The sequence below is a fragment of the Telopea speciosissima genome, chromosome 7, assembly GCF_018873765.1.
Source record: "Telopea speciosissima isolate NSW1024214 ecotype Mountain lineage chromosome 7, Tspe_v1, whole genome shotgun sequence".
NCBI lineage: Eukaryota > Viridiplantae > Streptophyta > Magnoliopsida > Proteales > Proteaceae > Telopea > Telopea speciosissima.
This window is the reverse complement of record NC_057922.1, coordinates 17168540-17312718: the sequence shown is the minus strand read 5'-3', so window position 1 is coordinate 17312718 and position 144179 is coordinate 17168540. Positions and strand designations below refer to the sequence as shown.

The 144179-nt window shown below is 38.3% G+C and overlaps 9 protein-coding genes and 1 pseudogene across 12 annotated transcripts; 4 read left to right on the top strand and 6 right to left on the bottom strand.

Annotated features, from left to right (window-relative positions):
- Positions 1-16556: 16556 nt before the first annotated feature.
- On the bottom strand, positions 16557-39120 carry LOC122667760 (transcription factor LHW-like). Of its 3 annotated transcripts, none has more exons than XM_043864170.1 (11): positions 39087-39120; positions 25802-26130; positions 24780-24998; positions 24579-24660; positions 24078-24119; positions 23913-23972; positions 20117-21991; positions 19727-19828; positions 18195-18335; positions 17991-18116; positions 16557-16989 (listed from the first exon to the last, which is right to left on the bottom strand). In XM_043864170.1, exons 2-11 carry the CDS (start codon positions 25891-25893, stop codon positions 16813-16815), a joined length of 2916 nt encoding a protein of 971 aa, XP_043720105.1. In that variant the 5' UTR covers positions 25894-26130; positions 39087-39120; the 3' UTR covers positions 16557-16812. The 3 variants fall into 3 exon arrangements, with proteins under 3 accessions (XP_043720105.1, XP_043720106.1, XP_043720104.1); XM_043864171.1 differs by lacking the exon at positions 39087-39120 and having other exon boundaries at positions 20117-20841; positions 20905-21991; positions 25802-26450; XM_043864169.1 differs by lacking the exon at positions 39087-39120 and having other exon boundaries at positions 25802-26450.
- Positions 39121-42888: 3768 nt separating this feature from the next.
- Positions 42889-52558, bottom strand: LOC122669263 (digalactosyldiacylglycerol synthase 1, chloroplastic-like). The gene is made up of 7 exons (XM_043865988.1): positions 51857-52558; positions 48923-48955; positions 47200-47287; positions 44660-45144; positions 44311-44577; positions 43756-44105; positions 42889-43615 (listed from the first exon to the last, which is right to left on the bottom strand). Exons 1-7 carry the CDS (start codon positions 52490-52492, stop codon positions 43084-43086), a joined length of 2391 nt encoding a protein of 796 aa, XP_043721923.1. The 5' UTR covers positions 52493-52558; the 3' UTR covers positions 42889-43083.
- A 17228-nt stretch (positions 52559-69786) lies between these two features.
- Positions 69787-86171, top strand: LOC122669264 (histone deacetylase 8-like). The gene is made up of 4 exons (XM_043865989.1): positions 69787-70150; positions 70388-70971; positions 72664-72974; positions 86126-86171. Exons 1-4 carry the CDS (start codon positions 69889-69891, stop codon positions 86154-86156), a joined length of 1188 nt encoding a protein of 395 aa, XP_043721924.1. The 5' UTR covers positions 69787-69888; the 3' UTR covers positions 86157-86171.
- On the top strand, positions 75031-79833 carry LOC122669266 (protein LEAD-SENSITIVE 1-like). The gene is made up of 4 exons (XM_043865992.1): positions 75031-75035; positions 75450-75485; positions 75581-75654; positions 79095-79833. Exons 2-4 carry the CDS (start codon positions 75466-75468, stop codon positions 79709-79711), a joined length of 711 nt encoding a protein of 236 aa, XP_043721927.1. The 5' UTR covers positions 75031-75035; positions 75450-75465; the 3' UTR covers positions 79712-79833.
- LOC122669265 (ribosome biogenesis protein NSA2 homolog) lies at positions 81262-87920 on the bottom strand. The gene is made up of 9 exons (XM_043865991.1): positions 87851-87920; positions 87619-87738; positions 87408-87475; positions 83428-83536; positions 83277-83345; positions 82952-83009; positions 81697-81932; positions 81541-81592; positions 81262-81462 (listed from the first exon to the last, which is right to left on the bottom strand). The coding sequence occupies exons 1-9, from the start codon at positions 87851-87853 to the stop codon at positions 81455-81457; spliced, it is 723 nt and encodes a 240-aa protein (XP_043721926.1). The 5' UTR covers positions 87854-87920; the 3' UTR covers positions 81262-81454.
- On the top strand, positions 87852-89040 carry LOC122668300 (annotated as a pseudogene).
- A 6314-nt stretch (positions 89041-95354) lies between these two features.
- LOC122668925 (vacuolar protein sorting-associated protein 60.2) lies at positions 95355-123526 on the bottom strand. The gene is made up of 7 exons (XM_043865503.1): positions 123261-123526; positions 108065-108216; positions 98744-98837; positions 97237-97308; positions 97043-97154; positions 96714-96874; positions 95355-95716 (listed from the first exon to the last, which is right to left on the bottom strand). The coding sequence occupies exons 1-7, from the start codon at positions 123327-123329 to the stop codon at positions 95663-95665; spliced, it is 714 nt and encodes a 237-aa protein (XP_043721438.1). The 5' UTR covers positions 123330-123526; the 3' UTR covers positions 95355-95662.
- Positions 114032-114649, top strand: LOC122667230 (peptidyl-prolyl cis-trans isomerase-like). Its single transcript, XM_043863478.1, has one exon. It carries the CDS (start codon positions 114044-114046, stop codon positions 114647-114649), a length of 606 nt encoding a protein of 201 aa, XP_043719413.1. The 5' UTR covers positions 114032-114043.
- Positions 123527-128292: 4766 nt separating the features above from the next.
- On the bottom strand, positions 128293-129426 carry LOC122668299. Its single transcript, XM_043864885.1, has one exon. It carries the CDS (start codon positions 129424-129426, stop codon positions 128293-128295), a length of 1134 nt encoding a protein of 377 aa, XP_043720820.1.
- Positions 129427-140633: 11207 nt separating this feature from the next.
- Positions 140634-142156, bottom strand: LOC122669120 (plasmodesmata-located protein 2-like). Of its 2 annotated transcripts, none has more exons than XM_043865798.1 (3): positions 141233-142156; positions 141004-141120; positions 140634-140888 (listed from the first exon to the last, which is right to left on the bottom strand). In XM_043865798.1, the coding sequence occupies exons 1-3, from the start codon at positions 141972-141974 to the stop codon at positions 140881-140883; spliced, it is 867 nt and encodes a 288-aa protein (XP_043721733.1). In that variant the 5' UTR covers positions 141975-142156; the 3' UTR covers positions 140634-140880. The 2 variants fall into 2 exon arrangements, with proteins under 2 accessions (XP_043721733.1, XP_043721734.1); XM_043865799.1 differs by having other exon boundaries at positions 141004-141117; positions 141233-142152.
- Between the last annotated feature and the right edge of the window lie 2023 nt (positions 142157-144179).

The window sequence follows — 144179 nt, the reverse complement described above, 5'->3', positions numbered from 1 at the left end:
CTCCTCCCACACTGTCGGCATGAGGAATCCTCTCCCTGTGAGTTATGATCTCATTAACCTTACTATCGTGGAAGCCAACAAAACAACTCTGTTTTTTTTGTTTTTTTTTTTTTATTTATTTAACGGCATTAAGTAAATTTCTTAAAGGAGAATGTTCTTTGCACCGGGGGCACAGGCTATGCCTAGACACATGGAGGTGGGCACAATGACCACCCTGCCCCCTAGTGGCAGGCTCATGTGTATGGGCGCAGCCTGCGCTGTGGCACAGAGCACATGAACCCATTTCTTAATATTTGGTTTAAGAAAACCTAAACAAGAGGGTCAAGTCTTGGGTTCAAGTTTGGATGTAAATGGATATTCGAAAATCCGTATTCGATCTACGTTCGTATCCATTTCGGAGATTCAAATCTATCCGAAAACTAATCGGATACGAATATGATTATCCCCCTATCCGATCGATTATTATTCGATTCGTTTAGCAATCTGACGGTAATAAAATATTTAAAATATATCTTTGTGTCCGTCTATTCGATTAAGTTTTTTTATTTTTATAATTTTATAAGTTAAGATAATGTGATTTTTTTTCTAGATTTTCTACTGGTTTATATATATTGTTTTATGCATTGTGATATATGGAATCACATATCTATTAAAATAAATACAAGATAAAATCAAAAATAGAAAACGTAAGAAAATCAAAGACTACAAAAGCATAGAAGAAAGGGTAGTTGCTAAACTCTCAAGTCTCAATCCTAACTCTCATCAATAAAACGGTAAAGACGTAAACAGATAGGATATTATCCGAATCCGTCTGAATATAATCGAATATGAATATGATAATGCCACTATTCGATCGAATTCGATCCGTTTACATCTCTAGGTTCAAGTCTCTTGATTCTTACCTCTCCTACCCCTAGAATAGGATAATATAGGTATGGATAAAAAAGAGGCCATCGGGATACAATATGGATTTGTTAATGTTGACATGCAACACGTGGCAAATGAATAATAAAACAAAACCTAAAATAAGAGACCCACCATTGGATATAGGTCCCACTTAGGATATAATATTAACCAAAAGCCAACCCATTATAATTATTTTAAAATGATAGAAATCAACAATCCAAAGTGAAAGTAGGCAAATCAATTAATATTGATTTGCTTAAGTTGTTCTTTAATTAAGTAGTTTTATTATATTGATTTCCTTAAGTTAATTTTTGCACTCTAAAGATAGAAGATGCGTTCCAAATCCCAATTGGTGGGTTGTAGACTTGTAGTTGTACTAACCATCACAATTACATAAGAGGGCCAGAGAGAGATCCATTGCCCCATAGTACAGCTACAGTAGGTAGGTAGGCATTACGTACATTAAAGAGGAAAAGTGTATCTAAAGAGATAGGAATGGGGGCAGAAAGGGTAGTTTTGCAGAAATCCAAGCATCCTACGCTGATCCAATCGTATATCATTGAAACCACATCAGCTCCCAAACGTCATGGCTTTTCGAAAAACATGGAACACATGGAAATCCATTTAGGGCCTAGGTAGTGATATACTATTATTTCCTACGTTACACGACAAGTTAATTGCAAATTAGTGGGAAAAAAAGAATGTAATTAAAAGCGTAAGAAAATTAGTGGTTAATTTAGGTAAAATTTTCTCCACCTCCAAGAGTATCTTTTGATGGAGTAGTTTATTTCACCATGATGGTTGATGTGCATACTTCATATTGCCCACATTATATTTAATTTAATTTCTTCGTAAACTTGGGTTGATGTGGTAATTTTAACCGATGGATAGATGGGAAAATCTTTTTCAATTTCCTAAAAGTGCAGTGCAATGCAATTTGGGGTTGCAGTTCCATGTTTGAGAATAAAAAAAAAAAAAACTGACTCAATTGACCTTGGACCATTGGATGTCAAGCCTGTAAGGTGTCAACCTCTGAATTCAGAACTGCACTGTGGCGATTAAAGACTTGGAGAGGATTTTAATCCTACTACTATTATAGAAGAAAATTATTTAAATAAAGGGGGAAGTTTTCATACACGGTCATGTCCTCTCTCACAAAGAGTTGGAAAAATCATAAACCCCCACCCATTAATTAATGCCTTGAAACTCTCACCCTTTCACATACATGGTTTACACAGCCGTGTATGAAAACTTTCCCCTTAAATAATTTTCAATCATTTGATTCATCATGAATTATAATTATTCTCTAATTAAATAATAATGATCAACATGATTTTTTGTCCAATATGGCATAATGCTTTTTTGCTTTCAAGTTTATAACCAAACATGTGATTCAACGATGAAGAAGAAAATACATGTGTGAGAAATTTGGAATTGAATCAATTGATGTATGTGCTTTAATAGAATCATCCCAATTCTTCAAGTATTAATCAAAAAATAAATAAATAAATTCCTCAAGTAGTAGTTTAGAGAAATAACTCCCTTAGACCAATTCAGAAAAGATATAAATGCCTAAAGAAGTTTTTTTTTTATGTTACCTAGTTGATTGACAAGTCGTTAAGCTGAAGGTGCACTTGCAATTCATCAATGAAAGAACACCCTGCCTTTTCCCCCAACGAGTTGCTCTAGGGATGTAGGGAGCTGCCTCATAAAAAAGACAAGGTGTATGAATCCCCAAGACTTCATAACACCATACCTGTCAATAAGAGAAGAAAGCGATCTCTAGAACAAAAGAAAGGTTGAGGACCAAAGGGAAGCCAAGCAAGTGAAGTATACTGCATACCCAAAGAACATAGGCGCAGCCACTAAAGCTAGGCGCGCCAAAAGCAATGCGATCCAACATCTTCAAGAAGTGGACGTAAGCAAACCTGCCCCAGTCGAAAGTCTCTCCTCCTCAAAATTTTCAAAAAAACATACAAGGAAAGTATCTGTAAAACTAAGGGGCATTTCTAGTTGGGATCAAGTTTTGCTACACGAAAGAGTGACTGATTTTGCTAGTCGTCGATACCGATACCGTACCATTATTGTATCGATAGCATAGTACGGACAAGGGGTAAAATGATCAGAAAACTCATTTTTAAGAAAATTTTGGGATATTTTTGTCGGATACAACCGATTCAGGTTGAAATCGTATCAATTTTGCAAATCACCAATACCATCTGATACCATACACTAAACCATGTATGAATCGCCATTGGGTCCGCGATACATATTCGTGTTAGACTAGAGAAACTCTCCTTGGACTAGAAAAACTTCTCAACTAAAAGATTAACCAAAAAACCCTCACCACTATGGATGAGTAAATTATGGAATAATAAAAAAATTGGAAAAGGAGGTCCTTTTTAGAAAGAAACTTCCCTGTCATGGGTTATTATGTAAATATATATTTATTGGGATAATTACAAAATTACGTCCGACTTAAACCCGTAAAATAAGCCGAAAAATATGCCTTTTAATTTTCCCGTTGGGTTTTACCAAAAAAAAAAAAATTTCCCGTTGGGTGCAGAAGTATAGAACCAATAAAATTTTTTTTTTTTTATAATGAGAACCAATAAAATTTGCCGATATTCAACTGGCACAGCCTACAATTCTATGAACTCCTTTTTATCCTTTTGGGGTTCGAAGGGTTCAGAAGCTGCCACGTAGCATTGCGCACTTAATAAGTTGGCAAAAGAAGTAGATGGTGACCCACACCAACATCATAGCGTCGATCCCACGTGCCAGCTAACGTAAAGTTCTTGGCGACTGGTGAGTTTTGGTTGGACTTTTGTTCGCATCATCCGGTCCCCAAGGCCCTTCTTTCTCCCTCCTCGTGGCACGTGTCGACCGATCAGGTGTCGCCAAAGATTCGGTCTCCTTGTGCAGGCGGCCGTGGGATCCACATGTCCAATCAAAAGCTGTCTTTTACTAGCAGTTCCTCTTTCCCCTGGCCCCACATCCTAAGAAGTCAACCAATTCACCAATCAGAAGTGAGCAGGATTTCTCAGCAACAAATTATTAATTTCCTTTTTTGAATCCCTCGCCCTCCCCTAGGCCCCTCCTCTCTTCTTTTTCTCCTTCGAGCCCGTCGTTATCGGGCAGCGGACCAGACGCGCGTCACCGGGTCCTTTGTGCCTGACCGGAGTGCCCCTGGGTCTAGGGCAGCACCTCGTATTATTGGCCCTGCTCTTGCCAGTTGCCACTTGCCATCCAGTTAGCCCCATCTCTTCCAAAAAATAACACTTTCACCCCTTCCACTCTCACAATTTCGCCTTTTCGACATACCCCTCCATTATCTCCTTTTGTCCTACACTAATGCTTCAAAGAAAAAGCTCCACAGCTTTTAAGGATTTTTTATTTTCAATTAAGACCATCGGAAGGGCACCGTAAGATTGGAACCTTTTCTGATCCAATGGTATATGTGGCATCTATTCTAAAACAAAATGCTTTTTAAGATGTCCTCTAGGAAAGAGACATTTTTTTTTAGTTTTCAAAATTTTCAATTACCCCCACCCCCTCCAGATCATTATTCTCTTCAGTTGCCTACTTAAAAAAGTTGTCCGATTCTTCTTATAGGGGTAAAAAATAACGATCTAATCCCCTATCCGAATATACTATTCAAGTGAGATTACATCGTCATTTCTATTTCCTTATGAGAAGAACTAGACAATTGTACCGGACAAAAAACCGGACGTATTGGATGAAAATTCCACCCCTCTGCCCCCCTCCCAAAAAAAATAATTCTTCCAATGAATCGAAATATCCAAAGAGAGAGAATCAAATGGTGGAAAAGTCTCCATTGGAGATAACATTTTCGTTTTGGCCCTCTTTGTCAAAGTAGGGGTTTTATGAGTAAGGCTTCTGTTTGTCCCCAGCATTACCATTAAAGAAGAAAAAGATATTTGGTTTTGGGGGTAAAATGGTAAAAAGGTCGGTTAACTTTGATGCTTTTGGGTGGGGGCTTATGTGAGTGAGTGTGATTTACACACAAAGCGTACTAGAGTGATCAACCCTTTAAAAAGGGCAAAGAGAAGATATTAAATAACTAGAGAGATGACATAAGCCATTACGCAATGTGCTCTCACCATAGTGGAATCATCATTAGGGAAAACTAATTAGATGATGTAAGTACGATCATATTACTAATGAAAGACCCGAGTGGCCTAATTCCATGGCTGATGGAGTGATCTTAACCGTTTGATATCACTTAGATTGTTGAAATTTTAAATAATTTTAAGGGAAAGAGATCACTGTCTGGGCCTTTAGAGCCAGCACGCACGCGCAAGCATCGTTCGAATCGTTTTTCTCTCCTATTACAGCACGGTGCTATACTGCATCGTGCGGTGCTACAGAGACCATGTAGCACAGTGGGCCCCACATGGTGCACATGGCATCTGCAACCATCGCACGATACAGTACAACACCGTAGTGTAATAGGAGAGGATAAAAATTCAGCATCGCCCTGGGCAGGATTTCTACTTTTCCAAGGGGATAGTGTGGTACTTTCGCGCACTTATAGGGGTATTGTTCTTTCCCCTAATTTTAAAATATATGATTTATACTATTAAAATTTTTTTATCAAAAAATTATTAAAGAGTTATTTCTTCCTCACTTAAATGATTAATAAATGTAACTATTGTAAGATATGTGTGAATGATCATATTGAAAAACATATTTGAATGGTCAACAGACATTTTTTATAGGAAGACATGATGTTTGTGTATTTTTGAGATAACCCTTGGTTGTGTCTTTTCCTCTCCTATTTATAGAAAAAAGGTTTAACTCATTTCTTCAACATTTTGAGAAACAATATCATCTATTGTTCTTTTCTGGTTTTTCTTATATATTGTTTTGTTATGTCCAATTGAGTACAATTCTAAAGTGTTTCAACGCGGTCCAATAAACAAGTGTAACGACTACTAAAGTAGCTTACGGAGTTGTTTTATATTAGAAGCTAATTCGTAAAAACCCAGTTTACATCATAAAAAAACATTTGTCATTTTAAGGCGAGTGATCAGTAGCACAACTCCACCCCATCGATTCCATAAATTTCTCCATATGTTTTCAGGTTCACGATGCTGCATTTGGTGTTTGAAATTGTTATCATCAACCTCAACTTATCTACCACAATAAAAATATATATATATATATATATATATTCTATTCCATTATTACATGTGTTAACATTTATGTTTTAAATAAATTTTTCCAAGAGAGATTGATGGAGTCCTATCCGTTGGATCAGCTTCAGCTTTTGATTGATCAATTTCTACTTTGGCCAGCAATGATCATTAAATCAAGAAGGAACGAACAGTTGGGGTCTTGTATTTGACTCTTTAATAAATGGAATCCAACTAAAGTCGTTGGAAGTATTGCTTTGAAATGATGTCTAAGAGGGGCCCATGGGCCATGCATGTAACGTGTTTATCCCGTGGAATCTTGGTACCTAATTGGAGACTTAGTAAGATTGTTTTTTGTCCAATCTGAGATTTTTAGTAATGGCAACAAAATAACCACTTTAATGGATTAATATCAATAAACTGATAGGAAGCTTTGGAATTTCATTTTGTTAAGATCAGAACAAAATCTTCTCAATTCTTTTGGTAGATTAGGAATCGAAGGTTCTTCCTCATTGATGAAAGGAATAAGAAGTACATGCAAATAGGTTCCTAAGATTAAAAGTAGTTCTACAGACCAGGCACTCTCCAAGGGTAATAGTATCCCAAAAAGAAGAATCCCAAAGGAGAAGAACAAGAAGTAGAAAATTACAGTTTAATGCTCTTCCTGTTAATTCAAATGCAAGAGAGATTTGAAGAAATTTGATGACATTTCAATTGAAATTCTAAGGGAATTCCTTTAGGAAAAAAGATCCCTTGATGGGTTGGTCATAAGCCATTACGATTGCGTAATGGCTTATGTCATCATAAAGTTTGCGCTCAAACATAGGATTGCACAAAATGACCATAGTGTCCCCTGAAATGAATTTATCCCATCCCTGTTGATGAATTGTGCGTATTCTCATGAATTGGCCCGCACTTGTCCAGGGGTCTCACAGCCTGGCAGCAATCTTCTGCCCTCCAATTTCATAAGAAGTCATTGAAATTCTCCTTTTCTTTTGAAAGGAATTCTCTTACGGGGAAAGGAAAAACAAAAAAAACAAAAAAAAAGAGATTTGCTTATTGCCAACCATCAATGTGTCAAAAAATGAAGGTAGTAATGTCGTTTCACATGTGTACTCGAAAAAATGTGTATGACAATGACACATTTTGATAATGATATAATGTTATTTTACTTTCAATTTATTTTTGAAAACCTTTTTATACCCTTATATTGGAAAACTTTTGAAAATAACACAATGGACAATTATAAGGTGTCAAATTCTAAGTACACCTCTAGAGGTGTCATTCAGACACTCCTGAAATAAAAATTGGGACATTTTGAAAATTTAGCCCAAAATTGACTATTAAAACTAAGGATCGAGTTTCTCTCCACCCACAGTGAATGGGATCCCTTTCACTGCAGGATGGGAGAGGGTAGGAATGGGTATTGGGAGGGTATTTTGAAATATACTAAAATCCTAAGAGGGGTTTATGAACCCTAGGATAGTGGGTGAACCATCCACTATGGATGGAGGGAAACTTAATCCTAAAACTAAAAAGAAAAATAAATGTTTTAAAAGATCACTTTAACCATGCATTTTACATAATTAAGTTAGGCAAACATGGAAACCATGATTGATAAAGGCATGCAAAGGGTAACTTTGGTCATTTACAATGGAATCTTTGATCATTTAAGCTTAGCAGATAAAAAGGAGATATATATATTATGATGTAAATCAGGTACGGGTTCATGCACGCGCAATTCCCCCTCTAAGGAAAAGCACGACACCCCCCCCCCCCCCCGGGGTCCCTTTCCTTTTGTCTCATGCGCCCAAAATATCATCTACTTTCTTTTGTTTTGAGGTTGGCATTTGATTTCCATGGAACTTATCTCTCTCTCTCTTCTCTATTGATCTTTCCGACTTTCCTTTGTGTACGTATATGTAATGCATTCTCCACCTTTACTCACACGTGCATTTCATCACTCGGACTTACAATGTCAGTGCGGGTCCGGGTTTGTCAATAGTGATCCACTTTTGAATAATTTAGTGTAGTAATAATTATGTTTGTCATGCTTAATATTATCATCCACTAAAATAATGATGTTTCATTATAATTTTATGATGATAATACAGTGTGTATGAATCATCTCTCCATATATATACGTATGTTACCGACACATGCAATGTGTGAGAATAGGTTTGGCCGTCGAGCATCACTTTATTGCCTGAAGGATGTTACGATCGAAAAGGAGAGATCAGGAGAGAGGGGTACCTTCCGATCCCCTCGAGAAAAGTGGGCAAAGCTTGCACTTTTGTGAAGTCGAAATTATCACTCCACGAAAAGTAAGAAATTCCGTATATTTTGACTAATTTATGGTTAAAAAAAATGGGGATTGTTCCCTTTAAATGTATATTTTTTACCATCATAAAATAGTTATACTTCAATTTTAATAATCATTATATTCAGTGGCCATAATAATTCTATCAGCACTTATTTTTGTTTTTTTTTTTTTTTTGGAAGACTAAACAACAGGCTCATGTGGGTTGGATGGGCTATTGTTATTGGTGGCCTCTCTCTATTGAAGATAAATGATAGATAGTTAAAGTTGTTCTAAGAAACCTTAAGTTTTAGGGTAAATTACATGTCACCCTTTGGTTTTTGAAAAAACTCAAATCACCCCTTTACAGTAACGGTGTTAGTCTGCTGTTAGTTATTGATGTGAAAGGACTATTTTATCATTGTACTAAAATATTAGAATTAAAGTTACACTACTATCCTTCCTTCATCTTCAACATTGGTCAAGGATAGTTTAGGGATTTAAATTTATTTAACTTGTTGACATCATCACTTAATAGCATAAAACTAACGGTAGAAACTAATTTATCATATTGGGGTCTAAATCAGGGAATGATCTGAGTTTTTTCCAAAATCAGGGAATGATTTGAATTTTGTTTGAAAACCAAGGGGTGACATGTAATTTACCCTAAGTTTTTATATATGGGGGTAGAGTTTCTTTTTATTCCTAGCTGTTGCTTTCCTGCAACCAAAAACTAGGTATATGCTCCTCCCCCAAATGCTTATATCCTATGCCTTTTCTCTTTTTTGCCATGGAGTTGCAATAGTAGCTCCCTAATTAGGGGGCATTAGTTGATTGGATCCAAGTTGGGTAATTTGAATAATGAACGTACATTCTATTTGTTAGGCAAGCACAAGCACTTGCACTTTGAAGGGTACCAAGCATCATCTTATTTATATTTGACCAAATTATACATCACCGTCCGTCGCCGTCATTATCATCGTCGTCGTCGTCACCATCGCGTTCATCGCAGTCAAGACGTGTTCATTGCAGGGGGTTTTGTACATTTGTTGCTTAAATACATTGTCATCAGAATAAGACCAAGACCAAGACCCGGCCACATGATTGGAAGAAAGTAGTACTAAAACAAACAAAATCTGATATACCTAACTTATAATCCTATACATTGACATCCTCATTCCTAACAATTTGGTGTTTCTTATTTGTTTAATGAAATCAAGATAGCTTTTTCAAACTCATAGTCCTAGACACAAGCATTAGATGGATCTTATAAGATTATATAGATTATCAGTTTTGTTTAAAAGAAATGGATGTGACCTTAGGTTTCTTTTTCCTTAATCAGCTTAAAAAGTGTGGTTACAAACAAATATTATAACCCTTAAAATGAAGATTCATGGGCAACTTCTCTTTCTTGTGGAATTGATGCTTGGTTATGTGCTTCACAAAGTATAGACAAACCCTTAATTAGTTTTACTTGTATATCCCTTAATTAAGTCTTTCAAGGCCAACATATAGTGTAGAGAGTGTATGTTTTCATTCTCTATCTTATTTGGGTTATGATCATCAACTGGCCAGGTTTGCTTTGTTAAGTTTAATAATAATAATAGTCTAATAAAGTAGTTCTCATGAGTTTCTAATTAATTGTGTTGTTTCTTTCTTTATTTTATTAGTTTATAAGCTGCTTTATTAGTGAGATAAAGGTTTGGGGCCGGATAAACTATTATAATCTTTAATAGTGTTTCAGAGTTCCAGTGGAATTTTAAAATAGGGATTTATGATGAATGTGCCAATCCAAACACCAGCTGCCATTTTCATGCCTTGGCTATATCCTACATGTTTCAAAATCCAAACACACTACTAGCTACAGCTACATGAAATCCAAACACACTAGTATGAGAGATGGAATATCCGCATGCAATTTTAAAATTAAGCGATCGTCGTGAAATCCAAAAACACTACTAGCACAGTCGATCAGATGAAATATTCTCATAGATTGGATTCCATCTGAATAACTGTGAGTCGTTCAAGTACGCAAATATTCCCCGCTCACCTCCCTCTCTACATTTGCTTCTATGTAAAGATGCAAGAGGCCACAATCACACTAGGATGTAACACACACACACACACACACACACACACACACACACACACATATATGTAACCTACTTCTATAGTTGTATTTAAAACTTGACACCATGTTTACCAAAAAAACATTTTACTTGGCATCTTTTAATTGTCCCTTGTCTTATTCCCAAAAGTTCTTTAATGTAAGGGTATAATAGGATTTTCAAAAATAATTTGAAGAAAATGACGTATCATTATCTCAATCATTATCAAAAAGTGTTATTGTTATGCATATTTTTTGAGTACACATGTAAACGATACTATTAATCTCACTGAAAATTATTGCATGTTATTCTAAAAGAACAAAAAAAATTATTGGGTAAATTACACGTCACCCTCTGGTTTTCTAACGAAACTCAGATCACCCCTTGATTTTTGAAAAAACTCAAATCACCCCTTGATTTATACCCCAATATTACAAATTAGTCCCTACCGTTAGTTTTATGCTGTTAAGTGATGAAGTCAGACAATTAAATAAATTTAATCCTTAAACTACTCTTGACCAATGTCGAAGATGAAGGAAGGATAGTATTGTATATTTAATTCTAATGTTTTAGTACAAGGGTAAAATAGTTCTTTCACACCAATAACTAACAGTAGACTAACATCGTTACTATAGAGGGGGTGATTTGAGTTTTTTCAAAAATCAGGGGTGATCTGAGTTTCGTTTGAAAATCAAGAGGTGACGTGTAATTTACCCAAAATTATTTGACTCCTTGAGTGCAGTGTCAATAAGAAAATCCTATATATATTTACTTATTTAGAGAGAGAGAGAGAGAGAGAGAGCTTTTGATAAGTTTCTATGCATTGATCATTTCTAGTAATAAATTTCTAAATGGTTAGGCATCGGCCCTTTATAGTTTTTTGGGTAAATGGCATCGGTCCTATATAAGTTTCTAACCCACGGAATAGAAAGGATGAGAAATATTTGTTTTTTGGGGGGTCTATCCTATCCAGCTGCCCAAAGAGACTTTAAGCAATGACCATTTCTCGTAATAGATTTCTAAATGAGATCGGCCCTACATAAATTCTTATGCCACGGAGTAGTGGTTTCCTCCAATGCCAATGTGCAGTTTCATGCCTTGAAGGAGGGCTATTATGGAAAAATATTAAAAATAAGAGTATATGAGACGTTTTACGGATTGGTGCTACAGTAATTTGAGTCTTATGAGAAGTATCCGCATGCAATTTTGAAATTAAGCGATCGTGATGCAAATCTTTTACCCATTAAAGAATTATGGGACAAGAGTAGTGTATTTCTATATGGTTCGGTTTTGACCTTTCGATATTTTGTAAATTGAAGAATGGAGGAAGGCAGAGGCGCCTAGGAACTTTAAAGTTGAGAGTGACATTTGATTAGAAATTCATGTCCAAAGATGAAAGATTGGAGGGTCCACTGGGCCTTTAGGCCCATAAGAGCAAATCTTTATGTAACAACAACATATTTCAGACTTCAGAGGAAAGGGTCCCTCCTTCCAGCTCTCGAGTTGACATCTAAGGGACAATATGTTTATCTAATTTTTATAAGACAATGCCCTTGTCTGGCACACCTTGCTTGCACCAAAGAGAGAAAGAGACCAGTGGTTATATGGTTGGAAGTTGAATCAATTATGAATGCACTTGGATCTTCAATTTTGGCTATTTATTTCTCTTCTCTATGAAGCTTACTTCTTCTATGAAAAGGAAATCTTTGATTCTTCTTCTCTATTCAAAATTTGGTCGATTCCGATCCGATTTAAATCATTTAAATCGAAATCAATGGAGGCTGGCTCTATGTCTGATTCTGAGTTTATAAACCTTGGGTTTGTTGTACTTTAACTGATTGTTGGTTAACATGGACGGAGTCACAGAGGTGACTCAAAATTTGAGTTTTTAAGAGTTAACACAGACTCCCTAGAATCCATATCGGAGAGGGTAATAATAATACAGTTAAATGGAAATGATCATTTCTATCTAAGCCAAGGCCCAGGCCCTGTTTTTTGCCATGCCTAGAATGGGCCTCAGCCTGAAGTTGGGTTAGATTTGGATAACGGGACAGGCCAACTTTGCCGCCTAGAAAGGACAATACCAGACAATTGGGATTTATAGCCAGGGTTTGAGTAATCAGAATCAGTTGCCACCGATTCTGGTCTGAACCAATCGGATAGGCCAAGAACCAGCCGATTCTGCACAAAAGATCCACTTTATTGGATCCGGGTATGAATCAGCAACTTAAATATTAATAAAAAATAAACTACAGACACCTCATTTTGTCACCTCGGAACTTGCTAATGCTAAGTGATGATGATCAAGGGATTCTGAAAATGTTGTGAGACCCTTATTATATAGCTTTGGAGATTCTTCATGCCCCAGTGGTGTTCCAAATCCTTAAGATAACCTTAGGATAAAATTTCTACAAATGATGGTAAAATGGAATTTCATGTATTGGTGAGACCTGACCCAAACCTGAAAATAAATTCCAGTCTTGGCTCAGGTCACACTTAAACTAGGCTCAAACCCAAAGTCAACCCAAATCCTCCAAAATAGACTAGCTTGGGCCAACATGTAAACGGTATTTACCGACGACTGACCAGTTGCCGACACCGGGGGGTGAAGCATCATTGGATGTCTGGACTCGAGTTCGAAGTTTCCAACGTGTGAATTGGATTAATCTGGGCAATGCCAACCATGGGACTTTTCTAAACCCATCCAAAGACCCCAAGGACGTGATCAAGGTAACTAATTGAATAGTAATCCATTACAACCTTACTCTTGGTGGCACCGTGGCATGGAGGAGTCTACCTCCATTCTTAGATTTTTTTTTAAAAAAAATAATCTCTTAAGGATCAAGGAGATCTCTAAAGAGTTTGGATGAAGAACACCGCCTCATGACGTGGGTAACATATTAGGCTATAAAGAAGAGGTCCCAAGACATTGAAAGGAGGTATTAAGTCCCTAAGAGAGATATAGAAAGACTCCCTTTGTATGCAAGTCCTTCGTAGTTGTGTAGACTTGAGCTCCTCGAAACCCACTTCTAGCTTACTCCAACGTCGTTACATTCTACACTTTTGAAGCTAAGTAAACATGCTTTTGTTTCCTTTTTATTTAATTTGATTTCATTCATTCATTGTGATTTGAGATAACCTTCAAGCACGACAGTTATGTCGTTACTGCCTACATTGGAGCAGCGTCGACATACCATTAATTGATGAATCTCTACATAGCTTATGATGGGCTTTTTGTACATTAGCCCACCTTAATGCAAGTGACAGAATACAAGACATCATACCCCCAACACCTCTATGTCCCATAAAGAGGAAGAGTGGATTCTCTAAATAGGAACCTTTCTTGCCACTGCCATATGGCAAGCTGGCCGGAAACAAACTAGTCATAGCTATAAGGGAATATGGGACCCAAATCAGATTTTCTTACTTTCAGCATATGGTATTTGGAGCTTGTTTAGGCAAAACCCCTACCTCAGTCTTTGATTATACGTAACACCTTGGAGATAAAACCTTAAGAGCTCACCCAAGTATTCAACTAACTCATTGCTAGTTTTCTTTGTCATAAACTATATTATATTATCAGGGATTTGGTGTACATAGTACACAATCTTGCTAACACAAGTGATAGATAGTAGCATAGTTATCAAGGTGGGACGTCGACCAAGACGTTGGAAAGGGTCCAAAATTAAGACGACACCAACAAGGCGGATCAAAGTGTCCAAGACTCCTCCTGCCTAGGCACCCAAGGCGGTCAAGAAGCCTGAATGCCAAGGTGACGTCTTGATAACTATGGATAGTAGTATATATGGACGATGGGTTACTTAATATCAGTATCCTTGGATTGTATGACAAACTATCATTCTCAATCTGGGAAAGAAAGAAAGAAAGGGAAAAAAAAAAAGAGGGTGAAAGATTTGCACAATGCCAACTTAATTTTACAATCACATGCACCACCCCTCATAAGACTCAGATTACTATAGTACCACCCCTTGTAAAATTTCTCATATTTCCCTCTATTTTCATGGTTTCACCTAATACCGTTTTCTTGAAGGCATGAAACTTCACACTATCTCTGCAGGAAACCCTCTCCCAAAAAAAGAGAAAAAGTCAAATTATCACTAATATTTTACTGTGTTTTTTTTATTTTAATTTACATTAAAAAGAGAGTTTTCTATCCAGAAGTGTGACTCCTACATCAATGTCAAGCAAACGGTAACACGCAAGACTAGATTTTCACCTTTCGTGGGGAAAGCAAGACAATCATTTCACCCTATACTATGCGAACAGAATCCTTTTTCGCTAATTTCTATCGTGTAAAATGATGCTTTTTGCTCTCTCTCTCTCTCCTTTACTTTAGTCGGATGTACTGTCTACTATTATTTTCTTTCATTTTGCTTTCCAGTTTAATATCTTATAAGACTATATGATATACCTATGGCAGGCTCACCAATGAACAGGTGCCATGTGTCTCTCAAAAGATACCATATTTTATTTAATCAATTTCTACTTAACTCCATGGAAAGAGTGGGAAACTTACTTATGATATAGGTAAGATCATCTTCCGAATAGCCAGATGACACGTATTGGGAATCCAAGCTTGAAACCACATGAACAACTTCACTTGTGATCGGTTCAAGAGCACAAGAGAGCCGTAAGGCCAAGATTCTCCAAACCGAACTTGTAACTAAGACATCCCATACGGCCACTCAATTTGAGATTCCCCACAACGCCAATTGCAAATCGGTTAAATGGTTCTCGCTCAAGAAGGGCGCGTCTTGCATGAACACAGGATCATTTGAACCTGATACTTCTTGTGAACTCATACCACTTCTTCTTGATGACATAAATAGAACCACAATGACCAAAGGACACACGAGGAAACCATACCATCTTATGCCTACTGCTCTTTCTATCTTTGTTCTATAACTGTTATTTCTCTGAAATATGACTTAGGCGAAGAGTCTCCCCTCTTCCACTGTCTCTAGACTTTCTGGTGTGCAAGTTCACCTTGCGGATCTCGACAGCAACATTACACTACCAATTAGCTTCAGTTGATATTTCCCTTGGCCAATACCAATCTGGATCGCCCTGAATCTGTTCAAAATAGGCAGAATTGCCCCCTACTTTTTAATAAAAATCAATTTTTATTACTTCATAACCCTTGGGTCATACCAGTGGATAGATATCGGATCAATCAATATTCAGGATTAACTTCAGCCGATACCAATCAAGACAAATCAACCGATCAAATCCCAAGATTATGAACCATGGGTTTGAGGCCAGAAAACAGACCGTGTGGTCTAGAAGACGAGAGAACACACCAGCCCAAGGAATCTAGATTCCAAACCACGAAAATAGAATAGTCCACTCCCTATTGGTAAACTACCCTCTTTTTTTATTGTTCTCCCTACAAAAACAAAAAATGTAAGTCTCGAGTACATGATTTCTACAGTTAGGAATGTTAATATAAAGACTCCATCAAGAGAAACTAAAGGGAGGGAAAGGAAAGGAAAATAAAATCGAATTTAAGAAGAAAAAAAATTTATGATCATTACCAAACATGACTGTCACCAACTCCAAAGCATTTCTAATATAGTTATTAAATTAAAGCTGTAATCAGTTAAAAATAATATAGTTACTAAATATGATAAAATTTAAAGCAAATTACACAATCATGCAAGGGAACGCTTACAGATTTTACTTTCTTTTTTTAAGCCAAATTGACTTCCCTTTCCATCTTTACTTGCAACCAGACACAACCTACGCATGACTACAATGCAAATGGCTAATGAACCAGTCAGTATAACAGTACCTGAATACATGTGGTCCAGGAAATCTGCCCAGAATCTGAGGCTAGATAAATATACACCTCAACCCCTTGATTCTACTACCCTGCCCCTCCATTTCTTTTACATTTATAAAACCAGAAAGCCAGTCAGCCACACCAATGAGCTTGTTCACAATTAACTGTACGTCCCAATACCAATTCCCACCGAAAAGAAAAGAAACACCCCCTCCACCACCCCCAAAAAAAGCAAAAAAGCCCTGCAGAAATTCTTTTCTTATGCATGAATATCTTGATGATTTGGGCAACTGTTGATCAGCAGATTCCAGTAACATTTTACGGTCAAATACATTCTACCAGGTTCGAGGAGCTATCAACAACCTAAACAGTTTACCCACTCTACTGACGTCAGTTATAGTATAGTCCAGTCCACGTAAGGACTAATCAATAAGAGTTAGAACCACCTGAGAGACTGGAATTCATGCCAGTCATGGCAGGCAAGACGCAAAGCCCGCTCTCAACATGCCCAGAATCCAAAAAGATAGTATAGGTAGCTTACTGCAAGCTATTACATGGACCGGTTGCAGGTATGGATGCTTGATTGAAATTGTTATGTACCATCAGATTGCTGCTATCAATGCCTTTCAGTGTCCGTGAATTGCCCATGCCGGCTTTCTCCAACAGCTGAACAAGTGACAGAAAAATTTCCATCCTTGAGACATCCCTGTTTGCCTGTAGACATAAAATATGATATACGAGTGAGCAAGAGGGAGAATGGAATTCTATCTTCAGGGGAAAAAAAAAGTAAGGATATTTTGCCTACATTAAACGATGTCTCAGACATTAAATTGAAGACTAATAATACCTGAGCTTTTTTAGGGAGGAAGAACTATCTCTTCTATTACTAATCCATTGATTTATGCCAGCACCAAGACCCCAGTGACAGCAATACTACAGGGTTGTATAAAAGACTAGAACTTTTTTCTTTGGGAGAGACCCAAAGACAGGGTCGTATAAAAGACTAGAATTTTTTTCTTTGAGAGAGAGAGAATGTCATGGAGAGCAAACTCGATATATGTATAATTTCCAAGATTAAAAAAAAAAAAAATTGTATGAATCTTGAACAATATGCAGAGTGTGGCACTCTCAATGAATAAGACCACAATGATTCATTTCAGCTATCTGGGTGGGATGTAAACTGCTGTAATGTAAAATCTTTTATGAAGAACAGACCAATAACATGACCAAAAGATTAGTAAACCAGACAGAGCCTGCGAGGCAATCCTTATGCAAATGAATTGAATACATCTTTTGGATGGCTTGGAATCTCCTATCACAATCTAGAGTATGAAGCCTCAGTTTATCCATTCAAGTATAAAGAATAAATATTTACATCAAGGATCATAACATGTACAATGATTGCCCCTAATATGTACATATTCCTAGAATCGTCAAATTGTTCCTAACATGAGTATGCAACAAGTGAAGTGGCTTGAGCCTTGAGTATACAAGGGCCAGTTGTATATGAGGTATTGAAACAATTAGTCATGACAACATTTTACCAAAAAAAAAGCCATAACAACAGGCTCCCACATTTCATCTAAAAGAAGAAACATAGGCCCCCATCATAACATTCTTCAGCTAGGAACCAGAATATAAATGAAGCAAGAGGTTAACGAGCTACACCAGGACGGAGGGCCAACAAAGTTAACGCCAAAGTTAAATGGTTTTACCTCTACCGCAAAGTGCGCCCAGACCTTGTCGTTCCGAGATTCCATAATGCCCTTCAGAATGGTCAGTCCCAATCCTCTAATTATATCGGCAATCTCTAGAAAGAAACCCCGTTCCTCACAAAGCATCTATAAAGGAAACAACCAAAATACAGAATCAGCAATCTCCCAAACCAAAGTTATGGGACAAAAGCCAGTAATAATTACCTCCACAAGCATATGACGAGGTGTATTTAAATCCTCTACTACAATTGGATAGATCTTTGATTGGGAACCAACTTCATATGCCCATGTCGCTCCTCCCTCAAAGTTGTCCTTTAGTAGCAGCCTACCCTCCTTACTGATAATCTGTACATTCATTAAAAGACAAGAAATATACCATCTTAGAGGCAGACCTTTTCATTTTTTTCTTTTTCCCCCTGATAAGCCCTCAGGGGATACTTCTATTGGATTCCAATTACTGCTATAACTCTACCCCAAAAAAAGAAAAAGTTACTTCTGTAATTATCATATCGTTGGTATGCAGTCCAACTAAGCGTTTGTTGGGCTCTCCAAATTCTACTCCAAGGCAGCTCTGGTGGTGGCACCCAGAAAAAGTCCAATATGTTGCTCACAACCTCCTCAATTCATGCTTAGTTTAAGCCCTAAAGCACTTTTTCCATGTGGCAAAAATACACCAACTTCTAGCTATGTTTGACGTAAATTCCTAAAAAGTCAATATTTGAGAAGTACAATTACAAGGGGAAAAGTAAACAGCATGGTAGGCCACAAAATTCAGTTTGTAATAAAATTGAGGGGTGACAAATCCATAGGGTACTGTATCCATCCAACCACTGGTAGGGCAAATCCAGTGCCCCACCTGAGAAAGGTGGGTGGGTTTATCAAAGCAACTTTTTCCCATCATAAACTCCTAAAATTGTACCAAAGTCGCATGATTATTGACACACGAATACGATTATATTATCTGCCACTCAAAGAGAATAAAACACGTTGTAAACAAAGCATATAATATGAAAGGAAAATGTTAAAATACCCCAAGGTCCCCTAGCCAGCTGACAACCAAATGAAATAGCAAAGATTAATTTTGTTTTTGACTTTTTTTTTTTTAATCTTGTACAGCAGCTAGAAAATAACTAGTCCATAAGCAAATGATCAGATTGCCCAATCAGAACACGGGGCCCAAGAGGTAGCTGACCTGGGGGGGGGGTCCTAGCATTGCTCAAGGACATATGATGACATACTATACGTCTATATTATATAAAGTGTTCCCATTGTGGACCCAAAAGGAAGCCAATAAAGCCTTCCCCAAGCACTTGGGCTCAGCCACATGAATCCTGTTCCCACCATGCACGAGCAACAAATTATTGTGGATTCTGTTCTAACAGAAATCACAATCTTAATTTTTTTTAATTTACTGTAATATTGAAGAAACTTGTAGAATGGAATTATAGATAGTGATACTCCACAACTTCTGGACAATTAAACTAGACACTTGGGCGCTGTTGGACTCTGCCCAAAAAACTGTATTTTCAGTTTGAATACTCAATTGTCATTTGCAATTTTCCCACATATTCTACCATATTATTCCCCAGAAAATGCCACTGCACACTGCTTCAGTCGCTGTTATCAGACATAGATTCCATGTCCAGCTATCAGGTCTAATCCAATGCAACTTTAAAATAAAATAAAAAAAATTCATGAACAGGGAATGACACATTCAAAAAGGACAATAAACAAACCTTAGACTCTCCAGATTGCTTTAGCTTATCTGCATGCTTTGTCACGCTTTGCAAGAAGAGCATGTGCTTAATGGTACGTTCAAGCAGTGCATCAATGCTACACTGTTCAAACAAATTAAGAAGCAAAGAAACCAAATCAGCCCTGCACAACACTAGAGATGGATGTAGCAAAAGACAGGAAATTGCATATAAATCACCTTTGCACCATTCGGTACAATCTCCCAAATGGTGCAAAGGTTGAGCATGTGCTTAATGGTACATTCAAGCAGTGCATCAATGCTACACTGATCAAACAAAATAAGAAGCAATGAAACAACATCAGCCCTGCACAACACTAGAGATGGATGTAGCAAAAGAGGATAGGGGAGAAGGCATATAAAAAAAAATCACCTTTGCACCATTTGGTACAATCTCCCGCAACTCCTTCACACGGTCTTGGATCATCTGACGATCTTTTGGCCGAGGTCTAGGACTCTCTCCAGGTCTAAGCCTTTTACGATTTGTTTTTGCTGTTTCATCAGGTCTCTTAGAATTGGCAGTTGAAATACTATTTTCTTGCTTCATGTTGTGACCATCTTCCATCCATAAACTGATTTGTGATTTATAAATGGGATTGATTTGAGACCCACCAGCATTCTCCACACTAGATCCAGATTTGAAAGAACTTGATTTTGCTATCGCTACCTTAGAAGGTGGAGGAGGACCAAACATATCTACTTTCATCTGGTCAGACACACTTACATGGTCATATGTAGGAGCATCTGAAATAACTGAAGAGCTACTTATCCTTGTCACTGTTGTCCTGCAAGAAACATTATCGTCTGAGTTCTGCTTAGAAGTAGAGTGAGCCTTAGAAACCACAGCATCCAACAGATGATCAGTCCCAGTTTCACAGAAAATCCCACTTTCTGAGATCCCATCATTCATTGCATAAAAATCAGGACCAGCATCCATCTGTGTTAGGCACGTGGAAACATCCGTAACCGAACTGTGCAAATTTGCATCTGTTCCATGCATAAGAAAATCACTCCCAGTGCCACATAATAGTTTGCTTTTAAAATCCAGACCCAAGATATCAAACAAGTCTTCGCCTGAAGAATGTCGAACATGTGCATCTTTAGGGACATGTTGCAGTGCAATAGTTCCCCTCTCACACTCCTGACTGGTCATCGGGGAATCTTGAATAGTACCAGACACGGTCCCACTTCTAGAAATATGATCATCCTGATATCCTGGTGGGATATTAAGGGCCTGAAACAAGTCCTCGACTCCATGTTCTCTTGCCGAAAACTCAGTTTGAGCATGCTTTTCATCATTGGAGGAGCGGCTTTGATGGGAACAGCTTGGAAGCATGACACTTGCATTTGACTGATTTGCATGGTTGGACAAGGAAACCATCTTTGTGTTTGACGAATTTGAATGTGGACCAACTCCCTCTTGAAGTGGGAATTGGGGGTTATTGTCAGCTGATCTACATTGCATTGAACGTGAACGTGGAAATGAGGTCAGTGTTTGACGACCACTTCCAGCATTAGGTAACTCACTTCCTCCAAGCAGCGAGGCAATAATAGAATCTTTCAAATAATTAGGAACTCCAGCTTTGCTGGCCCTTGCTTCTGTTGCAGTGCTACTTGATGCAGGTATACTGTTGTTAACAGGGCCCTGTAACCTATTACCTGACAGGATCTGTTGTTCCATAAATTTTAGGCCAGTAAAACTCACACTTGATTGGCCAACCATATATTGGTTACTGAATCCAGAACATGTATCATATTGAGAACTCCGTGGGCTGAACCGTCCACCTAAATTGGAAGGGAACACTTCAGAGCCCATGGATGCAGTTTCTTGTTGACCTCTAAGAGGAAGATTTGACTTCACCATTGGAGGATCCTTTGCTTGGAAGAGGTCATTAGGAGATTCAGAAGTAGATGGGGCCACTCTAGGAGTGGTTTGCAATGCTGAAACATTAACTGGCACGTTGTCCTGAATCTGTGTAATTAAAGAATGAGAAGATTGATGTGCACATCTTGAAGCTCGAGATGGGAGGATTTGTTGATTACAGCTGTTGCCTGCGAGTGGTGAGCATTTTGCCATTTTAGAAATTGTTTGCTCTGCTGAGACAGGTACTCCAACAGAGATAGGTAATCCAATCTTCTCGCTAGGATCTTTCTTCAAATAATTATGAGATAAGAGAGCACCAGGCACACTCCCTAGTTGTGCAAACAAACTCTTCACATTGTTCACAAAACCGATATTCTCCATTATCTGAAGCAAGAAACAAAAATTAAAATTCTAAATGCTGAGGAAGCAGCCAAACGAAGTGCTCATGTTCAAACAAATATACATTGCATGGACATGTTCAGAAATCTAGATCTTGACATATTCGGAAAGCAACTCAACAGGTACAGTATATCTTGGCAATATAGTAGCAATGAGACAAAGTCCCATGCCTAGGACATTGAAAATATAATTGAAGTGCAGAGGATGATCGGTGTGCAATAATCATGTACTGTTAATGCTTAACCGAAGCCCAACCCTCAAGTTTGAATGCTCAACCCTCTATGATCCAATCTAAGAACCAACTTGATATTGCTTTACTTTGGTCCCGGCTACTTGGGTTAGAACATAAACCAGGTTGGTAATACAAATGAAAATTAAAAGGTCCAATGATGGCGTCTGAACCAAAAGCCCAAGCTTCAAGGTGGAGAGGCCGTTCCTAGGGTCATAAGTCCAACATCCAAACACTGACCGATTGATGTGAACTAACCCCCCCCCTTATTCCTGATCGTGGAACAACACTCACTGCATCAATTCCCCGCCCCCCCTTCCCCAGCTTTGGGCCATGGGCACCCACATAACCAATGCACAAACAACCCGCTCTGATACCACTTTGACTGTATCCAACACAAAAGCCCAAGCTTCAAGGTGGCCGCACACCACCCAACCGATGTGAGACTAAACTCCCCCCATTCTTGCCATGGAGCTGCACACATCATCATCCAATTATAGCTATTTATCAAAAAATATTAATAATAACAAGATAGTTCAACTAATACCATAGATCCTAAGTAAATGTCATAAATCATAATTGATCGAATGTTTGGGTGGCGCACATAGATTTTAGTATAAAATATAGCACATGATATGCATAATGGGGTTCAAATAGGGTTAGATAAAATCTAAACCCAGCATGACCCACAGTTGGGTGTTTTCGTTGGGGTCAGATCCTAAGTCAACTCAACTCAGCCTTATCCCAACTCAATGGGGTCAGCTACATGGATCCTATTTCTCCAATCAGATCTATTCAAAGCCATACAAGATTCCAATCCTAAATTATAAATGTCTTTCCTCACCACTTCTCAATGATTATTTTGGGCCTACCTCAAGTTCTTTTAGCTCCTTCAATTTGAAATAAATCACTTCTCCATGTTGGGGCATTCAAAGGCCTCCGTTGTACATGTCCATGTCACCTAGACAAGTTTCTCTCAACTTATCATGAATAGGAGCAATGCCCAGGTTTGCTCTAATTTGTTATTTCTTTATTTTATCTTTTCTCGTTTTACCACTCATCCACCGCAATATCCTCGTTTCAGCCACAGTAAATTTGTTTAAATGTTTTTCTTTACTACCCAACTTTCAACCCTATATGTCATTGTTGATCGTATAACTATTCTATAAATTTCTTTTTTAGGGGGATATTTCACAGTCCAATTTAAACGCAAACTCAAGATCAGGTTTAGCTTAAGCCCATCCTATGTTGCACCCACACTTGTGATAATTAAGTGGATAGGAGAAACTGCATTAACCATATAAGTGATTGTAACTAACATATAAATTGCTCTCCATGAGAAATCGCCATGCTCTTTTGTAAAGAAATACAACTAGGGGATGCAAGAATTATCCTATGGATGCAAAATTTGAAGCTACAACTAACACGAGATTCTGTCAATTGGGAATCTCAGAGGAATAGTAAGAAAGCCCAACTTATTAAGGGTTATCCATATTCTAGTTTTTCTTTTTTGCTTTTTTTTCTTGGGGGGGGGGAGGGGAGGGGGATGGTTAGAAAAACCATCACCCTGAGATGATTCAAACTAACGCTGCAGAGAGGTAGACAGATACCGCTGCATTGTGTTCTTCAGAATCCACTTCTTCTCAAAGAAAGAACTAGTCTGAAATAAAAACTTACTGCTAGTGTGGAAGCAAATTGAACGACACCATGCGGAAGCACAGGAATAACTGCAACTGTCTGCAAGGAAACAAACACTCAGTACTAAACAAAGCACAAATATTGTAGCTCTCTATCTCTATCTCTCTATCTCTCTCTCTCTCTCTCTCACACACACACACACACCTGCATACCAGCCGAAAATTGGTGGTTCACCGCAGTCATAACCTGAAAGCATTGATAGGAGTATAAGCCACACACTTTACTGTATTGTTAAAATAAAAAAAAAGACATGTCTGACCTACTCATGATATTCAGAAACACACTTCACAAGAAGAGATCAAGCAGGGGAGAAATGGAGATCTTCCATCAATCAATTCCTCAAATATGCATATAATTGTAGTTACCTCTTTTGTTCCTATTTACTAATATACAACAAATCAGCAAAGAGATACTAGAATTCTAAATAGCCATGAAACATTGAATGAGATCAAAGAATCCAGCTTATTTCACAAATACCCATTTTGGATATATTTTTTTTTTTGGGTTAAGTCTTGGATATTTCAACTGGCAAGAAACAGCAGCTTTCTCTTGAGAGAAGAATTGTAACCTATTTAAGATCCTATGTTTCGTAACAAGTTACACTGTTCATCAACTTGTCACTGGCAGAATTAGTTCCAGCAATACCTCTGATGGATGACTTCCCCCCATGAGGTTTTCTTTAAGAATCCACAGATGACTTCCAGTGAAAGCAGCACGTCCAACCATTCTGCTAATGCAGCAACGAAATAATTGTTATTAATCTTACTGGATCACTCCAAAAAAAAAACAACATAGAAGAAGTCAAAACAAAGACTATAGTAGATGGGAGAATAAAAATACCCATACCCTTCTCCAACAACATGAACCTGATTATTCATCATCATCTTAATGAGAGAACAGACTCTATCCTCAACTTTACATCCAAGCCAAGAAAGCTGAGTTTCAGGAGAACTCCCAAGTCCTTCCCACTCTTTTAGAAGCGCTTCCGTGCTTTCAAGCCCAGAAATACCCAGGAGGGAAGAGTACCGTGCAGGCTCGTAATGACATTCTTCCCAAACCAAAAGCCTGTCATAAAGAAAACTTATTTAGTAAAGCTCAAAATTTTTTTTTTTTTTTGGGTGCAAAGTACAGCTCAAGAATTAAGAGCAGAAAATATAGATTAAATGACTGTTGATAGAAACAATAGGATATTTTTCTTTTCCTTGTGAGTCATCTACAGATTATAGAGTATTTTGACCATAATCTTTCAATAACCTTGAAGTGTATGCTAAATATGGAAGATAACATCCAGTCACTGTCTTAGAACTTATTTCAGAAGAGACCAGAAGATTAAAAAGAAGAAGAAATCCGAGTGAGAAAAAGACTAGGGTCTGAAGCTTTCATCCTCTAACCTTAAGAGTCTTAGACGACACACTTTGGTAGTTTAAACTAGATAATGACAAGAAGAAGAAACAATCATGAAAGATACATCACCCAGTGTACACCAAAATCCAAATCAGAATAGATTACCTCTGAGATATGTTTCAGCGGCCATACATCAGGCTAATCTAATCTTAAATCCAACTTTCCACTGAGATTCTTAAAGACAAAACAGACCAAACATAACATTCCAAAAAAAAGAAAAAGGCTTCAAAATTACAAAGAAAAGAAATAGGAAAAATAGTAAACAATAAAGCAAGAGAAATAGCAAGGTACAGCAGAAATGAATCTACCTCACAACAGAAAAAGAGAGAAACAAACAAACAAATACATAGTCGCTTCTCCAATACTCAAAGCATTGAAAGTAAAAACGAAAAGCGCATCTTCCACCAACTAAAAGCAAAAAACAGTAAAAGCTACAAAATATACATCAAATGCTGCGGACTTACGTCGGATTCCGGCAACCGATCTTCCAGAAAACTCCATAGGACCACTGATTTTCGACGCAGATGATCTTAAGAGCTTCTTTCAAGAACCCCATCACCTCCTGCGACGAATCTCGAAAAGATAAACTGAACACAGTAAAGTGACGAACAACAACAACTGAAGAACTTCAATGCCGGAATCTGTAAATATTCCGGCGGAGAAACTTTGGTCTAACTTCCACGGCACGATCCTCTTCCTGCCTGTTTAGTCCTGACACCACTAGTTCTCTTTCTCGCCGCTTCCAAATTTCCGACAATCAACTTCCGACTACCCATTCTCAGGCGAAAAGAAGCTCTAAAAAGTAGATAAGAAGAGAGGAAAAGAAGAGAGAAGAACAGAAGAACGGAAATATAAACGAACGAAACCCTATGAAGCGGAAGAGTAGGGTTCCTTCTCAAGAGCCTACACAAAGCCACAAGCTCTAATCTCGTACTCCACCATAACTTCCTCCATCTTCACTCTCTAACAATGGAAAAAATCTGAACTTCGAACCTAAAAGACAAGAAAATTCTTGAAGTTTACAAGGAACTTCTGAGCTCTACTTGTCTCTGTCTCTTCTCCTTCTCTCTCAGCTTCTGTCTCTCTTTCTCGCTCAGTTGGTGAAGTCGTCTTCACTGCTTCGCGGTTTCTGGTTATGTGATTCTCTAAAGATGCTAGTGTCGAGAAAGAAGAAAAATTGCAACTAATTAAATCCCAAAGCTGGGGGCGACGGGTCCAGAGGAAAAAGACATGCTTTATGCCTAAAATTACGGGTAAATGCCACTGTAATTCTGTCGTTTTTCGGTTTTTTCCTGCTCTTTGCTTTTGCACGGACAAGAAGACAGAAATGTTTAGAAGCCGAAATAAAACAATGTGACGCCGGTAGTGGGAGTGACTGTCTTACTGACGTCATGCATGATTGCCCTTGCTTTTCTCCTAAATTACTGAAATAACCACCAATTAAAAATTACTTTATTATTATTATTATTTTTTCGCTGTTGTTGTTTGCTCTGTTCTGTTCTGTAGCTGCGTTTGTGGAGTGTTTGATACGGTGCGGTAGAACTGTTGTTTGGCTGACATGTCAGTCATTGTCCTTTAACTTTTCTTTTTAAAAACTATTTTTTTATTTTTTATTCTTTTTTAATGGTTGTGATACTTCTATGTTCTATACTATCCCCAAGATCTCAAGGCCCTAAACACCCTTATTTTTTAAAATTAAATAAATTTAAAAAGGATAAAAAAGGATAAAAAAGGGATAAAAAGTTTAACAGTAGGTGGGTTGGTGGGTGAGCCACGTAGGTGTAGGTGGTTGGATGAGAATCCTAGATAGGTTAGCCCAAAACTTCCCAGACAAGATATGGCTTTACCCCACCTGATGAACAGCTGAGATTAAGTTACAAATGAGATAATATTTAGAACCGTTAGATTGAAACCTATAGTAGTGCTTTACTACTGTTCTAAGAGAAGTCATGTGACCCTAGGAGAATAAGAAAGATCTAGGCTGTGCTCCTACACGAATAAACAATATCTAAACTTTATTGACCGGACGGATTTACACAATAAAAGAGGCTGGAGACATAAAAAGGTGGAGAGGAGCATAGTTGGAGACACATGAGTTGTGATTTTTTAACTATTTTCGTCCCCCCTTCATCCCTCCCTTTTTTATCTTTTCCATCTTCCCCAAGCAAGAAAATGTGTGAAAGGTTCCTAGAATATTTATGATCGAATCACACCAGACGATAGAGAAATGAATCGTTTTTTATTTCATAAGTTCTCTTTTCGGTTCAAACTTGAATCAAATAAGATCAAGAAAATCGAACCGAATAGAAATTGGTTTCTATACTACCTTATGTTTAAGCAAAGGTTGTATTAGGAATTTGGGTAAAACTCACCCTTAAAAATTAGCTATTAAAGAAATGGTGTACAATTGCGTGGAACCAATAATCTCTTTCACGTGCACTTTCGATGTGTGCAATTAGTGCTTTGTGAATATTGGACTACTTCACTTCAATGTGGGATTATTGCTCTCTCGTGAAACCCCAACATATTGGTTCTATGTTTCTAAGAGACTATATTCTAAGATGGTTTTACAAAATAAAAAATTATTTCTAAAGTGGATTTTTAGAATGTTAAAATGTATAATAAGAGAATCCACTAAAAATAAATAAATATATATATATATATATATATATATATTTTTATTTTATTTTATTTATTTTTTTTTTTTTAGAAGGTAAATTTTAGTTATTCTAAGCTTATCCATTTTTGCACACACACACACACAAAAAAAAAAAACACTTATCTGTTCATGTTCTCAAATTAGATGTAAAATGAATCAAATTAAATGGTACAAAATGAAATGAATGTGAACCAACATTGCAAACCGCATGTAAGCCAAATGTAAACTGAAATGAAACAGATTTGTAAACTATTTTTTATAATTGACACTACAAACTACGTGTAAAACAGATTTGAATCGAAAAGGAAAATATAATAAAAACCTGTAAAATTGAACCAAAATGCAAAACAATTCTGATTTTGACTAATTCTATCCAATTCAATTTTAATTTGCGCCTTGTCAAAATGTAAATTAAATCAAAACCGATCAAAATAACCAGAACTGAACCGATTGACACACTTGAATAGCTGATAACAATAAAAATGTATGCATCTGCCAAAACTATTGGTTACTTCAGTCAAGAATTAATCTTTTCGTACTTAAAATCGACTTGATATAGATCGGTTTAGATATCATCGACGACCAATATATACAGCGATACCGTGAACAAAAATAGTGTCTTGTATGTAGAGATCTATGTTTTTTCCTTTTAATGCCATGGTTCAGGACTCCAGGTACTAACTACTATTAAGTTACTGACATAATACACCCATTTCGTTTGGCACAAGATGGACATACATCTAGTTTTTTATGTCATTGACTTCACATCCATCAGCTTTTTTGGCTATATATATTTGGGGGTAGCGTTCTCTATGGAGGAGCATAGGGGTCACACATGCAGCAGCCAATGAGAGTGCACATTGTGGCATCTGTGGGGATGAGATTTTCGCCTTTCATGAGATGCGAGGTAGTCATTTCATCCCCCATTGTGTCTAGGCGTGGCCTACACTCCCCCCATAGAGAACATTTTCTTTTATACACATATATATAACTGTTTTCATGTTGAAGCTAGTTTTGCATTCAATCTCAGTTGCACCAAAGGACGCAAATACCAACTTTAGGAGAGTGTCAAGTAACACGTCTTAACTTTTATCAACATATATTTTAGAATAACAACCCAAGGTCTACATACTCTCCTCCCGCAACATCTCTATAAATAAGTCATCTCATATAACAAAGAGAGATATGCAAGGAGGGTGTGTTGCAGTGGCGGAGGGGATGGAGGGTGAGTGATGGTCAAATACTGAACGACGGGCTCATCTTGGATGGGTGAAGTGTGGAATGGAGAAAGATGGGGGGCACGCAGGCAATTAATGTAGAAAGAAAGTACTGCTACATTAAGTTAATTCCCTTAAAACACGAAGATAACATGATATTAGCAGAAAACCGAAGTTCCCAAAGCAAAGAAAAGTGGAGAAGTGGAGAAGTGAAAACGTTAGTTGCCCAAAAAGGCTTGGGGAAGCAGAATCAGTGTTTAATAGATCGAAAATAAGAAAGGGACGATGAAATAAATGTTAGGTGGTTCTCTATTGGCATCAATGCCTTCACCAACATAATTACATACATTTCATCAATTCATCTAATGCTTGTTTGCCTAAAACTCACATACTTGGAGTGATCTCTGCCATTCAATTGATGATTACTCTATTCAATTATCATTGTTGGAATCTATAATTTTTGGGCAAGAGATTGTTATCTGATTGTATAGTGTATGCGTCAATATGGGGGTCAATGAGACTATACGCATGGACATCAATAGAGATGTGATTTTTTGTTTTTTTTTTACTAAGGTAGAATGGTACTTTCGCGATTAAATAATGTTCTTTTTTCCATAATTTTTATATGATATTTGATTGATTTGACTAGCTTATTAGGATAAGGCATCTCTCCATCGATATGGGGACCCACATTAATTAGGTTTAATGATCACAACTATGTAAGTTGATCATTGCATGGCTTTCGCTTAAAAGATTTAAAGATAAATTTTTTCTACATATATGCTATTATCCTTCATACTTAGATGGATTTTTTATTTTATTTTTTATTTTTTTGCAAGGGACCGACCCACTAAAGGTCATATAAGGGATCCACATAATGATCAAAATGGGGACTCAAGACAGCCACACACTCCTCTTGGTAAACAAGTAAAGAGTACATGATAGTTTTGAAACCAAATATGTCATCAATGGGAAGTTTACGAGCACTTTCCTAAGGAAATAGTACTAACAACCACAGCAAGCCTTAGATTGGCAACTAAATCTAACTTTTTTTTTGTTTTTTATGAAAGTGTAATCACACAAATCACACATCAATCCCAAAAAGTTAATCGATCTTTAAGACCATGCAATGGTGGATATACACAATACACGCCACAACTAAATCTAACTTGATAACTTGAGATGGACTCCTTTTATGTTGTAGTAAGTCGTCTAAGAATGATAATTGTAGATCATGCATCTACATGTTATTGCTTAAATGCCTTTAATGTCAGGAGTTGGCTGGTTTCACAATCATTATATTGATAGATCATGCATGACTACATGCATGTGATCGACTTTTTGGAAAATCCATATAATGGATTGTGAAAAATCCACTAATTTGAGAAAAAGAACGTTGCTTGATCGAACACCCCTAACTTTAAAATAGGGTTGACAAAATGATCATCCCAACCCTCTCTCTCTCTCTCCCCCCCCCACCCCCACCCCCACCCCCACCCCCACCCTTAACTTTAAAATAGGGTTGACAAAATGATCATCCCAACCCTCTCTCTCTCTCCCCCCTCCCACCCCCACCCCCACCCCCATGTTGGATATCTAGTGTGCACGTGCTTTCATTAGTCCCTGTACTGGTTTTGAGGCCATGCGACCAAGTAGGGTTCTCTCTCCCAACTAATTTTTATATGGAAAAGATATAAAAGAATATATACAAGGGCAACATAGCAATCTTTTTTTTTTTTTTTTTTTATCTTTTTCACATTTAAATTGACAGTGAGGCCACATCTCTTACAGTGACTTTCAGTTTAAAATATTTATTTATTAATTAATGCTAGTTACAATGATATTAACAGATTATCTTGTTTGGTCAAACTAAGTAATCCAATCCAATCCCTTTCACAGTTTGACCTCCATATACAGTGGCTCTTGTAAGAATGGTCAAGATTGGAGGCTATTCCTGCCGCCACTTAATAAAGAAAGAATCTCACAACTTTGAGGTCGGTGGCATTCAAGATTTGAATCACTTTTCATGTTGAAATGCAAAAGCAAGAAGGGATTGATCATGAAAAAATTATTACTACAGGAGGAGGATTAGTACTATTGTGAAAGAGTTTTTTTGTGGGAAGCGTGGCTCCTGTATATGTAGAAGCATTAATAAGATAGACATTTTCCGTGCCTTTCGAGGGGGTTACGGTGATCATTTCATCTTTTTTTGTGTTTGAATACAAAGACCATTTTTATCTATAAAAACCATTCTCCCCATGTATTTTAAGGAGAAGTTACAAAATATTTCTTTTTATCTTCTTATTGAAATTTAGCTTTGGATGTTTTTCCTACGATGAGATTTGTACTTTTGAATTCTTGGAAAATTATTTTTTTAACCAAACATTTTTTATGTGGAAACTTTAGTCTCCCATTAAAAGTGGAAGAGATTGAAGAAAAGTTAATTTATGTGTTATAATATGATTTATACAGATTAACATGCCCTATAAGAGTGGTAACTTTCCTTTGGTTGCTTGAATTATGTTTCCTTAAAGAAGTGTACCTCATTCAAAAGTGAAAATGATTTTTACATGGTAGTAATTTATCTATCAGTTAGCAATCAAATGATGCAAATTAATCCAAAAGACTAATTAATAGCGGACACATTTTTGATATAACTTTTTAGGAAGAGAAGAAACAAGATGGGCCACAAGGAGAAAAAGTTAAAAAGAAAAGATTGAAAGGTAGTCTCTTTACTCTTGTGTACTGTACGTGGGTAGTAAGGGAAGTAAGTCAACTAATCTGCTATTTTCTTCCTTGATTTCTTTTTATTTTCCCATCCTTTAAAGAGCTTATTTTTTTTGTTTTTTCATATCGTGTAAAAAGGAGGTTTCAATTCTGAGGAGATCCTTCGGAAACAAGGACTTCCACATACCCAAATAAGGGTAAGACAAAGCCTATTTTGAAATAGTATGGACACAAATATTCTCATCTACTCGGAGCCCATCATCAATCACCACCTTCAACCCAAGGCAAACAACCCTAGCTTGCTTCCACAGTAACTGTTGAGCCAGGAAAGGTATATATGCTTAGAGGCAACCAAATAGAGACGCCCATGGTCATCAAGAACCGCCACTCCCATACCCATGACCCTAGGACTATGGGAGAGGGACTTATCAGAGAATATGTGGTAGGAGCCCTGATCTATCAAAGGCGAGGAGGGGGTGAGTAGAGGCCAAGGGACTAGTCGGAAGGGGTGGGGAGAGAGCTAATAATGTTTCCAAACCCCCCCCCCCCCAGTTCACCTAGTCAATCCAAGGGTGAAAAGCAGAGGCACACTCTACCTATATGTCATAGCATTCTAATGCTTCCAGAGTTCCCACAGAATAACTGTATGGGCAAAGAAGCACTTGGAAAATTATCTCTTCAATTTATCTGCCCATCAATTTCCTCAATTCCATCTAATAAGAGGAGGTGGACCCCACCTAGACAGTGTGTTCGGGCAAGGGTAAAGTGATCATTTTCATATCCCCTATTGGATAGAATTGAGAAAATTGACGGGCAATTACATCGAAGGGTAAAGCTTTGTTTCTTTTTTGTGGAGTTGGGAAGGCAGCCCCCAGTGACATAGTCAATTTGAGATAAATCAATCAAAGTGAGCCAACATACGCATGGAGATGCATGAGGCAAATAGGGTCTGGGGCCATTGTAACTGAACGTGCACAATAGACTTTGGCACACTCCCACAACTTGGGCAAATATCTAAATCCACCACACTTCTTCAGTGAAGGTTTTCAAGAACACCAATTAAGTTTGACGCAAGTTTTTCAAACAAAAGCCTGAACCTCAAGGAAAATTAGAGGACCATATAATTTTTCAAACCATCTTAAAAATAATTGGAACCCTAGCAGCAGAAGAAGAAGAAGAAGAAGAGGAGGGCAGGCAGATCGAGGGAAGATCCCAACCGATAGGCAGATTTTATGGAAAAGAGCCCCCTTTGTTTGGGGACCCCCAACAAAGTCTATCTTGGCACCCTTAAAAGAGCTTAATTTAACGCATGGAGTTTTAAACTTTTCATACCGTTTATATGTTTAACCCCACATGAATGGAATAGTTTATATGTGATGAGAAGGAAGAGGGGGGTGTGAAGTGTGCCACTCATCATTCTTCATGATGATAGGACGGAAAGCTATCACAGATATCCATGTGGAGAGATAGCCATGAGAGAATCTCAACTTACCCTAATAGCAAAACTCTCTCTCTCTTGCTTGGGGTAGAGCCATACAGGATAGGTTTAAGTTTATAAGTTTGCCTCAATGAAACCCATTACTTGGAACTGTTATAATTAGAGGATGGGAGGCATAAAGGCCTAAGTGGGGACATAACGCCTGGCAGTAACTGCTTAAATAATACATATAATGGCATTTATTAATTATTAAGTGGTAATTAAGTAATTTAATGATGGGTACGTGGGTCTCTAGGATGATCCGGTCCAGCTGCTCCTTATTCTATGATGGTGTGATATATGAGTTGGCCCAACCGGAAATCAACATTGGAAGGTTCAAGAGCAATTTGAAAGGTCCAGTTCAGTTGGAAAGGAAATATAAATTAGAGGGATGTAACACATAATAATAGCCCCTGATTGGTTGGTTGTTAGTGGGTACTCTACTCGGTTGGGATGGGGGTGGTGGGGGTGGGTAAGAGTTACTTACGACAGGCATATCTGGAACGTATCTCAAGTTAAGTACATTCCTGCCGCACAACCACCCCCCCCCCCCATTATGTTTCATTACACTAACCACACATCCAAAGCAAGTGCCATTGTCTTGTCCTTGTTTTCACTCTCTTTTTGTCCACATAAATTCAGTGGTATATTATTTTTGGGGGGTAACTTTCTCTGTAAGGGAGCGCAGGCCATACACATGCTGGTATCGTGGGGGTTGAGGCGGTCATTTCGTCCTTCACCATGTCTGGGTGTGGCGTTAATAGAATCGTTATTCCCTCCAATTCCTCACATGGGGATAGAAATGATCATCGTACCGCTTGCCCGAAAACACTGTCCAAGGTGGGGTCCACTCCTCCCTATTAGAGGAATTGAAGGTGCCCACGTATTGGAGGTGACAATTATTCGGCCCTGATATCCCCACGGAAAACTTTTCTCCATTTTGTTTTCCAAAATCAATGGTATTTTAATTTCTACAGGTAGGGCAAACCGGGGTTCAAGTTATGAGAATCATATTGTATTCGTTGATAAAAAGTGACTTATTTAAAAAAAAAATTAAAAATAAAATCATTCGATACAGAGAGAGAGAGAGAGAGAAAGAATAAAAGATTATCTAGTCTAATATGTTTGATTAGACTCAAATTTTGTGAACGTGTAAATCCCAAGATCATGTAATGTATCAAATTCAAATCCAAGAATTGATCGAGAGGTAAAATAAAGTTTTTAGAAAAATTTAAAAGTACTATGAAGGGAGTACAGATCAAGATATGGACTGTCATTACATAGGGCTATATGATTGCTTTTGACTAACATGGCAAATCCAAACCATGTGTTATCTATTGAGTGGGCTGAATTGCTACGTAGATCATCAAGAAAACTTTCTCTTGAAATGACAATGTAGTGGCAATTTTCCCACACCAATAGCTTAGGGGTCTTTTTCCACATTGGTGGCTCTTCTTGTCGGATAATAATATCTACATCTTAGGAATGTTTTTTAGGAGAAAGTTTTACATATTTCACCAACCCATATTAGGGTTCATAAACCCCTATATGGTTTTAGTATAAGTATCAAAATATCCTCCCGATATTCCTTGATGTCCATCCTTCAACCCCCCCGGCAAATGTATTCTCATTCACCTTGATTGAAAGAAAATTCGGTTCTATTTTCTACTTCATCATTTAATTTTGTGTTGTTTTTTTATTCAATCACACATGACATTGTCCCTCATCAAAATAACATTTTGGAAACTAGTTAAATCTCACTTCTATTTGATAAATAATGGCCTACAACAAAAGAAGAAAAATCCAATATATACATAGTGTGCATTATATCATTGAGATGAGCCCTAAACTAGGCTTGAGGTTTTCAGAGGAATCCTTGTTCTATCCGAGAGAAACTAACAAAATCATCCTTATGCATGTCAAAAGAAGCGAAGAGTGTTGAACTTGTTTATTTGTGTATGTGCATAACAATCTCTTCCACAAACATCGATTTTGCTACATAAAAAAATGATTTGATTATTTTAAATATTATGTAGACAAAGAATTCCCTCAAATTTAATGACTTATCTCAACTAATATGTCTCATCATGTATTAATATTGGTTTCCTTTTTCTTCTAAGGGTCTCCATTCTTCAAATAGATTTCACTTTATTTTCAACAAATTCTTAGAATAATGTATTGAGACATGGCCGAATCAGAGGTTTGAAATTCAACCTTGACTGCATAATAATGTGGCCAATATGTTCATGTCTCACTAAATACTTCCACATAGCTAAAAAAAAACTGTTTGGAATGTGGCAACTAGGAATGGCATCTCTCATTGTTAGTGCAGGAAACCTTATTCCTATATATAAAATTAGAAAAAAGGTTTTTTGAGCAAATGATAGTTATGAGAGAGAGTTATTGAAATTCACTTGAAAAAGAAAATTACTATTTCAAAGAACCAATTTGGTTTTATGTCAAGAAAATCCACAATGGAAGCTATTTACTTATTTAGGAGATGCATGGAAAACCATAAAGAGGGCAAGAAGGTTCTTCATATGGTCCTTATGGATATAGAAAAAATCATACGACGAAGTCCTTAGTGAATTAATCTGGAATATACTAGAGAAGAGGAGAGTGCCATGTAAATATGTGAACATAATTAAAGATATATATGATGGTGCGGTGACTAACGTAAGATCTGTGAGGAGTCAAGGTAATGAATTTCCAATTACAATGAGGTTACATCAGGGATCAACCTTAAGCACTTATTTTTTGTGTGCTTATTATTGATGACTTAACCAGAAGTATAAAAGATGAAGTTCCTTGGTGTATATTTTTTGCTAATGATATTGTTTTAGTGGATGAGACTAAAATATAAATTAACACTAAGTTGGAGGTATGAAAATCAACTTTAGAATCAAAAGGACTTAAAATAAGTAGAACAAAGATGGAATATATGGTGTGGTAACGATTGGCCACACTATGACAGTTATTGAGGTGGTGAATATTAATGAAAGGGAGATTCTACAAAGTGTTTATTTTAGATATTCGGGCTCAATAATAAATAAAGAAAGTGTTATATAGGATGATGTTGCCGAGGGGATTAAAATAAGATGAATGAAGAGGAGAGGTGCGATTAGAGTACTTTTAGATCGACGTATCCCTTTAAAACTTAAAGGAAAATTTTATAGGACTGTCATACAACTGGCTATGATGTATCATGTATGATGCGAAACCTTGGGCAGTTAAGAAATGTCATATAGATAAACTAAGTGTAGCAGATAGGAGGATGTTGAAATGGACGTGTGACAAAACTAGAAAAGGATAAAGTAAAGAATGACCATGTTAGAGCTGAGTTGGGAGTAGCTCCGATTCGTGATAAGTTTGTGAGAATCGTTTGAGGTGGCATGACCATGTTCAACGAAGACCTTGGATGCTCTAGTATGAAAAGGTTATTTGATTCAGATTAAAGGTACTGGAAGAGCTAGGGACATACCTAAATTAACCATATGATAAGTGATGAGGAAAGGGATGCATAGAGCTCTCGTATCATGTATAACTTCAACTAGGGACATACCTAAATTAACCATATGATAAGTGATGAGGAAAGACATGCATAGAGCTCTCGTATCATGTATAACTTCAACTAGGGACATACCTAAATTAACCATATGATAAGTGATGAGGAAAGACATGCATAGAGCTCTCGTATCATGTATAACTTCAAATAGAACTGATTGGAGAGTAAGGATCCATGTGGCTAACCCCATTTAGTTGGGATAAGGCTATGTTGTTGTTGTTGTTGTTCTTTAAGCAAACACCTAAGGCTACATTAACACCATCTCTCCATCTCTTTCATCCTCACATGAAATGACTTCTCTGTCCTTATTCACGAAACCATTCCGTCACCCCTCATTGGTGCACTCCTCTATGCCACTTGCTCGTGAACCCTCTCCCTATCAATTATATGTTCATGGTTTGTAAATATCCCTTCCGTGTCTCTCTTCCACTAATCTTAATAGTTCCAATTGATTGCATCTCTCTGTCGTTTATTTCAAGGCTGTCACAATTTCTTTGATTGAATAAGAATGCTAGCTAGTTCTATCCATCTAAGAAGTTGTAGAAGCATCATAAGTTAAAGAGTCTAATATGGATGGTTAATTGTAGTACTAATAAAAGCCAAAACAAGATATTTAGCTGAGGGAAGTCTTCTAAATCGAAAAATTGATTATATATTTTTCAAGATTTATTAATTGAAGTAACTAGTACCAACTGTATATATATATCAAACAAAATTTAAAATCAAATCATAAGGTTTGGTGAAAGTTGTTTTGGGAATGTTGGCGTTATGTAGTTGCAACTACATATCAAATTTGATTCAAACCATTCAAAATATATAATAATAGCTCTTGTGGGTTCCTAATCTCAAGATGTTATAAATACTGGATATGATTCTATCCATTCATTTAGTTGTTTGATTTGAGTGGTCACTAAATTACATAAACATATAAATTAACTCCATAATTAATCTAGATACATCTAGAGAACTCCTCCATTTATTTTATTTTGGAATTGCTGGTCATCTTTGGAACTATTATTAGAAAAACCTTGGATTTTACATGAAGTCTTACATCGAATTCCATACAGTAAACTAGAACACGACTTATCCACCCCCACCATGGAAAGGACTAGTATATCTTCATGCATTAACCTTAAAGTGGTCTCAAATCGGGTTTTATGTCCATGAACCCACACCAATAGATTTGGATATATAATTAATTAAGCCCATAAGAACTAATAACTATGGCATCAAATCATATCCATTCTCATTGATCCTTCCAAAATTCTATAATTGAAACAGTTGCCCTTATGCTCCCCGTGGCTAAGATATTATGGTAGTGTTTGGTATGCATTCTTGCAATGCATTCCAAGTGGATTTCGCATTCTTGGACAATAAAAACAGTTGATTTTATCGCCTTAGAATGTGAAATCGACCTATAATACATTCCAAGAATGCATACCTAAAACAACCTATATTCCAGCTCAAAATATCACTGTTTCTCTCATCAGAGAATAGGGAAGAGGACCACCATGTCCTATGGAAGAGGCTGGATAAGTGATGTGAGACAAGACAAGCTTTAGTTGTCACTGTTCAAACTTCACATTAGGTTTTCATGATAAATGAGTCACTTTCTGGGAAGTTCCATGTTTTTTTACCTAAAAAACCCACCAACAATGGACACTATGCTGGAGCATAAGATAAAAGATGAAACAGCTAAAGATGTAAACTAGAGAGAAAGGGCCAACTAGCAGATTAAGGCCCACAGGCAAAGCTTCCCATCTTTGGACTTTGCAGAAACTGTTTATACTTAAAAATACATCCTTCCCTCTCAGTGATTGTCTCCTATTTCTTCGCTTGCTTCCTCTTCTCTTGTCTTACTACAAAAAAGTGGAAAAGGTATACTAAACAATAGTCCTAAACAACAACAATAACAACAAAGCCTTGTGGAGTCATGGCCAGTATCCATCATATAAAGGACATACAAGAAACATCAGGGTTCACATGAAATAACAGATTAGTTTCAGCTGGAGGAAACACAAAAAAAAAAAAGGGTCAAGGTCACATAGCCAACCTTGGTTTGGACTTAGATTGCGTTCATCGTTACATAACATAGAAATCACACTAGAAAAAAAATGGACAATTAGCTAAAAGCAATGGGTGCTGTAACAAAATTGATTGCAAAAGAGAGTATATGGGCCATATTAAGATTGGAAAAAAATTCTCTTCAATTCTCTAAAGGTGCAGTGTGGTGCAGTTCAGGATTGAAAGCTTGACACTTAGCAGGCGTGGCATCCCTTATAGAAAGGCCCGCTTGATATACAAAGAAAGCTACTACCCAAAAAAAAAAAAAAAAAAAAAAACGATATCCAAAAAAAGCTTCACAATTTAATCGTTCAGGTGGATAACGTTGGGGTGAAAAATGGATGGAAGCAATCCCAGTTGCGCACACAATTGGTTGGTCTAATTTAGGGCCAAGATATGTGTGGCCCATAAATAGAAGCCACTAAGCCAATGACGCAAAACTTAATTAAGAGTCTAGGATCAATATCGGCTCCATTTTCTGGGCAGCTCCATTTCCCCAAGTTCCTCAAATAGGGGGAGGGAGTGGAAAATGACCAGCCTACCCCTACCCGGGTGGGGTCCACCTCCCTCTTTTAGAGGCATTTGGGAAAATGGAGCGGGCAGGAAATGGAGTAGATAATTTTCCGATGTCAATCGATCAGTTTAGGCTCGTTTTGATCGTGTTGTATTGGTTTCCGTCAAGTATTGGGCCAAACTGAAAGCAAACCACAAAGCTGAATACCGGTTTCGATGTTACATACAAGCATTTAAAAACAGTAATAAAAGCATATACATAATATATATATATATATATATATATTTTTTCCCGTTTTCATACCGGTTTCCTTATCAATATGGTTTCCGGTTAAAGTAGGGCCATTCGGTTGGTCTAATCGGCTATATTTTTTTATCAGGCTCCAAAACCTCCATCTGAAACTGCCTGCTTAGGGTTCGGTGTCGGTTCAATCCGATTTGTTCAGTCAGTCCAAGCAGTTTGAGTTGGATTTTGACATCCCTAACAAAACCCATCAAACTAATGGTTCTGTCTTTCTGGTTATAAGTTAAGGGTAGGAAAGTGAAATTAGTTAAAATAAAAATAAAAACTTTTCTAAACATGACTTTATAACTACCTTAAACTCTTACTAAATATTTTGAGGGAAAAAGAATGTTTCCTGGTCATATGGCTCCTGTGCCCAGACACACTCCCCCGAACTTTGTGGTGCCGGGAGTGCTCATAAATTACTTTTTCCCCTATATTGCTATGAATAGTGAGTGGAGGGACAGAAAAGATAAGGTGCTGTCTTTTGTTCCTCTAAGGTGTGTGACATTCTCCTTGGCTAGGAAAGAAGAAAAAGTGATAGTTCTATAATTATCAATGCCACTATTAAGGTGAGAGTATTGTATTTTTTTTTTTGTAAATCCATCTATTATTTTGATGAGTTATTTTGTTATCCAAGAGTGAGTCATTTCTCTTGATGCTTAGTAGCTTCTAGTTTGAGTAGAGTGGATTGTAATTTCATTATTTTCGTATTGAAATTTATCTGGATTAAATCCCATGGTTTTTTCTTTTTACCTTGGAAGGGTTTCCACATTAAAAATTGATGTGTCATTTTTATAGTTTAGCATGAATTTTAATTTATCCGCATTATTAATTTTACACATACTTTGATATTGTGTATCTCCATTCATTTGCACACAAGTTAGTGACAAACTGCTTGTTTTATAAGAAGGGTTAATCCAAGCAAGCTGGTTACAATAGATTTTTGTAACCTCTTTTTCATGCCATTGGTTACATCATTACACCTTTTTATGAATGAGGTTATGTTGGTAATTTCCTTCACCCTCATCATAATTGTCGTTTTCCTCTCGTCATTCTCTGGCTATGGCTCCTTTCCCCCTTGGAAATGAGGGACTGGTTCATGTCGCAATTACTCTAAACCCATGTGACCCTGCACCTCTCCCGCCCCACCTCATTAAAACTGCAGCAGTCATGGTTTTCTTCTCTTTTATTTATTTTGGTGGTTTATCAATAGTAGAAATTTTTTTTTTATTTTGGTGGTTTATCAATCGTAGAAAATTTTTTGCGGCCCCAGTACACGAGGCTCCCACTACTACGGGGTCGGAGGAGAATCATGATCTACATTGCCTTACCCGCTTTGGCAAAGAGGCTGTTTCCAGAGGTTGTTGATCGTAGAATATATAAGCAAAACCATGTAGATTTGTATTCCTTAGAAGAGTCCAAAACATCAACCTTGTAACCAATCAACAACTTCTCTGCATAGTCTTTGAATCTCGAAAGGAACTTGTCCACGAACTCCTCAAGCAATTCCAGCACCTGAAGAAAAAAGGGTTCATTTACCCAAAAAAGAAGAAGAAGAAAACCGGGTTCCTTCCTAAACCTCTTCAACTGCAAAATCCATATGACATTACATTATTAGACATGAAGATATGTGGGTCAATGAGCTAACATCGTCTTCTCAAACCTAATAGCGTTCATGAAGGCAGACCTTCATTCCAACTTTAACATCTCCTTAGAACTCCTGAACAAAACTGGCATCATTTATTCCTTTTAAACATGATCATTGTTTCATCTTTTGAAAAACCGAATCCTTGAACAATGAGTTGCAGAATTCTCTGCCAACATTCAACATCTGATCTGCCCCACCTGTTTTTCTCCATTAAATTCCAGATGGTTTGAGGAGGATCTCAATTTTGTGCCTATCCGAGCTTGAGTATGGATATGAATGTGAAGGGAAAGCCAGAGAGCCAGAGGATTGCCGTGAGCAAGCCTCATGATGACATTGATAGGTGGCGTTGGCATCCGGTACAGGCTCCTCCGAACTGGTGGAAGCACATGGGGGAGTAACAAAAGCAGCAGCTCCTCCTCCTCGAAGCCTCTCTAAGTATCACCCTTCCCCTCCCCTGCCTCCATGCCAGTTAATGCTTCCCCGCCCGCCCAAAGGCATGACTCTCTCTCTCTCTCTCTCTCTCTAACATTACATCATTTGGTCTTTTATTATGTTGCCATTCATTCTATGGAGGGCAGACTTGGGTTTCAGGTTTTCTCCAGCCGTGGCGGAAATTGGAGGATCCAGCCCAACAAAAACAGGTGGAGGTTTGGTCATTTACAGGGATGCCCACATGGAGACCTACCTGTGAAATAACCCAAACACCCTTTGTTTTGCTGGACTGAATCCTCCAGCTCCCGCCACCACTGGAGGAGAGCCAAATTGGCAAAAAACAGATTATAAACAGACACACCCTTATAAAAAGCTGACAATGTTGTGAGTACAATGAATAAAAGAAATCAAGGTTTCCTGCAATGGAAAATACACCTGCCCAGGAGAAACGACTACATGGAGGAAACATGCTTTTCAAAAAAATTTGGATGGAAGTCACTAAGCTTATAAAATATAGACAATAGGAAACCCCATTATTAGCACTATCATGCTTGTTTAAAAGCTCTGAATACCAAAGAAATAGATGTCGAACCAGGATCTGCTATTTGCTTGCATCCAGGAACTCCCCATTAGTTGTTTCTAAATTGGGGGCTATATTTGGGAAGTGATGGGACTTAAAATTGACAAGGACTAGGCCATTAATTGTAAAATCCCACATAAATTGAGGGTGATAAATCTAAATGTGAGACAGACCATTGTGATCTAAAAATATCCTGTGAAAGTGAAACAGAAGGAAAAAGAATATTATTAGCTAATCTATAATTCATGTCTAAAGGTTGTATCTTCCTAGACATCCTTGCAAAAAACAAAAGCATGAAAATGAATGCTAACATGGAATTCCCTTAAAAGCTATAACGCTGTGCAATCAAGTGCTGGAGAGAATGGCTGACGGTTGTGAACATATTCAAGGTAAAAATTTTTACATTTTTATTGTATAGAGCAAAAAATTAAGGAAAACTACAAGCAAAATTTGGATTAACGGGAAAAACAATTATAAAGAGAATAGCCAAGAGACCTGAAACTAACCAAAACAACAGCCTAAATATACAGCATGACTATTATACACAAGAGAAACTGATGCACATTGGTCAAAGTAGTCTACCAACCATAGATAGGATTTTCTACATGTGGTGGCAACAAATGAAGGTCCTTACAGTGCTGCTTCCCATAATCTCGTGTACCAGGTATTGCCCCAGTGGCCAACCTCAAAATCTCATTTCCAGTGAGAGAGTAATGGGCAAAAGCCAGACCCCCATCAACCACCTCTGACAAACTAGGCATTGATATTGATTTGGTCATCTTTCTACTAGCTCTGCTTGATTCTGCTCTCTCCTCAGTGTTATTCAAGACTCTGTCTAGCTCAGAATAATCCATGAATCTCTGAGTTGCAGCCTCCCAGGAGAGGTTGTATCTCTGCTCAGAGGTAAGAGGCAGAGGCTGGTTAGCCAATGCTTCTTTCACTCTGGCAACGAAATCCTCCGATGTCTTGTAAGTCAAACAGTTGGGGAATGATCTGAAGAAATCATTGGATGGATGGTCTGCACAGACCACGAATTTTCCCATCGCAAGGGCTTCTGCTGTTGCAGTGCATAGAACATCACTGACACAAGGGTTTATGAAGACTTTGTAGCTGTAAGCATTAATAGCAATAATTTTTGTTAGTAAATCACATTGATCATAAAAGAGAGTAAAGGGGGGGGGGGGGGGGGAGGAATAGGAACTTGACCAATGAAGGCATAAACTAGGAACGGTTTATTAAATTAACCATACCCATGAAGTGAATCATCAGCATGGTCCCTCCCCTTCTGAAAATTGAGGTTCAGCTCTAACTTTTTGGCAGCAGACTGGACTTCATGCGCATCCTCTCCATTTCCAAAGACATCCAACTTAAAATCCTCAAGGTCATTCTTGTGCTTTGCTAACAAATGTATCAATTCCTTGTATCCTTTAGCCCAGACCATCTTTCCTAAGAAATATGCTTCCTTAGGAAAAGTTTCATGTCCAAATTGCATTTCTGCTGCCACTTTTTCTCCAACCTCTAAAAACTTGGGATTCACACCATGGACATTGCATATGATAGACTTTGGTAGATCCTGAGTTGCTGCAGAAAGACGAAGAACCTGAATAAACATCAAATAGTTCAGTATGAAGCTACAGCTTCTGCCCCTCCAAGAATGCAAGCAACTAATAGAAAAATATAAGGATCAAATAATGGAAAGCATCTTCCAGTACCCAATAAATTAGAAAAAGACAAAGTTGATAGAGTCTTAGACAAGGCATTAACAATACAGGTAAGCACTATATTCAACAGAGAAGATAGGATACCTTATGGCAGTATGCTCTGGTGACCCAATTGTTAATGTGTTTCACAAAGAACGCTTGGAGAGCCCCATTTTTCTCTCTCTTTATATACTCCAAGTAATTTGTATGGACAACACCAACAACATGGTTAAATTTATCAGTCCACCTTCTGCCATGATGATACCAGTTTAGGTGTTCAGGTTCTTCCAGTATAGCAATGTCAGCTTCCTTTGAAGAAATAAACTGTGTCGTGTCACCAGCAGGTATTATACTCCGCCTTTCTTTTGAGAACTGAAAACCAAAAGCATAAGAGTTATACACACCAATCAGAGTATCCTAAAAATCAAGGAAGCACAGAAAGTGAATCAGATACCTTTCCCGGGTAAAAGGAGATCTTGAAATCAGCCTTGAAGCCGACCCTTTCCTCCAACCAGTTCCGTATGTAGTCCTCCTGCTCTTCTGGAGAACTGAAGGTAAGACTGTTGGGATAAACTAGTTCCTGGTCTGTTTGGCAGAGCCAAGGAACCAACAGTGTTATTTTTTGTTTTGCAGACTTGGACAGATATGCTGCTCGGAATAATGGATTTACAGCTGTTCCTGTCATCCAAGGAAGACTAGCAGTTGTGACTATAGCTACATGTCTTTTCCCATCTGCTGAGTCTTGCTTTACAGGATCAGTCCATAGGCCGCCCTCATAACAATGCCCTGTACTTTGGAGCACACTGGCTATCCGTAAATCCAATTCATCATTATTGTTCTCAGTTTCAAGAACAGTGTTTTCTCCTGAAGACAAGGACCTCAAGAGAAGTTGATTCTTACGTTTACTGCACAAAGCTTCCACTATTTTGTCATACATGTCTGCAACCATCATGAAAAGGTGTTTTAAGGAGCATTGATACTGTTACCTTATGCAGGCAGTGGATGTAGAAATAAATATGGAAATGATATTCATGGCAATCTTCTTCCTAGAAACCACTTCAAATGCTGCTCACCCTTATAATGAAACTCTTTGAAAATTTTAGTGCTAAACAACTAGATCATTTCAAGCTTTGAAATTTCGCTGAAATTACTGAAAGATTTTGGTTTCACAAGAAAGGGAAATGAAATGACTACCAAAATTTATATGTGAAATTCATCTAAATTAATATATATATATATATATAGGTTTCATCAGAGGGCAAATTCAAAGCTTGGATAATTTTTTGCAACCCATAGGGAACGTGAAAGCTATTTTTGAGACCATTCATCGAAAATGATCCTTTGAAAGGGACCTTTTAAAACTACTCATGTTATAGGGTGGTGCACTTACTGGTGCTGCCCTTTATGTAGACCTTTTAAAACTCATCCCTCCACCCAAAAACAAAACCCCTCAGTTTCGAACCTATTGCATGGATGCATCCAGTGAAAAGTTAGTTCAAGGGAGTCTTCATCCAGCACTAGGTAACTCTAGCCTCCCTGGTTCCCCTCCTACTCTTCATGCTACTACCCTGGCCACCCACTTGTCGATGTGCCGAGGGCCACCACTGTCTCGAGGGGACCCTGATCCTCACTGCTGAGGGCTTTCAGCTACGTTATGTGGCTCCTCAAGCCATCAACGGCAAAACCATCTCGTTCAAGATTAGAACCGAGGTCTGCCACTCCATGGGGCCCTGGGTTGAGTCCCCTAGGAATCGTCATATTACCATTTCTTGGAACCTTGCTATCCCTTATTCCTAGGAGAGTGTTTTTTTTTCCCCAGATTGGGGTTGTTCTTGTGTTCTCTGGGCCTATTGAATATATTCATTTATTCACCCCCAAAAAAAATTGTTTAGTCGGGTTTATAATTGTATGGTTGAGCTAGGGGAGAGTATGTAATACTTCTTGATACAGGCCGCTTGTTGTCTTGGGCCAAGTTTAGTTGGGTTTATAATTGTTTGGTTGAGCTGGGGGAGAGTATTTAATATTTCCTGATACAGGCCTGAATGCAGCTGCACATGTTAGGAATTCTGGGGATTCCTTTAGTGCCTCAGTGATTCAACGAGCACTCAATTAATCTACTACGAAAACCCCAGAACTATCAATGTTTTTTTCATATTACAATAGTATTTCTCTGATTTCCATCTTGAAAAACCAATTTTAACCACCAGAACAGAGAAATTCTTTGATTTTAAAACCCTTATTGTATCCACCATCAGCGCAATTCTTCCTCGTATCCAAACGATCAAACAAGCATACCATACACACCTGACAGCCACTTTGTTAAACACTTAAACTTAAACAGAAAACAACCTTAAAACAAGTTCCTTAATGAGTTGGCCAGAGTTTATCCAAAAAGAAATCCACCAATACTTCACCTATTCTCTAACGCTGGTTTCTAAGCCCAGCAACCAAAATTCACCTTTTCTTATATGGCCTCTGTAAATCTTAGAATTTAGTTCAGCGATACTGTGAAGTAATTCCTAACTACTCTCTTCTCACCCTGCATTATGATAGGCCCCACAATTGCTACATCTCAGTATGGACATTAAACTAAAACGTATTAAAAAATTCACACACAAAAAAGTAAAAAAGTAACCAAGCTACAGTTACAGGAATTCAACAATCTCGTAAAATGTGTTTCCAAATAGAATTTAGTATGAAAAGCAATGATCCTAAAACTCCGTACTTACTATTCAATAGTATACAAACATGTTCTGAAGTTGGTCCTAAAACAATGTACTATCAAGTATCAACCCCCCATCACATTACATTTTTTTACACAGGTATGCAAAACCTAAAACTAAAATACTAAAGATAAATCAACAATGCTAATTTTACCCGCAATAGTAAAACTTAATGCTGATCAAAATCCTCGTAGTAGAATATAAAAGAACTTCTAATTCATGATTGTTTTTGCATAACATCGCTCTATAAAACCTTAAAGGAGATTCTTACCTTTTTGAAAGCCAAACTGATCAAGAAAGGGACCTGACTGCTTAACCAAATATGCCAAAAGTTCAGGTACATCTAATGGTGGGACTTCCTGCATCACATATCCAAAGAATAAACTCGCTTTTCAACACCAGTAAATGGATTAAAACTTTGCCCCCAAAAAGAAAATCCAGCTCATGGTCCACACCAAAAAAAAAAAAAAAAAGTGTCCCAGTGAAGGAGGCTCCCACTATTGCTGGGTCTGGGAGGGGCAAATGTATGCAGCCTTACCCCCTGCTTTGCAGCAGAGGCTGTTTCAAAGTTTTGAACCCGCAACCAACAGGTTGCAATAGCACAACTTAACCATTGCACCAAGGCTCACCCACTTTAACCAAGTTCAGCCTGCACCAAATCAGGCCAGGGCTACATAACTATATTTGAATGCAGTTAGGAATTGCATTATGTGTCCACCTGACAAATGGACTGGTACAAAACCTGATACACTGATCCTTAGTAGCATGGTTCATGGCTCCATAAGAGGTCTTTCTTTTACAGGTGAAGGAAGGAAATCATTATAATAAAGACTAAAGTTATTTTTAGGATGAAGTATGTGATCCCAAGAATATGTAGGTATGCAATGGATGGATTGATTATAAAGTGAAAGAATTTGGCTCAAGGACTATGGACAGGCTTGTGCAGTTGGGCTTACACTGCCCGACAAACCAGCCCAGGTGAATGACTGAAACTATTCCCTATAGAAGGTATAACGCAATGTCAAAAAGGGGACCCGGGGGTGAAGCCATAGCTTTTTAAAAGGGAAAATCAGATAGCCGATGAATACTTTGCATACAGCAACGCAATTGGGGTCATCCTCATTACTGGACTCCCTCTTCACTACCCTATACATTCAGAATCAGATCAACCCTTTTAAAGCCCTAGAGTTTCCCTATGACAGCCCTGATCCCATACATATGCAGGCAAGGAGTGGCCTATCATTCAATTTTGGGTTTTATATAGGAGACTAAGGTTTTTATAGATTTTTATCACAAAACTAAATGCTGGACCATGTTAATGCATGATTACATTGCTTAAGCAGTTAAACAAAGAATTTCAAGCCGTAGAACCCACAATACCATTAAACAAGGAGCCTTGCCAACTAGCTAATTGAATTTGTTTTAGAGAAGCTTGGATGGAAAATGATGCAAATAAGTAATTCAATATATGGGAATAAGGGGAAAAAGAAAAAGGCACATAGTGCCAAACTCACTGCCTTACAAAAACTGTTGGAATTGTGTCACAAAAAGAAAAAAGTTGAAAATTGATAATCTCATGACACAACCATACAAAGACAACACCAAGACCTTGATTGCTCATCTTTTCTGGAAAATAAACCAAAAAAAAAAAAGGTGAATCCTATGGGAGGTAATACAACTATCCAAGTAATGAACCCAGAGATGAAAAACTCGTGCAAAAGAATATTCTAAAACCTAAGTAGGAAAAGGAAGGAACCTTCATTTTACAAAAATTTCCACATCAGTCAATCAGTATCCATGACAGAAACCAAGATTGATAATTAAATTTCCTGTATAAGCAGCAATCCTATAGTTTTCAGAAGTTCCAATGAGTCAACAGTGACACCCATAGTCCAAAAAAATGTCCTTTCCTCTCCGTAGTATAAAATAAAGATTAATGGTTGTAGCAGTAAATTGAGACAAAAATAAAAATAAAATTGAAATTGAGAATCAACCTTTGACTCTTGAGGCTCCTTGCAAATTGCTTTCTGCAAGAAACAAAAACGTATACAAGTAAAATGAACTTCTCGTTCTCATAGGAAAAAATTTAATACATATCATATAAATAAAATGATAATAACAATTGAAGAACAGCTACAACAAAGAAAAGTTTTAAAAAAAAATTCAGTATTATGGCAAATCAAACATCACTTGCTCATACATAATTAAAACAGTTATGATTGCCAATTATTATAATGTTCCATAATGGAAAAAAAAAAAAAGAGAGAAGAAGAAAGGGGGGTGAGAAAAAACAAACATGGCATTAGATTTAGAACTGATGAGAAAACAAAAAAGTACAATAAGCATGCATTACTTATTAATTTCGAAAAAAAATTCACAGAAGTCACAGGAAGAATGTGACACATAACCTACTGACTGATCAATATTAATAGAGTTTCTAAATTATGCATCAACCCATATAAGCTTCTACAGGATTTTCCTGCCACACCAATTCATTTCCAAATGATATTATTACAGAACAACAGCCGCAAAGTTCAAAACAATCAAATAAAGAATTGAACTTTTTACGAGCAGCAACACCAGTTAGAAATACCGATTAAAACACTGACAGCAGACTCCACCAGCAACGAGACATCAAAGGAGTTAAAATACTCCAGCACTTTCCCCAATGAACCCTATCAAAAAATCACCAACATCCTGCTCCTCTTAAAATATGACTTACTTCAGTCCAGAACACCATTCCCCACCCCAACCCCCCACAAAAAAAAAGGAAAAAAAATTGGAACAAAAGGATCCCAATGAGCACCATAAAAGAGAAACTAAAATTAAAAGAATCAAAGTCTCAATGGGAGTCATTCAAAGGAATTCCTAGAAAGCAGTAAGATGGCCATTGGTTGAATGCAATTCTCCGTAATGGTAAAAGAAACTGATTGAATATCTACATATATCAGAGAAAAAGGATGAATTATGTGGGGATCCTCCCTTGCGCCACCTCTGTTGAACATTCAAAAGGAAAGAAAAAGTTCTAAAACTACAGTACTTCAGAGAGAACTGAGTGAAATTTTTTTTCTTGCGTAGTCTAGATGAACCAGCATTTATATATAAATGTAGGAGGATTTTTTTGGGGATTCTTGTTGTTCCCCTCCTGGAAGTATTCTCTTTGTTTGTCTTTTCTTAAATTTTTCTGATGGCTTGTTCCATTAATAAGAGAGAGAGAGAGAGAGAGAGAGAGAGATAAAAGATTGTCAGAACATGGCAATTGTTTGACTATCCCTTGTGATAAAAGTGCACAAATGCTCTAGCAAACTCTTAACACAGAGGTAGTTTTACAGTCTCTCAAGCATAAGTCAAACTGACTTTCCAATATAATATTTTCATGTCTTAGTTTTTCTCTTAATCAGTAATTACCCTCTCGGGTGCTTCATTTATTCTCCTCTCTTGTTTTTTTGTCTTTTTCTTTTCCCTTTCTTTTGGAGCTAGCCATTATGAAACGTTTCTACTATGTTTCAGATTACCATAAATAAATAAATAAAAGACCTCTCTACCCATCCTTCAGTTACGCCAGGTCACAGGTCATAGGTTCAACAACTAAAGGTTGAACTGTAACAGGTTTTATTGATCTTTTAACAAGTGTAAATGTCTAGGTCTCTATGTAAAGACGGGTTAATTGTTTTCAGAGAAACCCTGAATGGTTAAGAGTTCATATTTACCTATTAACATCTTATTACATTTTAATCATAACAATCCAACCATCTGGTGCCTTTTCTCCCTTTCAAAAATCAGGTATGTGTCCCTAAGAAAAGGAATTCATCCATTTTTCGAGGCCTCGAAGAAGAATGTTATCAGTTCAATGATTTGCAACAGACAATCCATTGGGTCTGAGCAAAAGTCGGATCCCAGAGATTAAATACCAGATTGGGTTAGGGAGACAAGACAACCAGCTCAATCAGCCAGTCCAGGCAATGTCATGGATACTTGTATGTAAACTCTCCAATAGTATTAATTCTTCATAAATTGTGGCTGTCATTAACAATCACTGACCAATAACTCTTCATCTTTCTTTAATCTCCATCATTCACAAGAACTATTGACCTACTCTTCATGCATCTAACATAATCTTGATTTCTAATCTTCTCCCTTTTATCCAATAAGTTCATCAATGCCTTAACTTAGCCCCAATTATTGGTTTCTCAGCTTCTCACTCACAAATTTTGTATCTTTCCAAGTTTTTCATTTTTCGAATGTCTTGCCATACTTTGACGCAATACTTACAAACTCTTATTTCTTCTGGTAACTGTTCTTTTCCACTAAAACCAAAAGACAAACTTGCTGCTGGAAAAGCTTTGAACCCAGATCTCCGTGTCAGATTACACTACAGCAAAAGCAAAACCAAACAGAGGCTACAGGGAGAAAGCTACGCCAGATAATTGTTGAATAAAGATCATGATATTTTCTATTGTGATTTCTTTTCTATGTCGTCCATTTTCTTTTTTTTGTTTTGGGGGGGGGGGGGGGGGCGTGTTTTGGTTTGTTTTGTGAATCTCATAAATGTTCACAAAGCCAAAGGCCAACAATAGTATGACAGAATAGAATATGGTCATGAATTCTTCCTTTCTCCCTCCCATTTCTATATAGTAAGCATGAACCGACAGTTTTAAGTGTTCTTTAGCTACATATTCTTGACCAACGATATCACAACCAGAACTCAGTACATTACTGACCAACTCCAGTTTGAATTAAAAAGATTAAAAAAAAAACAGGTAATCCAACTGAAGCTCAGAACTGAATCGGTTAACACAGGTTGAGCCCCAGCTTACACAACAAGGGAGAATTTTGATATCCCCTTGTAATTCATCCAATCATATCCAAAAGAGGGAGAAAAAAAGGGGGACGGGTGGAGATTTTTGAATTCTAACTTCAAAACGTACCAGGCTCGATTTTACTTTCTGCACGTTGTTCGTGATATTTCTGAATATCTCTGCCGAAGAACTCTTACGCTCGAATTCCCTCAGCCTCGACTTCAACTCTCGAATAGGCTCCCATTCCTCCTGGCTTTCCTCACTATCTCCCTTCCAATCCCACCGAAAATCCTTCACTATAACTTTCCTTCCACCCCAAAACCTATCCCTATCATCAAAATCAATAATCCCATCCTTATCCTCCTCAACTTCAGAAACAATTGCGCTCCTAATCGGTGACAGGTCGATCCGAATCTTAGATTTAGGTCTCCATTTCTCCAAAACCTTGCGGCTAAAATCAGGAGACGAGTAAGCTCGGCGGAATTCTGATAACTTCGGCTGTAATTTCTTAACGAAATCAATTTCAGCCCCCGGAGTAGTTCGGATGGCGGGAACAGAGAAGGATGAAGCTGAGTTGATGAAGTTCTCGAGCTCTCTGTCAAAAGAAGTGGCGATGTTCTTGAAAGAGTTGGCCCTATTTCTCATCAACTTAAAATCCGCATCAGCTGAGTCTCTCACCTCCCTCAAACCTTTCGAGATGAACGACAAAGCCTTCTCTGCTGTTGCTGCAGAGGTCGAAGGTCCACCTTCCGTTCGGATATTCATCAAACCTGACTCGAATTTCCAATCTGAATGACTGAATAAAAGGTTTCGAATTAGGGCCTCTCCGATTCTCTTCCAAGGAGAGAAATCGAGAAAAGGATTTATGCAAGAACTTGGGAACACGAAAGGAAAGAAAACTTATGTAAGGACTTCAAATTTCGAGGCATTTTCCGGATCTGAATAATGCACGTGTCAATCTACCATAGAAGCAGTCAAGAGTGAGAAAGTTGCGGGAGATGACGTGGAAGTTATGTTGACGTGTAATATTTAGTCACGTGGAGTCGTGAACAGAACTGTGTGGTTACAGCGCTTCACGGCAGTCTAGGTTTTGTTCTTAGGGAATATTCGAAGGATATAGCGCTTAAGATGCCGCCGTCAACTGCGTCTGCATGGGGATTGGTGGAGATCGTGTGGACCCCACATCTGGTTACGACAACATCTTACACTTGTTTGGAATCTTTCACGAAAAATCCCAATGGTCCACATTTGATTCTGTTGAACGGGCGTTACTTTTGCGAGAGATACGATTTTATTGAATGGACCGGGTATGGTCCTTGTCCCATGTTACCGACGGGGAAAGCGGGTAATGTCACGCTCGGCTTGGACAGACAGACCGACACAGCGCTATATATGATATCATCGTCCTAAAGGTACGAAGGTGCCAATGTCAGGCGCCTGCCAAAGACGCGACCCACCCATTTGTCCATCGCTCCTTCCATAATTCCATATGCCTAGGGCTAGGATGCGGTTGCTGTTGTGGCCTTATTGGTCCCTTCGATGGAAAAGTAGTTGCCAACTTGATTCGTTTTCAGTGGACATGGTGCTCTCCTACTGCGCCAATCACAGTTGCACATGTGAACGGTGGAAAATTGAAAACTGGATTTGAGGGAAGCTGCCTCTGTCCATACGTTTAAATAAAAAATATATAAAATAAATTACTTTTCCTATTACAAACAAAAAAAATGTGGCTTATTTTTTTTTTATAAGTAAATCACTTTATTAGGAAGAAAAAGTAAAATATACTAGCCCAAAAGGAGAGCCACAATAGACTCTTAGCAGATGAACCCAAATAATGTGAAGTCTAATAGGCTTGATTGAATATTCCCCACTTCTGAATCGAGTAGCAATTTCTTTCATATCTCTTAGCCTTGAGGATCATACCACTACATTTTCCTTTGCATCTCGTCGAATCGCCACAAGCAATTGAGGGTTGTGTTTGGATTTTTGGCAAAAGATACTATCATTCCTTTCATTTTATAAATGGCAAACTGTAAAACAAAAGGTACGACCCGCTAGATGGAGTCCCTACTGAAGTTCTTAGCGACCCACTAAATGCACTGTCTTAATAGAGAACAAAGATGATTAATCTTCTACCAAATGACTTTCATGAACGAACAGATAAAGAAGAGATGGTCTCTACCTTCAGCTCATGTCGAACAGATGCAACAAGAAAATGATTTTAGATACAATCCCTTCCCTTAGTTGATCAACCGAGGGAAATCTACAAAGCATCTCCAGGTAGGAAAAACACAAATGTATATATAGATGTCATCCTCCATGGACTTATGGGCCTCATGGCTAAGACAAGTGGATAGGAAGGATTCTAGCCGATCTTCACCAAAACTTCAATGGAGAATCTAAATTACAATAATCAATTATAAATTCAAGTACTCTTGTAGATTAATGGGATAATTAATCGCAAACATGAATCTGTGTCATTTGAGAATTAGAAATGTTCACTTTATGCCGCGATAAGCCCCCCATTAATTCAGACAAATATTATTAAATGTAACTGACACCCTTGCCTTTATTCTACGAAGGAGGGAAATTTTGGTATGGTGACAAGCATCAATGTAACCAGCCGTGGTTACACAAAGCAAAACCTATTTACTAAAACAATAAGATAATCTATGTGGATTTTGATCTTCTATTGCCGTTTGACCGTCCTGCCTGTGTGCTTCCTCACATAGGCAAGGGCACAATGACCACCCTAGCCCACCCGAGCAATGGGTAGGACAGTCATTGCACCCATTCCTGTGTGAGGAAGCACACAGACAGGACGGGCAGGCGGTAGTAGAAGATCCAAATTAATGTAATCTACGTACATACCTGCCTCTCTCATCGAGTCGAACATTTCTTGCATTCAAGGCTTATCATCCAGGAACCCTAATGCATGAAGAAAAGCAGGTCTGACATGAAATGTAAGAGCCGATCAAGTTAGCCAAGGAAACTTGCCATGAACAACACAAGGTGGGAAGGGAGAGGGGGTTGCGAACATGAGTGATGAATGGGTGAGAGTGTAAGGGAGTGATAATAGATCATGTGTTAATTGAAGAAGAAGAAGAAGACCCCTTCATTCTTGGGAAGACATAGGCAAATCATCCTTGGCTACCAAACACGACTCTTATCTTCATGTAAGACCTCTCTTCCTCTGGATTACCATAACCCAACTTCCCATTTCATTTGACAGCAATGCCAATAAGTGACAATGCTGGGTGCGTTAGGAGGGCTTGGGCATCTATTTATAGCTTTTATTTATAGGGTGAGGGAATATATTCTAGAGAATTAACAGGGACCAACTTACTTGTTATGTTTCCAACGGAGCCTCTCTCGATCGAGAAGAAGAAGAATAAGATAAAACTAGTAAGAAGGAAAAGAAGAAGAAGAAAGAAAGCATTTGACCCAAGTTGATTGGTTTTGGTTCTCTCAAATGCCTTGCAATGTTTGACTTTGTGTTGTCACTCACCAAGCTTCTATGTTAAAAATGTCTCAAGCAACCACATAATTCTATCTTTTTTCCTTCACGTGTCACTCTTCTATCTTTAAATCCCTTAGCTTGGTCCGTTTCGAATAATTAAGAATGTCAACTCTCTCTCTCTCCTATGGTGTTGACTCATCATATTCCCATCTCTGTATAATTACATGTTATAGCAAACATCGATCAAAAGCACAAAAAGAAACAAGAAATAGCAAGAGGACACAGAGATATAATGTGGTTCACACACCAGTATAGTGTGCTACATCCACTGGTGAAGGCGAAGATGATTCACTATGCAAATCAGAGAAAAGATTACAATGAAGATCTTAAGAACACCCAAAACGGCGCAGCTGCTCTCTACCAGAAACCCTAGAACGAAAAACCCCAAATCTTACGCTACTTTACAATAAAGCGGGTAAGGAACATAAATACTCCTTCATCGGATCCGGGTTGATCCATCGGGTCAGTTCGAACCGTACCACGGGGGCTTCGCCCCCGCACCCTCAACGAGATTGGGCCTATCGGCCCAAGCCCTCCTCTACCATCACAGATCTCAGAAAAAGTTCCATTCGGGTCGCCACCAAAAAATGTCGGAACGGGTCATTCTTGTAACGGGGCCAAGAATTCGAGACATACATAACATTACGGGTAAGTAGTTAGTATTACAATTTACATAGTTTCTGATTATGCATTTGTTTTGTTAAACAATGGGGAAGGGGACTACATGCCACCCGTGTGTATTGGCTGTTGGAAAAAGTGCGAAAATCCTTTCCTACCTGTATGTAAAGAAAAAGGCACAAGTGTTTACGTGGTTCGGCAATACCTACATTCATGGGCGTAATTGAGACTTCTTCAATATGAGAGAATTGAGACAATAATCGTACAAGTAATAACACTTGGATTTAAACCAAACCTAACCATGTATCCAAAGCCGGATACCCCTTGTATACCCTCTCTCAACTTACACTCTCAAACCTTTGAAGAGAATACACTAAACCCAATAACTCCAAACAGCTCTCCTACACTCACAGCTCTTGAACTTGAATATTCGTTCAATGTGTATTTTGAGTCCTTGCTCTTAACCCCTATTTATAGGAAATGCAAGAAGTGAGCTCACAACATTCTTTATGTTGCTTGAGCGACAAAAGGTAGGTGGGAGCCACCCCCTCCCTATCTTTTTCTTCCTTTCATTGAATGGCCGATCCATATTTTGGCCATTAGCCCATCAATTCTCTCGATTCTTCTTCCCTTTTTCTCTCTTCTCTTTCTTTCTTTTTTTTTCTTTTGTTTTGACTTTTGCATAATCTATTCCACTGCCCAAGCCATTTGTCTTGGACAGTGGCTGGCCCTCATAAATGAGGAAGACCCAACATTGGCATCTCTTACACCAAATCAATAGATCCAAAGTAACTAATGATTCGTATAGGGGAATCACATGGTCAGGGCAAAGAAACTGTCAGAGAATGGAGGGAGGAGAGAGTATGAGAGGGCATGTACTATCAACAGTTAGTACAATATCTTGCCCTTAAATAGGTTTAAGATCTCACGGTTTTACTTTATGGTGCATCTTGTTGTCACCAAGGTGGTGAAGTTAGAAGTTGTAACCTTCTTTTGATTGCTCCTTGCCTTATTCCCAAAAGTAATTTATGTGAATGAGAAAAAAAGTATGCATTGTCACCAAGTTGAGGTTTTTTTTCCCAAAAAGTACTTTCAAAATAAGTTAGAAGTGAATTGTTTGTTATGTCATTTTTAATAGTTGTCATTGTCCATGTGAAATGACATGATTTACTCTCATAGAAAAGGGAATTTATTTTTTTTGTTGTATTAAAAGGATAAGAAAATAAGGTTACAATTGTTTTGTTATAACCAATCTTAGTGAAAACAAGATTTTCACAGGTGCGCCAAGGTTGTATTTGCAATGAATGCAAGGAATGATGCAAGAATGCTAAAAAGGGAGTCATCGTCTTCCATGCCTAGACATGTCCAGATTGTGGCCGAAACCGAATTACATATGCGAACATGTCAGGATTGAGATGAATGTAGTAAATGTAGGCTTATCTATGCTAAAAAAAAAAAAAATCTTATTAAAAATTAGATTATTAAATTTGGTATAATTATTCAATGTTAATGTCATGATATTCAGTAATTTTACATGATTTTATTCTTCTATTTGGTCATTATTTAATTTTCACCATCGCTTGATGGTTTAATGGCTTAATCCTACATGTGCAATTTTCATAGATAGGTTTTCCTATGTATCATCAAGGTTCTAAAACTCGGGTTTCGACCAGCCAGAAACCGAGTTTGTCTCGGTTTCAACCATATATCGATCGAAATCTGGGGCTTTCTCCAGGCTAACTCGAACCTTGGTTTCGAGGCCCAAAAGTTTTTTTTTTTGCCCTGATTCTTGTTGTGCTGCCTATTTTTGACATTTTAAACCCAATCCATGCATTAGTTTCACATAGAGAACACTAAAAATATTATTTGTGGTTTTGATCCAAGTTTGATACTATATATTGTTCATAAACATGGTATCAAATAAGGTTTGATCAGAACATAGCTCCTTCAATATAAATGAGATTTAAGTAATCTTGGATTTGTTACAAAACTTTGTTTTGATAGCTTTCCAACAAGTCCAAGATTGCTTAAATCTAATTTATATTGAAGGAGTTATGTACCGGCCAAACTTAATTTGGTGTGCGCGAATGCTGTCAAAAGCGCTTTGAATGAAAATATTTTTTTGGACATCGAAACAAATGAATATTTTACCGCACATTTGGTTTTTAGTAATGTTTTACCATATTAAGATTTATGAAATTTTTAGATTTGAGAAAAACCCCAGCATTAGAAAGTCAAAAGTTGCACATACCGTCGAAAATCCAATTTCTGTTCTTGAACTAGGGGGTTGACTGTTTTTCTTTTTGGAATTTGATTTTTTAATTATTTTATTGGATTCAAATAGGGGGTATTTGCTTATTTATGAATAATAATTAGACATAACTAGATGTCTGCCCTGATTTCTGGCATAAATACCTATCTGTCCTAGTTTCAAGTCAAGTTTCCCCTAGTTTCGATAGGCATATGTGTCCAAATCACCGAAATATGGTCGAAACCATCGAAACCCAATCGAATCCAGGGATTTATAAAATCTCTCTTCAACTCGTCTCGGAAACCTACGAAACCGAGTTAACTCGGTGGTTTCGATAGGTTTCGGTTGAGTTTTTCTTCCATGGGTATCATTCATTATGACATCAAATTTCACTATTTTTAGATACTTTTTCTTAATTTCTTGAGCATTTTTCATGCACTCTAGTACTTTTCTTACAGAGGGATATTCTAGCCATTAGTCTATTTCATAATCAATCTGAGATTCAAAATCACACTAATCATTTCTCTTATGCTTTTTAGCAATATAGAAGTAGGCAAAATTTTTCCTTGCTTTTTTGTTATTTATTTAAATAATATTTCTTACTCTATTTGTATTTCATTGTATAAAAGGATATTTTGATCATTTGTCTATTTCCCCCCTTAAATCAATCTCTTAAATTCTCAAGAAATACCTTTCCGTCATTCCATCTTTAAATCATGGTTAGATGTAATTTTACAGAATTTTAGGAATTTTTCATAATTCAAATCCATGCATCTTAGCAGTATATTGCATAAGCATATTGGTCTTTTGACCATTTTGGCCCTAACTCAAATTTCAAAAATCCCAAAAAAAAAAAAAAAAATGATTTGTGTTGCATCATCATAGTAACATTGTAGATAACATTTGTCACCATTTAGAAAATTTTAATAATCATCTCATGCATTCTAAACTTGACTTTCCATACCTAGAATAGGAAGCATTCTTTAGGTTTTTTTTGTCCAATTTTTTGTATATCCTTTGCATCTTACTATCATGCCTTATGTACTGCGGTTGGAATTAGGTACGATTCTAACCTTTTATATTTAAGTTATCGGCAAGAGATCTCTACTTGGCCGCATGGTTTCTACACAAGCATCTGGGCCAATGGAAAAGCACGCCTGTGTATTTACCCTGGGGACAGAGGCGTAATCTCACGATGACTTGTGAGAGAGAGAGCGTAAGAAACACCACCAAGTAGATATCTTTTTCCCTCTTTATATAAACTTGAAGGAATAGGGTTTTTGCTGGGACTCTTCCCAATTAACAATATTTTTAGTCTCCTGGCCTTTTGTATAGGTTTCTTACTTCTTTAGTTTCTGCCATTCTTAGTTGTGTAGTTTTTATCCTGACTTCATTTTAATTCCTCTTATTTTTATTTTTTGAGTTAGTATCTTCAGTCATCTACACTTGTATTGAAGTATATTAAATGTAATGACATGAAGGCTTTTTTTAGCAATGAAATCATACTTGTATATATTGTTTAAATTGTTTTGTGTTCATGCTAAGGTGCTTGTTCCATGTTTCATTAGTTATCTCCTCATATAGCTCATCCTTCCCTTTTTTGTCGTCCTTATTTGTTATGATGACAAAGGGGGTGAAAGATTGAAGTTTGGGGCATTGTTCTCTGTGCCGCAACGCAGGCTGCACTCAGGCACATGGGGGTGGGTGCAATGACCACCCTGCCCCCTGAGTGGCAGGCCCATGTGCCTGGGCGCAGCCTGCGCTGCGGTACAGAGAACATTCTCCCTTGAAGTTTATATAGAAAAGTTTTTGAAAACATTGTTCCTATTATTTCAAGTGATTATATTTTTCAACACGAAAGTGAGAAAAGGTTGGATATGTCAAATTGTGCAAATTCCAATTGATATGTTTAGGGGAGAATTTATATGAATACTAAATGGAGTTTATATGCTTGACTGATAAAGATGGAAAAAAATTATTTTTTATATCCATTACATGCATGCCAAATTTGAGCTTTAGCTTGGCTCTATGATCTGAAATGGTTATTTGCTTCATATGTTTCAACCCATTTTTTGCTTTACATCGGTATCTTTTATGGCATGGGTTGAGGGGAGAAAAATTATGCAGTCTTTTCCTCTAATATATTTGTCATCACCAAAAAAGGGGGAGAATGTTGAATATTTCATTATGAATTGTTTTGGTGACTACTTACATGTGTGTGATTGATGAAAAAAGAACGTATTTAATTGTTAAAAAATATTGTACGTGGATATCCTTAAGTATTCAAGCATTTTTTTAATGAGTACATTATATTTAAAAACGAAAAAGAAAAAAAAAATATACAAAAAAAGCAGCCACCTAGAACCCCCTTCAAAATTGACTTAAAGAGGGAAATGGGAGGCCCCTAACAAAAACGGGACAAGTCCCGTATCAACAAAAGACCAAAAAACAAAGAATTTACAACCGATAGTAGATATAGAAATCAACATCCTCCTTAACCAATTTATAAAGTTTCTCTGGAAAGTCAATCGGTTGGAGAATAGTCTCCACGTCACCCATAGGTAAGGAGGCAATGTAATCTGCTAGTTGACCTTCCTCCTCACATGCTAATATTCCACCGAAGAAAGAGAAACACTCAAATGGTGGCTTTTGCTCTTCAACCACTGTACCGCCCAAGGATCTTTAATCTAATTTCCATTTAGCATGTCCAATGCTAATTTGGAATCTGACCGAATGGACACTTCATAGAAACATTTTTCAATACATAGAGTCACACCCTGGAAGATAGCATACAACTCCATAGAAAAGACTAATCTATCTCCACCCACACCTACAAAAGCAATAATGGGGGAACCCATAGCATCATGAATCAGCCACGATAAGTTGCCTTTTATTGGATAGAAAACCATCACAATGTAAAGCAAACATAGACTGAGGAGGTCGAAACCATGAACATACCTTTAGAACAAAAGAAATCCAATGCACAATAATTCCCCTCCTATAAAAAAAAAACTGATTTATAAGGATGCAAATACCAATAAAAGAAATGAAGGTACACATAATAAAGAACCCTAACCAGGCTGTATAATGTTTATTGTCTTGTAAACATACTTCTGCATAAGACCATCTACATACCTGCCTCTCTTACCGAGTCACTTTTCTCCTTCAAAGGCTTATGATCATAAGGGGAGGGGAGGGGAGGGGAGGGGGGGGGGGGGGGGGGGGGCAGAGGTTTCATCATTTGTGGATGAAGAAAAGCAAGTCTAACATGAAATGTAAGAGCTGGTCAAGTTAGCGGAGGAGACTTGCTATGAACAACACAAGGTGTGGAGGTGATGGATCGGTGAGTGTGAGAGAGTGATAGCAGATCATGTGTTAGTTGAAGAAGACCCCTTCACTCTTGGGAGGACATAGGCAAGTCATCCTTGGCTACCAAACGCGGCTCTTATCTTCATGTAAGACCTCTCTTCCTCTGGATCACCATAACCAAGTACTTCCCATTTCATTTCCTTCATTTCCTTCATTTCGTAGCAATGCCAACGAATGACAATGCTGATCGAGTGTTAGGGAACCTCTATTTATAGTCAAGGGGAGCAGGTTTGGTGGGGAGAGATCAGATTCGAATTGAATCACGCCCCATATATAAAATCTACTTCATTCTCATCCAATATCTTTAATTACTTCTCTTCATCCATACCTTTTATTTATAGGGTGTGAAGGAATATATTCTAGAGAATTAACTTGTTGACTGTTTATTATGTCTCAATTCAGCTAGCTATGTTTCCAGCGGAGCCGGTTTGGAATGCAAATGGACCTGATCGAGTAAGAAAGCATTTGACCCAAGTTGCTTGGTTTTGGTTCTCTCAAATGCCATGTGATGTTTGACTTTGTGTGTCACTCTTCTATCCGTTTGGAATAACGAAGAATGTCAACTCTCTCTCTCTCTCTATCTCTCCTATGACGTTGACTCATCATATATATTCCTATCTCTGTGTAATTATAGGAACTTGCTGCATGCATCATATCAATTTGAGAGAACCCCTTACCTTTGCCCAAGCGTCTTGCCCAAGTGGGGGTAAGGCGGTCATTGCACGCAATATTGTGTCTAAATAGCACGGTTCTACCGGGGTGCTGGACAGGAGCCGAGTCCTATATCTTTTCTTCTTAGTAAGAAAGACCACAACGTCGCACCCAAACATCTCTCCACTGATGCCCTGTTGAATCCCTCTTGCCTCAGTTTCTTGTGATGATGTTCTTACATCTCCATAATTCATGTATACTTTAAAAAAAAAAATTAATTATTTCTTATTATTCAAAATAATAACGGCTGCCCATCCAGCCTCCTTTGAGCTTTTGATTCAGAAGGAAACGGGGGGTTAGATCTCGTTTTAACATTGACGAACTTGAATCCATAAGTAGGGAAAATGGATAACTTTCTTCAATTTAAAGGGCAAAACTTATTACAAAGGAGCATTAGAAGCCCTAATAAGAAGAAAACAAAATTCAAAATTTGACACTTTGGCAGGTTGTTGCGCCTTCGAAACGCACGAAAAAGACCAAAAAACACATACATCAGCTTCAAAGGCTCTGACCCTTATAGAGAGCTCGTCAAGATCTTCGATTTGATATGTATTTCAACCCATCAAACTTAATATCTTCGATTAGTCCAGATGGACTTTTGTTGGTCCAACCGGCTCAAGAATTCATCCAATATTTCCTCTACATTAGCTTGGGTCAAAACTATTGTCAGTAATAATGATAAGATGATCATGGATAGAGAGATTAAAATAAGATTGGAGGGAGTGGAAATATTTAGCTTGTAGGATTCGAGTCCAGAGGCGATGAGGCATTTGCCTTATTAAATAGGGGGGTAGGATGGTCATTGCGCCCACCTTCATGTGCCTGGGCGTAGCCTGCACTGCGGCACAGAGAACAACGCCCCTTAAACAATTTACATAGTTTCTGGTTAGGCATTTGTCTTATTAAACAATGCATGGGGAGGGATTTGCATGCCATTCATGTGCCTAGGCATTTCTTACACCAATCCAATGGACCGGGAGTGCCTCATGATTCATATAAGATCAATTGAGGATCATATGGTCGGAGAAGAGAAGTGTCAAAAAATGGAGGGAGAAGGTAGAAGAGAGTATGAGAGGGCATGTACTACCATGGTCTATGTAATATTTTCTCTTAAACAAATTCAAGATTTCACAATTTACTTTAACAATAATATAAGGAAGGGGATTCATGCACGACACCCTACCCCTATCGATAATTCATCAAATGGGGGTATTTCGATGGGGCTTTTGTTTCGATTGATTGTCGTGTGTTGGTGCACCATGTACGGCTGTACACAAATCCTTTTATCATAATATAATTATCCAAGAAACCAGTACTCTACAAATACATTGCAAAATAATCATTGGAATATAGGAATCCTTTTAAAGAGGCCTGAAATACTTTAAATACTTTAAAACTTTGGATCATTCGTTAATCTTACATTTGTTGAGCCGAACCAACTCACATCCAACTTGAGGACAACCCAACCTTGGCCGCTGGCACAAAGCAAACCAAATGACATACATAGAAAAAGAAAGTTTTTCACGTTCAAAGCATGAATGATCGTCAACGATCCAAACAATAACAATTTCTTGCTTACGATTAGCTAATTAATTAAATACCTTTCGACCTTCTTGCATTCATGTTGCGCTGATCAAGCTAAGACCGGTCCCAATTCAACTCGTTGTTTGATTCGCGAATCAGGTGCACTTAACAAAGGATTATTTGCTGGTTGCACTACCATTGGATGATCAGAATTACATAATTCCAATTTGAGGTATAACTAACCACAACCTTATGGTTTTCCTTTATAGGTAAACTCAGATATGGCAAATGATCAAAGCAAACCAAATGACATATTTGAGTTTACAATTCGAAAATCACGAGCAATCAGATGTATTTTCAAAAAGAAAACCAAAAAGCTCTTGACTATCTCGGCGAACAAAGAACACAGAAGAGAGAAAACCTGCAAGATGAAGGGAGGTGTAGCTGCTTGCGTCTTCTCTGTCTCTCTATCTCCTGCTCTTTCTAGTCTCTCTCCCTCTCTCTACATTAATTTGGTGAGTGGAGTATTCTCTGTCGCTCTATCTCTACGTTATCTGGTCTCTGGTCCTCTCTTTTACGATTTAGGGTTTTGGTTTTTAGGTTTTAAAATTTTGGATTGCAAGGATTTTTGGAGCAGAGATACTTGGGTATAGGGCTTTGTCAAGTTTTGGATTGCAGATATGCTCGCTGGTCTCTCTCTGGTATAGATTTGAAGCTCGGTTGGAATTTTCCTCTTTTTTTTTTTTGTTTTGCTTCTCTGTTTCTATGCTCGCTGGTCTCTCTCTGGTATAGATTTGAAGTTCTGTTGGAATTTTCCTCTTTTTTTTTTTTTTTGTTTTGCTTATCTGTTTCTATGCTCGGTGGTCTCTCTCTGGTATAGATTTGAAGTTCTGTTGGAATTTTCCTTTTTTTTTTTTTTTTTGGTTTCTCTGTTTCTATGTTCGCTAGTCCTGTATAGATTTTAAGTTCTGTTGGAATAATAATAATAATAATTCTATCAACAGCCCGTATGTACAAGGATCTGGTTATCTTTTTTTTTTTTTTTTTTGGGGAGGGGGGGTGTGTGTTTTGTGTTGGGTCATATAACAAGGATCTGGTTCTATCGTCTATTATGATCTCTCTCCAACCAGTGCCATAATACACTCTCTCCACGTCTGTTGTGGCATTCTGTTGTTGCTCCCACAGATGTAGGGGCCACACAACCAAACAATAATCTCTTGCTTTTACGATATTTATAGTATACTAATAACCCAATGCCTTTTACGTATCACCACCCTTTTATGTCCACTGTTGCTACCTAAATCTAAGCTTGCCGATCCCTAATTCTGTAGCAAATTGCAACTTTCACGAACTATATATCCTGCGGACGTAATCAGGTGGGATAGGCTTCATAGGCGTTTAAATGAACTACTTGGACCTAGCCTGATTGAGAGTCTTAGTACCATCACTATAAGAAAAGCGGGCAAGCAATTGAATGATACCTTTAGCTAGAAGTGGTACTTTTTTTTTACTGCAATAGAAAACAAGTAATTTTAGTGGTAATAAATTTTTACTGGAGGATTATCAATCATGGGAGTGGCCACCTAGATAGGGTCTAAGGCCTATAAGTGCCCTCCCCCTTTGGAAGGAGAAAATAATCTCCAATGGAAAGGCAATTAGTCAATGCAAAATCTAGGTAAGTTTCAAGTTACATACTGGAAAGGTGTTAACATCCAATCATTCTTTTATATATTATCTGATTGTTTTGATTTCATGCTAAGATGCATATTCCATGCTTCATTGGTTATCTCCTCATATAGCCCATTTTTTACTTTTTCGTCTTCTTTATTTTTTTTATGATGACTAAGGGGGAGAAAGATTGAAGTCTCTAAAAAATGTTTTTGAAAACATTGTTCCTATTATTCCAAGTGATTATAATTTTTTCAGTACAAATTTAGCTTGGGAGGAGAAAAAGGTTGGATATATCAAATTAGTGACACACCCTAATTGATATTCCAAGGGAAGAATTTGTATAGATATGAATTTACAAATCTTATTGTGCTTTCGAAACACAACCTGCTTTAAGGCTTTCAAAATTGTGCTATGTTGTTGTCGTACTATTTCATACTGGTGAATTCCAGTCAGGTGTTCTATGTCAATGAGTACTCCTCCTTCGAACATATTTTTGACTTTTTGAATACGAATAGTGAGTGTTACACATCTCCTCAGTCAGACTCGGATGTCGCGAAGTGTTCCTCAATCATATATTTGCAAGAACCAAATCAGCAACTTATCGCTAAAATTGTAATTTCTCTTTCTGAAGAGTCAACTCAGTAATATGTTGTCGAAGTTACATTACTTCATCTCTCACATCGATGCCCTTCACGGGAATTGTACATGCACCACTCTGCCTGGGCACCATCACAACTTCTCGCTCTCCTCCGATCCACAACTCTGATACCAAATAATGCAGCCTCATTAGAAGCTACGGATCAAGAGAGTCAAGACACACTATTCTAGGTGTGCAACCGAACAACACGAACACAAGGGAGCAAGACAAAGTAAAGGGAAAAGCTGCAGTTCTTCTAGACTGTAGTAAAACTCTTTGTGATTTTAAGGGTTTATGCACTCTGGGTGTCTGCTCAAAGCAAATTCAATTCTTCTATTCACTTTATCTTTGTTATTGAAAGCATTATATTTACATATAAAAGAAAAACCCTAATCTCAAGCTCTAAATTAAAGGGAAAACTTGTCAAAATCATCAAGAGGGTGTGGCCTGTTGATTGTGGGCTATTTTGGTGAGATCCTCCAAGTTAACATCTTCCTAAAATTAATGCTTGGGAAGAGATTCTTCAACCTCCTTCAAGTTGAGATGTTGTCTACTTTCTAAAGAATCCAGTCTTCATCCAATATAGACTTGCTCCAAATTGCTCGAAGTTGATGATCTTCAAATTATACTTCTTCCAAAACCCAAATATGGAATGAACCAAGCTTGCTATTGACCACAATTCCAGTATTTATGCAATTTTAAAAAGTTTCAGAATTGCTCAGCCATCCTCCATTAAGGACTTAGTAGTAGGGCCCCTTGTGGGTCCCTATCTAGCACCCAGTGTGGGGCCTAGAAACACCCCCCCCCACACACACACACAATAAAAAAACAAAAAAGGATATACATTTTGTAATCACATATAGACGACACGCAATTATAGACAAATTCATGAAACTATTGCTTCAGAGGATACATTTTTACAAAAAATGTGACCAATCCTAAAAAAACTAAAAAGGGCGCTGTTCTCTGTGCCGCAGCACAGCCTACGTCCAAACACATGGTGGTGGGCACAATGACCACCCTGCCCCTCTGCACAGGCTGCCCATGTGCCTGGGCACAGGCTGCACTGCGGCATAGATAACATTCTCCCAAACTAAAAATAGATAGTAACTTCAAAAAATGTTTATACCTTGATACACATGCATTAATTCAGATAGATATTATAATTAAGTACAACATAAATAAAGCACTTGATGGATGGTTGCATGCATGCATAACTGTATTAACGAGTTACAGTTTCAATACTCTTTGTACACAAGCAAGCAATTCCAATTACAACAATAGTTGAAGCTTACAATAAAAACTGGGCAATGTTGTTAGCCAAAGATTATTTTATTAGGACGTATTTACTAAAAGGATATTCTCTATGTGACCATGCATGGTTATATCGAGATGTTAGACCAAGCGGATGTGGACCATATAAGACAAAAGGGTTATTATAAAGTCTATCTTGTCTTTCCCTAGTAGGGTTAAGAAAATCATCCCTATTTATATGAAGGACTTCAAATTTGATATGGTGATGAGCTCAGTGTAACCAAACAAATACAATTACATGAAACATAACCCATTTACTAAAACAATAAGATCATCTTCATACTTGCGTCTCTCATCGAGTCACTTATCTCCTTCCATATTTGTGGATGAAGAAAAGCAGGTCTAACATGAAATGTAAGAGCCGGTCAAGTTAGCCAAGGAAGCTTGCCATGAACAACACAAGGTGGGGAGAGGGGATGCAGAGGAGTGATGGGGTCATGTGTTAGTTGAAGAAAACCTCCTTCACACTTGGGAGGACATAGGCAAATCATCCTTGGCTACCAAACGCGGCTCTTATCTTCATGTAAGACCTCTCTTCCTCTTAATCACAAAACCAATTAACTTCCCATTTCATTTCCTTCCTTCACTGCACAGCAATGCCAATGACAATGCCGGGGTTAGGGAGCCTCTGTTTATAGCCAACGACAGGTTGGGTGCACGGGTGAGGGTGGGGAGATCAGATTCTGATGACCACATGAGAGAATATATTCTCAAGATTTAATAGGGGCCAACTTACATGTTGACTCTTGGTCTCAAATCTCAATGCAGAGCCTCTCTTTATCAAGAAGAAGCAGCAGAAGTAGATGGAACAAGAAGTCAAAAACGAGTAGGAAAGAAGAAGAAATGCTCATGACAATTAAAGATTTCCTTTGGTACACAACTTGCATTTGCATCCCACTTACTGTCTTGTGAGCTTTACCTCTAAAGACTATGGGGCTGTGTGAAAGGAGAAATTTTTTTCAAAATGAAAAGGAAAAGAGAAGTTGCCCAAGGATCTGATCGATCATCGATTAAGAAAGAAAAGATTTGAAAGTTGAGTGTCAGAGCTCTTATCTTACACTAAGATCGATCCCGGCCATGAGATATTGACCCAATAAGCTAGTTTTGGTTCTCCCAATTGCAATGTAATGTTTGACTTTGTTTTGTCAACTCGATCACATCAGGAATACTTCTGACTTATGAAAGTTTTGTACCAATACCTCATTGCGAACAACATTTTATACCAACCTTCTTTTGCGTCGATCTTCTATCTTTAACAGCCCCCTTCTCTCTCTCTCTCTCTCTCTCTCCCTCCGGCCCCTTCTTTTCGGGCAGGATGAATCTTTGGAGTATTGTGATCCTGACAATGAGACCTCGTTGAATGGGTCGATGTTTTCTGTGCCACAACACATGTTGCACCCAGACACATGGGGGTAGTATTTTCACCATTCAAGGGGGTGGGATGGTCATTGTGCCCACCCCCATGTGTCTGAGTGCTGCCTGTGCCCCCGGTACAAAGAACATATGGTCAAATCCTATAATTTGTTCATCATTTGTTGACTTCCTCATTTTATCATAGTTTGTTTTGATATACCTATTATGTTAATTCTTGTCTCTTGATGTTGGTTAAAATGTTGATTCTTGATATACAAATTAAACATAATTATATCATTACTATATTAAATATAATAGATATATTAAAATAATATTAGGGTGTCTAATGCACCTTGGCAATGCTAGAACTAGGTGGGCGTCTTGTCGCCCAAGCGTTTCAACAACCTTATAACGCCTTGAGTCAGCTAGACGCCGTGACAACTATGGATAATAACATAGTCAAACCCTCAACTTGTAATTTGACAAAGTATATGATGAGATTCCCCGAATAAGCTTTATAACTACGGATGTAAATGAATAGTCGAAATCCGTTTAGCACTATCTGAATCCATCCGAAATCTAAACGGATACGACTACGGCTAGGCAATAGCTATTTGAAAAGCTATATTTACATGTAAATGGATAAAATATTCAATCCGTATCCATGTCCGTATTCATTTAACACTTTTTGAATCCGCCCAAAAACTAATCGGATATAAATGTGGATATAGCACTATCCGAGCCGAATCCGATCCGATTACATCCCCATTTATAACATCTCAATTCAGTTCTTCGTTTATCCATTCCTCCATGCGTTTTTTCACTTTTTGTGAGAATTGTTGACTCCTAGGCTTCTTGGTAGCCTCAATATGCAGTGCAAATAAAAGCATCTTGGGGGAATCCGTGCAAATCAGATTCTAATTTTTACCAAAAACAAAAAAAATGCAAATCAGATTCTAATGTCAATCATTGGTCGAAGAACCCCACGCCTAACATAGAAGGTCAGCCTTTGTGAAGCAATAGAGCGAACAAGTGGACTGCACTTATCAGACTATCAGATTATTTGGTAAGGCAATAACTGCAATTTCTCTAACCTTCAGGTTCTAATTTGCACAACGAGTACCCGAAAGAGATCAATGATGGGTAACCTGAATCTCTGAGCAGTTCGATTCATTCCTTTATAATACACAAACATGGCTTCTCTTCCCTCTTCATCATCCCATCGAATTGAAGTGTTTTGGCACGAAGGAATGCTCAATCATGATGCAGGAACCGGCGTTTTCGATTCCGCCATGGATCCAGGGTTTCTCGATGTCTTGGAAAAGCATCCTGAAAACTCAGATCGGGTGAAGAACATGGTTTCCATCCTCAAAAAGGGTCCTATCTCTCCTTATATCTCCTGGCATACAGGAAGACCTGCTCAGATTCCTGAACTGCTCTCCTTTCATACTCTAGGTACTTCGGTTTCCCTACTTCTCCATCCCTTCTCCTAGCCGATTCATTAAAAGTACTGGTCTTGATCGATTAAAAAAAATAAAAAAATAAGACAATTCATTTTCTTTTCTGTTCTTTTCCCTTTTTGAAGCGATGTTTGATACTAATGGTCTTATGAAAACTAAAATGATTGCTGAGATACTAATTTGGATCTATTTCTCGAGCTTTTCATGTTGCTTAATCGTATTTGAATTTCAGTGTACATAAAAGAACTTGTTCAAGCGGAAGAAGCAGGGAGTGGTAAGACACTCTGCGCGGGCACTTTCTTGAACCCTGGCTCTTGGGATGCTTCCCTTCTTGCTGCTGGTACTGCACTCTCAGCAATGAAGTGCATACTAGACGGGTACGGGAAGATTGCCTATGCATTAGTTCGTCCACCTGGTCATCATGCTCAGCCTACTCAAGCTGATGGTTATTGCTTCCTTAACAATGCTGGTATTGCTGTTCAATTGGCTTTAGACTCTGGCTGCAGGAGGGTTGTAACAATTGACATCGATGTCCATTATGGAAATGGAACTGCGGAGGGGTTTTATCACTCCGATAATGTTCTTACAATCTCTCTTCATATGAATCATGGTTCGTGGGGACCATCGCATCCGCAAAGTGGATCCATTGATGAACTTGGTGAAGGTGAAGGGTTAGGTTTTAACCTGAATATACCTCTACCTAATGGAACTGGTGATCGGGGATATGAGTATGCCATGAATGAATTGGTTGTCTCTGCTGTTCAGAAGTTTGAGCCAGAAATGATGGTTCTGGTTATTGGCCAAGATTCTAGTGCTGTAAGTTAACTAACCATGTTTGTTTCTTTCTTATTAACATCCTGATGGAACTCTCTGTGTTGGGGTGGGGAGTTATGGTGAAGAGTATTTCCTTTTTTCGGTTAAGATGAACAACACTTCTATGGTTGCAGTATATTTGCACTTCTAGGTATCTTAATTTTGTCCCTGATTCTGTGCAACTTAAGGAATTAAAGTTCATTTTAAGGTGTTGATGTATACATTTACGGTGCCCTTCCCTAATAGTTCGAGCTTTTAGGTGAAACAGTAGCGAACATGGTATCAAAGCAGGGAGGTAATGTGTTCGACCCCTGGGAAGTGCATCGGAATGAACCCAACTCATTCAGTCCTTTGAAAAAACAAAAAAGAGGAATAACAAAAAAAAACAAATTATGGAACAACTGCAAGGTGTGCAGAGGTACAAATTTAGGCTTGCATACTTCTCAGCTTAAAAATAAAAGACAAAGAATCCTAACTAACATTGCAAATCAAACTGAAGACTGAATCTTGTATCAGTGAACATTTCTCATCTCCCCATTTGAATGGTAGCTAACTTAAGTTCCAAATAACAGAAAATTTATTTGAAATACGCAAATAGAAAGAATTCTTAGTTTATAAACATGTGAACCCAATCTTGTTGCAGCATCATGGATTCATGAGCAGCCATCTGAAACAACCTGATATTCCTTGGGATTATCCTTTGTGGTGTTACTGGAATTCTTGTTGATTACTTGTATTTTTAGAGATTGTCCTTGATGGCTAATTTTGGAATTACTGTCCTATCCAAACCTATTTCTTCTCATTTTCTCAGACTCCAGTGCATTTTGTTTTTGTGCCCCCAACACCCCCCCCCCCCCACCCCCACTAGAGAAAGAAAACAGAGAATAGAAATTCCTGCCCCACCTTTGCCTATCACTCGCCCCTAGTTTCCTCCTACAAGCCCTATTTGAGTGGGCCATTACCTCAAGATTGATATTGTCCTGCATCATCTTAATGCTAAGCAACCTAGTGAGGATTGTTTTGAGAAGTGAAAAAAAAAATATATATATATATATATGCCACAGGATCATATCTTAGATATGTAGACAAATATACCAGTTCTAATCAAAGTCAACTTACTAGGACTGTTTCTGAAGTACACAGTAGCATGCTAAACATTCCTACATGGGGTAGACATTGATAAATAGATCTGTTAACCTTGGGAGAACGATATCCCATTTCTGATCATTGTGGTATGATGTCAATATGAGGTATTTTCTTTGTGAAGCAAGAGAATGGAGTTCTGATTTGAGAATTACATTTAGGTCTCATCCAATTAAAGACGGTTCAATGGAGGATTGAAAATGGCCTTGATTTTGGCCTCACCCAGTAGAGGGTTTGTTTTGGAATAATTATCGTTGGAATGATATTGAATAATCTATTCCAATAGAGAATCTAGATTTCAAGCTTATATGGATCACCATGCATACTGCACGTGTACATTTTTAGAATCCCTAATGCCTATTTCTACATTGCTGTAATCCATCCCAAATTCTCTAGGATCAATGTATAAAATTGCTGAAGATTGATTGTAGTGCCATCATTGTATGGATAATTGTTGATGTTACTCGTTCCATTTTTGTCTGAGATATTCTTGTCACTGATGCCAGAGGTGGCACTACCTTATGAGATAACTTTTCTTGTTCTTTTCTCCAGTTTGATCCTAATGGAAGGCAGTGCTTGACGATGGAGGGTTATAGGGAGATTGGAAGGATAGTACGTAAACTGGCTGATAAGCACAGTGATGGACGCCTTCTGATTGTCCAGGAAGGTGGATATCATATTACATATTCAGCATACTGTTTACATGCAACGCTTGAAGGTGTTCTCAACCTCCCAGTTCCTCTATTATCTGATCCCATTGCTTATTATCCAGAAGATGAGGCCTTAGCAGTCAAAGTTGTTGACTCCGTCAAGCAACACTGGAAAAATATTGTACCATTTTTCATAGAAGATCAATCAGTTAGTACAACAACAACTCAGCCTTATCCCAACTAAATGGGGTCGGCTACATGGATCCTTGCCCTCCAATTAGTTCTATTCGAGGTCATACTTGATACAGAAGTTTAATCAATTACTATGTTATCTAAATTAATGTGGGGTAATTTTCTTATATTTTGTGATGTTGCTGTTCAATCGGAAAAGAAACAGTTTGATTGTATATTACTGTAATTTATACTGAGAATACGTGCTCAGAGGTATCTTATTTCAGTTTTTAATGACTTATAACTACATCTCTCCATGGTCAAGCTTGAGGTATAAGGCTTGTTTTGCCAGGGACCATACATTACAAGGTAATTCATCCCATCAAGATATCCATGTTCAAAAGCTAGCCTGACTAGGCAGAGAAAAACCCTATATCTATAGTTGGACTGATCGCAGTGTCCTTTCTATTATCTGATAGTATGTATAGATTTGATGGTTGGGATCAGCCCATTGCTCACAAGCCAGTATATTTGTCCAAGTGACAGAGTTTACTTGATCATGACATGGGAACACATGTCAGAATTAAGATCACCTGGTAATGTTTCACGTTTCTATCAATTTCTTAGAGCACTCTCTGCATTTTTTGTTTTCAACTAAGACTTTGATGCATCCAAAGACTCATTACCACGAGACCTGCTTTGCCTTTATGAATCAAATCATCCTAAATTTTCTCCTAGAGGATTGTAATACTATAATGGATACTAATATTTTGTAAACCACTATAATTCGGTCACTCATCATCTCGTGTTACATATTGTTTAGCTGCTATAGTTTTTTATATGGTTAAGACCAATTAGGTATAACACTCATGGTTTTAAGAATCGGAATCAGATCACCGATTCCGGCCGAATTGGATCAGAATCGGTTGGATCCGATTCCTGATTTCAAGCTGACCCAGTGATCTCCACTTCAAATATTGGATCGGGTAACGAATCAGATTGGATCAGATATGGATTCACCCTCTCCAACCCGATTCCATCATATGCATGTTGGACAACTGTCAGCCTACGATTTTATTTTTTTTGTTGTTGGGGGGGGGGGGGGGGAGGGGTGGTTCACAAAACCATCTATTCTGGTTCTACATTTGTTTGATCTGTTCTTGTTTATTAGGTTGAATTATAATGAAATAACTTCACTAATTCACTTAGAATAGTGGGTTGTACTATATTTGATTTGACCTCCTCTTTTCTTTAATTCGCAGGAGGTCAATCAAAAAAAGAGATGTTAATTAATCAAAGGTCCAATTGATCACCGCGTCTATATTGTAAATATGCAGTAATGAATAATCCTGTCAAATTAATAGGAATTAGACCTAACACGATGCGAGGAACGAATTAGAACCTTCCGAAATCTGAAAGAATCAAAAGGAGAGGGAGAGGGAGGGAGACACAGGCAGGGGAGGGGGATTCAAGCAAGATTGGGGGCAGGGGAATTGCAGATGGGGAAGGAAGATGGAAGGGGAGAAGAGCGAGATGCAGGTTGAGGGGGAAGGAGGATGGAGGGGTGAGTGAGAAGTTGTAGGAGGCTGGGTATGCTAACAGTATATCGTAAGCTAACACCGTGTCTATCGCTCTCTCTTCCTCCCTTTGAGGGGTAAGAGAGTTAAAGGGAGGAAGATAGTTAGTTCAACAGAGGGAAGAGAGAGATAAACACATAGGGTGTTAGTAGTTTATGATAGACCGCTAGCAAACCCATCTCTCTCCCTTATTTTATTAATATCTGTATTTTTTTATCCCAAAAAAGGATAATGCTAATTTTGTTGCGGACTTTCGTCTTATCAGTTATGGAGGGTTTGTACCATACAATGGCACAAAGAGTCAGGCAGATACATGTTTGGAGAGATTGTGCTTATCTATGCACTTGGTTAATGCAAGGGATTGGCCACTCGAATTATTTGACACCCTTTTAAAAATTTCTAACATTATGACTAAATTAAATATATAAAGGAATACAAAATTTGTGAAGTTTTCTTTTCTATCCAAACAAACACAGCCTTATGTTATTGGCAGATTGGGACCATTGGCCATTGGGTAGAGAGAGAAGTGGGTCCCAAGAAACGAACTACCCGTTTACTTTTGGAGTGCTTACCGACATGACTGCATCAATAATAGTAGTACTATTTCTCAAATCCCAAGCAAAATGAATTTGTGAAATCTGGAAAAGATTTTAAATTTCAAAACATAAAACCAACTTTCTTTGGAGTTCATCCAAAAAAAAAAAAACTTGCTTTGGAGTCTTTCCGATCTAGGAAATAAATTCTTCCATTCTTCTATAAATAAGTTCTAAAAGTGTTAATTTTTGGGCGATAGTTTTAATTTAAGGGAAAAAGTAATTAGGCCTGGAAAAGTGAAAACTCCTTTGCTTTCCCTTTCCTTATTTGTGAAGAATTTTGTTCTTTCTTCTCTTCCTAGAAATAATCGAGTTAATCGAGTTGCCGCAGAGAGCGATTGTGAGAGAGAGAGAGAGAGAGAGATGGGGCTGCTCTCCAATAGGTATTGTTCTCATTATTTCCTGAGATGGAAACTCTTGAGTTAATGTTTTCGTAGTTTTATTGATTAATTTTTTCCTTGGCTCGTGGGTGGTGCAGGATCGGCAGAGGCAGCCTGAAACCAGGTGATCACATCTATTCATGGAGGACTGCTTATGTTTACGCCCATCACGGTATCTCTCTCTTTCTCTCTCTCAAATTTATCTGCATTCGTTTTTTCCCCTTTTTTCCAGACATTATTTATAAAAGTAAAAAGGTTTCTTTGTAGCGTTTATAAAGTGTAAATAATCGATCGAGTGATGGAAGAATTTTTTTAGTATAGTGATATGTCCATTATGGTTTTTATTGACCCGCTTGTTATTTTGATTTGTTTTATATAGTTCCAAGCTAAACCTGTGATGGTAGAACAATAATCTTATGTACCAAACAGCAGCAACAGCTACTGATCCGTTTAAACATTTAGTAAACCTCTGACATTTTCGGAAACAACACAGGAACTTCTGAGACATCTGTTTTTTTTTTATTTTATAGATACGAAATTGTATAAAAATTTGGAAGTGAGGAAATGTTTTACTGATATGCATTACAGAAAGCTCTAAAACAACATTCATTTCAAAATTCAGATTGCTGTTTTACCAAAATAGTAATGGTATCTTGATTATTGGTACACTTGGCACCCATGGAAGACTCCACTCCCAACCCCCAACCCCCAACCCCCAACCATCATATGGCTGGATTATTTTCCTTAATCAATCATGTTCAAATGTTCTTATTAGCCATGTCCAACCAAAAAAAATGCCAAATGGCAGAAAAATATATCTATGTGACAATGGAAGGTGATGTTTCCGAAAATCACACGATAAATCTGAGCCATCCATTTTTATCCTTTTTAACCTAAACCGTGGTTTCCACTTAGAGTTGGGAGAGTGCACAATAATGTCTAGAGTACTGGTACACATGCATGGACATACAAGGGATGTGTGCAAATACCAAAAGGGGTATTTGATTGAATTAGACTCGGGAATTTGACATGTGGCTAATCTAGACCATGTCCTTTCCATCCAATGGTCGGAATGGACATATCATCTGTCGACGTGGAAGAATAAATACTCTGTGACATTTGGACAAATAACAGATATCTATGACCGCACCAAAATTTATAGATAATAATTATTTATCCATAGAATATTTTTCATCAAAAAAAATGCAGCCTTGGTAGAGTATCAACTTTGGAATAATTTGGTTTATGATTGGGAACTCAGGAGATCATGTTCTTGGATATTCATCCTCACCACATATAATAATTCTCAAAATTGAAATTCAAATTCTAACATGGAACCTAAGAGGGCTGTCTTCAGATGAAACTAAGCAAGTAGACTTTAGGTCCAGCCAGAAGACACATCTAGGCATGACTGAGGAAACCAAGCTCAGAGTTTATCATGGACTCTTGTATTTAGAACTTTGAACCAGGGTCTCCGATTTGTTATGCAGTGGCAATTTCTATGATGGACTACAGTTTATCTGCAAAGCTGAAGCACATTAATGATTGGTTCATACTTCAGCCTATGACTAGACTTTCATTTCTTGAAGAATTAAATGACATTTGATCTTAATTTAATGGTCCATGGCTGCTAGAATGGCTTTTTCATTGGACATCAGAAAACGAAAGAGTTCAAGCAGCTGAGTATCTTCGATCTAAAGGGTCTGCTTTCTGATGTCAATTGCTTGGTTTCTCAGGGAGAACCTCTGTGATTAAAGTCTAGCTGCTTTCTTTGTGTTGTAATGTGTAATTCTCGAAATCGAATTTAAGAACTTTTACTTTTCAACAAGTTGATCACTGTCTTTCCACATTTCTTCAACTTGAACAAACGGAGCCTTAATATCTTTTCATGTGCACAGTTTTCTTTTATTGTCATTGTGTGCTTTATGTGGCTTAGGAGAAAAAAGAAAGAAGTATAATTAGATTAAGAGTCTACTATTTCTTAAATCTGTAGTTTTGTTTATTTATTAAAGACATCTAGCGCTCATGGGAGTTTCTGACTGTAATTTGAGTTATATTAGGATTCTAGTTAGGCCAAAAGGGCCAAATCTGTATGGTTAATACCTATATGGAGCCTTGAAAACAGCATGTGTGTGTGGAATTGTTTGGGTCTTTTGGTTATGGTTGAGGATTGGTTCTCTTTCAAGTGGACTAACTCTAGCTTTTCTCATTGTGATCAAGCCTCCTATTTCTCTCTATTTTTTTTTTATCAACATTCTTCAATTCTGTTGGGCCCAAATGACCCACAGGTTTTGTGAAATCTGCCTACACCAGAATACTGTTGGCAAATCAAGATGTTTCCAGAATCAATTTCTCCTATTGTTTCCTGCATTATTCCACAACTAGGAAATTGTGATTTCATGCTGACCATTATATATGTTCCTTCTTTCTTTCTTTCCCCCTTCCCCCCCCCCCCCTTTTTTTTTGTTTACTTTCAGTATCATCTCTAGCTTAATAAAATTTGTTTGATTCTGGAGTATCAATGAAGAATGTTTGAAAAATCATATTTCTGTTGATAGACAGTAGAAGCAGAATTTTTAAAACTGAATCTGCTGGATGGAACATTTGAACCAGAAGCTAGCTTCCAGGAGATGAGGTTAGCACAGGGTAGCTGTGAAAAAACGGATTGAAAAATACAGGGTAGCAAACTTTTGTTAAGTATCTAACTAATGTGTTTGAAACTGATAAACTAGGCACTGTGAGCCTAAGTTAATGGGGGGAAAGAAAGAGGGAGTTATTTATTAGTGATGTCTTTTGTTTTTCCAGGTCGACCATTTCAAACTTTCTTGACTGTGAACCAACTCTCTTTCTGGGTCTATCTCCAGCTTTATTTTAAAATTTATCAGACAAATCTTCTACTCAATGTGCCTTGCTGCTCAATCTCATGATTCTTGCATGACCTGGGTCAGAAGATACCTTAACCAGGTTGGCTGAGATATCTTATGCACTATGGTACAATGTCTCTGTCATAAATAGCACTTTATACCTATTACTGCCTTGCCCGATGTTTAACACATTTTGTCTCTTGTTTTATTCCGCTTCTTGTTCAGATTAAGATTTCGCTTCTTTGTGAATATTAATCAATATCATGTTCCTCTCCCATTTTTCAGTTACATTTTTGCATACATGATGTTCTCGGTTACATTATCCTTGTGTAGACAGGATACTGTAGTCAATATAGGATTGACCCCATTCTGGTGAATGTCCTGGTTGGTTTAAAGAATTTAGGGTGGGAAAAGTCAACCTTTTGGATTAAAAATAAAAAACTCAAGAGTAAAATTCTAATTGAAGTTTTGTGGCAGGAAGCTTGTTCTTTTTGGCCTCAGAATCTTGTAATTCCTGACTTTTTAGTTTTTATGAGATGGTTTACTGCTAGATCCATGGAGCTATAGCATGAGTATTTAGCATGTTTTCTTACCTCCCTTGTTTCATCCTTTGCATGCTTTTCTATACACTGATCTGTGGGTCCTTATGCTTAGAATATACTGTGGTGCACTATAGATAATATCATATTTCTCTGTTGTTCTCTGTTAAGGCTTAGACAATATCCTTATTTTATCCTTATGGATGCAGGCATCTATGTTGGAAATGATAAGGTAATCCATTTCACTAGAGGACGAGGTCAAGAAGTGGGGACTGGAACTGTGCTGGATGTTCTTCTATTAAGCTCCGGACCAGCCCAATCTCAGCCCTGCTCCACCTGCCCACCAATAGAAGAAGGTCATGGAGTTGTATCTTCCTGTCTAGATTGTTTTCTTGCTGGTGGGGTCCTGTACCGTTTCGAGTATGGTGTCAGTCCTGCTCTCTTTCTAGCAAAAGCACGGGGTGGAACATGCACCCTTGCTGTCGCAGACCCAGACGATATCGTAGTCCATCGTGCAACCTACTTGCTTGACAATGGATTTGGGTGTTACAATGTTTTCAAGAACAACTGTGAAGATTTTGCCATTTACTGTAAGACCGGTCTGCTTGTTGTCGAACAAGGAACAATTGGCCAGAGTGGCCAGGCAATATCAATAATCGGTGGGCCCCTTGCTGCTGTCTTGTCAACACCCTTGCGCCTTGTTACCACCAACGTGTATGGGATGACAGCAACAGCGATCGGAGTCTACTGTGCTAGTCGGTATGCTGCTGATATTGGCATGAGGAGGGATGTGGTGAAGGTAGCTGTGGAAGATCTCAGTCAGTGAGTCAGTGACTCTTGATTTTTATGAACAGAGTATGTAATACTAGGCTTGTTCTATGACCGGTCTTTGATTAATAAATTATTGGAAACTATGGATCACAACATGTTGGTGTGATAGTGTTTGTGGAACTTTTAATTACATTGGGAGTTGGGACATTTGGGGGGGGGGGGGGGAATTGCTTGGTGGGTCTTGTGCAAGCTCTGTTTTCCTTGATTTGATTTCCTTCTAGTACTAAAATTCCTATGCTGCTACGGCTTTCTGATGCTGCCTAATGGATAAGTTAATCAGTACATATTCGGATATTGGTGTCTCTGCTTCGAATTCGGTCTATCCCACGTTCGAATATAATGTTGCTTATAAAGCTGGTCTATGCTTGGGTACCAATTTCATAGTTGTATTTGAGATATTTCGGCTAAAATTTTACGGGTTTTTTTTTTTTCATTTCATTTTCAGAAAACGAAATTATGGGTATATTCGGAGTTTTCTAATAATTTTGGTATTTTTCATTGAAATATGAATTTTGATCAAAACGAAAATCGATCTAGATTTAGCTAATAAGCTGTTAAAACAAACACTAAGAAACACAGACAAACAAAACAGAACAAAGATAGATGACAAGGATTTAACGTGATTCACACACCATTATAATGAACTACTCTGAAGATGAGATTCCCTATGTAAAATTGAAGAAAATTACAGTAAAAAACCCTCAAAACACAAACTGCAGTAGGAACTCACTCAGACGGATAAAAGATATACGGTAGCACTCAAAAAACCGAAGCTAAGGAAATGCTCCAACAACTTTAAAAAGCAAGAGAATTGAAAACCACTACCGTTGTCCTTGGGTCTGATTGCCAGACTTTGACTGAACAAATGAGAACATAGCGATGGGAGCTTTTTAATATTCTCTTGGACATTGAATTTTTATTTTGCTAGAAAAATTATGTCACATACATCTCAACGCATTCCTAAGGATGTGTGCAACACAGCCTAACTACTAACAACACCCTAGACTCCCTGAAGAGGAGCTACATTCCACCCTATATGTCTATCTCTCTCTTCCTCCCATCCAGAGATAAAAGAATCATTTCAAAAAGAGATAGAGAGTGTGCTAACATATGGTATACTACTAGCAAACCCATTCCCCATAGTGTTTTCCTACGGGGCACCTTCCGCTATTTCTCTCTTAAACTATTTTCTAATAAAATGTATGTAGTAAAATAAAATAGACAAAAAAAACACTCGACTAACTTTCAATCGGATTTGGATAGTTTCCAAAAACTAATTTTTTTGAATATGGATTCCAATAAACAAATAGGAACAATCAAATACGGATTCTTAACTATCCATTTACATCCCTACTCAGCAAATTATATTTTACATAGATATTAATGTAATTTACCCTGAATCCTACGGCAATACATAAATGATCCACAGGACAGCAACACATACATAGGAGCCTAGGAAATTCCTTGTATTCTCTTACAAAATTCTTACCGAACAATATACTACGTACTCTTATCATCAAAAAATATACTACGTACTCAAAATTAGGATCTGTCCCTTGCACAACCACTTTTTGAACTGGAACAGGAGAATCTGTATTGTTCAGTACAGTTTGGACTGCTCTCATGTTACAAAAGTTCTCTATAAGGGCACAAGGGTACAAAGCGTAAAAAAACTCTTCTAGACAAGCAGAACAGCATTGATACAACCATCATTCTCTGGGTTATTTGTAACTTGAGCTTATTTTCCTGCAACCATCAAACCACATTAGCAGAAGAAAATATGAAACCAGTAAACAACATAAGAATAAGGAAGAAGAATCTCACCCCACACAACTTTCCCAGCTGGAGTAACCAGACCAAGTTCACTAACATTCACCTACAGAGTGGCAAAATTTTCACTAATCAAACACAGGTCTCCAGCGTGGTTCAAAGGGATGAAAGCTATCAACAGAACCATCAAGATTAGGGCCTTAATATTACCTCAATGACAGTTCCCCTGGTGATAACACCCAAAGAAGTGTACATCTGACCATTGGGATTTTTCTTCACTCCTATTATCTCTAGGTTAAATGTGCACTTCAGCTCAGGGTGTGTAACATGGGCTTTGGTAAACCGCAAGCCTGTCGGGCGAATGAATCGCTCGTACTTTGGAGGCTTCCTTGTAAAACTAGGCCCCACGAATGTGGCCTTGGTTACCATCCTCTTCCATTGCTTTGCTGCAAAAATAAAAAATGTTCGGTAACTTTAATCAATGTTAAGTAACAAAAGATTTTATCAAGGGGATGAGAATGCCAACAAGAAAGGAGAGGGGAGTAAACACTAAGACACTATAAATTGCATCTCCGCTTTAATGATTTGGAATGACATGTAATTGAGTCATAATACATAAGCCAAACAAGAATGAAAAGAATTTCAATTTCATCAAGTGGACAAAACAAAACAGGCCTGATTCATGTTTTGTCAGTAGAATGCAATAAACCCAAAGAGAAATGTCTTAGTTTCACTCCTAAATTACAATACGAATCACACGTGTAGTGTTAGGTCCTTGGTGAGGTTGCAGGCTTATATTCTAATCAGGATTCAGAAATGCATCCATGTCAACCACCAAAGAGATCTCCACTATATCAAGCTTGGAATTTGTCTCGAGCAATATCTTTGATGTGATTTGACTAGAAAATAGTTTCCTTCATAAAAGTTGTCTGCTTCAAACAGGCATTCACCTCACCTAGCATCAAGCTCAATCTTGTCACCCATTGGAACAACTCCTACATTGCATTTCCACCTCTAGGCTTCTTAATCTCACCACTCATCCATCCCAACATCATCTGCTGTCTCAGAAATGTTTACAAATGAAAGCATCCTCTATCTCAGCAAGCTTGCCACCAATTTCGATTTAATTTTAATACTGACAAGGATTTTGAAGGTTGGAGCAATCAGATAGTAGTAGTAGTGCACAGTAAAACGGAACCCCAGTCCCATGTCAGTATCTTGGGGAAAAATGGTCCACAGAGCATCTCATCACATCAAATAAGCCCATAAACATGTACATTAAAATGAGAGAAAAATATCAAACCACCGTAGACTGTAACAGACGTCAAATTTTACAAAAACGAAATGCAGAGTACAATGAGAGGAAAAGATGAAATAACATTAAACACCATAAAAGATCAAAATTACTAATCAATATAATATTAAAAAAAAAAACTAAAATAAGAATAATATAGAAGAAACTCACTTTTACGTTTACCAGTCCTGACAACCCTAAACATCTCATCTTCAGCCACAGGTCTCACCTGCAAGAGCAAATAGCTTCCCATTATAAAGTTCTCCAACACTCAGAAATGTACTGATTAAGAAAATTTACAATGTAAGCGGAAAATCAACGTCGTAAAACCAAAGAGTTAACCGCAAACAAAGGCATAAAATATTAAATTGCCTTTTAGACTGGTTTCTAACACTTTTTTTTTTGGGAAAGGGGGGCGGGGCACTAAAGTATGGAGAAACTCAAAGAAGCACATCAACAGATAATAACAGAGGCCCAAAGTCAAAGATCAGCTTACCTTAGGTAGTGGAACATCCCATTTACCGGCTTTCTCTTTCCTCTTTTGCTTAATAGTGTTGCTCAGGACCTGCATAAGCCATTGATTTAATCAACAACATGCATGAAAGCGTGAGACCAGCAGACCTACCTGATTGACATGAACTACGAACCTTTGCCCTTGTTGTTGTTTCACGATCCAGAAGATAAGCAGGAACAGCTCCTTCATGAACCTCATCATCCACCTTACGCCTACTTGATGATTCTTCATGCATAGCCAGCCTGTCGAAGTAAAAAGAATTTTAGTACAAAACCAGCTGAAAGTTCAAGAGCAAATTTACTAATAGAACTACTTTCAACAAATGTAGAGTAACATGAGATCTGTAACAATCATCTTGAACCAGTGAAAATATTACCAGGCTTTCATTTTCAAATTCAAAGCAAGACAATGAAATCAAAACCAGTAGAGACTATATTAAGGACCAACTGCTAACCATGACAGGTTAGATACAAAAACCAGGATTTTTGGATAAATTTTTAATAAAGATATGATTATATTCTTCTAACATATACCAAACAAAACAGGAGAGCAGGGAATAGTTAAATCTGATCAAAAGATGAAGATTTGGCAATCTATTCCAGAGACGAAGGATTTACTCAAGGCTTTACAAATACAGGTTCTCTCCCTCTCTCCTTCCTATTTCCCATCCTCGCCGAACTCCAGGGAAAACTTCTTTTATCACTGCTCTGGTGATACTGTTACCTCAATTACTACTGCCACTCCCATTCCAGACCATCGCCACCACCGCTAACGTAATCATCATGACCAGCATCATTTTTTACATCTCCACCTCCCCATGACTCCCACATCTTGTGTTTCCCCTACCCCCCCTCCCCCCAAACAGCAATTCCCTTTGACCAGCAAATCTTTCACAGATCTGAATATCCATATTCAGAACAATTGCCTGATTAATTCATTAACCAGGCAATGCAACTTCCAAGATGACAGAACAGGGGACAGAAAGCTTGTTCATCCAAAGAAAGAGTGGCATGTCTAGCATACCTCTTAACTCCTCAAAGAACAGGCAATGTAGAAATTAGTCAGAACAGGGAAATCTTGTTTTGTAAAATTGAAAGTAAACATTAAGGAATGTTAATTAGGTGTTGGTGAGTCAAGATGCCTGAAAGCTGCAAGGGGAAAGAACCAATTGCTGTCCCCTTCCAGGAAGAGAGGCCCCTTGAATTAAATGAGTCAACTTTGGCACTGGAGAAGGGCCACTGCCTCAAACTCTCGATCAGCAATGAAGTTGAAGGTGGGATGAGGGGGCAAAGATATTGTATGCAGGTGCAGAAGAAGTAATTAACAATTGATCCAACAGCAATGTGACTATCCAAAAGCATCAACTATCAATAGCCTTCCTTCCTTACTTCTTCCAACAGTAAACGAGCCATTTGCTTTCAAAAGAGAACAGATATAGAAAAGAACTGTTCCGTCGACATGGCAGCAAGCATAATCCAATTGCACAGTTGCCATCTCCTAGTTCAAGTTACCAATATTCTTGCATGGAGAGACTGGGGAAACCGAAACCTATACACGATGTAGAAAACATAATGAAAAGGAAAGAAGAAACAATCGCACAATGCAATGATATACTTGGCTCTGCAAGGTGTCCACGTCCACAGAGAGATGAGAGCAGTTTCACTAGTAGTGGAGAAAGAGTTACAAGGTCTCTTCCTCACGCCTTTCTGTGTTTACAAAGAATTCTCAGCAATTGTAATAACCAAACCCCCATCCCTCCACCCCCAATTGCAAAAATTTATCGGGAAACAAAGAGATACAAAATTCAGTAATTACCCCCATGTAAACCCTAAAAATTTTCCTCAGAGGCTGACTCAAGCCCTGCAGGCTTTTAATGGCCCTTCAGAGGCAGCCCATAACCCAAACTACAGAATACAAGACATCAACCCTTCACAGAGACCACAGCTAGATCAGTTTAGGGTGCATGCCCTTCAACCTCTGTAAACATGACCTCGTAAGGCCAAGGGAGACGTGTGGTGGCTCCAAAAAAATAACCCTACAAATTTCAAAACCCAGGGATATCACCAGGGAAAGAATCAAGTGAGATAACATAATTAGAAGATAGGGTTGGCATGCACATCAGACCCCAAACTCCCACCCAGCATTAAAACTATCTTCCTCTCAATGAAAGGACAACAACAAAAACCTGTCAAGTAATCATACAAGACGCACAGAGAGAATCCCTAGAACCTAATGTGTCACAGTTTGTTCTACGGACTGACGATAGAAAAGAAAATCCTGAAATCAATTTAATTGTCCCTATTAAATAGATAAATGACCAAATGGCCACTCTTACCCTCCATAATTAGCAGACAGGTAAAAGAGTCTTAACCTTGCCCACCCCATTTTGGTGTAGGGTATGAAATCCTTAGCCTTATTCTAAGAACTAGAGTTGGGAGAGGCAGGTAATCACGCAAGCAGATACCCATCAACACCCCTAGACATAACCACAAGAAGCAAGGTTCTTCTTATGTTACAAGACAATAGCCATTGGAGATTTTGAAAGCATCTTGAACTATAATCCTACAAACCTTCAACTGCACAACTCTATTTCCCATGGTCTAACAAGCAAGAAACAAAGGTTGCTACTTAAGTGCTTATTAAGGGGGGGAAAAAACATAAAGCAAGGGATTGCGAGAATACTTTGGTGATACACACCAGCTTGTCCTTCCCAAAGTGGCCTCAGAATATTCCCCAAAATGTTTTGCCAAGACCAAATAAAAACAACCACTGCCCATTCAAATTGTCTTGAGGAAATTTCACAAAAGTAAAGACGATAATTAGCTATTGTTGTATGGTCTCTCTTTATCATTTTTGGAGTAAGCTGAACCTCTCCAAAGTAAATATCTACTTTGATGCAGTGATGCTTTTCAAGGAATGACATTTTATAAGGAGATATTTCAAGGGAGCCATCATTTGATGCATCATCTGGAGGAATATTTACAAATACCTTATAGCATTACTGAGAGATTATTGACCAGGTAGCCATTCAGGATTTTCAGATGGCCTTGCAGATGAGTTACCATGAGGGGTTCCTACTGACCCTCAAGATCAAAGCAACATAGATATATTTGGACCCGTCTTATCATCCATGTCTTATGTACAGATTCCAATTTACGGAACGGCAAGAAACTTTGAAATAAATTTTGCTGGGTGCTCCTTGGGCAATACTTGACCACCTAAAGTCAGGGACGTGTTTGGAAATCAGAATGGAAACATACGTGAGTAATAAGACCAACAGGCACAGGGAGTTAAATGAAAGCTCCTTTTCTTCTTCACAGACTGAAATCCATCCTTAGGGTTTGACAGTCCTATAGTTGGAGTTGAAAAATCCAGAGCGGTTGGGTTGAGGACGACAACCTCATGGGATTGAAGACTTGGAAATTTATTCAAGTAGGTAACAGAACAGGAACATCTAATTCCAGTGGACTCCATAATCTTCAAACGATATTGAGGATCAGTTAGTTAGCCAAGAGATCACCCAAATAGGGAACTTCTCTACCTTTATCGCATTACAATTTCTACTATCATGTTTCTTGTCACAGGATTCTTCTCTCTTAAATCTTATCAGCGAACCCGTGGCAAATCATACAAGTGCACTCCCCTGTCATTCTATGCCTGACATTTGCAGACTGTACCTCTATTAAGAGACTTCCCACAGTGCTTCTTTATTTTTATGATAATGCAAAGAAAATGAACTGCGACTCAACCTTTGATGCACATTTTAATTTCTCCATATAGACCTCAGTTATGCAAGGAACATCCTACTTGCAGCAACTATACTTCCCAAGAGCAGTGAAGTAGCTAAGGAGATCTTTTTTAGAACCAGGCTAAAATTAAACAAAACTAGCTCAATGTTCAATCAATAAAAACCATTCTTATGCTGCATCTCGTGCAAGTTTCCCTCTAAAAGGATCTAACACGAAAAGATTTTCATTTCATTTCGAAAATCAAATAGTCCCCTAGAAATTAAAGGTAGACAGAGAAAAAATACTGCAGGAAGAGATCAACTAATAAAATGAAATCAATAAGACGTATAAACCCATAAAGCCACAGAAATGTAAGAGAACTCACGTTTTCTTCATTAAAGCCTTCTCGGCATACCGTTTCTTCGCAAACATCTTACCCTTGATACCCAAGGCCTGATCCAAAAAAACAAATTTTAAATTTTAAGAAGTGAAAAATTGGAGAGATTAAAATAGATCTATGAGAGGAATGAAAGAAAGGAACTGAAGGAAAGGCAATTCCAATAAGTTAAGAGATAAAAATAAAAAATAAAGAATACCTTCTGAGCAATAGAAGATTGCTTGTGAACTTCACGAGCTTCCTTTTTTCTCTTTCGCTCGAAGTGATCATGGCGATAGCCATGCCGCTTGCGGTGAAGGTCGATATAATCTCCTTGCGGCTAAAGAAGATCAACAAAGAATAAGAATGAGAACTGTAGCCAGTAAAGGAAACCATTAAGACAACCATGATATCTGCACAAAATAAAGGTCAAAACAATCGAATTCACAAACCATGGTGACCGAGGGGGAGAAATTTTCTGCAGAGAAAAAAGAAAAACCCTTGCTTCGTAGGTTTAGGTTTTTTGCTTTGAAATATAAGGAATTAGGAAAGAAGTGGAGCACTCGCGAGTGTCAAAGGTTGTGATATGTAATCCCTATTTTTATTAGAGAAAATTACTCAAACCTGATATGACCAAAATGCCCCAGACCATTAACGATGTTTATAATAAACCTGATATGACCAAAATGCCCTTACTTACAAAAGACAACAACAACGAACCTTTTCCCTTTCTTCTTCTTCTTCTTCTTCTTCAACCAGATGAGATGCCACGGCACTCTTCTCTCCAAAACCCACCTCCTCATCCTTCTCGTTTCGCTTCCACAGCTTCAGATGCAACAACACTCTTCTCTCCAAAACCCTAGAGGCCGAACCAGAACCAATCCTCACAGCCATCAAAACCTTCGCACCTGCAACGATCGCTAACCTGGGCCCGGGCTTCGACTTCCTTGGCTGCGCCGTCAATGGAATAGGTGATTTCGTTTCTTTATGAGTCGATCCGGATGTTCGTCAATCTCTTCAATTAATGGCGTAGGAAATAGTTCCTCAAGGCTCAGCAAAGATCCTCTTTTGAATTGCGCCAGAATCGGGGCGATGTCCGCCATGAAAATGCTCAGGATTACCTCTAGGGAGCGGTGTCGGATCTAGCGCTGCAAGTGCCGCTGCTGCCGTTGTGGCTGTGAATGAGATTTTTGGCCAGAAACTGTCCAGCTCAGATCTCGTTGTCGCAGGGTTGGAATCGGAGGCTAAGGTCTCATAGGTTACCATTCTGATAACATAGCACCGGCGATTATGGGTGGATTTATGCTGATTTGCTGCTACGAGCTGCTTGATGTGATCCGATTGAGTTTTCTGATAGATAAGGAGCTATTTTTTGTTCTCGTCAATCCTGAATTCGAAGCTCCGACGAAGAAGATGAGGGCTATGTGGCCATTAGAGATCGAGATGTCACATCATATATGGAATTGTAGGCAAGCAGGGGCGCTGGTGGCGTCTGTGTTACAGGGGATTTGAGATTAATATGATTGTGGAGCCGAAACGAGCGCCTCTTATTCCTGGGATGGAAGCTGTGAAGAAGGCTGCAATCGATGCGAGAGAGAGCACTTTAATATGTTTCTCAGGTGGCGGAGAGTGGGGATTGTGACATGCGTGGATGGGGGTCTAGATGGGGACCAGGATCCTCTGCAGTACCGGCAGGGCGGTAGTGCACTTCTGACGGCACACATGGCTTCTGCTGTGCCGTCGGATGTGCACTGCCGCCCGCTGATACTACAGAGAATTTTAATACTGTAGGGGGGTGGGAGCAAAGGTGGAAGAAGGGCAATAAAGTCACTTCCTACAGGTAAAAAGGTATAATTTACAATTTTTTTAGGTTTTTCAAATTTATTATCTAGGGAAAAAGTTCTCTGTCCGGGAGTGTGACCTACGCCAGCACTCCCATGAGTCTATCTCTCTCCTCCTTATTTGAAAAGACACCTCTGCCCTCTTGTTGTAAGGAGGAGAGAGATAGACATATGGGAGTGCTGATGTAGGCCACGCTCTCGTATAGAAAACTGCTTCCCATCTATCTATTACCTAGTGTTAAAAAACTAACAGGCCCAGTTTGAAAAGTAGGGGAGGTATGAATAGTTGTCAGAAGGATAGGGGAGCTTCCTTAAATTGTCAAAAAGATCAGGGGAGGTCTAAGTAATTTGCTCTTTTTATTATTATTATTTTTTTCCATAATACCCCTCCTCGTCCAAGGCATGAAACTCCACTGCTCGTGTAAGAAACCCTCTCCGGAACGATTTTCCGAATGGAATATGAGCAGTGGTATCCTCATTTGGACCAGCTTTGGGCTACTTACTATCATTCCCTATAGGCCTATATATAACCTATAATTACTCAAATTCTTTTATCTTAAACTTCTTTTATGATTTTTCAAAAAATAAGAAAATGAACTCCTATCTCTCTTTTTCCCTTTAAATTCAAAATCCCTAAATTACCTTTGGACTCCTCCCCTCCCCTCCCCTCTAGCAACAATCTATCTCTGATGACAATGGGCATACCAAAGAGGATCACCACACGTCTTCCATTTCGCCTCTCTTTTGAGAGAAGGTGCTGAATCAAATTTAGAGTCGCCACTTAGATTAAGTTCTAGGACCCATAAAATACAGAATGACTCTATGACTATCTATTGGAGGATGATCAAATCATCAGTGTGGATAAATGTCAATTTTATGATTCAGAGAAGGTGGTAGGCACCTTGGTCTACCTGGTTAAACTAGTCTTTTTATTACTTGGCTAATCTGAGTCATACTTGTGAATAAAACTGCAACATATGGAATGAAAGACATTAAATAAAGGGCAAGAGATTGGTGTCTGGTTGCATGGCTCATGTACCAACACAGGGGCCAATGAAAGCATGTGCATGGGTATCAACATGGAACATGTCTGTAAACTTTATGATGGGGATTTTTGTACTATAATATAACAGGTTTCATTGATGATTTTTTGGGATTTTTTTTGTTAGAATTTACTATTTTTTTTATTTTACTTTTATGTTTTGTGGACTGCTTTTACAGATTTTATGTTTTTTTTTTAATTTATTTTAGGTTCATTTTGTTATTTCGTTTTGATTCTTCACAGTTTTGTTGATGATTGGTCATGATCTTAAAGTGTTTTCATCATGTTTTAACAGCTTTTTCATCAAACTAATTTTGCATTGATTGTTTCCCTTTGTTTTTTATGTTTGTTTACAAATTAGGTTAGATTTGTAGAGGGGTATTTTTATAATTTTAGGGCAAATTACACATCACCCCTTGGTTTTCAAACGAAACTCAGATCACCCCCTAGTTTTTGAAAAAACTCAAATCACCCCCCGGTTTAGACTCCAATATGATAAATTAGTCCATTCCATTGGTTTTATGGTGTTAAGTGATGATGCCAGCCAGTTAAATAAATTTAAATCCCTAAACTACCCTTGACCAATGTTGAAGATGAAGGAAGGGTAGTATTATAAATTTAATTCTAATGTTTTAGTACAAGGGTAAAATAATCCTTTTACATCAATAACTAACAGCATACTAACACCGTTACTATAGAGGGGGTGATTTAAATTTTTTTCAAAAACCAAGGGATAATCTGAGTTTCGTTTGAAAATCAGGGGGTGACGTATAATTTACCCTAATTTTTATCATGTCATTTTTTGTTTGTTTTGTAAAATATCATCAATATATGGCTATGATGCAACTATTATATTTTCTCTTTCATGATGGAGATATATCATGCCTTGCATGAGTAGTGACATTTCTATAATACTAACATGTATGTGATCTTTTTCATGCACTATTTTAGTGTATAAACAGTAAGTAAACCTAGGGTTTTTGCATATGTTTAGTTCTTTACATTCAGTACACGAATCCTTGCATTGGAGTGTAGTTGGATGGAAGTGAGTAGTCTATCTCTTCCTCTTTTCATCATAATGCATATGGCAGATCACACAGGCTTCTTGGGTGAGTTTGCCAACCAACTAATTAAAACATTTCTATCTACGTGTTTCAATATCTCTAAGTGGACGTTGTGCTACCCTTATTTGGGTTTGTGGAAATCTTCATTTCCAAAAGATCTCCTCAATATTGTATCTTCCCTTTTGCTCTCCGGGCCCTAATACATCGTCCCACTTGCAGGGTTTTTCATGCCAAAAATAAAATAAAATGATGAGCTTTCCAATCAACTAATCTTTTCTCCACTCGATCTATAACAGATCCTTAGGCCCTTCACCTTAAGATCTTGGGTAGAAAGGTTGCTGCCACGGTAGACTACATCATTCCCCATGTGATTAACACCTAGCAGATCACACAGGCTTCTTTTTGAGTATTTGCTGACACATTCTTATTGAAGTACAACCACTTTTATCAAAATATATTTTCTACCCAAAAAGGTTAGAATAAAAGACCAGAACGACCTTAATTAAAAGAACATCATCCTTAGTGGTCTTGCGGAATATGAATGTATCATCCGCAAACAGTAGATGTGATATTTCAAAGGCATGTCTAGAGACTTTAATACCTTTAAAGAAACTTGTCTTCATAAACTTGAAACAATCTAAGACAAGACTAGCATAACTATGACAAAGATAAAGGGGTATAAAGGGCATCCTTGGCTAATATTCTCTAGACGGTCCAATATTTTCAAAAGAACTACTTTCCAATTTGATTAAATATTAAATCGAAAGATACCATATATCCAACCAAGTGTCATCAAACCCTATATAATTTGATGCTACTTGGTGTGATATGGTTGGATTGTTTATATTTTATTTTTTTGGTAAACGATTTGGTTTGATATTAGATATTTATAAAAATTTAAATGGAAAGGATAAAATGCAACCATAATACCTTGATATTTTAAATGTTTGATTTGGATCGTGACTATTCAAATAACATTTTAAATCATGGCACACACATGAAGACTGGTTCTAAAATCAAACTCTCAAAAGTTTTTAAGAAAATTTGATTGGAAGGATACAATTTAACAATTATATTTTGGTGTTTTAAACTTTTGATTTGCATCACACCCGTTCATTTAGCATTTTAAATTATTGTGTTTTAAAAGAATCCAATTGAAAAGATGCAATTTAACCATTATATTTTGGTGTTTTTAAACTTTTGATTTGCATCATAACCGTTTGATTAACATTTTAAATAATGAAAAACACTATAATAAAGTCATGATTTTAGATCAAGTTATACCATCGTGTTTGTAATGATTTAAAATGTTATTTGAATAGTCACAATCCAAATCAAACATTTTAAAATTTTAAAACATTATGGTTGAATCTTATCCTTCTATTAAAATATTTTTAAAGTCACTAATAATGTGATCTTAAATCAAATTGTACCATAATAATTTTTATGATTTAAAATGTTATATGAATAACAATGATGCTAATCAAAGGTTAAAAAAATATAAAAACTTGATGTTGACCCATATCTTTCCAATTAATATCTTTGGATGGATATAGAAACTTGAGGTATTTTGGTCATTTCATCATCTAGTAAAATGTACTAACATTGTATGTTCTTGGAATACTCCAAACAAAATTTTTTAAATACCCAAATTTGTTTTATCAAAAGAAAAAGAAAAAAAAAAACCTGATAAGTTTTATTTTGCTCTGATAGGGGCAAACGGATCCCGACCAATGACGTAAGGACATGTGGACAACGACACCACTAATGACAGAACAGATAACGACGATGACGTCAGTATCTTGCCGTACAAGGTAAAGGGACTCTAACCCCTATCCAAGTAACCGACAGATAGCTCTTATCTGTTGAAGATTGCTCACAAAGGTGGAGGAACAGTCCCACTCCGACGCAACCTCGAGAGACTCCCAAAGACACCGAACTACGGAAGTACAACCGCCTTGGAGGACTCCCCTCCTATAAATAGTAAGCGAAAGGATCCAGGTAAGGCATCTGACCACTATCGACTCTAGCTCTTCCGTACTTCCTCTACTTACTGTTCTGCCGGACTGACTTTGGCATCGGAGAGTCCCCCCTCGGAGTCCGCTCCGGGTCTCTTCAGTGCTCCTTTTCCTTTTGTAGGTTTCCACGTCATCGAGAAGGAGACCGGCGGCAACATGCCCCATCATTTAACCACATGATAGGATGATATAGTATTTTTTATTGTTGGAGAGATAGTTATAGGGTTGGATGAGCCACATGTTAAAATTAGAACCTAATTCCATCATGTAGTCGTTCATGTATTGATTTGCATCCTTCTTTCTTTGTCCCATTTGATATACTGAATTCAAAATTGGCATCACAAGTAAAGAAGCATAAAACTTGCCCTCATTAAAATTTAGGCTGTTTTTGATTAGCTACACGACATATTAAAAATTTCCAACATAAAGAACTAAGGATTTTATGCAGTTTTACTTTTTGCAAACCTAAACTTGATCCAACATCAGCTTGGCAATGCTTTATACCACTTTCAAGCCAAAAGGGACTGGTTTGAAGACATGTGAGGGAAGAAAATCAATCTCAACAAAATTGAAGTATTCTTCAAAAGAAATACTTCACAACATGGTTTTAGGAATCGGGGCCAATCATTTTCTGATTCATTCTTTAGGCATTTGGGCTTTTGATTGATTCAATATTCAATCGAAATGAAAATCGTGTAGACCAATCAACCTAGGTGCTTTTCCACTTACTGAGTAGATTATAATAGACTTGCTCTTGGAAAATCAGTTATAATCTAATGCAATTAACAAGATAGAACTCTCTCCATCTTCATCTTCTGATATATTGTTCTGTCCACTTACAAAGAAATGGACACCTCAGAGCTCAAATCACTCTAATACTCAAGGGGACGTTTTCCCCTGGAACTCACTTTGGAAACTGCAGATCATACGAAATTAAATTTGAAGTATATGAATGGAAATGTTCGAAGGATACTCCCCACCAAAACCAAACTTGCAAATATATAAAAGGATTGAATATTTTATGTCATTGGTGCAACAAGGAAAATGAATTCATTGGTCACATCCTCCCAAAGTTGTGACATTTCTAAAACACTTTGGGCTGCCTTAGACTAAGGGAGCTTAGAATAGAAATTGATCACTTCTGATTCCATCGGCAACTCATTATGTTGTTTGTTGAAATCCAAAAGCCTGGACAAACCAACAAAGCACAACCTAATCTCAAAAGGAATCCTCTTTATGCCTTGTTGAATGCCAAGAACTCTCTTTTCCAGAAGAATGAAATGAGTCCATCCCATATTCCTACAACAATGCAATTTATGGTCTTCTGAATTGGTAATGTGTAACCTTCAATACCCAGTCCAGTATAACCAACCCAGGAGTATCTACGCCAACTAGATTCTCAGATGCTATTAGTCTAACCAAAATTCTGATAAATGCTGATGGCAGTTTGATAGAATAAGACAAAGGCTGGCTGATGATGTGCAATTCTAACAATCTATCAATACAGGCATTGGCTTGAAAGAAAAGGTTCTACAGGTTTAGGCTAATGCAACTCAGCAATTGAAGCAGAACAGCCAGAGATTGTCCAAGCCTCTAAGCTAGTGAAAGAGAGATCTGAGGCCTGTTAGGTTTAGTAAAGACTTTGTTCAGCGGAACTGCTGAATAAGTTAGGAATTTGAGGATTGACTTTGGGAACTGTTTGCTTCTCTCTTTGAAGCTTTTAGTTTACTGATAATGTTGGATGAATGTAACCATATACGTTTGAACATAAGGTCTGGTAATCCGGCACACATGTAGTTGCCAAGAAATCTAAAGTCCTGAACTCACATGTTGATATTACTAATGACTGTAATTCTGATGAACTCTTTTTCTCAGAAATTGCCAATAAAAAAGAGAGCAAAAAGGACATATTAAGGCAGAATGTGAACTTTGCTCTGAACTATTTAAGAAATTTGCCTATATGATAGTATGCATTACTTCCTGTTCATAGAAATTTGAAACTGATTTTTACAAAGCTCCAAAAAGTAACATTCAAATCAATTGATAGATAATCTCATTGCACTCTCTGAAGTGGGACCTATTCAAACAAGTCCAGAACCTCTAAAAGACATAACATTTGTGATATTGTAGATAGTGCAAAGAGTAATAACAGCCCCAACCCATTTGAGAAGGGAGGCCATTTGTCATTCCCAGAACAATTGAAGGTACTGTCATCCACTTACCCACCAATTTTTTCCAAGAAAAATAGCTAAAGAATAAATCTGCACACTATAGTTACATGGCTTGCTCAGTAGGCTCCCTAACCACGGAGGGATGCTCGAGGTACAGCAGGTAAACCATGTTCGTCTTCAGCCTGTAAAAGAGAGTAATTAAAATTAAAAATGAGCAGAATAACAAAAGGACAACCAAAATAACACTGACCACAAACATGCAAAAAGAAAAACCGGCATCGCAGTAAAAAAGATGCAATAAAATACTTAAAACACCCAAACAACAGTTAAGAAAGAAAAAAAAAATGAGGTGAGGGCACTGAGGGAACCTTTTCCTAGTTCCTACACTCTAGCCACAACTCCCAGGTGGGGGCTTGGTTAACACCCAAGCCCATTTACTAAGCACATGGCATGTCACATTTCACCAAACAGAAAATTCCTTCTAAAAGGCCATAACCATTTACAGCAAATATCTGTACCATTTTTGTCTCTTCTTTTTTTTACTTTTCCATTAAACATACTTCACAGCCCAAGCTTGTCTCTCTTCACCAAGTGTCATGGTTCAGTCTCGTGTAGGTGAGAGTTGAGGATAAAGTTAGGACCAAGCAATAATATGGCACACATATTAATTGGATTTTAAAAATTCTAAACCGCCCCCCCCCCCCCCCAAAAAAAAAAAACCCATGGTTGTAGTACTCTATTTTTTTTTTTTTTTTTTTTTTTGGGGGGCGCGGGGGGCACAGGAGCTGTGTGGGCAACCCACCCTCCTTTGAATATATAGACAGATTTCGAAAGGAACAGAAACATCATCTTATTCTTTCCAATTACCCAGTGGGGCTGTGGGGTGACAAAAAAAAAAAAGCAAACCCCAAAAGGAAAAACAGGGGGGAGGGGGAGGGAGGTGTGGAAAAAATGAAGATGCATCTGCAAATTATATATGTAAGTGCACTCCAAAAGTGGGAGCTACTGCAACATAACTAATAGCGGGGTATTGGTCTTTGTCAAAGACTTCACAGATATTTTGTACAAGTGTGTCCATACTAATTGATGTCTCCAGAAGAATTTAAAGAAAAAAAGAAATAGCCTTCTATTGTAGCAACTTTAAAAGCTAACAGCAAAACAGACGGAGGTCAACTGTACCTGGGCATTATGCCTGCCTGGTGGCACGGCTGCATGCCCTGATGGAGCTGAAGGTAAGTTTAGTTCTGATTCCACATCCGGTTCCCTATCAGGTTGAAGATAAGCGGGCACCCCATCAGATTCTGTCTCCATTCCCATGTCAGCTTCCAAGGCATCAAGCTCTGATCACAGAACCCCAAATAAAATTAAAGAAAAATTTTTGCTATGAAAGATGAAATTAAAAAGAGGGTCCAATGTTTTCCTCGTAGACAGTAGAAATTCACCCAAATTTATTTTTTGTGGCAGAAGAACAATGACAGAATCATGAAACTGCATGATATTAAACTTACCACCCATGAGTTCTTCCTCATCTATGTCATCAGGCACATTATAGCTTCTACCAAGAGATTCTTGAATTTCTGTGCTCACATCCATCAGGTCCATCATCTCATCTTGCATGTTCTATCATAAGAAGAATCAATTCTTCAATTTCACCAATTTGTATCTAAAATGTAAGATAGAAATAAGGATAAGAAATACACACATCTATGTCTTGAATCTTCACAGTCTTCATCATTCCTTTCAACTCCTTGTTTGCAGATTTTAGAGCTGTCATCTGAACAACACAGACAAGATTTAGCTTGTCAAAAGCTTCATTGACAACTTATATTACTAGATCCGTGAAAACTCCCATCAAAGAATATAACAGAAAAGGTGGTCCAAGTTCCCAAAACTTTGAAAACTAGGAAAATTCAGACATTGGATAGGGATACTTAGATTCCCTTCTAGATCTTGGCTCAACCATCATTAATGGTGGTACCTAGTCCATCAATAAGGATGCTGCTATCAGCGGAAACCTTAACAAAAAATCTTTTTGACTAATACAGTCTGAGTTTATTATTTTAACCATCCAACAAACAAGGCGTGTTTTCCTTCACTAAGTTCCCCTTTCCTCCACAAAATTGATGTCCTTTATCTGCAAGCAAAATAGATATACTTATCTGATAATCCTAATAATCAGATCACCTGGCTTTTGACCTAGATGACCAATGAGTTATGGATCCCATATTGGGATTTTCTATTTATAAGAAGGGCAAAGGTTTCCAAAAAACAATCACTTAGGAAGCCTTATCTAAACGGCCCTAAAAATCTGCCAAGCGGCAGGTCAGATGGGGCCCATATTTTGTGACCATGTAAACCCCATTAAGTTGGGATATGGCTGAGTTTGTTGTTTGTTGTTTGTTGTTGTAGATCCCAAGGTACTCTGCTCACACAGCACAATTGGATTTTGACAAGTGGAAAAATAAATAGAGCTTTAAAAATCTTCAACTATAGGATAGTGTAAAGTAGCAGTCAAAGTATCTTAGGCGTATACGAACATACATGCGGATGCATGCCAATACATGCGAGGGTATTTGATTAATTAAGGCTCTAAATTTTGACATGTGGCTAATACAGACCATGTCCTTTCTATTCTACAGTCAAAATAGCCACACCGTTAATCCATGTGGCTCAAAATAGTCGATCATTTAGGAAGCTCTTCAATGGGGCCATGTAAAAGCAATTTCCCTTTATAGGAATATGCAACCCTTTCCCATATAATGTTGATGTATTGCTGGCGATTAAAAGAGATCCAAGCAGGAAAGTGGTTAAGAGAATTTGATCGGCCAACTTTTTTGGGACAGATATTTTTCAAATGGAACACATAAATTGAACACCTTGGATTGATGAGGGAACCGATATTTCACATGGTGTGAGCCAATACCACTGAAAGTCATGATGATACTGAGACTCCATAGCCCATATTTGAAGTATTAAAATATTTACTAAATATATCTCTGCTCAAAGCTTTGAAATTTGTGAATGAGCTAGTCATGCAAGGGAACAAACGAACCAGCAAACAATGAATACCACTTGAACTTACACTAAGTAGCATAACCAGAACAACCCCCCCCCCCCCAAGAAAACAAAAAATATATATATATATATATAAATATAAATATATATATTTATATAGCGAGAGATAGAAGAGAGAGATCTTTAATACATACAGTTTGTTGAGCATCTTTAAGTCCTTCAGCAGCAAAGGCAACCTGGTCAAGATTGAAGGTCTGGTTGTAGAGCATATCACGTTGTCCTTCATACCTGACCAGAAGAATCTAGTTGCAGTAAACACTGTCTAAAAGAAAAAAAATGTCATAAATTTCAAATTTTCAATAAGAACTTATTTATAAGCCAGTTGGGAATTTTCAAGATGATCCTATTCCAGTATACCATCTGAATGTATATGGTGACATTTCAACATAATTTCATTATTACCTGGCATCAAGATGGAATGCCTCTTATTGTGTTCTTAGAGATGTAGTTTGGACTCCAACACAAGAAACATAAAGAGATGATCAACCATAAAATACTGTTCAAGTTCTAAGCATTTGAACATCATAGTAAATAGAGAAAACCTCCAGTTCCTATAGTAAGTTCTTTTATAAAACTGAAAATCTAAATAAACTCTAACACAATGACCAAAGATAAAACGTATAGTTGAATGTATTGCAAATGTAACAATCATGTTTTGCAGTGATCAAGATGAAGTTTACACAAAATTATGCAACCCTGGGTTCCAAAACCCTGTTTTGGGTCGCTATGGGCCCACAAGAATGATAAATAACTCAAATTGAACGATCAATGACAGTTTCGTAAATATGCAGAACAGTTTAGGACACTTTTGGGAAGCGAACAGAACTTGGGACAGAGTCGTAAATAAATTCTAAAAGAAAGGAGCAATCTGGTATTTTAAATGGCCTGGGGACAAGTTAGTAACAGAACTTAGAAACGAAGGGCTTTAAAGGAAAAGAAGCAATCTGTCCTTGGTTGTAATTAAGAAGAATTTTCTTCTTCTTTGTCTATGATAACAGATTAACAGAACTAGCGGTACAACTGAACCAAACAAGTGAATTGTAACAGGTCAAATACAATCCAGATGATGCTGAAACTTTAGGAAGGGAATCACACAGCCTTAGTAACTAATCCACAGCCAGCAAATATTTAAATAATAGAAGTTAAGATGCTGCGATGGAGCAACTACAGTGAAACCAGAAAACAGAGCAGAAAACCTAAATTTCACAGTATGGAAGAACTAACAGTCAACTAGTGATAGGTTTGGACAGTGAATGTTGACTGAAAGCTAACTATAAAACCTGAAGTTGACCGGCAAGTAGTGAGTGAATAGTGAGTTACAGAAGAAACAAGATGGCAGAAAATTACTCAGAAAACAGGGGTTCCACCAAGTCTACACAGAGAAAGGAGAAAGAAAGATAAAGGAGGGGTGGCTGGAAGGATCTTACCTGAGAGGAACTCAGACCTAAGCTCAGAGGGAAAGAGTGAGAGAAACAGTCAGGCAGCCTGAAGCTTAACCCAATAGCTAGCAACATCCACAAAACAACTTCACAAAACTCAGAAATTTCTATCCAATTCCAATAAATTCTGCAACGGTTCTTGGTTCTTAAATATATAACGGAGAAAAAGAAGTCTTATTCGTACTCTAAAAAGAAAGAAGATTTTGAAACAAACCCAATTCCATGGTTGCTGAATAGAATTAAAATATTATTTATCAATTTACAAAAATAACCCAACAAAAAAAAAATCTTACGCTCGTATTGGACTAAGTGTGTAATTGCATTAACTCTCCCACAATTAAAAGAACTTGACTCTGTCAAGTTAGGAGGTGAAACCAAGATGCCCTTATAAAGATCTCAACGCTGAAGTGGCATGTATCTCGATGAAGACGGTCAAACTACAACTCCAAGAATGGGAAGAATAGGCTGGCTCATGGCTGCAGGAGAGAATTGTCGCCTTCGAGGTATATCCATCAATGAGTGAGGCAAGATCAGAAACTTAAGCCCTCCTTGTTTTACCTTGATGGTGTTCCATACATCGTGTAACATACCAGACTTACATTGCCATGGTCACCCTAAAAGATCGTCAAAATGCGCAAAGGGGCTGACTAGGCAACGCACCTGGTAGTGAAGCGGCCCAAACTGTAGATCAACTCGTATGACTGCATCTGCCTCTTCTCTAGCAGTAGGCCCAAAACCTCGCACATAAATTTTCTTGAAAAGATTTCTCCGCGATAGGTTAAGTGCTGAGCTAAGTTTGCAGAGATTAGGTTGGCTTCCGCTTCTGTGTCGACAACTGTATGCACTGCCATAGAATTCTCATCATGCAATATAGTACCTTTCTATCAGAAAAAGGAGAGCTTTCTCTACTAGTCCATTCAAGAAGGGAGTAAGTAGCTGAGTTGGTTTCAACCTTGTCATCAAGACCATAATCGGTATCATCGTTTGGTTCAGGAGTCATGAACCTCCACATCATCCTTATTCATCCTTGCCAACAACATCTCAACCATGGTCACAAAACAAGGCTCAATTTTCCTTTCTTCAGTCTTGAGTGTAGATCTACAGGCTTGAAGAAGTCTTAATTATTTCCTTGAAATGAGTACTTATTTTGGTCATCTTGGGCCTCTTGGCATATGCAACTGCCACATCGACTGATCTAAAATCCCCATTAGCAAGTTTTTGCTGGATCTTGTATTTAGCCCACTGATGCACCTCAAATCCTCAATACAAGGATCGAGATTATGGTTTTCAGGTCGGTTTTGACCCTGGACAAAACTGAGATATCCCAGATATCGACCGAAACCTGGTTACAACCTGGGATTTTTTTGGGCTACATTGGAAAACCTAGGTTTCGAGGCCCAGAAAATGGTTTTTGACCCCTTTTTTTGTGCTGCCTATTTTACCATTTTTACACTTATTCCATGAATTAGTTTCACAAAAAACCACCCAAAATGGTACTTGTGGTTTCGACCCAAGTTTGCTAGTGTACGCTGAATGTTGTTGTATACTCACCCTATTATAACTACTGACTACATATCATTTAGCCACTGAAAATATAAATATGCAATTAAAACAATCAAAACAGTCATTAGGTTAGGGAAATACAAGTATACAACACTCACTACTCAATACATAGAGTTTCTTAGCGAGTCTAATCTAGGAGCTGCGTACCACGGAAGATGTCATTGACGCTCCTCCAAATGCAGCACATATGTAGCCCACGACATATTTTGTGTCGAGCACTATGTTTATGTACTTAATTTTCTTCCAAAAAATAGATTCAGTAAAAAAAAAAAAACCATTACCTTCAAGCTCCAATCAATGCAAATCCAAGCTGTAGAAAAGATTGAATGAGTAGAAGAATGCCAAAAATTAAAAAGGAATCAAGCGATTTGCAGTTTTTGGCGAAATCCCCCTTGACAGTGTCGAAACTTGCAAAACTCCCAGCTCTCGGTCGAAACAAAGTGTTGAAACTTGCGAAACCTATCAAAACAGGGTCGAAACCTGGTAGAATCAGTTTCAACCCTCAGTGTCATCTCGGACAAGGTTGAAACCGAGTTGTCTCGGTTGAAACTTGCCTCAATACCCACTACTATTCCATCTACTGTAGTATGCATCTGGAGGACAATTTGTGGAATCCCAGAGTGTAGGAATCCACATCTTCACTACCTTGATAGAGGTTGACCTTATCGAGGAGAGCATCTTCTCAAAATTAGGAGGAACGAATTTCTCCTTCAAAATCGGTTTTATAACCTCCCAATTAGTGACGGGTCCAAGTTGCCTAATGAGCCTCGAGTATAGCACGTAATCCCACCGTGAACATGTATACCCAGTGTAAGGATAAGCTCGCATTTCTTGTCATCTGGAAAGGATTTGTAGGAGAAAATCCTCTCGACCTTAGTCAACCAGTCAAGAAAAACATCAGGTCCCTTCTCGCCATCGAACTTTGGAACCTCGACCTTGATGCCATAATCCCTGTCTGAAAATTGTCATTCAACATCCTGGGAAATAACTGGCTCGGGTTGTCTTGAGGGCAAATCCATAACCTGAAAAGTACCAAATTGGGGAACTAGTGTCGATGGCTTATGCGATTTCGGGTTCCAAACCCCTTAAAATTGGATCACTATGAGCCAACAAGTGACAAATAGCCCAAATACAATGGACAGTGGCAATTTTGTAAACATCCAGAACAATAGAAAAACCCTTTTGGAAGAGAAAGTAGGAATTGGGACAATGAGGAGAAAGGTCAAATATGGAATGTAAACAGGTACGGGGAAAAAATAGATTGAACTTTAAAGAGGAAGGACTTTAGTGTAATTAACAAGAATTCAGCCTTACTAATAAAGAACTGATCTTCTTCTTCTTCTCGACAAACATAGATGGTGGAAGAACAGTTTGTTTTTCAGATGAGAGGATCTCACTCAAATCAAATTCAACCACAGTGAGATTTTCGAGTGAAGTTCCTCTCTTGTAGCTGTAGTTAAAGTCCCATTGGGCAGTTATATAGGCAAGAGTACAAGATCCAAAAAAAAAAAAAAAAGAAACCTTGGAAATTTCTTTTCAATTTCCAATCAATTCTCCAACAGTGCTTACATATATAAGGGAAGCAACAAAGTCCTATTCGCACTCTAAACAAGAAGAAGAATCTGAAACAAACTCAACTCCACAGTTGATAAACAGAATTTACATATTAATTATAAATTTACAAAAATTACCCAACTAAAAGAATCCTACATGTCTCTATTGGACCGTGTGTAACTGCATCACTCAAACAGGAAACAATACAACATGGCTCCCATTTCAAAGCATCGAAGTACAAAATGACACTGGGACTTTTTTCCTTTTTTTTTTTTTAATATTTGACAAAAAGCACACATGCATTTGGAGTTTATACAGAAGAATGAAACAGCTAATTAGGCATTAGCTTGTAGACAAAGAGAGGACCCCTTCAACAGAACTTCTCAACTACATGCCATCTTACCCATGAAAGACAACATGAATCCCCAATACGAACCAAAAAGGGGTATTTTTTTTCCCTAGTGGTGAAAAAGAACCTTCTTTCCCATCCCCAAGCTACCAATCTTCTTTATTTTAGTCACCCTCTACTTTCCAAGCAAACAAGTATTCACTACATCAATTTCCTATCATTTAGATTTCTTCCAAATGGTGCTTCAGCTCCAATGGCCACCAATCCCAATACTTAAAACTTACTGCTCACTACAGAAACTTTATTATGCAACCATCAGGTAGAGACTGGAGAAGCATTCCTATAAGATGACATCTGCAAATACACACCATTCCAGGAGCAAGCAATTTTTTCAAAATTTAAGAAGTCTTCCCAGATACTACAGTTTAGCAATTTGCAGACCTTGTTTAATGTCCCTTGCCTCACTATCTCATCAGGAACATAAGGCTTTTACTCCCTCCTTCCCAAAATGATAGTCGTCTTTGGTATGCTTTTACCGTCCCAAAATGTATGTCGTATTACAGTAATCTACAACTTTTTCATCATTTATGACATCTATTTTTCAATTAAATTTGGATTTAAAGTTGTAAAAAAAATCAAAAGTGTAGCGATGCCAGTACTGCACCAATTTTTTACTCAATCCCAATGTCAAGTTTAAGATGACATCAACCCCATAGTTTTAGGATGATGTCACCTTTCAAAAGAGTTTCCCCTTGTCCCTTACAACCCAATTAATGGGGTGCAATATAAGTAAAACACATTTTAGCAGTGGCGTTTAAAGACTTGGGAGAATTCTCCTTAAAATCCGTGTTTTTCTAAAACCAGACAGTCGGGCCAGAGGGAGTATTTATCAAGAATTGTGTTCTCCACCATCTATGGTAGGTTGATTAAGATTAGTGCAGACAACCTTGAATTCTCTCTTTTATCGTTAACATTGCCGCTCACCTCTCTATCAATCTAATTACAAATGATACAATAACAAAGCATTGTTCAAAGCGGTGTTACATTATTTTGAGTAAATTGGACTAAGTTTTCTCATGGAAAATCTCCAAGCAATTAACACAACAATGATGAATAAACCCCAACCCATCAGCTACCTGCATGCCTCCACTCCCTTTGTTGCATCATTTGAATCACTTTGTTCGCTTTGATATATCCTCAAAGCACACACAAATCTCAGAAAACAGTGGAATTTCCAAAGGATGAAACTCAAGCCAACGCTACTAGTCAAGATTTGGGTAATCAATGACAAAACATCTCAATCTTTTCATAGTCAAAACATTACTCAGGAATTTCCAACACCCTGCCATAGATCAATTAGGGTGGTTGATGCAAGATATGACCAGAAAGGGACAAACATCTAACAGGATCAATTTAGGTTCATCCCAAGATCAAGCATGTCATCCATCATTAAAAATCAGGTTGAATTGTGGAGGCAATGGTTTTAGTTGGTCATGGATCCCATGGTTTTTATTTTATTTATTTTATCTGGCCTTTAGTAATGAAAAGTATTTGGTAATTTTCCTTGACTCTCGATTTGGGTTGGTTTGGTTTATGTCTTGGTTATTTTTGCTATGGTTTCTGAGTTTGTTTAATTTGGAATGGTTCAATACAAGACAGCTGGGGTTGAAAACATTTGATGCTACAAGATGTTGTAGCCTGTAGGTGGTGCGATCAGATTGAGAGGGAGAGTAGCACACCTTCTGAAGCTTAGTTCCAAAGTTACAGCTAGAAATAGAGGAGGGATAAACCTTTCCATCACTCCCTGGGAAAAAGAACTCAATGTAGCATAGGAGTGAATAGGGACATGGATTCCTTTTTCATGGTATGATAAAAGTCTTCTCGGTTGGGGAGAGAAATGGAATAATGTATATAGGGACATTCTCTTCTCTATACTGCAAAGGAATGCCTACAGATCCTCTTCAGAAGAACAGAACAGTATTATAGATCAGTTTATGTCGATTGCATGAGAATTCTCATTTGAAAATGACACCAAGAGCATCCCTGGCCTTCGCAAAGTTGAGATGGAAGATCTTCTTCTGGAAGGAGACAAGATAACATTCAAAGCAAAAGAATCTGGGATTCTTACATCACAGCTGCTGGGAGGAAGCTTTTCTCCCTAAAGCAATAGAGCCCCAGACAACACGTCTGTTTGCTCACCAATTTCACAGCTCCATCCATGGGTTGGTGAGCAGGAGGCATAGCAGATGTGCACACTGAGAACAAGGGGCCGAGAAGAATATCTCAGTTTGGATGGACGAGGAGGATGATCACAGGCTTATTGGTGACATCAGTCTTATACTTTTCCATCTAAAAACCGTGTGCCCTATAGTGATCGATTGAATGATGTAATAAAAAATAATGATAATAAATCCAAATGCTATGACTCATACTTAACCTGGTTGAAGGCTCCAATAGCTCATCTGGTCTAAACAATGAATCTTATCTCACAAATGACAATTTTTAACACAAATCCAGGTGGACAGTCCATTGGATCAACATGCTGATGTAGATTGCAACCATAAATGGGCCTGCTGTTGGACTAGGCACATCAATGCCATCACTTGCCTACGCAGCAGAGTCAGGCCTTCTGCTTGTGGTCCATCTCATGAAGAGGGTTGAGGTCATAACTCAAGTGTATTTCGAGCCCATTGAACTAGAACGCCCATCCAATGGTAATCTAATGTTAAAATTGATGATTCCAAAATGATCTGAACAAAGTCCAGTAGCAGAATAGGAAACTTAGTTTCTTGTTGAGTTCTAATGCAATGGATGCGCCTTCCTCGTTGTCTGGGCCATGTGAACATCCTCCAACACTAGTGACTCTCGCACATTTCCTTTACACCGTCTGCGTGCTCATGCTGTTTTAATATGTGCTGACATAGCAACCCCAAGTTTAATGGTTCTTTCTAGAATCCAAGTTAGCCAGAGAAGAGAAAATCCTTCTGGTAAGCAATTAATTTATATCAATGGCCTAAGAGGCTAAGAGCCCTCTGATTAGGATTGGCTGGCACTTGCAGATATATCAGTGGCTACGAGCCCTCTGATTAGAATTGGCTGGCACTGGACTACAACACAGTCTTCTAAAAGAAGGGGAGTCTATTTAGGGCCATCTGAGCTAGAGCCTTTATGAGCTGTAAAGACAGCCAGAGGATTAATTTCTAGATCTTTTCTTCCCTTCAATGAAAGAACAACCATCCCCGGAACAAATTCTTTGCAAATTAGAGATAGAGGTGAGGTTGACAATTTAAACTGAAGATCAATCTAAGCTATACTGTAGCAAATGCAAATAAACCCCGATGCCTTGAGCCTCGAAAAGGGAAAGCCGCAAATACAAGATGGATATAGTTAAGAAGATAATTTGGGAAAACAAGGGAAAGCCCACCTACCTTAAGACGTTCGTCTTCTCAGTTCCCTCTCTAATCTAATATTATTTTGTATTACAATCTTCTCTTTTGATAGGCAACCGGTGTTACTGTGAATGGAGGTTGGAAGGAGGAGGGTAGGTGTTTACTATTGGCATCTGGTTGTAATTTCTTTTGAGAGGTAAGGGATTGCATGTTTGGGGCGGTATGGGTACATCTGGTTGATGCCTGCATGGTTTATGAAGAATCAAGGAAATTGTTTGATGGCAAGGAGCAAGGGAATTAATCTATAAAGAGGAAAATCTTCTTGTGGTAAGTTAATTTCAATATTTTTCAGGGTTTGGAACACAGAATTCAATAAAGTTTAACCTGATTCTGTTAATTGTTCTCACGACTATAAACCTAGATTCTAATATTTTCTTCAAAACTAGAGTCCAATCGTAGCCACTGATCCTTAAAATCCATTCCGCAGACAAACCCAAACTCTATTATTGCCCAGCCTAAAACCATACCCATACTCCAGTGAAACCCCTCCAACCAACATGCTTCCTATAATCACATCCCTTTTTATTGTTTTGAGCCATTAGGCCCAATTCAAACCAACCCTAGTTTAAAAAAAATCAATTTTAGTGAAATTACAATACTGTCCCAGATGGGATCCCCCCCCCCTCCTTTTACTTAAAACCTCGCTCTTTAAATATTATAAACCCAAATACTTTACCCTCCATTTTGAACCCTAAAAGCCCTTGGTTATTCTACAGAGCCTCAATTTTAAATTCCTTTAAAAGCTGGTAATATTTGTTCACATATCAGACTTAACCCTTCAGTGGTCTGCTATTTATCAGAAATACAAACTTGTGAAGAAGTGATGCTTCAGCGTGGAAATAAAAGATATCATTTGAATAAGATTTAGTTTCGAAAATATTCATAGAATATCTTGATTTAAGAAACTTGCAGGTTTCCACAAGTTAGGGGTCCAGGGAGAAACTTTAATGAAGATTTGGATCCAAGATCCATGTGCCAAGCTAGTTTCTAAAGCCATAATTGTATTTCAGTTATATGATAAAACTAACCACATGATTTACAAAATTGCAAATAGCATGAATAAATTGCTTACAAACGAAGAGCAGCAAAAAAGGCACTTACATTCGCTTTTGCTTGAGAACCCTCATAGCCCGAGCTTTGACAGCTTCCTGAGCAGGACCAGGCCGCGTTTTCTTGATCTGTTCTCTGTATCTAGTAAGCTCAGCATCAAGCCTTTTGATCTTCTCATCAACGGTTTCACCTCTTTTATTGATCTAAAAATAGTTATGCATCAGTAAAGGAAATATCATAGTATCACAAAAGGAATGTTATAGGTGACTTACACATATGACAACTCATACATAGAAGTATATATGAATAACATGGCACTTACTGTAAGAAAAATATTCAAAGTCTTCATAGAACTTTTCATGCAGTCATGCGTAGGGATAATTAGGGATTTTCCTTCTTTTTATTGGAGTTATTTTTGTCGACTTGTATTCCTTATTTTATTCTTGTTTAGTAGTGTAGGACTCCAAGTTAGTTTGAACTCTATTTTCAGTTTGGTTTCAGGATAGGAATAGGTTTGTTTTGGGGTCTTAAAATACAAGCATATAACCAATGATTAGAGATTTAAACTGAATTGAACTTGAAGAATGGGTTTACCTGCTGGTTACCGATCGTGAGTTCTGGTTTCTCCTACTCCATCTCTCTCTGCTCGATTCCAGAATCCCTCCTTCAGGTCTGGTCCTTCTCTCTTTTATTCTACTTTTCTGTTAGACTGTCTCACATTAAATACTGCTGCCCTTGTTCCAAAGTGGGTTTTAGGAACCCATAGAAATTGATAGAATTCTCTGGTTGTAAGATTGTTTGAGTTGAAATTTTGGGGTTAACCTCACTACCCTAGTGCGACCCAACACCTAGGATCTTGTCCACCCAAATCATCTCTATTGGGAGAACAACGACCTGCAACTAGACTGTTCTGAGTTTACCACCAAGAAAATCTTGCAGAAATTGTTCTGCTTCAATCTGTGACAATTAGGCTTGCTACTGGGTTGGATTTAATAGATGGGTAATTTACGCGTACCTCCCCTGCATTCCAAAATACTTAATAAGTAAACCCACTCCGTTAGTTGTTCCCATTAGGTTTAGGTGGTCAGAGATATTTTCACCCACAATCTTCTTAGCTTCATTTCTGGAAAAGTTATGCCTTTGTAAATCCTCTAAATCCTTAGTCTTTTGCCATATCTTAAAACTAGTTTTCTTAGTCTTAATGGTTGCTTGAACCTCATCATCCCACCACCAAGTCTCTCTGAAGGAATGTCATTTTCCTTTTGTTTCGCCAGGACATCTTTAGCAACCTTCTTAATACAAATAGTCATCTCATTCCACATCGTATTAGTGTCTCCCTCCAAGTCCCACTTTCATTGTTTGACCACTTCATTGGTAAATGATTTCAAAGTATCTCCTTCTAAGCTCCACTACCTTATCCTAAGGCAAATAAGCTTACATTTCTTACGATTATGTGTAGTGAAGCACATATTCATGATCAGTAATCTATGTTGTATGGTTAGGCTCTTCCCTAGTATAACCGTACCTTATAAATGCTCTTCTCTCTTTTCAAAGTAAGTGTTTACAATGGATAAATCATAATCCACAGCAAATTCTAAAACTAAGATCCCCACCTCACTCCTCTCTCCAAAACCATATCCTCCATGTACACCTTCATAGCCTCAACACTCTTTCCCAACATGTCCATTCAGATCACCCCCCTATAAAAATCTTTTCTCCTTGACTAAAACCTTATACGAATCCATCCGTGTGTTCCCAAAACTGTAACTTACTACTTTCATCTAGTCCTACTTGAGATGCATAAGCACTAATTATATTGACAACCTCTTTCTCCAACACAGGATAGATGGATATAATCCTATCTCAAAATCTTTTAACATCCATTACATCATTTTTTAAATCTTTATCCACTACTAAGCCCACTCCATTTCTATTACTTTTACCCCTCGTATACAAAAGTTTAAAGTCGTCCAACTCCTTAGCTTTTTACCCTTGCATCTAGTCTCTTGAATACAGGCTATATTAATCCTCCTCCTCCTCATACCATATATCAATTCTAGACTCTTACATGTTAAAGATCCAATGTTCTAAGATGTTAATCTAATCCTACGCTTTTGAACTAGCTTCTTTACCTGCACTCATCCATGGTGCAAGAAGCCGAGAACCCTTGCCTACTTGTCACTAAATCCAGGCATCTACGCAGTGCGTCGCCTATAGGGGACGCCCTAGCTAACCCTTGCTAACTTTTCCTTGTCTTATCCCCACTCTAATATTTCATGTCCAAATTAATCCCCTCTCCATAATTGAAATTCTTGATCCTCACAGACTCCGTTAACTTATTCAAAAGGGATTCAAGAGTTCCATTTAATTACAAAAGTTGCCACTGCTTATTGTTTTAAATTTCATTCACTTCTATGGATCCATAGTGATCCAATTTAAGGGTTTCAAAACCTAGGACCGCATCAATTAGTATCAAAGCCGAATTTTCTAGCAGTTTCTAACGATGATAGGGCAATTTCACATCACCAATCTCGAATTGCACAAGTTATATAGGGACCTAGCTGAGGGTCAGCAGAATACTGAGGCTAAACTGGATAAGTTCATGGAAAAAACACAAAGCCTCTTTACGGAGTTTCGTGCCTTCATGAGAAGGACTGACAAACAAAAAGAAGTTGGACAGTCTACACCAGTTCAGTTTGGTACCTTACAATCAAAGATCCACTACAACAACCAAATCCAGCTATACCACAGGATATCATAAAACAATTTTCAGATAGGGACTATGGCATCAAGATTGAGGTTCTAGAGTTCAGTGGTGAAAAGGGGCCAAAAGATTTCTTTGATTGGCTTACTAAAGTCGGAAGGATTTTCGATTATAAATCCTTTCTGAACGAGAAAAAGTTATCCAAAGCAAGTTTGCTGAATATGCATGTTCATGGTGGGATGATGTATTACATTCAAGACTTGTTAGGCGACTTGGACTTTTTTCTAATTGGGAGACAATGAAGCAGATTGTGAATGAGAATTTACAAACTGGTTAACTTTCAGCAAGGAAGCAATGATGTGAATACCTACATGAGAGAATTCCACAAATTGCCTTTGAGGTGCCGACTTCAAGAGATAGACCAACAACAGGTTCTGAAGTATATCAGTGGGCTAAATACCGAGATTCGACTAGAGCTACCAACGGCATAGTTATCAAGGCGACCAAGGCGTTGGAGAGGGTCTAAAATCAAGGCGACACAAACAAGGCGGCAAGGCACCCATCTAGGCGACCAAGGGGCCTGGACGCCTAAGCGTCGCCTTGATAACTATGAGCAACTGTGATTTCAAGTCCATTGATGTGGCAGTTGTATATGTCAATACAGCTGAAGAAAAGTACATCTATTTGAAGAACATGCTAAAAACATTTTCAGCTCACAAACTTCTACCCTGGATCGAAGAAAAGAAGCCTAAACCCCACAGTGAAAAAAAAGGAAGCCGGAGGTTATCAAAGATGATGAATTGTTGAAGAGCATCATGCCGTAATTGTAGCGAGAAAGGTCACTTCGCCAATAAGTGTCCAAACAATACTCGTCCTCTGACTATGGTTGAGCAGCTGCTGGCCAATATGAACAAGGATGACGTGAACATTCCTGAGCTTCTTCCTCCTGATCCAGATAATGGACCGGATGATGGTCATGATGATGAGTTTGAAGCTACTCCACAAGTCTTACATCGTTCTCAAATAGACTAGTTGAGAAAGCTCCCCTCTTCTAACAGAAGGGTATTCTCCTTCACGGTGATGGTTCTAGGGATGTTCATATAGTCATTAATACCAGGGCAGAAGCAAGTTTTACCTCGGCTGATTTTGTTCAAGCATTCAACCTCCCACAAAAGCAACTCTTCAAGAAGATTCATGTGTGAGGTTTTGGGCCTACAACTCAAGAGAGGCCAGTGCAGTAGCTCGGGTATATCTACAATTGGGCCATTAAAGTACCATGTGCCTGCCTTAGTCACCCTGTTGTCATACTATGACATTCTTTTGGGCAACCATGGCGACGACATACTAGTATTCTCTATGATGGTGTGCACAGAACCCCATCAGAGTTAAAAAAGGATGCCGAACGTACCTGATGTTGCCACATCATTATATGACATGCCTCAACGGTAACAATTTTGTCCTCCTCCAGCTATGAGTCACTCTCTCCTCCCCACTAATGGAGTTATTGTTTGACCATCTTCCCTGATGCTACCATAGCATCAAATGACTACAACGGTATCTTGGGTCCATGACCTAACTCGACAGAGTCGAGTTCTTTTAAGAGAGGGAAAGCTGACAGTAATGCAGGATAATTAAGGATTTTTCTTTTTATTGGAGTTGTTTTTGTCAAGTCGTATTCCTTATTTCACTCTTGTTTAGTAGTAGGAGTTCAAGTTAGCTTGAAGTCTATCTTCAGTTTGGTTTCAGTATAGGAATAGGTTTGTTTTGGGTCTTTGATACAAGCATGTAACCAATGATTAAATATTTGGATTGAATTGAACTTGAAGAATGGGTCTACCTGCTGGTTACCGATTGTAGCAAAATCAAATATCACCAACCAGAATCTATGAAGAAGAAGAGAAGGAAAACAGAAAGAAGAGAACCGAGAGAGAGAGAGACCACAATAGGAGAAAGTCCTAGAACCATGATAGGATTCAGAATTCCCCTACACACCCACTACTTATGTTAAACTAAGAATCCTACTTAGAATCAAATTACAACCAAAGTAAATAACAAAGACCAACAATGACTTAATTAGACTAAATATAAACCAACTCTCACGACTTAACAAGGAAGACACTCCCCCCCAAGCTGGAGCATATATATAACCAGTAAAACCAAATATAGATATAACAAAATAGATATATCAGTTGTCGAAGCCTGTGACCAGCAACACCACCTTCCAGTCACGATATTATCATAAGCACATCGGTCATCAGCACGACAGTATTCGTGTTGAACAAATCCAAATAGCTCTAACACAACACAACTCTCACGACTAAACAAGGAAGACATTCCCCCTCAACATGGAGCATATATATCCTAGGCTCCAGCTTGGAACAACAAAGATAGATATAACCAGTAGAACCAAACTTGATAAATATATCAGTTGTAGAAGCCCGTAACCAGCAGCAACACCGTCCAGTCCGGATACTATCATAAGCACATCAGCCATCAGCACTGCAGCAACATCAACATCGTAAGCCCTTCTCAAGGAAGGCAAGTTGTAATTAGAAATCTTTACAAAGCAGACAGCTAAAAGTGCAGCATAGGTTGCTACAGACCACTAATAGAAAAAAAACAGCATAGATTGCTGAGAACCACTGATAAAAGTGCAGCATAGGTTGCTGTAAACCACTGATAAAAGTGCAACATAGAACCACAAGTAACAGCATAAGGATGCGGGGAACCACAAATAAGAATCTTGTTGCTGAATCACAAGTAACCATCTCCATAAGAAAATATGTTGCTGATGACTAGAGCAGATGACACGAACAGATAATGACAAATCTTCAAATAAGTAGATGACACTATGTTAATGACACAAATAGATATTAATAATAATCTCCCCCTCACGTATAGCACTACATGTGGACAAATAATGCAGAGGAGACAACAAAGAATCACCCACCATCAGATGGCAGCAATAACCAGCATCACGAAGGATGAGCAACACATAAGTACCATAATCAAGAGTAAGGGTGTCAATTTGGAACCGAAACCGTATACCGATACCGAAACCGACCGTATAAAACTGTACCAAACCGTACCGTTGCAGAAACGGTACGGTACGGTACCAAAAAAAGGGTATTACCCACGGTACGGTATCGGTATTGGGTACAATACCGACGGTATGTACCGAAACCGTACCGTTATACTGAATCTGTACCCAAACCATACCGTATTGTGGGGTATATTTGTAAAATTAAACTCCTAACAGTCCTAACTCCTAAGACCCTAAATCCCTAATTCCTTTCACGCTTTCACTCCTTTCAGTTCAATCTGAAATGGCTAACCCTAGGGTCTTCTTCGACACATCGGTCGGCGGTGCTCCCGCTAGTAGAATCGTCATGGAGCTCTACGCCGATGTCACCCCTCACACTACGGAGAACTTCCGTGCTCTTTGCACCAGAGAGAAGGGATCTGGCCGGAGCGGCAAGGCCCTGCACTTCAAGGGATCGTCCTTCCACCGTGTGATCCCAGGATTCATGTGTCAGGGTGGTGATTTCACCGCCGGAAATGGTACCGGTGGCGAGTCGATCTACGGATCCAAGTTCGCCGACGAGAACTTCGTCAAGAAACACACTGGAGCTGGCATTCTGTCCATGGCTAACGCTGGACCTAACACTAACGGATCTCAGTTCTTTATTTGCATTACGAAGACCGAGTGGCTCGATGGAAAGCACGTGGTTTTCGGACAGGTGGTTGAAGGGATGGACGTGGTGAAGGCAATCGACAAGGTTGGTTCTGCTAGTGGAAGGACATCCAAGCCAGTTATGATCGTTGATTGCAAAAAGTACAGAGCGTCCCTCTTCAGTTGCAGCACTACAGAGTACAGAGAACACAGTCATCAGAAATGCTTATTCCAAATACGATTTTGTCAAGGATTTTAATCTCTCTCCCCTCATCTTTTTCTACTTTTCTTCCATTGAGATTTTTATGCAAAATCAGTTTACTGAGTGCAGTATTATGGATTAATGAATGGAGATGTGGGTTTTGTTGGTGATCAGGTGAAGCCGTGAAGGTATGGTTGGGTGATAATGCGGAACACCATTTTTTAATACCGTTTTTTAAAAATCGAATTCTATACCGTTTTCGTACCGTATTCATATCCTTTTTTATACCATTTTTATACCATACCGAAACCGTACCATAGCGGTACGGTAACGGTATTGAAAATAAGACTCCTAAACGGTACGGTACGGTATCGGTATTGGGTACCTATTTTTGGTACCGTACCGTATTCCCGAAACCGTACCAGTTGACACCCTTAAACAAGAGCAGTGGCAATAGCATCAGTAGCAGCAATGGATCAGATCAAAGTATATACAGAACTCCAACCGCAAGACAAATTTCATAATAGAACCAAAAATCCCAGCCACAGGAAACCAAATCACAGAGCAGGGCAAAAACACAGTTGTAGGAAGTAGAACCACCGTCTCCCAAATTATGGTCAATGCTCCTTGCAAACGATAATAATAATCCCCAAAATATTGAGTTGATCGAACGGCGGGTTTCCAATATATATGGCAGCCACCAAATTAGCAGGCTACCAGAAACCCGAGAAAAACAATTCTGACCTGGCAGATCTTCTAAGCAAGTGTAGTATCCACGCAAACAAACTCTACTGCAAAAATTGGTGCTAATCCAAAAAAGGGTGTACCCAGTGCACGAGGCTCCCACCGCTGCAAGGTCTAAGGAGGGTCATAATGTACGCAGCCTTACCCCTGCTTTCGAAAAGAGGTTGTTTCCAGACTCGAACCCATGACAATGGACCAACCTTACCGTTGCGCCAAAGGCCCACCCTCAAAAATTGGTGATAATCCAACGGCTAGATATTCATTTAAAGCACAGGCACATAAATAGTTGGGCCAAGAGAATAAATGATGCAGATCCAAGCATCCGCAAATAAAACAGCCCTAAGATTAGGCCTTAGTTATTTTTAATCTTAGTTTATTTTCTGTTTTCCATACATAGATTTTTAGCTAAATGTTTTTTTTTTATGTTTTAAGTTGAACCAAACTGGTTCAACCTTTGGTTCAGCTTTGGTTCAGTTTAAGTTATGTTTTCTATTTTTATTGCTCCTTAAAGGATCTTATATTGCTATTGGTCCTTAGAGGATCTACTTAGCTTGTATTAGGGTTTGGGCCTTTGGCCATCTTATTAATAGCTAAGAGAATCATGGGAGGCTGCCCACTTTTGATTTGTTAAAAAACTAAATCAGCTTTTGCTGTTGTGGTTGCTGCCATGCTCCCTTTGTGAGTGTTCCTTGAGAGTTACTTCAAGAAGGCCTTGTGGATCTCAAGGTGAAGGAATTGGTGGACTCCGATTGACTCTTTGCATCTGTTCAGATCGGGAGGTCTTGTTCAAGCTCATCTTCAAGCTGCTCTCTTGCACTCTTTGCAAATCAGTAAGTGTTTATAGTTTTTTTGCAATTTCTTTCTTAAGATTTAACTTCTGTCCATCACTTCCAGCCATCAGAATCCTTTCATCTCTCAACCACAGCTCCTTCATATCAACCCTTCCACTCGATCCTAAGTTCTGTCCCATTTCCTTCCCCAAAATTCACCACCTTCTCCTTCCCCAAAATCACCACCTTCTCCAACCCCAAAACCCTAGATTTCCACTCAGCCATTTCCAACCACCCAAACATCATCTAACCTTGGCCGAGTGCTGTTCTCAGCCTTTGGGAAACTCAATCCAAACCTTGCATCAAACCCTCCATTAAAAGCCCTAAAATCTTCATGTTCTTCCTCAAAACCTAAAATCCGAAACCCTAATTTTCTGATTTTTAATTTCTTATCCAAATCTGGTTTATTAGCCTCCCCTACACCTGCCCTGCTTTACTACATAAAAATCAACCCCCAATTTCCCAATCCTAACTCTAGTCTTGACAAATTTCCCCAAACCAGTAGCTTAGCAGATCCAGTTTTACATGGCTCCTAATAGACCCCTTGTCTATCTAGGACTACATTACTTTGGTATCAAAGCCATGGCAGAGCATGGCAACCTGATTGTGGATCCAACACTACCATCCCCACCTGATCCTATGACTGTTATAATGGAGATGCTCCAACATTTGAGTGAAAAGTTGACACGATTAGAAGAGCAGAGAATTGCTCCTAGAAGGGACAGCAACCATCCTCTTGAAGAGGACAGATTTCAAGTCAATTCGGTGGTACAAAGAGAAAGACAGCTTGCACTTAATATGGACAGCAACAATCCTCTATTAGAAGACAGATTTCAAGCCCATTCTGAAGTGCATAGAACCCTGGGCAGAAATGAAAAATACAAAGAGAGGTACAGAGATCACATTGAAGACAGGAACAGAAGATACAGAGGCTACAGGAAACTTCATAGACCTCCAGAGGCATATGAGTTGGTAGACTTTGATCGCAGATCAGGTCCACATGTATTTTGTGATTGGTTGATTGCTTTAGAAGCCTATTTTGATTGGTATGATCTACCTGAGTCTAGGAAGATAAGGTTAGCTCGTACAAATCTAGTGGGGCCAGCCCGTGAATGGTGGAGAACCATTGAGGGTGACACGGAATATGATGATATTGCACCTACTACATGGGCTGAAATGAAGCATGAGCTGAAGAAGAAATATCTACCCAAGCATTTTAGGGCTGATATTACCAGGACCACTGGAGTGGTTGATGTCAAAGATGTCCGGGACTGTTTTGAGAAAGCATTGAAGGCTGAAGAATTATTGGCTGCCAATAGAAGGTTTGATTCCTCTATTGTCGACACCAACAAAGCTTTTCCAGCATTCAAGTCTACTACCAATGGTTACAGTCAAGCTGAAAATTCTGCTGCTAGCTCTATTCAATTAGGCCATTCTGTTGGTAGTTCTTCCAGCCCTACAGCTCCTCCATGTGTTGATCATAAAGGTAAAGCTTTCATGGACAGCAGTGAACCCCACAAGTGTTTCCACTGCAATGAGATTGGACACTATGCAAGGGATTGCCCACAAAAGCATAAACCTGTCACTGTGGCTGCAAAGGAAGATGAAGCCCCTGATGATAACGATGATGATGCCTTAGCTGGTTACTATGAAAACTTGGGTGATGATGCTCAAGGTGTTCATGTTATTACTCAACCATTGATGGATGAACTGGCAGAAGATGAAAAGGTGGTTGAGAGCATTCCAAAAGAAGGCAATGACATTCAAGATGATGTTCTTGAAGAGGTAAAGCTTGATGAGATGGCTATTAACATTGAAGACTAGTGATTGATCATATAGAGTTTGTGATGCCACCTTGGTTCTTTAAAGAGAAGGCTCCACGACTTGAAGACTTTATTCCAAATGCTCCAGCCTTACCAGAATTTTGTTTGGGAAGTGTTAAAGCTGCTGCTCACACGTTGTTTCCTCCTCGTCACTACAAAATTCGGGGACGAGTTTCTTCAAGCCAACACAATACTTGGAGTCATACTAATGACGTCAAGAAGCTTAGCCCCTAGTTACGGGAGTGTTCATGGACTTCACCCATTCATCGGAGATGAATGTTTTTAAGTCGGGGAGAGCTGATGCAGATCCAAGCATCCGCAAATAAAACAGCCCTAAGATTAGGCCTTAGTTATTTTTAATCTTAGTTTATTTTCTGTTTTCCATAGTTTTTTAGCTAAGTGTTTTTTTTTTTATGTTTTAAGTTGAACCAAACTGGTTCAACCTTTGGTTCAGCTTTGGTTCAGTTTAAGTTATGTTTTCTATTTTTATTGGTCCTTAGAGAATCTTGTATTGCTATTGGTCCTTAGAGGATCTACTTAGCTTGTATTAGGGTTTGGGCCTTTGACCATTTTATTAATAGCTAAGAGAATCATGGGAAGCTGCCCACTTTTGTTTTGTTAAAAAACTGAATTAGCTTTTGCTGTTGTGGCTGCTGCCATGCTCCCTTTGTGAGTGTTCTTTGAGAGTTACTTCAAGAAGGCCTTGTGGATCTCAAGGTGAAAGAATTGGTGGACTCCGATTGACTCTTTGCATCTATTCAGATCGGGAGGTCTTGTTCAAGCTCATCTTCAAGCTGCTGTCTTGCACTCTTTACAATTCAATAAGTGTTTACAGTTTTTCTGCAATTTCTTTCTTAAGATTTAACTTCTGTCCATCACTTCCAGCCATCAGAATCCTTTCATCTCTCAACCACAGCTCCTTCATATCAACCCTTCCACTCGATCCTAAGTTCTGTCCCATTTCCTTCCCCAAAATTCACCACCTTCTCCTTCCCAAAATTCACCACCTTCTCCAAGACTCAGCCATTTTCCAACCACCCAAACATCATCCAACCTTGGCCAAGTGCTGTTCTCAGCCTTTGGGAAACTCAATCCAAACCTTGCATCAAACCCTCCATTAAAAGCCCTAAATTCTTCATGTTCTTCCTCAAAACCTAAAATCTGAAACCCTAATTTTCTGATTTTTAATTTCTTATCCAAATCATTCCAAATCTGGTTTATTAGCCTCCCCTACACCTGCCCTGCTTTACTACATAAAAATCAACCCCCAATTCCCCAATCCTAACCCTAGTCTTGACAAATTTCCCCAAACCAGTAGCTTAGCAGATCCAATTTTACATGGCTCCTAGTAGACCCCTTGTCTATCTAGGGCTACATTAATAAATGTAATGGCAGAATTGTAATTATATCAAAAGAAACGAAACATGCGAACAAATGCAATCCGAGGTTCCAAAGCTCAATTCGGATCGTTTTGGGTCCACCCAACACTAAAATTAGTAGAAGTTTAAAGCTACAAGAAGAAGGGAAGAAATAAGTAGATGGAAAGGCATAAGTGATGAAGGGTAGTCTTGAAACTGAAAACAAAATAAGGGTAAGAAGTAATAAAGGAGAGAGGGAGGGGTAACAAGGAAAGTGGGGGTAAGGAAATTAATTAAATTGAATGGAGGGGGTAAACAGCATCGTCTTCAACCTTCAGCCAACATAGGAGACAGAAATCTGAATCAGTTCGAAGGATGGTTCTCTCTCGATAAACCTTCAATAGAACTGGGATTTTGAGACAAGTTCGATATGCCTCAACCCTTCCAAGAGCATTAAGAATCTCATCGAAAGAACCTGCAACAGACTTTGGCGAAAATTGCTGGTTCAGATTTGATTAGAGGTGAGTATCCCACAGTAAAAGGGTTTGAAAGGGAAATGATCTGAAGTTTAAATTGCCATAAGGGGTAGACCCACAGTATCAAACCTCAAGGGTAAAAGACCATGGACAAATGAGATTGAAACGAAAAAGGTGGGCAGCAACTACCACTCAGAACAACAGAAAACAGTAAAGAAAATAACAGAAAATAAAGAGCAGGAAATAGGGGAATATTTCTTCTTCTTTTTTTCCTTCCTCATCTTCATCGCTCTGATACCATGTAGAAAAATCAAATATCACCAACCAGAATCTATGATGAAGAGTAAGAGAGGGAGACAGAAAGAAGAAGAGAACTGAGAGAGACCACAATATGAGAAAAGGGGAGAAAATCCTAGGGCCACGATAAGATTAAGATTCCTCTATCATGGCCTAGGCCCACTACTTATAGTTGATGTAGGCCAAATTCAAATAATAAGGAAAGTTAAAATTTAAGAATGAAATAGGAAATAGCTTACTAATGAGAACAAAACCACACAAAAGATGGGGATTCACTCGACCAAAAGGCGGGGACTCACTCAACCCAACAAGAGGATTCACTCAACTCTCAAAGGAACTTGAAGTTCATACATAGAAGATAATATTCAAAAGCTGCCATTCAAAATAATAAAAAATACATATTTAAAGGGGTATGGGGAAAGAGACGCTAGAGGGGGCAGGAAGAAAAAAAGAGGACCGTTGGAGAGGGGGTTAATGAGATGTGATGTCATCAATAGTAAACTAAGAATCATATTTAGAGTCAAATTACAACCAAAGTAAATAACAAATACCAAGAATGACTTAACCAGACTAAACATAAACCAACTCTAACTCTAAGACAACACAACTCTCACGACTTAATAAGGAAGATACTCCCCCTCGCGATACACTTTAACACTGATCATGAGTCCTGTTTTCTCCTCCTTCCTCTCTCTCTGCTTAATTCCAGAATCCCTCCTTCAGGACTGGTCCTTCTCTCTTATTATCTTCTTCTCTCTTTTATTCTTCTTTTCTGTTGAATTGTTTCACATTATCTCCTGCTACCATGTTCCAACGTGGGTTTTGGGAACCCCATAGAAATTGATAGAATCCGCTGGTTGTAAGACCGTTTGATTTAAAATTTTGGGGTTAACCTCACTAACCTAGGGCGACCCAACACTTAGGATCTTGTCCACCCAAATCATCTCTATTGGAGCTCCCCCCCCCCCCAAAAAAAAAAATCTCTATTGTGAGAATCACGACCTGCAACTAGACTATTCTGAGTTTACCGCCAAGCAAAACTTGCAGAATTTGTTCTGGTTCAATCCATGACCTTTGAGCATGTTACTGGGTTGGATTTGATAGATTTTTGGGGATTATAGACCTGCTCATAATTTCTCCTACGATTTGGAGTCCAGATTGGGGGGGGGGGGGGGGAGAGGGGCTGGATTGTTCCCAGTGAATCCATTTACTGCTGCTCGTTTCTATCATGAAGTGGTGAGGAAGAAGATGATTCTTCTTTCTTAATTGCTATTAAGGACCACTAAGATTATTTACATAAAACCACTGTTTCTGTTTTTATTTTGTCTCACCCCACTCTAATATTTCTAGTCCAGAACAATCCCCTATCCATAATTGAAATTCCTGATCCTCCATCCTCTATTAACTTATTCAAAAAGGGATTCAAAAGTTCTATTTAATTACAAAAGTTGCTACTGCTTATTATTTTAAATTTCATTCACTTCTGTGGGCCGTAACGATCCAATTTAAGGGTTTGGGAACACGGGACCACATCAACTTTTTTAAGGAAAAAGCAGTTGAAACGGCCAAGTACTACTCAGATTACAAAGTGAAGGCCAAACAATAAGTAAATAATCCTTCAACAAGGTAATTTTCACCCAAACTGCTTTAGAGGTGCCAACTTAAATATTAAAGGTTTGAGCCAGATGAAATTGCTGGTTGGAGGGAGGGAGAGCTATATATCCTTCAAGCTCCAAGTTGACCATTGACTTTAGCTTGTTCAAAATTTTTTTTAAAAAAATCCATATTACCATATTCTTTCTAGCAGGGCATCACCTTCAAACCCCTGATTATGCAGCATCAGTAAGGAAGGAGGATGCAATACCACATTTGAGCTAGCATTATCAATAAAGTTTGCATGAAGAAAATTTCATTTGACAAGACCATAAGATCTGCTGAAACAATTACCCAATCCATGAGGCAGCTGATCATAAGGTTCAAATTGTGACAGTATGATAATTGATTGAACAGTTGATTTTCTGTGTATACAAGCCTCAAGTCCTAAAGCTAATTGAGTAAGTGATTCACATATATAAACAAGGGCCTTAATTGGTTGGCTTATACTACTGTGACTGACACTGACTGGTGCATTTGCACATCATTCTAGAGCTTACACCAAACAAGAGGACACAGGGTCACAATGGGGATCAAGGAGAAATGGCCTCAACTAAGTTTCAAGAAGGGATACTCAATCCTATTTTCAGAGATTTTTGCCACAGAGGATAGCAGAAAGAAGGGAACAACAATGGGTATTAAGGACCTTCATTTTCAATCTGATCCTTTTGGAGGTAGGAAAAATGTTTTGGGGCCTTGTGAGACTCTAGAATTTAAGTAACCCATTAAGTCTCTGAAGGCTAACTTTGAGTATGTACCTTACGAATATTTGTACAAGAGAAGTTAAACATGCAGGTTTGAATTGCTTGCTTGTCTGTGTAATAGTGTAAATGAAATGGCTTTTAGCCCTTCAGAACTTCCTTGCACTCTGTCCAATTTTCTAAACACAGATAATAGGGACATTAGATGTAAGTTGTATTTTGACATGATACGTCTTTCTTCCTTTTTGCATAACTTCCTTAACCTCGGGAGAAAGAAAAAAAGTTGGAAATTTGTAAGGAAGTTCCTCTTTGATTTGACCTAGTTTGATTCATATGATATAAGGAGGGAATTGAATTGCTAAGCTTGTAAAGTCTATGGAGGTTCATAACCTAGACCTAGCCCACCAAAAAGGGAAAAAAATCTACACAATTCTGTTAAACAACTATTATAATTAAAAGGAAAATTTATATCCAATAGAACCAAAAAAAAAAAAAAAAAACAGCTTTTCAAGAGTAACAGCTAGATTTTTTTATTTTTTTAGAACTTCCGTCAGTATGATCAGCATAAAGCTTCCAAAAAGAAATTAATTCGGTATCCTACGAAACGAATAATCCGCAGACTCAAAACGGAATGAAAGAACGACAGAAATAACAGAAGGAATTTAATAGTATAACAAAATCGAAGTAAGTGTCAATTGAACAACTGAGTACATTGTAAAATAAGATCATTAGTTGACTAAAGCAAAAACGATTGAGGATACAAGAGAGATGGATGGAGAAAGGTACCCTATCGGAGGCATCTTGAATGGAGGGAGGGGGCTCTTTGTCTTTCTTCACACCGAAAATCTTCTTCATCTTCTGCCTTCTCTGTTCGAGGTTGAAAAATTCCTAGCCAACAATGAGAAGTTTCAATTTGAGAGGGATTCGACCAAAGCTTCCAGAAATCGGAATTGCCTAGGGTTTTGAGAATTTCTGAAACGATCAGGACAATTTCGTCGAAGCCTGAGGCGAAGTAATTAAAAAACTCTTAGGACAATCGAATGTCAATTGTTGAGGAAGGCAAGCAATGAAGCACCGCGTTAAAATATCAATCAATTTCAGAAAGAAAAAAAAAAAAAAAGGACAAGGGGTGGATACTTGGGCGGGTTTACTCACCCGCACCCCAGCCAAACCTTCCCACCCAAAAAAAAATTTTAAAATAAAGGCAGGTGTGGAGTTGTTAAACTGAATATCATTTATTTGAGTTGGGCTGATGTTCTTTGAGGAGTTTGAGCTGGTGGGGTGGGGGAGCACCCGTAGTGAGGCATCCAATGGAGGGGCTGCCCTGTGCATGCCGAGGTGGGGCCAGGCACACATCTCAGTGTGCTGCGAGCAGTCCCACCGTTGGATGCCTCATTAGGGTGGGTGCTCGCAGGAGAGGAGTCAAATCCCAAATAAAGGGGTACCGAATACTGATCAAATTCACGGGGAGAATCCGAGAGAGAGAGAGAGAGCATGAGGATTGACAAAATGGTTTTGTATCTTGAGGAAAAAAAGTCATTTCATGTGAAAGGGGGAGAAAGAGTGTATGTACGCAAATGTACCCTCCACAATTGACTCAAAGAATATTTTCCTTGGCCTCTGTTTGTTTTCGAGTAAAATTTTACTTGAAAGTTTTTACTTCAAAAAATTTAGTTTCTAAAATTTTACATGTTGAAAAGTTTTCCAATGTTATACATGTAAAATTTTACATTAACCACATAAAATTTTACTCCAAAAAAAAATGCAGCCTTGGGAAAAAGAACAAACTTGACAAAGTTATGCATCTAGCACCAGGGATGAGCTAAAGACCCCATGTCCTTCCTACTTTCCTACTGTGTCTCTTTTTATCTCTTGTTGCACCAGGGATGAGCTAAAGACCCCATGTCCTTCGTACTTTCCTACTGTGTCTCTTTTTATCTCTTGTTGATTCTTATTCTTTGCCTGCCAATGGTTTCTCGTTGATCAATATCGAGAAACAAGGATGTAAGGAAAGAAAGAGATATGCAACTACTTTTGCTACTTCTTTATCCATTCTACAACCATTTTTTCCCCTCTTTTTGTTAATAAAGCCATTGATGTTTGTTTATAGAAAACGTACATCACTCATGGGAAAATGATCTACACGCAAACTCTCTAAAGGGTTGTTAGATAGATTGTAATAAGATGAGAGATTAAATAAATAATTTGTTATTTGGGTAAAATGCTTTAGTCTCACATCGAAAAACTACAAGAGTTAAAAATGGTATTTATTACATTACCTTCTTTATCTCTTGAGTTAGATCGGAAAAGGGAGACATTCTACGGTGTATATGCGAGGACGGCATAACCGTCCGCATGCGCGGTGTGGGCAGCAGAGGCGTTAGTGGCGTACGCACGCACTTAGCACTTTGCACGCGAAGTGATTTGATCTGGTACGTTGATTTTTTTAAATGATCAAATCTGTCGGATTAGAAGATCCTACGGTCACGTTTGATAGGATATGATTGTTGTGAACAAGTTCATCTCTGGTTTAATCTGGACCGTTAGATCGGATGACAATCGATCTAATGGTCTAAATACAAAATGAATAGATATGTCTATTCAGAAGAGGTGCTCCACTTCTATAAAATACAAGTTATAGAAGTGTTGTGTTCAAATGAAATATCTCTCTCTCTCTTGCATTCAGTATCTCTAAAAGAAGTTTTGTGTTTTATTTTATTGCTTTATTGAATCTTGAAGGTGAATTTGTCTTGTGGAGCAAATATCTCCTTTAAGATAGCGAGATCACGTTCAAAGCAGTTTGAAGTTTCCTTCTTCAAATAGAGTTTTTCTAACAAGGGTTATCTTAGGCTCTCTTCCCAAGTCTCTCAAGAGTGAAGTAAGGCTTACTTAGTGTAAATGAGAGTGCTAAGTGCTGACACGGTTGACTTAGCTTTGACTTAGCAAGACTAAGTCTATGACATGAAGCTAAGCAATCTCAAACTCAAAACTGGGTTGTGCCAAGCTAGTCTACTTCTCAAGACATTGGGCTCGGCTAGGCTTGAGACACAACTCCAAGTTTCTTCCCAACTCCTTTGGGGGACTTCCCAGGACACCCCTAATTCTTGGTCCCTCCAATATTTAGATCATGTAAAACAATGGTTTAAGATGAAACACTAGCTTGAAGTTTTTTTTTTTCAAAAAAAGAAAGTCGAAGCTTAGTTCCCAACCAAGTGAAGAAAACTACAAGGGTGGTCCTAAACCAGTAAATAATTTTTTTTAGAGAATTGATTGGAAGGTCATGTCATATCCCTCACGATGATCTTCCCATTGCATAATGTGTTTAGGGTTTAGGGTTTGAAAACCAATAGGTGTTGAGGAAGCAAGTCAAGATAAGCTAAATGGAGAAATAGGGATTAGGGATTAAATTGGAGACGATACTAACCGATTCCATGACCTATCCAACAAAATCGAGATTTTTTCCACTTTAGACTGATCCGGATCAAGGGATTAAGAACCTTGAGGAAAGATACTTTCCTAACTTGGGCAGGAAGACCAATTGTTACTAACAAAGTCTTAGCCTCAGTTCCGACATATCATCGTTCTTGGCAGGAAGAACAATCAGTGACAAAAACAGATTTTGATCAATCTAATTTCTGGACCCAAGTGAGGGAAAAGCTTCACCTTAAATCATGTAATTCATTCTGTATTCACAGATCAAGGGATGGACTGGGGTTTAGAAAAGCATATATATGATCATAACTAATAGCAAGGTCAAGTGGGAGATTAATCTAAGGACCTGCTGAAACCTGAAATGAAATCAAACTGCTCTATCATATGGAGAGGTGTCATCAAAGGATAAAGTGTCCTTTAAAACAAATGGTTTGTTGGAACTTGGGAGAGTATAGGATAAATAGCTAGGCCTAGGAGGATCCATGCATCCCCAATTCCCCACACTAGACTCATATAAAATTCCATTAATACTTTCTTCAAGATTAGAAGTTATAGTAGTCTGTCCCAAGTTGGACTTGCCAAGACATTTCAGTTCATGGAGGCCTCACATACGTTTAAATCTGTAGTAACTGAAGTCAGTACAAAAATTTTCCTTTTTTTTTTTTTTTTTTTTTTGGGGGGGGGTGTGGTAGGGTTGGAGAAGTTAGAATTGATTTAAGAGTCCAGTAAGAGTGCAAGAGCAACTTTGAAAAAGATGCAGACTTGAAGATCTTTCAGTGACAACCAGCTGACTGGATACATGGTCCAATTTTTCCTGATTAAAAAAGCTTGTGAACCTCTGTTCTTTACTGGGTTGTCAAAAAAGATTTCCTTCTGGATCTGCAATGCTGCATTGTAATTTAAATTATGGGAAACTGAAATTATGCACAAATGACAAAACGCACACACACATTCTTTACTGGGTTAAGAAATTTTTCCTTCTGGATCTGCAATGCTGCATTGAATTTAAATTATGGGAAACTGAAATTATGCACAAAAGCTCACACACACACACAACACAAACAAAAAGAAGAGGAAAAAAAAAACAAACAAACAAAATGAAGAAGAGAACAGTTTATACACACAGATACAGCTTGAGATGACTAATTAATTATATTTGCCCAAGTTATAGAAGCTGTCTTCATCTCTTCTCTGGCATTGATTTCGGTCAATTCTGTCATCCCAAGACTAGGATTCAATGAAATTGTCAATCAAATCCGAATACTTTACCTAGAATATTGACTTCCTACTTCAATTGACCTCCAGAATGATTATTATCTTCTCTTTGGAGAAATTACTCTAGGCTAAAAAAGGTGTTCAGAATGCTCTATCTTTTGTTATCCATTTTAATGGACTTCAAATGTATCGCAAATCCTTGTCAATTCTAAGAAAATTACCAATGGCTGCCTTCTTGACACGATGTGGAGTTCCATTGCTAATTGAATCCCAGTAAACCAAAAGTCTGACCTGTATGAAAACCACAATTTTGGAGGACAGCCAGTCTACTAGAAGGGAGCATGGCTACTACACTCAAAAAACAAATGATCAGAGATACATCTTTTTAGTGCCGGAATATTATAATCAGGTTTTGCAGGGTGCAATGCCACAACCACATGTGAACTAACACATAAAAGGAGAAACAATGTCTTTTACTTAAGGGCAGAAATTTTGTAAGAACATGGGCCGCAGCTGCTATCAACCATGTTTCTGGTTGGATGGGAAGTGGGATTGAGATTGAACTCGACAGTTAGAGCTTAATAGCACCATACTCATGCCCATTTCAGATAACTTCCCTGTACATATAACCACCATGCAAACCTAGTCAGCTTCTCTTTGGAAGAGAACCTCTTTTTAATCCTCTTCCCAGCACTAAAAAGGCAATTAATTATATGAAATGCAATCCAAAAAGAATTAATTAGCGACATATGGTTTGCACTTTGGACAGAGTTCTCAACACTTTATGGATAACAAAAAGAACCAAAAGGTCTTTAACTCACAAAAAGATTTGAGTATGAATCATTTTCTATAAATGAACCAACATCCAATTAAGCAGGTAGATATCTAAATAAAAAGGGTAGATTTGCAACTGACTCATCTGCAAACACCTTAATGGCTCTACTGTTATCATGCTATTCTAATTGACATGATGCTGTGTCTAACATGGTTGTTGGGTATGGTCCAAAACCAAACATACCCCTTCTCAGACCTCTAGTCATTTCTGAAAACACTTCCATTAGCTCCAAATTTCCAAAAAAACAATAGCTAATTCAAGCAGTTCCACCACCTCCTTTTTCCTCCATCTGATGCAACTACCCGATGTTGTCCAATAACTCGGTTAGATACCATCTCAATTTCGCATCTTGTACACCTTCATTAAATCAGGAACTATGTCCTTATACTTCTCCACATACTTCTGCAAGAAATTTTTCTCAGACATACTCCATGCAGTAACCAGAGTTGGCTGCTCTTTTGAAACCAACTCTTTTGACATCAACATCTTCCATACCTCAAATCTAGGAATAATCCTTTCTTTAAAGCTGAACATTAGAAGCTTTGGATGTTTTGAAACATTTGAAGCATCCCAATTGAGCGCATTTGCATAGAAGTCCATTCCTAGCCTCATCTTCTTCATTGAGCATGTCATGAAAACAGGGAATCTCCTAAAAGCAGCAAAAATTTGCTCTTCAGACCAGCCCAAATCCTTCAATAACTTAATTTTTGTCTGCCAAGTAGATTTGCTCATCGAAACCAAGGTATGAATTCCAACAGTAAACAATTTTGACTCAGGTTTGAAGCCCAACCCCTTGAGGGTCTCAACTACTTTTTTCATGTAATCGGGCTTCATCGCCAAATTCCCTGGCTGATTCATCATCAGGTAAGCAATTCTTGAGTCGGGCACATTTTGATTCCTCAGGAAATCAATGTTGGGCAGCAGTCTTCCCCCAGGATTGGCTAGCCATCTTGAGCGCTTCAATGTTTTCGACATATTCTCACCCGTCCCAACATAGCTTGTAATGACCTCAAGGCTGGGAAGTATCTGGGTTCTTAGGCCTCTAGTTAGGATACCTGGATTTGAAGCAATCACTTCTGCGAGTTCCGAACCCGATAGACCCAAATCTTGGAATGGCTTTAACTTGGGCTTGAGGGTTTTATCCACAGAAGACAATAACAGTCGGGGCCTCAAGGAGACGAGCTTCATGATGTGGGTTCTTGAAAAACCAATGCTTCTAAAGAACTTGAGCACAGAATCCGATTTCTCTGTGTTGAGGAAACTGCGATGAATTTTCTTGGCTGCAGAAACAGCAGTTTCTGAGGATAACCCACATGAGTTTATTAGGTAATCTACGATCTGAGATGGTTGGATTCCGGATTCTGAGATGTTAGAAAAGGATTTGAGGAATGGGTTTTCAAGGACACATAGATGCGTCCTTGCATCTCTACTGACTAAATAAAGAAGCTTTATAACACAAAAAGAAAGCATTGGTGGGCAAATTACCTCAAATTTGTCGAATGGGGTGTTGCTGCTTATCAACAGCTTCTTTGCTTGCAAGATTCGGACATTTTTTTTCCGGTATTTTCTCCTATTAACCCATTGATAAACCCTAGAGAAAGAAACGAGGGAGAACCTGTGCTGTGCAAAGTGGGAAACTGGGGTTCAACCGGTACATATGATGGTTTGACTTGAATGACTGAACCAGGTTAACCGTTGGAGCTGACGGTTTGACCGGCTTGATGGTGAAGAAAGCAAGCGATATTGAAACAGACCAAGCCACTATCCTCCTCATAAGCCTTTTTCCCACACGGGGGAGAGGAGAATTCCATGAGTGTTCTTCGAATTCGAAATTCAACCACATAGACAATGTATTTTCTTCTCTTCATCTCTCTTGTTTGTGATATGAGATCACATTTCACATCAAGATTTCAATCAAATGGTGTTTTCTCTCAATAATGATGGTCAACCCAATATAATGCTAACAAAGGGGATGAAACTAAATCAGGAAGAGATAGGATCTCATTAGGATTACACTTAACATGTCATGTGTCAGCTCAATGCCACATTCTCAATGCACTATTTACTAATACATACACAATCAAATATGTTAATATGAAATCTCCCAGTTTTAATAGCTAATTACAGATCAGTCCTTCCATAATATAATATCACATAACAGAATATATAGGAGCATGTATAGAAATAATAGGGGAAGAAATTCATGCACAAGAGATTCCTTTCATCGAGGATACATCAAATAGGGGGTATGGTTTTGGTATTAGAAAGGGGCTTTTGTCCCCATGTAGCGGTTTGTGTGTGACTGTGCATCATGCGCAGCTGTGCACAAAATCTTTTGCTTAAATAATATTAATTTTTAAAACCTTGTATTCAATTTTTACCAAAATACCACTAGATTCGGATTTGTGTCCAATCAATTACAAACATTCTCTCTTCAGTGTTGTCCCAATTAGGGTAGTAGATTCTATGTTGGATGTCTCTTTCAAATACGGCCAAACATTGTGAATCTAGTACACCAATATATAGTCAGTGAGACACCAACTATTGGTGTAGATCCAATATATAGTCAGTGAGACACCAACTATTGGTGCACTAAAACTCACAATACGTAACCACACCGATAAGGACCCCTCAGCTCAAGGGACCAGCCGTGCACTACTCACGAGAATTTCATTCTATATCTGACAATAATGACCATGTGAAATTCTCGTCTGATCGGATTTAATGTACACACAATATTTACACTCGCACTTATGCCCTGGAATCTCCATTCCTAGGTACATACAGTGCGCAACCATATGAACAGGATGTCTAGTCCCATCCCTAGTCGTGAACAGTTTTAGGTTAAAAATTAAGGACTACCAAGACTCGTAAACGAATCCCAATAATTAAATAATTTAATTTAAATAATCAAGTTTGTGGACACACTTGCAACAATCTCACACTTGTACATCAAAGCCAATCAATTTGTCTCACATGTTCTCAATATGCATACAACAACAAACAACAAGTCAACAACCATAACCTCATCCCAACTAAATGGGGTCGGCTACATGGATGATTTCAAAACATAGTAGGGAAAACTGAGGTCTTCACGACGGAAAATGCAAGTATGAGGAATAAAGAATAAAAATGAAGAAAATAGTTAAGAGAAGTGAAAAATAGAAAATGAAAGTAAGAGGAAAGAGGATAGTCTAGAAACTCAAGAAAATCTCAACTACATGGTGTCGACAATATGGATCATTGCCCTCCAATAGGCTCTATCTGAGCTCATACTTGGCACAAGGCCCAAACTATGCATGTCATTCTTCACAACCTCTCTTATGGTCATTTTAGGCATGCCTCTAGCTCTTTTAGCTCCTTCAATCGGGATCAGATCACTCCTCCTTATTGGCGTGTCCCCAAGCCTCCATTGGGCATGGTCATACCACCTTAGACGACATTCTCGGAGCTTGGCACTGATCGGGGCAACTCCCACGTCAGCTCTAACGTGTGCAAGTGCATGAGGGTAAAATGCACCAGTACATGCTAACGTGCATCGATAGACCATGCAAAAAAAATGTTAGAAAAAAAGAGGAAACTACTTTGAAAAATTAGAAAATGATGAAAATACCCTCGAGCTCAGAATTTCGCCAAAAAATTAAAGGAATCATCGAAATTCTACAAAACTGAGTCTACAAGTCCTCTTTGGCCAAAAGAGGTGACTTTCTCTCCCCTCCCTCATTTCATTTACTTATTTATTTAATTAGTTAAATATTCCATTTATGTTGTTATAGTGCCAAATATTATATAATGTTTCATTTTATGTTGTTATGGTGCCGAATTTTCTGAAAATATTCTAAAACTTTGCATTTTTTGCCGTTAAAATGATAAAATTCCTGCAAAATGATTTTCTCAAATCCCCTTTTTAGGCATTCATAATGCCAAGATTAAGGTTTCCAAAATAAGCCAATCTCCATGTTTTATGCCATTATAATGCCTACATTTCCATAAAAATAAAAGAATCTCTTTATTTACATACCTTGTACATGTTCCTTAGGAATGGTCTAAATAGAAAGTTACCGACCTTTTGGCTGGGGTGAGGTTGGATGCGTAAAACCTTCCCTACACGTAAACTTGGCCAAACCCAGTCTCCAGGCGAGATCAAAAGCCTTATCCATTATAGTCATTCTCTCCCCTCTCCAAGGGGACCTAAAACATATGACGACCCCCCAGTCCACTTCCAAAAGTCCTTCTTTCTTGTGCTGGAACCTGGCATTCACCCTCCCAGAAGTGATTATCGCTAAAACAAAAAAAGACATCTGGAATTGTTGCCCTATCCCACAAAGGAAAAGTCCAAGTATAATAATCTCCATCTCATATGGCGGTGGGGGCTGCGTCCCCCTCTCTTTCGTCGGTTAAGTGCTGGATGGGGAATGATTCAGTCAGCTATGTCCCTCCCGGCTTCCCTGTCACGTCCGAACATAATCAGAGAAGACCTACCCAAGCACCACCTTGTGATCATAAAGGTAAATATCCCATACAATCACAGGAAAGAGTACAAGAAAGAAAAGAACTGAAAAGAAATAACAAAGGTGAAAAGACAAGCAAAGACAAGCACAGCAGGGGTGGGGCGTCCTTCTAAACTAGGGACGCATTAAGCCCAACTAGGCAAACAAGTTTGGGTAGGGCAACTCAAGGTCCGGTGGAACGATGAGAACAGCAGACACGGGCAATTATTCACCAAAACTGCGAAGGGACGGTGCGTACACAAAATGGCGGCTGTTTTTGTTGATCATTCTTCTGTAACTATTATACGCAGGCGGGTTAACAACCAAAAAATGATAGTGTAATGCGAGCATTTTTTTTTTGTCCTTTTGTTTATGTCTCTTTATCAGGGCCCTTGGATCTTAAAGGGCCAACCAATTAGTAAGTCACTCGGCCCACTTTTCCAGTTCATGTAAGAACCAGTATTCATCTCCCTGCCAAGGGCGAGTCCAGAATGTCTAGTTTGGGCTCCCAACGAAAGAAACTCTGGTAAAGCAAGAATAGTTATAAAAATCACTCTTTAGTGTGATCAAGTGATGAGAAAGAGGTAAATAGGAAAGTTGCGGTAGGTGCCAGTCAATAGCTAGCACCTGCAGCGAAGGGACACTGGGAAAGCCCAGCAGAACCAGTCCAGTGCCACAGATTGAATGTGTTGTGTCATCGAACCACAAACCAAAATGACATCCTACTATCGGGGGGTTTGATTTACTACATAGGGTATTGACAAAAAAGAAAAAGAGGAGCAGTGAAATGGAATTGTTGGCCTCGCCGCTATCGCTCCTCGGTAAGATGTGGGAACCTGATTCGAAACAAAGGATATGCCAGGTGGGATAAACCCTCCTCTTCCCTTCCTTTCCGGATCAAGGGCCCGTTTAAATTTAAAAAGTATTGGATGACTTCGTAGATTAATGCCTCAGTCCCTTCCAAAGATGCTTCCGCCTCGAAGAGCTATTGACCACAAAATGGAGTTGGAACTAGGCACGAAGCCTCCAGCTCAAACACCATATCGCATGGCCCCTCCAGAGTTGGCAAAACTGAGAAAGCAGTTAGATGAACTTCTTGAAGCAGGATTTATCAGGCCGCCTAAAGCTCCGTTTGGTGCGCATGTATTGTTTCAAAAGAAAGACGACGGAAGCCTTCGGCTGTGTATCGACTACTGGGCACTCAACAAAGTGACGGTGAAGAACAAGTACCCCATTCCCCTTATTATAGGTCTTTTCAATCAATTGGAGAGTGCGAGATATTTCTCGAAGCTGGACTTACACTCGGGGTACTACCAAGTTCGAATAGCAGAAGGGGATGAAGCTAAGATGACATGTGTCACCCGCTATGGTGCCTTCGAGTTCTACAATGTCCCTGCAGCAGGAAGAGGCACTTGTCATTTGAAAGGAAACGCCCCCACCCCAGAAGGGCGCCCTCGCTCTCTTGGCAAAATGCTTCGAAAAGAAAGAAGAACGTCTCGCCAAGGCCCCGGCCTCCCCCCTTTTTTTGCCCGTCGGCCGCCTAGTTCGTTCTTCCATTTTTAGATATGGATAGAGTCTCGCTCCGGGGGAAGTATGGATTCTTTAGATCTAAAGAATCCATGCAGCAAACTGAAAAAGCCTTACCCCTATATAAAATGGCGCTCCTGCGCTCCAGCGAAGAAAACTACAAGGGTGGTCAGAGACCAGGGTGAAGAAAGCCCCAACTCTAAACCTTCTAAGGGTGCCATACGGATAGGAACCTCTGTTTGGGTATACTGTTGGGATAAATAGCGATGCACGATATGAGCCCGGAAGTTGCGTTTATGTCATCTCTTGCTACGCATGGTCCTGAACAAATGGGGTAGCTCTAGGAGAATATGATCTCGCAGCAAAAAAGCCGGCATGTAGCATATTCTACGGAGTCCCCTCGACTTTAACTGTGCTCTCCCTTCCTTCTCGTTCCCCACGAGTTGCAATGCTCCCGAAAAAAGCCTTTTCTCAGATGAGATATCAAATCATTTACTCCCCCTTTACTAGTAAGGGCAGGAAAAGGATGAGCATAACTGGCATCGACAAGAGAAGCGGTCAGTCAGGTTTAGGCGGGTTGGTACTGAATCAACTAATGAGTAGGGCGGAGCCCGATTGTAGCAATCAAATCTTTCGAAATATTAATTGTAGCGTGATAGCGTACAATGGTTGCTTTCCTATACCGTTCCATTCATACGAACCCAAGCCAATCCGATTTAGGCTTAGGACCCTAGATCCTTATCTAGGTACCAACTCCCAAAAATAAAAGAAAACCAATCCCCTGAAAGTGTAAAATCCTTCCCTTGCACGTACACTTCCCTATGGGGATCGATACTCATTCCTATGTATTAGTTGCAATATAATTGATGCCCAAAAAATCATTTTCAGATTGCTTATGTACTAAACTTAATGAACTTGCAATAATAAAGTCCCTCAATGGTAATTTTGTAAAAAATTGCATCATGAGCCAAAAAATAAAATAAATTGTATCACAAAAAATCCCTTATATGACTCTTGGGTTTCAAAACAATATAATAAAACAACAAATTATATAATTCAACTTAAATTTATGTTCTCATGACGTTTCGAATCATCATGGGGTGTCCAAAATGTTATAACTAGGTTGCATTCAATGCCTTGGGATAAAACTTAATGTCATGAATTGTACGGCACTACAGAGCATGTCAAAATATTTGGGGTTGGTTTAAGAAATCATGAAAATGGCACTTGTGTAGCATTTATAATGAAAGAAATAAACAAAAAAGTATTATGTCACCCATGCTAGGATAGAATTATATTCCCACATAACTCAATGGAAGCACAGTATTTATACTCATGAGTAAGACAAAAATTGTCATCCCACAAATACAATATAGTAGGGAGGAGGATAGAATTTTGCCATGTCCTCCTAGGTGATACACTTAACAAAACCTTTATGAGAACCAGAATCGGTTGTGAAGTAAACTAGACCAAGTTGATTCGAACCATATGGGCCAAATAGTCAACCGCCATCAGGTCGGGTCACTAACTTGACCTAGATGGGTTGAACACTCTAGAAACTGGGTTGGTTGTCAGGTTAACTTGACCCACGAGGCATTTTAGCATACTATTACAACGCATGATAGTGTAGCTACCCTATACACGCTTACGCTTAATGCGGTTTAAAACTGAACCTTCTTTTTAAACATGTGGGAGGGGAATCAAGAGGGAATATTCCCTCATCCCCTCATCGTTCAATGGAAGACAGGATCGTAATGTGTTTTGTGAAACTAAAGGCGGGCCGTCGGTGGCTGTTGTCGACTCTTTCAAAGGCCGATGACTCCCTTCCATAACCTGACGATCTTGATGCCGAAAACGCTACTTGAACCCAATGATACAACTGAGTTGCAGATATAAAAAATGACACTAGTGGTGGCTTTGATGGCTATTAACAGTGTGACTGAAGGCTGGTGAGGCACTGCCACCTTCTGACGACCCTTTAAGAAGGGTCAATTAGTCAAAAAAGGATATGTATGCCTATCTACAGAGACCCTGATCTACTAATATAAAACCGCCCTTGGCAATCGTTTCATCAGTTGCCGGCCACTGGCCAAACCATAGATTGTCGAAGACTTCCATTGTCTATATAACCTCCATCGACCCTTAGGTGTGGGTACTAAGGCCGGAGACACAAGGCCGAACACTAGTGACCCTACAGTACAAAAACCATTCCCAATTATAGTTGTGGCCTTTGTTTGGCAGAGTTGGCTGTCAGTGATGACTGCTGCTGGCAAAAACCACCCGAAGATCTTGATGTTGGGTCCAAATGTCGGAGTTCCTTAGCCCAACGACCCACAAAGACATTATTTTTTAGATTCTCGATTTGCAATGTTTTTTGTTATTTATTTTATTTTAAAGGCCATTAATACAACAATAAGATCTCCATTTTCTTTTTTGACAAAATTAAAGGCCAAAAAATTTAATTGGAATGAACAAAACGTCCAAAGTTGGCTTTGATACCACATGATAACATTCAATCATTCAATGTCGCGGAATCAACTAGAGGAGGATCACCTACCCCTATCTAGATTGTCACCTCCAGACGTTGCTATCCAACTCTGATGATCCATGTATGCTCCGACGAAATTCTTCACAATCCGTCAATGGCCAACAGGAGTTTGTGTGTGACTTCTCCTGTCTCTCACAAAGTTACAAACATTGAATGGTAAAAGTGTTGTAAGTCTAAACTAAAACTTGAAATCCCATATAACTCAACTACTTGGAACTCCTTATCATCAAGGGAGTTCCATTGGTTATAATAATAACCACATGCTCTTTGCCAATGTGGCAATATGGACCACATCAGCCAACATGAAGAAGATCATATAGAAGAATTATTGAACAAAAACCTCTATACACTAAAACTAAAATTTGACATGGTAGTCGTAGAGAGAGATGGTTTTACGTTTGAGGTGGTGAAGACGTTGATAGCGCATATGAGTTGCAAGGACGATCGGATAGAGCAGAGTATTTAAAGAAAAGGTTGTTAGAATTAATTCGATCCGAATAGGGACAAAATCCCACAAGCCAGGATCTTCATAGGGCGTTCAAGAACACAATCAAATAAATAATAGAAAATAGGGATTGAACCACCAACCTTGTTTTGCATCCATAGTGACGATGATTGCAGCGGAAAATAAAGACCAAAGATCTAGGTGCTTCCCCTCTATTCCCAAAGTAACTGGCTTGATGAGAATACCGTATGCACAGGGATGATGAACACTGAATATCTCCTTCTCTGCCCATAATGCACTCCTCAATAGAGATTGAGAATAATTAGTTGTTATGGGTAGAGGGGGGATCTAGCTCTCTTTATGTAGTAATTCTTATAGGGTCTGACTCATCATAGTCCTAATAGAAATCTATTTGGCCCACACTAAGTCAGTCCACATTAGACTTCTAATACAATTTAATGATCTCTCTAATTAGACAAAACTCTAATTAGTATGATTTAAGATATTTAATATTAGTCCTTATAATATTAAATATTAATCTCTATAGGATTAAAATTCTAACAAAGGCATATAATGCAAGAAGAGTTGAAACTTTCCTGGTCACAAGGTTGTAAACACTGAATTTTATCACCCCCCGGCGATGATGACAACAGGACACGGACAGACATCGGTATCTCTCTCAAGAAGGATTCTTGTCCCCACATCTAAGCCAAATCACCCTAACATCCCTAAAATGACTTATAAGACCCTTTTACCAAATGCTGAAGGAGGTACTGCTTACCTTCCCCAATAGAAAATTTTCTGAAGAGTCAAAAGAAAAAAAAAAACCCAAAAAGAGCAAGCCCATGGGCCCAGACACACCTTGAACCCCAAAAATAGCCCATTTGGGCCCAAAAGGTGAAATGAGGGGGACCACACTGTCCACGGCCCTGTGGAGGTCCCCCACGGCAATGGTGTATGGAACCACGCCGCTGTGGATGATTACGATGTCAGCAAACTGACGTCATCCATGGCGCCATGGAAAAGTCCTCCACGGCGTCGTGGAGGACCTATCCAGGTCAGAAGGGTGGAACACCCCCACTATAAATAGGAGGGTCCCCCTCCCCTCATTTTATGGATTTTCGGGGTAGGGAGACCCTTCTAGTGTGAGATCCACCCCCTTTAGCCTTGATTTTCGAGAGAGAGAGAGAGAGAGAGCAAGGCTCCTGAGTGTGGGTAGATCTGTCGATTTCCCGTTCGATAAAAGAGTAATTTTATTTCCTCCTAGTCATTATCCCATCTGTGCACGGATAACAAAAGACTCTTTTTATAGCCGTTATTCTGTTTGTATACAGATAACAAGAATCCCTTATATAGCCGTTGCTCTGCCCGAAGTCTGAGTAACGAAACCCATCCTATATAGTCCTTACTCTGTTCGACAAGAGAGAGGCAAGTCGATCGTCCATCTCCACCTGAGCCGTGGGACATCACATATTTCGTATTTGGTACATTTTCATTTATTTCTTGTATTTTTTGACAGGTATTTGTCTCTTTCTTTCTTATTATTTTGGCATAATGTCGACAATTAAAGTAATTCACTTTAGTGTACATAGTAAATGAATTTTCATTCTTTGTCATGATTAGTGCATCATAACTTAGGCTTGCATGTTAGTATAGGATATATATTAAGGGGGAATATTAAAAAACAAGCATCTAGTCGAAAGACCGATTTATCCGGGCGAGGTGGGTGCCTAATACTTTCCCACTCTCGTAACCTGACTACTTACCCTGAATCTCTGACCAGACCATATGGAATCACGTAGTCCTTTTCACTAATCCTGGATGGGCCTACACCCATTGGGTCTGAGGCCCTAATCCTAGGTGGCGACTTCATTTCTTTATGACGCATGATCCCAATACCAATAATGATATGTCAGAACGATATGCCGTTATTCATCAAAACCAATCACTATCGCCATAAGACTGAGGAACCCTCGTCCCAAGGACCACGGTACTTACAAAGGTGAAGATGGTGAGATTAGTCGGGTGGACAACAAGGGAAATTCAAGGGCAAAAATGCCCCCCTCCCCCCCAAAAAAAATCAATGGATAAAGAGTAGATAGGCACTGTCTTAGGGCAATTTTGCAATACACATCTTTTATTTTAGGTAATATAAACCAAAAGACCCGAAGCCCATTTTGGATAAAATGTAGCAATTTTTCCTAAAAACAAAATAGGGTCAGAGTTCTCTGTGGGGAGCATGGCCCTTGTACGTGCACAGAGTCAATGAGAACGCATGCATTGGCATCATGGGATGAGATTTCCACCTTTTATGGGGGTGGAACAGTCATTCGCCCCCTCTATGTCTGGGCCCCACAGAGAATTTACAAAATATATATATATATATTTAAGGATCATAGTCCAATGGGCAGGTTAAAACTGGGCGAGGATTTATCCGGCCCATGGTGCCACTCCTACAACTTTTCTACCCATAAAGGACCTAGTATTATCATAATACAAGTTATCATATTTATTTCAACAACCATAATCATAAAATCAGAATTACTTTTGACCTTAGAGATCTCCACCATAGTCAGCGTTGAACGGGTAGAATACAATTCCCTAATGTGCCCCACAAATCTCAGATGATGTGCGTATAAACAAATGAGCAAATTAGACATAAAAAAAAGGCAATCCACCTATCAAATATTTAATTCCAAAAAATATTTTATTTAATTATATATAATCAACACTTGAGAAACTTAAAAATAAGAAAGGACAAGCATGCCATGTGAAAGAACACCTTTCTCAATGATACAAAATGTGAGCACAATACTTTACTAAAGATAAACCTAGGAGAAAGGTTGTATATAGTATCGTTTTCTTCTTGAAAGCTACATCTCATATTTAATAATCTACCCACCAATAGCCAACCATGTTATGTGTGTGTGGGTGGCGTAGGAAACTGACCGATACAGCCATGCCAACCCATCTCCACACTCAAACCCTAAAACTCCAATTGGGCTTTCTTTTCTTAAAAAGAATGCTTTGTAAGTTTTTAAATTAAGGGAACACGTTATTTGTCCACGAACTGCAAGAAGGATCAATAGGGGCGGGATTTTCATCTTTCATGGGATGGGATAATTAAAAAAAAAGGATAAAATATTATTATTTGATCGTATGATTCCTGTACCAATGTGAGAGCCAATGAGAGTGTGCACAAAAGCATCAACATAGATGAAATTTTTTATTTCACGGTGAGTAAGGAGGTAATTTTGCACGTTTCTAAGTCTAGACACAGGGGCCACACGACTGGGTAGCGTTATTTTTCCCTAAAAATAGATATTACAATCAATAATTCAGTTGATTAGACTTTAAGAGTGTTAAAATATCTCATCTTTGATATACTTTAATTACACTAATGATGGTGTGAAGCAAGATCAGTCCAATTTTGTTGCCTTGTACATAAAAAGGAATATGAATCTATTTGATTGATAAACGCAAGTGAGAGAGAGAGATGCTAAGAATCAAAAGGAGGTCCCAAGGGAAATGAAGAAGCATTTTTTCAGAAGGGGTAACAGGGAAAGAGACAAAGAGCCACCACATGCCAATAAGGAAAACAGCCAAAAAACCCTTCGCTCCTCCTTCCCATCCTCTCCCAAGTTCCCCCCCCCCCCCCAAGCCATTCAAAAAGACAAAACATCATAATCTTTTCACAACCAGCAGCTTAATCAGCTCTAGTCTCAAATGCTTTCTCTTCCCAACAAATTCTTCCCCAACTTTACAACCAAAAAAGAAAACCCTGTGTATTTAGTGTTTGCCCATCTCTCTCTGTCTCTCTCACCACAATTTTGGTTCACTAAAACAAATCTAATTTTCTCCAACGAAAAAAAAAAATATACTAATCTCCAAAATCCATTTCTTCCTCTCAATATTCAATAATCTGCACAAAATCACACAAGTTCCAATACAGAACATGAGAAGACATGAAAAGGAAAAATAATGAAAGGAACCCATCACAACCCCACCTCTCCCAAATCCCAATTTTCCATACTCACCATCATGTTTCTTCATCAAAGATCTAACGAACGTCAAGCATATGACTAAAAATCCCAAAGCTGCTGCCCCTCCCACAACAATTGCTATTGTCTTCCCTGTATTTTGCCCTACACCTACTTCATTCAAAACCATGACAGATTCAAAGATCCATTCAGGGGAGAAGAAAGGGAGAAAAACAAAGAGACTATAAGGAATCGAACTTGGCAGAAAGCCATGAGAGACATTTACCTGAAGAAGATTTCCTCGAGACTCCATTTGGTTGGTAACTATAGCTTATAAAGCACATCTGAAGATAAACTTGACCAGAAATGGAACTTCCACATTCAACTTGAGCTTTCTGCACAGCAGTTTGCACGCATTTTTCACAATCTGAACTCCCCAAATCCCCCTCACATTGAGCCAACATATACACCGATTGATAACTCGTCATGTAAAACCCATTATTGCTCGCCACACCACTTTCAAGAACAGTTAATGCCGTGTCTCTCCTCTCCTCAAAGCCGACCCCTGCAGCCTCAGAAGCACTACAAGTCTTGTAAAGCATCTCCACACCAGAGACTGCGGGAAACCCAGAAACCTCATAGAGCAAGTAACAACCGTAGAGCTGAACCCGTGCGGCCACGGCACTTCCGCAAAGTTGATTCGCCATATCAGGGAGCTTACCCACACAGCTGTAGCAATCATTATTACTGAGATCTCCTCTGCATTGAAAGAGACCAGAAATGGTGACTTGGCCTCCACCTGTGCTGGTTTTGAAGAAGGCCTCCTTGGAGGCCTGAGCTGTGAGAGAAGCGAAAAGCGCAGAAAGGGATTGTAAATAACTAGGGTCCGAGAATGACTGACTTGCACAACCCTTATAAACAAAAGTAGTGATATCTGAAGCGGTTTTCACAGATGGGAGGAACTCAAAACCTGCTAAGAGGAACAGAGTGAAGGAGAAGAGGAAAAAGGGTTTTGCAATAAAACCCATCTGCAAGTGGCTTCGCTCAAATCATGGTTGGTTTCTTGATTGATTTGGAGAATTGGGTTTTATTAGAAATGAGAAAAGGTAGATGGGTTTGTGAGTTTTCTTGCAGAGGGATCTCAGCTCTGTGCTTAGTTTTCTTTCTATTGGATGGTCTACCTCTGGCTAACTTTGAAGATGCAGAGATATGGGTATCTTTTTTCTGTATAAAGGTGGAGTTGTTAAAATAATAATGTAAAAATATTAAAGTAATGTTATTCATGAAAATGCTTAAGTTATATTTAATTATCTTTTATGGAGAATGAGAACAACAGTACCCGTCCATGAAATTATTTAAGAAACAGAGGAAATATTCTCTTAGCAAGGAAGGCGTGGTAGAAGGGTTGGACAGGGAATCTGATTTGGTGGGACTTGGGAGGGAAGTGAAATCAGAGTTGTTTGACCAAAGGAGCTCTTACTTGAATTAGGGTTTGAATTTGAAACTCCCAGTATTTAGATTAGGAATTCGGAATAGAGTTTCCATTTTGGAATGAAAGTGTTTGGTGGATCTTTAGGTTATAAGAAATAGGTGTGAGTGCCATTAAATCTCTAAGCACCGAGTTTTCCATAAACCATTGTGAATAGGAATCCATCACTATGGGACTTCAAATGTGTGTGAAAGAGTATGAGAGGGTATCTTGTAGGGATGTAAATCGATCGCATGTGATCGGATTTTCTTTGTTCGGATACGAATGCGAATTGAATTCAGATTTTTAATTATTTGTTTACAATTTTAATTTATGTAACTCAAACCTTCCTCCCCTAGTAAATACGGTTCACTCCCAATCCATGTTTTAGTCTCACAATTCATCGCATCAAATCACTTTAAGGAAGGGGGCCAAGGCCCACATGTTATTAAGGCGGTGAGGGAGTTTCATCCTTCACGTATTTCAACGAGTCTTCCAATTTGAAAACTTATGGTGAGGCAGTTACATTCCTGTAACCGATCAGTCTCATCCCTTATTGTTCTTATTAAAGGGACGAATGAGGAAGGGAGTTACACGTACAAGAAAAATAAAAAAGAAAAGGAAAATCCAGTTTCGGTTTTGTTACTGCGAGACCGATGATCTCGTGAGTTCTTGTGAGCTCTTTTCGTCTGTATTATATCTTAGGTGCTCAACATTTGGTTTGGTATTTTGAAATTTATTGGGGAATTGTCATATTAAAAATTTTAAAATTTTCTTTTGATTTTGATAGTTTATTTATCTAAAATTTTAAACTCAAGACTTCTCCAGGTTTGCTTTCACAAAGCAAAACAATCACTTTTAGTCTCACATTGGATATAGGCTTGTAAGTAATTTGGATTCAGTTCGGATACGGATCAGATATTCTTGGTCGAATGCAGAACCCCTAATTGGATTTGGATGCAAATTAAATTCAAATTTTCGATCATCCGTTTACATCCCTACCTTGTGTAACATGGACCTTCCTCCTCCTAACAGTTATAATTCACTTTCAATCCATATCTCTTAGATCATGATTCTATTTTTCTCATTCTAGAACCTACTGAATCTTCAAAGATCTTTGAGATAATTTTTTACTACTAAGTATTCGGATTTTTATCAGAGTATTCAGATTTTTTTTTGAATATCTCTAAACGAATATGAATGTCCCTAAACAGATACGAATGCGAACCAAATTTGGATTTTCGATTATCCATTTACATCTATAATTGGATATAGGAAAAAGTTGGAACTTGTTTATTTTTCTATATTGTCTATATCATATGGGAACTACAAGGCTATGGTTTCTTAAAGAGAAGTATATCTCTCCTTCCATTTGTTTGGGGTTTCTAGGATTTTCTTACACACACGCTCGCATCAAGTCAAGACGTGGCATGGAGAGGCGGGTTGGGTGTATGGCCCATTTGTCTTTTTGGTTGTTGTAACAAGTGTGGACTTGGGCTTAAGTGAAAAGACACATTTTCGTATGGGTCATGTCTCTACATAGTGACACATCCATACGAAGAAAGCCTCTTGATGCATGGATTTGGCATCTCTTAGGGAGATTGAATCCTGCTCGTTTATGCAAACAAACACACCAATTTCAAAGGCCACCTTAAAGAGTCACATTTCCTCCATAAATAGTGAGAAGATTGGTAACCCACTTTATTAATTCAATCCAATGCTTATGCACTCCAACACCAGTATTTCTCTTTCTGTATTTCCGTTC

Coding starts and splice junctions, on each gene's coding strand:
- LOC122668299 (XM_043864885.1), bottom strand. CDS start 129,426: ATGCTTTCTTTTTGTGTTATAAAGCTTCTTTATTTAGTCAGTAGAGAT.
- LOC122668925 (XM_043865503.1), bottom strand. CDS start 123,329: ATGAAGAAGATTTTCGGTGTGAAGAAAGACAAAGAGCCCCCTCCCTCC. Junction 98,838..108,064: donor GTTCTCAAGCAAAAGCGAAT/GTAAGTGCCTTT, acceptor TCTTCTGGTCAG/GTATGAAGGACAACGTGATA. Junction 95,717..96,713: donor CAGGCAGGCATAATGCCCAG/GTACAGTTGACC, acceptor TCTCTTTTACAG/GCTGAAGACGAACATGGTTT.
- LOC122667230 (XM_043863478.1), top strand. CDS start 114,044: ATGGCTAACCCTAGGGTCTTCTTCGACACATCGGTCGGCGGTGCTCCC.
- LOC122667760 (XM_043864170.1), bottom strand. CDS start 25,893: ATGGGGTTCTTGAAAGAAGCTCTTAAGATCATCTGCGTCGAAAATCAG. Junction 24,999..25,801: donor ATCGGTTGCCGGAATCCGAC/GTAAGTCCGCAG, acceptor TCTTTATGACAG/GCTTTTGGTTTGGGAAGAAT. Junction 18,336..19,726: donor AGCAATCTGGAGAGTCTAAG/GTTTGTTTATTG, acceptor ATGAATGTACAG/ATTATCAGTAAGGAGGGTAG.
- LOC122669266 (XM_043865992.1), top strand. CDS start 75,466: ATGGGGCTGCTCTCCAATAG. Junction 75,486..75,580: donor ATGGGGCTGCTCTCCAATAG/GTATTGTTCTCA, acceptor TGGGTGGTGCAG/GATCGGCAGAGGCAGCCTGA. Junction 75,655..79,094: donor TTATGTTTACGCCCATCACG/GTATCTCTCTCT, acceptor TTATGGATGCAG/GCATCTATGTTGGAAATGAT.
- LOC122669265 (XM_043865991.1), bottom strand. Junction 83,346..83,427: donor AAACAACAACAAGGGCAAAG/GTTCGTAGTTCA, acceptor TGGCTTATGCAG/GTCCTGAGCAACACTATTAA. Junction 81,593..81,696: donor CCAGGGGAACTGTCATTGAG/GTAATATTAAGG, acceptor GCCACTCTGTAG/GTGAATGTTAGTGAACTTGG.
- LOC122669264 (XM_043865989.1), top strand. CDS start 69,889: ATGGCTTCTCTTCCCTCTTCATCATCCCATCGAATTGAAGTGTTTTGG. Junction 70,151..70,387: donor GCTCTCCTTTCATACTCTAG/GTACTTCGGTTT, acceptor TTTGAATTTCAG/TGTACATAAAAGAACTTGTT. Junction 72,975..86,125: donor ATAGAAGATCAATCAGTTAG/TACAACAACAAC, acceptor TTAGCTATTGTT/GTATGGTCTCTCTTTATCAT.
- LOC122669120 (XM_043865798.1), bottom strand. CDS start 141,974: ATGGGTTTTATTGCAAAACCCTTTTTCCTCTTCTCCTTCACTCTGTTC. Junction 141,121..141,232: donor CTCGAGGAAATCTTCTTCAG/GTAAATGTCTCT, acceptor TTTTGAATGAAG/TAGGTGTAGGGCAAAATACA.
- LOC122669263 (XM_043865988.1), bottom strand. CDS start 52,492: ATGAATATCCGAACGGAAGGTGGACCTTCGACCTCTGCAGCAACAGCA. Junction 44,578..44,659: donor TCTCCTTTTACCCGGGAAAG/GTATCTGATTCA, acceptor TTTGGTTTTCAG/TTCTCAAAAGAAAGGCGGAG. Junction 43,616..43,755: donor GCTGATGATTCACTTCATGG/GTATGGTTAATT, acceptor TAATGCTTACAG/CTACAAAGTCTTCATAAACC.